The following is a 144,179-nucleotide window of genomic DNA, read 5'->3' on the forward strand; positions in this document are numbered from 1 at the left end:
TAGACGCAGAACTAATGCGGCTGAAAAGGAGGACTGTTTTAAGGCCTAAAACAAGGCACCGAGCTGCTAGAAGGAGGCCAAGGGTAGGCCGAGTTGAAGAAGGGTTGATTGGGGCAGCGAAAAGGTGGGTTGTAGGGGACAGCATTGCACTGTGGTAGGCCACAGGCCTAACCACCTCAAAACAAGGACAGCGTGGAGAGTTTGAGGGTTCAAACATGCCCTGAATAGCAGCGTGCTAGGGGAGGTGTCTCATGAGAGTATATCACAGTTTTCTTGAGGGTTGTTCGAGGAATGTAGGGCTACTAGTGCCCTAACCAGATCAGTCATGAACGGCAAGGTATGGCAAGGCTATTGGGATAGCAGCAAGGTATGACAAGGCTATTGGACAGCAGCAAGGTATGGCAATGGCATAGTGCAATAATGGCACAATTGGGATAGCGTGACTGCTAGGGACAGCAGCTACAGCGAAATAATTAGGCAGCAACAAGCATGGAGCTGCATAGTAAATGGGACAGCAAAAGAATGCTAAGGCAAACATGGGACAACAGCAAGCATGGACAGCATAGCAAGCATGGACAACATGGCAAGCATGGTGCTGTAGCCTGTAAGCACATGAGACATGCTATATGACAACATGGTTCAACATACCACATGGGACAGCAGTGTGGCAACATGATGCAGCGATGGCACATGGGACAATTGTGGCAGCATGGTGCAACAATGGCACATGGGACAGCAGTGGCAGCATCAGATACAGTAGTATGATGTGTGCAGCATAGTCATGAGGTCTAGGTTAGTGATGATGGGTGCAGCATGAGGTGTAGCATAAGGACGAGGTGCAGCACAATGATAGGTGAAGAAGTCACCTTGGAGAATCAGTTGAAGCAGCATGTCTTCAACTGAGTTCAGCTATCTCATGTATCATCTTCTTAGAGATGATCTATGCTCTTATTTAGATAAGTCGAAGTGTTGACTTCTATTGTAAATGTACTATCTCTCTCTCTGCTGAACTATTGAAGAACATATAAGAAGAATTGATCAAGGGTTTCCCCACATTGGGGTTTGTCCCTGGCTAGCGCCACATTTTGTGTCCTCTTGTCTTGGCTTGTCTTTTGCGATTTATGTTTATGTTCTATCTGCAGTTTATTTTAATGCTCATGTGATTGCTAATCTGGAAAAAATATTGAGCTAACTGTGAAAATTGAAATAAATTGCTCTAAGCATAGAACATACCTAAAATTAACATGGTATTGGAGTTGAGGTGAAGACAAAGCCCAAGCAAGAGTGAAAGAGCAATCACCGAAGACAGTTGGGAAAGGACAAAAGGATTCCTCGTCCCTCTTCAAATTCACCAAGGGTGAAGTCGAAGCAGAGAATATTATCAAAATGGCGCAAGCTTCTGATGGCCTACCTAAAAGATCACTTCAATGGGAAGTACGGATCTAAGGGTGGAAGGAAAGGCAGATGCCTTAATTATAATAAATTCAGCCAGTATGCGAAGGAGTGTCCAAATAGCAGGGACACATCACTTGATTAAGATGACAATCATTCCAGGGACATCTTCAATGATCGAAAGAATGATAGGTAATGCAAGACATCAAGGAAACGACCGACTCTTCAAAGAAAGCAAGGAACCTCAGGTAGGAAGAATCAAATGTTGTTTCTGATTAGATAAAGAAGCGTTATCTTGTATTCGCCCTCTCCTTCAGACCCTTTGGGAATCTAGCTTATTGATTGTAGTGCTTCAAGGCACTTCAACGGATAGACGGGTGCTCTCTCTAATTTGGTAGAGATGGAAACAATCATGGGATTATACTTGGAGTCGATGCCACCTATCCCGGAAAGGGTGTAGGGAATATTACCCCTCAATTGAATAAGGGTAACTCGATTCATTTACAAAATCTCTTTTATGTACCTAATCGCAAGAAGAACCTGGTGTCCATTTCGGCAATGAAAGTCAAAGGTTTTAGGGTGGCATTCATCGATGGAAAGGTACGTGTTTGAGAACAGAATTTTCAAATATGCTTTTACTCATGGATTCATGGTTGGCAATTTGTATCAAGTTACAGGAAGTCCAATGGGGAACATGTCGTGTGACACATCTCATCTATAGCACTGAAGGTCTACTTATTATGGGGCCCTACCCGATGTGAGTCAAATGATGATAGGGATGCTTGAATTCAATAAGAGCATGAAGGTACATGTCTGAGATGTACTGAAGGAAAATTTTACAAGGGGACCATTCCCCTCATGTAGCAGGCCCACATGTTTGGAACAACCCGAGGGATTTGAGATTCATGATCAAGAATCTCATGTATGCAGGTGGAAGAAAGCCCTCTATGACTTGAAGCAAAACACCCCAGGCGTAGTATGAAAGGATTGATAGTTGTCTGTGTAACGAATAAAATATATATAAATAATGTAAAATAATGTAAATAATAATAATCGTAAATAATGATTAGTTAAACTAGTAATTAGGTTGAAGAGGCATGTCCAAATGAGACATGACTCTTCGTGAAGACACACTTGCCTGATATAAAAGCAAGCCTCTCGTTCTCATTGTAAATCATTCTCATTCTTATTCATATATTTAATATATAATATTTGTATCCTCATGGATATCTTGATATTCCCAGTCTTTTGGAATAATTAATTTGTAGAAGGAACTTTGTTCGCTTCATTTGGTATCAGAGTTGTTCGATCCTCTGGCCGCTCCGACGCTGCACAGAACTTGTTCTCTGATCTAGGTCTTTAAAACATTGAAATTCGTCAACTTCGTTGTCGTTGAAACGTTTCGCTACAAGAATTTGGAGTTTCTCCATTTCACTATCAACCATTTGGCCATTCAAAAAAAAATATATAGAAAAAAATCAAATTCAAAAAAATAAAATAAGTACATATAAAGATTAAAAAAAAAAAAAAATTAAAAAAAAAAATTAAATTTTGAAGGAGACCATTCATATATATATAAAAGGTTCTACATTATTGATAAAAAGTGCATAATAAAGATAAGAGGGAATCTTTCCAAGTAGATTTAAAACTTTTTACATGGAGAAGCCCGTGGTTTTAGAAAAACCTTGGTAATTGCCCATGGTATTTTAAAAGTAAAAAACAAAAAAACAAAAGGAATACAAAATCCCTTTATGTGAATGGTAAGTTTTACTTTTTACGTGGAGAATATTAACGGAGGTTTTAAAAGCAACCCATGGTAATTGCCCATGGTATTTTAAAAGTAAAAGAAAAAACAAAAGGGATACAAAATCTCTTTATGTGAAAGGTAAGTTTTACTTTTTACTTAAAAAGTATGGTGAATATCATGACCCTGTCATATATTTATTAAGTGTGGTGACATCATAAAAGTTTATATTAAGTGTGACTTTTATATTAAGTGTGGTGACATCATAAAAATTTATAATAAGTGGGACTTTTATATTAAGTGGGGTGACATTAAAAAGTTATCAAGGGAGTAATTAAGTATATAAAAAAAGGGACCAATTTATTATTAAAAAAAGAAGTGAAACTATTATTATTATAAGATAATAAAGTTATTTTGAAAAGGGGTCTTAATATAAAGAAATACATACATATATAGAGGGCAACAATATAAAGGAGTATTTTTTGTTTTAATAAAAGGGTATTCAAGTTTTTAACAATCCACATTAAAGGAGAATATTTGAAAAATATATATAGAAGAAATAAGGGATATTTTATAATAAAAATAGCTCCAGTTGACATATTGTTTACGTAAAAACATCAACGCAAAATGGAAACTAGTGAGGGAAGATTTCCTAAAACCTTTAGTAAATGTGTTGACACACTATTTAAAATCAAAGGATCACTCGCAAGAAGAGATATCATAATCTCTATCAGTCCTACTGAAAGAAGTAATTATGTTAGTCCTAAATGTGCTAACCAATTGGTGATTCTTGAATCAAATATAGTTGAAACAAATATTTTTGGCACATGTAACAAACAACATGACATAAGTGATCTACACCTAAATATTGGAGATTATACTTTTAACTCACAATTCACCGTGAAAACCTTATGTTTTAATGATAGTGACATTGTTTTGGGATCACCCTAATGGAAACTCTAGGTTCCTTTATTCTAAATACTAAGAAAAAGTTTTTAACATTTTCTTACAAGAAGAAGAAAATAACACTCCAAGATGTTACACTGAAACCTAATTCAGTAACGCCAGAAGATATATCGAATATTTCAAAATTAATGTCTCAAGAAGGAAAAAAAGTATTACAAAATATGCAAAGTGAAATTGACAAAATCATTGTTGTCAAAAATGAAAAAAATTAATCGATTTAAAAACCATAACAAAAAATTATTGACGCAAATTAAGAAACTTAAAAAGGATAAGAAGTCATTAGAAAACAAGGTACAACAACTTATCGAGAAAGAAGCATCAAGTGTAGGAATTCAAGTTGATGACAAAACAACAAATACCAATCTAGTGAATATGATAACTCAAGAAGACAAGTCAGTTGAAGAAACGACACATGTAGATGTTGCAGTTCAGACAATGAACATCCCAAGTGAATGTTCCATAACCAACTCAACAATGTCTTTGCCAGAAGAAAACCTAAAAATTGCCACATGCCTAATAAGGGAAAGTAAAGTCCCATATCGGCATCCGAATCATGAAAATAGACGAATCAACCATGTTACATATCTGAACCATTCAGAACCAAAACAACAAACTGATGTTCCAGATAATAGTGATGTAATCTCAATCCAGTCTTATGCTAACAAGTCATTACAAAATTCCAGTGATCGGAATATTACATAGAAGATTAATCTGAGATGTTCTGATCCCTTTTCAGTATGACAATTTTGTTTGTCACTTAGAAGATCATATCAACTTGTATCGATAAGGATGACTATTCCGAGAGAGAAAGACATTCGAAGCTAAAAAAGAGATCAAGCCTTTTTTATCGACAAGCTTTGAGGACAAAGCTTTTTGAGGAAGAAGGCAATGTAACGAATAAAATATATATAAATAATGTAAATAATAATAATCGTAAATAATGATTAGTTAAACTAGTAATTAGTTTGAAGACGCATGTCTAAATGAGACATGACTCTTCGTGAAGAGACACTTGTCTGATATAAAAGCAAGCCTCTCGTTCTCATTGTAAATCATTCTCATTCTTATTCATATATTTAATATATTATATTTGTATCCTCATGGATATCTTGATATTCCAAGTCTTTTGGAATAATTAATTTGTAGAAGGGACTTTGTTCGCTTCAATCTGATGACGCTGAGATTCACTAGGAGTGAAGCCGATTCAAACCATTGCTTGAAGGTTGTGGATAATAGACCTCTCATACCGACACCTTCTGAGGACGACCTCTTTCTGACAAGTGCAGATCCTCTCAGTTACAAAACTAAGAGGGAGTTGGATTCCAGATTTAGAATGATGAACTACAAGCTCGTGACTACCTCGATGGAGCTTAATTTTCAGAAGTTATGTGGTATGGATGCCGAACCAAATTTGGGAAATGTCTCTGAGTTTCATAAACTCATTCACATTGATGTTCTTGGTGAACTTCTGTCAGGACATATGTTTTGCAGTTAGCATAATGAGCTCATATATGGTTGAGCCTCACTGGATTGGTGCCAAGAATCTTCTGAGATATCTTCAGGGCACAATCTCTCATGGATTGAAATACACTGCCGGAAATGTGAAGTTGCATGATTATTCGAATGCTAACTAGGTAGGCAGTGTGGAGGATCGCAAGAGAACTTCTGAGTGTTGGTTCTCTTTGGGTTCTGCTTCGATATCCTGGATGAGCAGGAAGCAGAAATCGGTTGCTATAAGCACTGTTGAGACTGAATACATAGCTACGAGTATGACCTCATGTGAAGCTGTCTGGTTGCGGAATCTCTTCAGTGAGTTGTTTGTACACATGATGGATACCACCGTGATCTTTTGTGTCAACTAGGGGGGGATTCGATTGTTGAGGAATCCTGTATTATATGATTGCTCCAGCATATAGACATCAGATACTACCTTATCTAGGATATGGTACATCGATGAGCGAGGAGGCTCCATCGCATTGAGACTAATGTACAGGTCGCAGACATGCTGTCAAAGCCCCGCGGAAAGGTCAAATTTGTGAATTTCCCGAACAACTTGGAGTCGTTGAGAGACCCTCTTATGAGGGCCCTGCATGATGCATGCATTGAGCTCTGGGAGCTCCGGGGGGCTTGGGGTACTTATTGGAGCAACAAGTGACCATAGGGCGACTCACCCTCCCCTAATGATGTGTTGTGTACAGGGTGAATGGCTCAACCTTCCCTGTGATACCCCGTGGCAACTTAGGGACAGGATGAGTGGTTCTCCTGTCGAGGCATCCTACCCATGCAGTCTGGGACTCGTGGGAAGTACCTCCCATCTAGCCAATGAACAAGGAAATGGGGTTATGGACCATAGTATTACTATCAATGGACACATCGTTGTATCTACTGTACTCCCTATGCTAGGATGATCTCCATTGATCTGGGATCAATAAAACTGACTTCGGGTCAGGAAGAGTGATATGACTCACTCTCTTGGAATTGATATGGGATCAGTAAGAGTGGTATGACACACTCTCTTCATATGGAACTGACTTCAGGTCAGTAGAGAATGGTATGAGACATTCTCGATCAATTCTTCTTCTTCATGGTTCAGCAAAGCAGTGCAGGGCACTAATGGCATAAATAGTACAGTCGGACAGATGGATCAGCGGATGGAGTTCTCCCTAGTTGAGAGCGAGTGTTAAAATTGGCAACTAGGGCCAAACTCCATGTGGGTCATCATATTTATGGCAGTTGATATTTTTCTTGGATCCCTCTCATCGAGAGGTATAGGATTGATCTAAAGATCATCCAATTCCGACAAGTATTCATGGAGTTATGAATTTATTTGTGTTAAAAGACAATTCATCAAGGTCGGCCAGCAACCAAATAAACCCCACATGTGCTTAACGTTTTAGTATAAAAGGAAATGACTTGAGAGTCATTTTCAAACTTCTATCTTGATTTCTCTCCATTTGTCTTGGGTTTTAGTGGAAGAGAAATCTACAAGTGGAAGCCCTAGATGTTGGAGGAAAAGAGGTTGCCCTAGCCACAGCAAAGAAGGCAGGTCAGCGAAGCAATGGAAGGGTTCTATGCGTTGACCTAAAGGAGCTCAAGGAAGAAGCCTAATGCTATCCTAAGGCAACCCTAACATAGTCCTAGAAGGCAGCCCTAACATAGTCCTAGAAGGCAGCCCTAATGCTATCCTAAACATACATATGGGGCCCTACCCGCAGGCATATGGTGCCCTAGACGCAGGACTAATGCGGTTGAAAAGGAGGATTGTTTTAAGGCCTAAAACAAGGCACCGAGCTGCTAGAAGGAGGCCGAGGGTAGGCCGAGTTGAAGAAGGGTTGTTTGGGGCAGCGAAAAGGTGGGCTGTAGGTGACAACGTGGGACTGTGGTAGGCCGCAGTCCTAACCACCTCAAAACAGGGACAGCATGGAGAGTTTGAGGGTTCAAACATGCCCTGAACAACAACGTGCTAGGGGAGGTGTCTCATGAGAGTATATCGTAGTTTTCTTGAGGGTTGTTCGAGTAATGTAGGGTTTTCTTGAGGGTTGTTCGAGGAATGTAGGGTTGTCTAGTGCCCTAACCAGATCAGTCATGAACAATAAGGTATGGCAAGGCTATTGGGACAGCAACAAGGTATGACAAGGCTATTGGACAGCAGCAAGGTATGGCAATGGCATAGTGCAATAATGGCACAATTGGGATAGCATGACTGTTAGGGACAACAGCTACAACAATATAACTAGGCAGCAGCAAGCATGGAGCTGCATGGGACAGCTACATAGTAAATGGGACAGCAAAGGAATGCTAAGGCAAACATGGGAGAGCAGCAAGCATGGACAGCATGGCAAGCATAGCAAGCATGGGACAGCATGGCAAGCATGGTGTTGCAAGCACATGAGACATGTTGTATGACAACATGGTTCAGCATACCACATGGGACAGCAATATGGCAACATGATGCAGCTATGGCACATGGGACAATTGTGGCAGCATGGTGCAACAATGGCACATGGGACAACAGTGGCAGCATCAGGTGCAGCAGTATGATGTGTGCAGCATAGTCATGAGGTCCAGGTTAGTGATGATGGGTGCTGCACAATGATAGGTGAAGAAGTCACATTAGAGAATCAGTTGAAGCAACATGTCTTCAACTGAGTTCAGCGATCTTATGTATCATCTTCTTAGAGATGATCTATGTTCTTACTTAGATAAGTCAAGGCATTCACTTTTGTTGTAAATGTACTATCTCTCTCTCTCTGTTGAACTATTGATAAACATATAAGAAGAATTGATCAAGGGTTTCCACACATTGGGGTTTGTCCTTGGCTAGCGCCACATCTTGTGTCCTCTTGTCTTGGCTTGTCTTCTGCGATTTATGTTTATGTTCTATCTGAAGTTTACTTTAATGCTCATATGATTGCTAATCTGGAAAAGGTATTGAGCTAACTGTGAAAATTGAAATAAATTGCTCTAAGCATAGAACATACCTAAAATTAACAACATGCCAACATTATTTAGAGATACTAGAATTGTTGTCCAGGCATTGGGGAAAACCTGTTAACCTGATTAAAATAAATCAACATAAGCGTATTTTGTCTAAACCCTCGACTTGTACAACAGAAAAAAGGGAACATTGTTAGGTTTTTGAATATACCTGTGTTGTGGAACGAGCAACTCCATCCTATTTGTTGTAAGTTCCTCTGTTGTCTTCGACACTTGGGCTCTATCCCCACCGTGTTCATTTCCTCTTCTAAGATGGCCAAACACTTTCTCAAAGCTCATGATTCCATATTTGTCAGCTGACCTCCAACCGCTGGCGCCAAATACTTGTTCTACAATAGCAAGGAGGTGTTGACCGCCCCATATGGAGAATATTGGAGGCAAATGAGAAAATTATGCGTCAAAGAATTGCTCCGTTCCAAAAGAATGGAGTTTTGCAGACACATGCAAGAAGAAGAGGTGAGTATGATGGTCCACTGTGTCTGGGAGGAGAGCGATAGATAAAAACTTTGAATTAAGGACCTGTTATTCGAACTGTCAGCTATCTTGGGATCTTTCAACATTGGATATTTCATTCCTTCTCTAGATTGGCTTGACTTGCAAGGTATCAAGGGGCATATGAAGAAGGCCAACAAAATATTCGAGGACGGCCAAACACAAACTGTTAAAGACTTCGTGGATCATTTGGCTCTGCTAAACCGCCTTGAAAATGGGTACCCGATATGCCTGCCACGCCATTTATCTATGCACAATCAACAATTGTTAGCCAAGTGCCATTGTGAAGATTGTTTCTCTGGAGGTGCACAGATGTCGAGCTCAGATGAAAAGGGTCGACTAAACTTGGACGTGAGTTGATTCAAAAAGAAGGCCTATCAGCCTAAAAATATGGAGTAAGCATAATTCAACAGTATTCGACTTCTTGCCAATGATGCGAAAATTGCAATTTTATCGTTTTATCGCAATTTTTTCAAAACAACGATAAAATCGGCCGATTTTACGCGTTTTTTTGGGTAATTTTCCCGAGAAAAAAAAATCGCGATAATTTCGTTTTTATCGTGATTCGATGTGTTTTTATCGTTGGGCCTGCGGACAGCGGGTTATAAACACCAAAAAAACGATTTTTTTTATTCATTTCATCAAACAACGGCATTGGTGGATTGGGAGTGAGCTTGGAGAAAAATCTTGGCTGATTGGGCGCTAATTGGAGGAGAAAACGACTCAAAACCCCCGGTGGATTGAGAGCCGAGGAGGAGAGGATCAATTTTCTCCGGCAAACCGGTATGGGCACCAAATTTATGTGTTTTGTTTTGGTTTTTTTTTTTTGTTTTTGGTTGGGTTTGGATAACCCATTGGTTTATCAAATATTTTTGAGTTGATTTGATGGTGTTTTTGTTTGTTAAATTGTCAAAAATTCAATGTGTTTTATCATGTTACTCATATATGTAATTTTTTTTAATTTTTGTAACTTGCAATCCTTATTTTGCCATAGGTTCACCATTCAACTTCAAAGTTCAAACTTCATCTTACAAATTTAAAACGCAAGAGTCAAGAGTTCAACCAAGTTACAAACGTGCCTAGGAAATTGGACACTCTGTGGGAATTTGGTGAACCTGATGGAGGGTTTGATAGAATAAACTTGTCTTGCAAGTTGTGTGGGCAGCATATGTCAGGGGTGGCTTATAGATTGAAGTATCACCTTGCACAAATCCCTAGATTTGATGTAGGGCCTTGCTCAAATACAAATCCGGAAATCATCCGAAGAGCCATTAGATCATTGGAAAATTTAGAGCACAGAGAGGCCAAAACAGAAATGAAGAAACAACTAGCAAAGACGGTGTTAGGTTCATGTGACCAAGGAAATGGCACTGGTTCTACTTCAGCATCAATAGCTACAACCAACCCGGTAGCTGCCTCATCATTTTTTGTTCCTAGAACTGGTTCACAACCATCTATCACTTCAATGCTTAAAAAAACTGAGAAAGAACAAACTGACAAGTTGTTGGCGAAATTTTTCCTTTGGAGTGATATTCCTTTCAGCGTTGCAAGAAATAATCCATTTTTCCAGCCTACTATTCATGCTATTGCAACTGTTGGCCCAGGGTACAAAATCCCTTCTTAGGATGATGACTTTAGAGGCCAGATTCTTCAAAATGAAAAGGTTGACTGCACCAAAAGATTGGAGGAGTTTAAGGCATCATGGGCACAAACAAGACGCACTGTGATGTCAGATGGTTGGACCGACCAAAAGGGGAGAACCCTCATAAACTTCTTGGTTAGTTGTCCCAAGGGGACAATGTTTATGAAATCTATTGATGCATCTTCACATATCAAAGATGCAAAAATTTTATGTGATTTTTTGGATGTGTTTATTTTGGAGGTGGGTGCAGAACATGTTTTCCAAGTCATAACGGACAATGTTGCAAATTATGTTGTTGCTGGCAGGATGTTTATGGAGTGGCATCCTACTTTATTTTGGACACCTTGTGCTACACATTGTATTGATTTGATGTTGGAGGACATAGGGAAAATTTACTTGTCAAAGATATTGTTGAGTCATCAAAAAGCATTACAGAATTTATATATAATCATACATCTGTGCTTAGCTTGATGAGAAAATTCACCAACAACAAAGAGTTGGTGCGCCCCGCCATTACACGGTTTTCCACCAATTTCATATCTCTTCAATCCCTCTTAAATTCTACGAGGGATGTGAAGAGAATGTTTTTTTCAGAGGAGTGGCGTGCTTTGACAATGAGCCGCAAACCAGAAGGAGAGGCCATATGCAGTTTAGTTTCATATCAAGAAGACTTTTTGGTGGGGGTGCGGGAGGTGTGCACTGTTACTGAACCTTTGGTAAAGGTTTTTTATTAGTTGATAGCGAGAAGCCCGCAATGGGCTATTTGTATGAGGCCATGGACAGGGCCAAAGAATCCATTTGGGCCTACTATGATGATAAAGGAGATGAGGGGTTTCAAAGACAACTCCTCTTATGGGAAGTGATTGATGAACGATGGAACAACACACTCTATCGTCCCATTCATGCTACAAGGATCTACCTGAACCCCACATTTTCTTACCCATGTGGGTTCGTATTTGATGTTGAGATCATGGATGGATTCTTAACCTGTGTTCAGAGGATGGTGCGATCTCCAGCAAAACGTACAGAAATCTCCAAAGAAATTGAGACATACAGGATGGCAGGTGGCACATTTGGCTTTGACATGACTGTGACTGATAGGCCGACTAAAATGCCAGGTATTTTTTAGCTTGTTTCAAATTTCATTGTCTCTTCAAGTTCATAACTTCATACTTTGCTTCAACTTTCAAATTTCATTTTTTTCTTATGTTTATTTAAAATTTTATTTGTAATTTTGTTGTAGATGCATGGTGGAAAATGTATGGTGCTAGGGTACCCCTTCTGCAAAAGCTTGTCATTCGAATCCTCAGCCAAACATGTAGCTCCTCATGATGCAAGCGCAACTGGAGTGTATTTGAAAAAATACACAACAAGAAGCGCAACAGGTTAAACTTAAAACTTAAAATATTGCAAATTTCCAGATAATTTTTTGAATTCATTAAACAATATTTTTTTTAATTATTATTTCATGATCATTGTACAGGTTGGAGTCCCAGCGACTTAATGACATGGTCTACGTCTACTACAATCTTCGATTGTGGGTGAGGCAACTTGAGAGGATACTTGATATGGAGGTCATCTCATTGGATGGGATTGACACCATTGTTGCATGGAGGGTTGAGGACGAGAAGCCTCTCATAGAGTCTACCGATGATTGGTTAGAGCAGGGGGTAGTGGAGGGGGAAGAAGAGGAGGAGGATGAGGCGAAGCAACAGGAGGAGGAGGTGACACCACCTACCCAGGCTACCCCTGCCACCAGTAGAGGACGTGGTCTACCTCCTATAGCTCTTAGTTCTTCAGCTTCTAGAGCATAGCAGAGTCCACTAGCAACTCCATCGGCATCTACATCTAGAGGGAAAGGGAAAGCTATTGCATTTTGTCTTTAGATAGGCAGAGGAAATCAGTAGTATTAGACTTTAGTTATTTGGTTCATTTCATTGTATATGACATTATGACTCATGATATGAGATACATTATTATATTTTTTGTTGATATTTTGAGGCTGAGCTGGGACTCAGGAGTCGGGACTTACCATTCAAGACATGATTCACTGTTATGTGTGATGTAGCACTAGAAATGATATTACACATCTTATAGATTAGTTCTTTTATCATATTTATGTGTCAATGTATTTATTTTATGTTGTAGATGCTTTAGATATTAAAAAAATTGAAAAAAATGAATATTTTTGTATTTTACGATTTTTTCCCGATTTTTACAATTTTTTCCCCTCGCCGCTTATACCCTGATAACGATAACTACAACATTGCTTCTTGCCACCCATTCCAAGGGGTTGCTTCGAAAGATGTGCTCCCCTCCTCAACGGAATCCTAGGGTTGACCTTCCTCACATTTCATTCACTGAGATATAGAGCGTGCAGGTTTCAATAATCGTCAACTGCTTACCACCCATCTCAAGGGGCTGGCTTACTTTGGGAACTGTCACTTTTTTCCAATCAGTAAAAACTCTTTCTATTAATAATAAAGAAAGTGTTAGAACAGAAAATATATATCAGCATTTCGACTGAAAACAGAGTATGTTAACAGAGAAACTTCAGTCCTAGATGTAGGCCATCACTACTTTGGAAACCCTGCAATGAACCATTACCACAGTAAAGAGATTCTTCCTACAAACCAAGAGACAAAAAGTCGACAGAGGTGAAAGATAGACATCCATACAAAACTAAAAAGTGGATCTGAAAGCCTCCAGCGATCCAGAGAAAAGTGGAAAAATGATGATACAGGGGACCCTGCAAACAAATGTGAAGAGAAACTTCCAGCGATCAAATCCATCCAGAGGCTAGGAAACAGAGAGCTTCAACCAGGAAAGTTCAGATCTTAAATCTGAATTTGTCCTTCCTCCTGTAGGATGCTGTTGTCAAAAGACTGGAAGGAGATCCAGTCAGTCGCCGAAGAGCAGCCTGCCTTAGATAATCAGTCTGCTTCACCATTTTGTGATCGGTAGATGTGGGAAATAGCTAAGTTGTGGAATTCAGGGATCAGGGCTCTAATTCTAGATTTCCAAGGCTCAAGAGAAGGGGAGAAGAGGGAACCTCTCATGTTTGCCCACTCAATTACAGACTTGGAATCTCCAAAAACAGTGAGCACCCGAAGACCAAGCCAGGTGGCACAATGTAGGATCCCCCAGAAGGCCAGTAACTCAGCCCGGGTGTTGGATTCATGGCCACAGCTCCAATGATTTGTAGGAGCGTGATGGCCCTAGGTGAATAGCCATGCCGCATCCACAAAGTCCAAAAGACAAGGCACCATCAAAGAAACCAACTGGGAAGACTGACCAAATGTCAAGAGGAGGAGGGGGACATTTCAGATTAGAAGGTGAGGATGAGGAAAATTCCATGTAGTATGAGATGATTTTGCAGCTGGTCCACCAGATGTCCGGTTTCACATGGTCAAATATGTGGGCATTCTGGGACTTCCAAATACCCCAAATGATGAAGAATACCAATGATCTGTGGAGAGGTTGATCCGCTGACCATCTATCAAGGCAAGAGGCAATGTCAGAACAGTCCCAATCTGTAGGAGAACCAAGCTGATGAAGCACTGAAATCCAAACCGATGTGGCAAAAGGGCAATGGATGAAAAGATGGTTGATGTCCTCTCCGAAAGATAGACAATGCCCACATCTGCTTGGACCCTGGAAGCCCCTTTTGCACAGAATATCCCAAGTGAGGATCCTATTATGCACCACCAGCCAGGCAAAGCATTTGATTTTAAGAGGGAAATTCCATTTCCAAGCACGGGCCAGCCAAGAGAAGACTTGAACCAGTCTAGAGGGCTGGAAGATTAACTGATATGTCTCCTTGACAATAACCTTTCCTTGCTGAGAACCTCCAAACCATATCAATCTGTCATCTTTAGGAGAGAGGATTATGCCAGAGAGCTTAAGAATAGATATATAAGATTTCCATTCCTGAATCAAGTGATCAGGCATCTCAAGTGCAATTGCATCTTTCCAATGAGTATAAAAAGAAGAGGAAAGAGTTTTGTCTGCCATGTCTTTAATCATAAAAATGCCACTATCATGGAGGGAATTAATATACTTAATGGAACTGTCACTTTATGGACATACTATACTTAAAGCAGAGATATCGAGTCCAGGCGAGTACATTACCTTCGAGCTCTACATGGACTTTCAGTTGAACTACTTATGTTAATAACATCTTTGAGAAGCATGCAATCTTGGGAACAAACTCCGGCTTGAATAAAACCAAAAGGACGTGAGAAATGTCATTCAAGTAAACTAAATGTCCTATTTTGGACTACAGCACGGCTTGTTACAAATTACTGGAACTCTTGTTAATGAAAACGTTTCAATCAACTACATGGGATGGCTAAAATAAAACAATATATGCCTGCAATAGACACTGTTTACTGCAGAAATAACTATATATGGGAATTAGAATAGCTCAGAAACACGTGAACTAGGACTTCACCACCATGTGACACAAAAATACCCTGAACAAGGAAAAAGGTCTAATCAAGTAAGTCAGATTGCAACCAAGAGGTAAACAAGGATTGCTGTGACATATACTCTACAAGCATTAAGCATACTTTCTTATATGACCATACTCAGCTGTTAATGTTATCATAATTTCAGATTTCAGAATAAAGAATGACAGAAAAATGATAGCAGTCAGTGTATTTTCTTTTTGAAAACAACAATTAAATAAATGATACATAAAAAATATAGGTTAACTAATCAACTGCAGATTGTAATGAACATTTACCAAGGAATAAACACGAGGCACCCCATACAAGCACTTGACAATTATAAATGGCAGCAAGGTGCATTCTATTTTAAGAAGACGTAAGAGTTTCTTATTGATACAACATTTAAAGAGACTCTCCAGCAGTAAATTGCATTTGAAATTAAGATCCTTTAAAATGATGTTCAATTGCTTATACAGATACATTACAAATGTGAGGGGACTCTATATATATATATATATATATTACTTTATTTGAAAAGAACCTGCAGATGCTGGTAGATGTTAATCAAAATTTTCAGTGTTAAAAACTCATCAGCAAGAACAGGAAAGCTGTTTTGATAAATGCATAGGATATCTTGAATTACAACGTTGCAATGGCATGTAAACAGTATGACCATGCAGGAAAGAAGTATATCTACATTAAATACAGCATCTTCCCTTTGTCAGTTTAGTAAATATACAAACAGTGCCTCACGTTGTCAGATCTTCAGCCTGACCAAAATATTTGCCTGCTATTGCTATAAGGATGTTTAGCATAGCAAGTTCTTCATCATCTCCCGTCTTGCCGGCCCTCAAACTTGAACATTTTCTTAGCAAAGCTCTTGCTGCAGCAGATGTCTCTGCATCTAATGGCTTATCCAAAACTGCACAAAGAGCAAACAGCCAAACTGCCCGATCCTTTGACAAAGAGCTTAATTTTTCAAGCCACGTCACATGATATTTGAAAACTGTGGCCCGTGCAATTTCATCCAAACTCAACATGACCGGAAGCAGAGGGCTGGTCGCAGATCTGATCTCCCCTAGGGGATCCTCCCTAGGTTCTTTAACAACACAGTTAATTTTATCATTCGTTTTAGGTAATTTGTTTGCTTCGGTGAATTCAAAATTCAAGTCTTCCAAAATATCATTTTCATGTTCCCCTTTTTCCTTTGCCAGGGGGCAGGATTCTTCATCACTTGATAGGCTACATATAGAGCCAAAACAAAATTTTTCCCATAGAACTTTATTTTTATAAGATGGCAACGACTTTAATTGATGGTCGTTCAACAGTTCAACACTTGAAAGGTCCTGAAAAGCAATATGCACAGGAAAACACTGTTTGTCACCTGAAATAAACAAATAAAAGAATGAAGTAGCTATACTTTTTTCTTTTCCAGAGCCAAAAAACAAAGATGTTCAAGAACACTTTTGTCATATAAAAGAGAAAGGAGATTTACCATTCGCAGGTCAGAAAAGTCTGCTAGAAATTCTCTCTCCCAGTCTTTTGAAGGCAGCAGATCTTTTGAGCAGACAGAAACAGATGGGATATTTGGCATATAAGGAGTCTGGTGCTTATTCAACTTCGCTTGGTCCAAATTTGCAACTCTCACTTTTGGGAACTGGGCAGCTTCCCACCTGCATTAGAGCATTTCAAATGCAACTTTGTATGAGCCAAAAATGCTCCCAAGCTACCATATCCATCAAAGAACTTGGAAATAAGAGATCCACATTGCATTGCAACAAAACTCTTGTAGTAATGAAGTGAAGTAACACATGGATGAGCATTGCACATTATGGTCTTTCAAACAATTTGCATTTTCCAAATGGCAAGCTCATCAATGCAACCAAACCACGCTCCCTAACAAAAATCATGCCCTGTATCTGTCCAGTTGGGACAATTAAAATCAGATAAGATATTGTTATATCATGATTCCTAACTAATGTTGCCCTCCAATCAAAATTTGTAATTTAATAACATCCAAAACTAGAATTTGTTTTAGCTATTTCCAGCTAGATGACCTCTTAATGCAACTTAATGTACAGTTACTTCCAATAATAATTTCCCAGAAATTGTGCACATTCATGGAAGTATGAAACCCCAAACTAAAGAAACTATTAGTTACAATTAGATATGATTCAAGCCATAAATTCTTGGAGAACTTGCAAAAGTAAGTGTTTCTGGCAACCTCCGCCAAAAAACATGCAATTCCGTCAAATTCATAAAAGGTGCATTTGCTACAAGTTTTCAAGGTCAAAAATGTGCTTCTATCATTTTTGCCAGCAGAAACATAAAATGTCTTGCAGGAATTTTATTCTCACTACACAGCAGAACACACACTTCACTTAAACAAAGAAAATCAAATATAATTACATTCTCAGAAACACTAGTGCATAGCCCTATCTGAAATTTATATGCAAATTTGTAGGGAAAAAATAACATCCTGCAATATTTGCACAAAGGAAGTAGTTTATTATTCAGAAAGAATGAACAAGAGAAATATGATTTTGAAATGATAATGTTGAACAGCTCTTGATCCAAAATTATTTTCACTTTATTCTTAGTTATTGGAAACACCCAAGGACCCTCGAAATGCCATTTGCCAAATCAGAAACAGATTTGGCTGGGATGCACCTTCAAAACACCAGCAAAAAGTTTTGGTGACATTTTGACATTCTGAAACAGCATTTCATTTTTCAGAAACCCCAAAACAGGTATTTCGGCTACCTCCTGAAATGTTCCACAATTTTTAGAAATGTTTCAGGTGCAAACCACAGCATTTCAGGCCAAAAACTCAAAAAAAGGCCCAAAAACACCTAATCTTAATTCTTGTCATTAGATTTAACTTTCAATCTCAATTCTTAATTAATATTTACTTGACTTTATATATTTAACATTCAAATTTTTAGTTGGACCCTCATTTCAGTATGTTCACTGGTGGATTCAGCCCCACTAGCCCTTACACATTGCAAGTAGAATTCAGGGTGTTTTCAGCTTTCAGCATTTCAGTGTGAGAACTTTCTGCTAATGGAAGTGAGTAGACAAAACCTCCCATACCCCATAAGCCACATAAATGTGCAAGCACTGGTGACACACACACACACACACACCATATCCATATCCATTCCTGTATCCTTATCAATGCAACTTAGTTTATTATTCTTGCTAACGTGTCCTGTAAATCATAGAAGGTACTGTTACCCACCATCCATGGGTGGTATCCATAGGAGAAAAAAATTCTCCTAGATGGTCTTCATCTGGCAGCCAGCAGCCCCTTGTAGCCACCAATAGCTCGATGTGCCACTATCCCTGCCACCTGAGTCAGCCATGTGGTCCCTCGCCCACCTATTATGATCGAATGTTTGAAGGTGGGCCTCCCAACCCCAAAGGTACAGTTTTTCATTGGTTTAATTGAGTGATTTTAATTTTTGTTTACTTATCATGGACACTTTTGGGAATGGATTGGTGGGGGGATTTGGCGGAAAAGAGTGGGCTAGGTCTATACTCTTGTCTTCTCTACTTGATTTGGTGGTTAGCCTTGTATCCTAGTCCCGTGGGATCTCCTTTACTATCTATTAGCTTTAGGGCTGGCACTACATGGGAAATCCCGATTTTGGTTGCGTGGTCCCGCTTTTTGACACCATATACATCACTCATGTCCACTCATTTTAACCCCATTTTTCACTTTTCCCATCCGGGTCCACAAAGGGCTAATCTCCCCCTTCCCTTACCCACACCTTGGTTCAGGCCTGGACTGATGCCTTGGAGGTTGATGCAGCTCAAAAAAAAAAGGAAAAGCATAATTTGGCCACTTACAACAGGAAATGTACAACAAAATGCTAAAGATGGTCGGAACATACAAATTTAGCACATGGGAAAAAGCCAAACATGAGCTCTACCCCTTATATATGGCCATCACCCTAGTTCCTATGGGCCCTAGATGAGCCCCCTCCACATTAAGGAACCCATGATTGTCCCAACCCCTAGTGGGCAATGAACTGCCCCACCTTAAAGGGGGTATCTATTGTTGTATCCTACACATCATGCTCTCACCCCCCAGAGCCCCGAGCAGTTATGAAGAAAAATCAATCAAAGGCAAAAAGCATATGAAGAAGGGTGGAAAAACTGTTGAAATTTGGTACCGGAGGACAGGTGGTTCCCTTAGGCTTTGATCTTTGGCCTAGGGAAAAGTGTCCAAAAGAATTTAATTTTTCTCCTAAAGTAACTTTATAATTTTATAAAGTTAAATCTAATTTAAAAGTGACTTTAAGTGATAAAGTTATTAAGTCTAATTTTAAAGTGACTTTTATAAAGTCAATGAAAAATTAGAAAGGAAAAGTGACTTTGGAAATAAATGACTAAGTGGGTCTTTATTAAAGTGGGATGAATTAAAAAATAGAAAGTGAGATTTAAATGCGCATTTAATCTCAACCATTGATCTAAATCTATTTCAGCCATTGGATTTAGAGATCACCCAAAAGTCACTTGGAGTTATATTAAAGGAGGAAAAGGTCATTCATTCTTTCATGAGCAGATTGGGAGAAGGAGAGCAAGAGAGATTTCTGAGCAGGAAAGAGAAGGAGACAGCAGTTTGGCACACATTCCAAGGCAGCAGTTGAGCAGATTTGTACAGCTGATTCAGCACATAGTGAAAGGCAGATTTTTGCACAAACATCGAGGAGCAGTTTGCTGATTTTTCTGCACACAAAACGGAGGTCGTACAGCATTTATTGCTGTCCTGTTTGCTGTAATTTCCAGATTGCTGTGAGGCACGGGAAAGGAGATAAGTTGTAAATTTGCTTGCTGATTTTTTGCTGAATAATTCTCACTGTAAAAAGGCAATTTTCAGAAATAAAGAAGAGCTCTCAAACTGGTTTTCCCCAAGAGTTGTAGGGGGTTTTTCCAGGGTCAAGTTGACCAAAAATATAAGTGTTTTAATGTGTTTTAATGGCTGTTTTTAATTGCTGATTTTTATTTCTACAATTTCCAGCATTCTGAAAAATTTCCAGAATTTGTGTTTTCAACCATATTTATTTTTTTCAGTCTGTTAAATGTATGGTTATGGGAATGGGCATTTAACTACATGGGAGAAATAAGGTGAAACTGAAAACCGGGGTGGGAAAACAGAAATTTTTACATGGTATCGGAGCTTGAGTGCTGAAGGGCAGTTTGGGACAGCAAAAGGAAAAATTACAGTTGCTGATTTTTCACTCAGAAAATTCCAGCAAGCTGATTTTTTCATAAACAGCAGTTTTATCTTTACTACAGCAGTGCTATTTTTCAGTTTTAGGACAGCAAGATGTCATTGGGATTGAGGGTGGAGGATAGGCTGGATGGGCATATAAATTACAGCGTTTGGAAGGAGAGAATGCGCAGTATCTTTGAGGAGGCAGAAGTCTGGGATATCATGGTGCATACCGCACAGAACCCTGTTGTTGTGCCCACTGATGTTACTCAGTTGGCTGAGTATAAAAAGAAGAACAATAAGGGTAAGAGGCTGATTCTAGACGGAATCAAAGACCATTGCATTCCTCATGTGAGAGGAAAGAGCAATGCCCATGAGATGTGGACAGCATTGTCCAATCTCTACCAGATTACCAATGTGAGAGATGAGTTGGCAGCGATTGGAGAGGCCATTCCATCCACTGAGTTGGTGCGTATTGCAGTGAATGGCCTCCCCCGTTCATGGTTGAACTTTGCTGATGGGGTTTGTGCGCGTGAGACCCTTCCCACATGGGAGAGGTTTTGGAATGATTGCATTCAGACAGAGATCAGGAAAGGTCAGCTTGGGGCAGCCAAGCCAGTTGAGCAGGATGAGGACGTAGCACTGGTGGCAGGAGGCAAGAAAGGCAAAGGGAAGAAGCAGGCTTCCACAAGCAGTGGTGGGGGCAAAGGCAAAGGTAAAGGTAAACAGGGTAACTCACAGAAGGACTATTCCAAGGTGAAGTGTTGGAATTGTCAAAAGATGGGACACTATGCAGTTGTGTGTCCGGAGAAGAAGAAGAAGAAGGGGAAGAACCAGGACGTGGCAGCTTCAGCAGAGATTGAGGACTTTGCTGGTCGTTTTGACCGAGAGTTTGCGTTCACTACGTGTGAGTCCTCTAGTACAGGATCACCTGCCACACAGGTTCAGAGGGAGCATGCTTTTCCCTCGATTAGCGGAGCATCTTCAGGTATCTAGTATGTGGACAGTGGGGCTTCACGTCACATGACAGGAGTCCGGGAGTACTTCTCAGAGCTTTCAGAGAGTGGCACTGATATTGAGGTAGTACTCGGTGATGACAGACTTGTTAGAGCAGTCGGGGTGGGGACAGTGACATTTCAGAGGGAGTCCAAACCTCCCTTGAAGGTGTCAGAGGTTCTTTATGTGCCAGGGATGAGGAAGAACCTCATATCCGTCTCAGCTTTGGAGGACAGAGGATATGAGGTACTGTTCAGGGGAGGACAGGTGTTGATGTATCCCAGGGACGCTCCAGCTGATTCAGCTAGAGTGATAGGTGTACGCCATGCAAAGGTGTACAAGTTTGCATTCCAGCCCCTTTTGGCATTGAGCAGTAGTACCGACAGCAGAGCTAGCAGTTCTGAGCTGTGTGAGATTTGGCACCGCAGGATGGGACACATGTATCATGGAGCCTTGAGGACATTGCGGGAGATCACTACAGGTGTGCCAGATTTCAGTACTGATCACTTTGATACTTGCAGAGGTTGTGTGATGGGCAAGTTTGCCAAATCCCCTTTTCCCAGCAGTGACAGCAGAGCGACGGGGATACTTGATTTGATTCATTCCGATGTGAGCGGTCGGATGTCTCATGTTTCCTTGAGTGGATATGAGTACTATGTGTTATTCATTGATGATCACTCCAGGAGGACCTGGATTTATTTTTTGAAGACCAAGAGTGAGGTCTTCAAGCGGTTTCAGGAGTTCAGAGCTCTTGTGGAGACTCAGACAGGTCGAAAGATCAAGTCCTTGAGGTCGGACAATGGAGGAGAGTACACCCTTGGAGAGTTTGTTGACTATTGTGCGGAGGCAGGCATTAGGAGGGAGTTCACTGTTCCTTACAACCCCCAGCAGAACGGGGTTGCGGAGAGGAAGAACAGATCCATCATAGAGGCTGCCAAAGCCATGATGATCAGGGGTTGCCATTGTTCTTGTGGGCAGAGGCCTGCAACACAGTTGTTTACTTGCAGAACAGGAGTCCGCATCGTGCTTTGGGGCACATGACTCCGGAGGAGGCTTTCTCTGGGAAGAAGCCTGATATTGGTCATCTTCATATCTTTGGATGCATTACATACTCCTATATACCCAAAGAGAAGAGGACCAAACTAGAGCCCACCGCAGAGAAGGGTATCTTTGTGGGCTACAGTGAGACCTCAAAGGCCTTTCGGATTTACATTCCTGCACAGAGGAGAGTTGTTGTCAGACGGGATGTGAAGTTCGAGGAGGACAGGGCCTTTAGGAGGTCACGGGAGTTAGAATATCTGGATCAGCCAGACCCTCAACAGCAGTTGAGTCAGTCGCAAGGATCCAGTGGGCAGGGATCAGGAGGATCTGGAGGTACATCTATGAGGATGTCAGGTCCATCAGTGAGCAGTGGCTCGCCGAGCCAGAGGGGTGGTGCTCCAGGCAGCATGCAGAGCAGTTCACAGAGCAGTTCACTAGGGAGTCCACTGATGGACAGTTCACACGGTACCTCAGCTTCTACAGGTTCAGCTGCAGGCAGGAGGACAACAGACAGACAGTCAGGAGTTCAGGCTACTGATGGTGATGAGGAGGAGGAGTTTCATTCTCCTATGGGAGAAGCATGCTCAGGGAAGAGGAAGCCCAAGTGGCTTCAGGACACCTTGAGAGATGACACATCTGTTGCTGAGCCGAAGAGGCCGGTCAGAGAGAGTAGACCACCTGAGAGGTTTTGTAGTTATATGGCGATGGTTACCAGCATCCTTGACTCTGAGCCTTCTAGCTATGAGGAGGCAGCTAGCCAGCAGGTCTGGAGAGAGGCCATGCAGGAGGAGTATTCTTCTATCATGAAGAATGATGTTTGGGAGGTGGTGCCGAGGCCTAAGGGCAAATCCGTGGTTACTTCCAGATGGCTTTACAAGGTAAAGCATGCTGCAGATGGCAGCATTGAGAAATTCAAAGCGAGGTTTGTGGCTAGAGGGTTCTCCCAGGTAGAGGGAGTTGATTATGAGGAGACCTTCGCTCCCGTGGCTCGATATACTTCGATCCGCTCCATTATATCGATAGCAGCAGAGATGGGTTGGAAGATCCACCAGATGGATGTGAAGACCGCATTTCTCAATGGCTTCATACAGGAGGAGGTGTACATTGAGCAGCCACAGGGCTTTGAGGTGCATGGGAAGGAGTCCCATGTGTGCAGATTGAAGAAGGCTCTTTATGGCCTGAAGCAAGCTCCCAGAGCTTGGTACTCCAGGATAAATGCATACTTGCAGGGGATGGGTTTCACAAAGAGTGAGGCAGATCCGAACCTTTACTTTATTGTGATTGGTGAGGAGCCTCTCATTCTCGTGCTGTATGTGGATGACTTGATCATTACAGGTGCAGAGAGACTCATAGAGCACTGCAAGAGAGATCTTGCGGCGGAGTTTGAGATGAAGGACATCGGCTTGATGCATTACTTTTTGGGTTTGGAGGTGTGGCAGGAGGAGGGGCATTTCTTCCTGGGGCAAGGGAAGTATATTGTGGACATCCTTAGCAGATTCCACATGGAGGATTGTAGACCCATGTCGACACCGATGATCGCCAACTGGAAGAAGCTTCATGCTTCGGATTCCGAGTTGGTGGATTCCACATTGTACAGGCAGCTGATTGGTTCCTTCATGTATTTGGTCAACACTAGACCAGATATCTGTTTTGCAGTCAACACGATGAATCAGTTTATGTGTGAGCCTAGGAAGGTTCACTGGGTGGCTGCAAAACACATTTTGCGGTACTTGCAGGGGACAGTGGATTATGGTCTGGACTACAGGCACGGAGATGGAGTGAGATTGGCAGGATACACTGATTCTGATTGGGCAGGTTGTGCTTCTGATAGGAAGAGCACTTCAGGGTGTTGTTTTGGGTTGGGTTCAGCAGTAGTGTCATGGTTCAGCCGGAAGCAGCAGTCAGTAGCACTGAGTTCAGCGGAAGCAGAGTATATGGCAGCCAGTCTAGCTAGTTGTGAGGCTATCTGGCTTCGCAAGATGTTGTTTGGCTTATTTGGTCAGCCGTTGAGACCTTCAGTGATTTACTGTGATAATCAGAGTTGCATTAAACTCACGGAGAATCCAGTATTTCATGACAGGTCAAAGCATATCGGAATCAGATATCATTTCATCAGAGACTATGTTCAGAAGGGAGCTGTGAAGCTTGAGTATATTTCCACTGATGAGCAGGTTGCAGATATCCTTACCAAAGCCTTACCACGGGGCAAGCATGTCTACTTCAGAGACAAGATGGGTGTGGTGAGGAACACCTTCCTCGGTAAGAGGGAGTGTTGAAATTTGGTACCGGAGGACAGGTGGTTCCCTTAGGCTTTGATCTTTGGCCTAGGGAAAAGTGTCCAAAAGAATTTAATTTTTCTCCTAAAGTGACTTTATAATTTTATAAAGTTAAATCTAATTTAAAAGTGACTTTAAGTGATAAAGTTATTAAGTCTAATTTTAAAGTGACTTTTATAAAGTCAATGAAAAATTAGAAAGGAAAAGTGACTTTGGAAATAAATGACTAAGTGGGTCTTTATTAAAGTGCGGTGAATTAAAAAATAGAAAGTGAGATTTAAATGAGCATTTAATCTCAACCATTGATCTAAATCTATTTCAGCCATTGGATTTAGAGATCACCCAAAAGTCACTTGGAGTTATATTAAAGGAGGAAAAGGAGGAAAAGGTCATTCATTCTTTCATGAGCAGATTGGGAGAAGGAGAGCAAGAGAGCAAGAGAGATTTCTGAGCAAGAAGGAGGAGACAGCAGCTTGGCACACATTCCAAGGCAGCAGTTGAGCAGATTTGTACAGCTGATTCAGCACATAGTGAAAGGCAGATTTTTGCACAAACATCGAGGAGCAGTTTGCTGATTTTTCTGCACACAAAACGGAGGTCATACAGCATTTATTGCTGTCCTGTTTGCTGTAATTTCCAGATTGCTGTGAGGCACGGGAAAGGAGATAAGTTGTAAATTTGCTTGCTGATTTTTTGCTGAATAATTCTCACTGTAAAAAGGCAATTTTCAGAAATAAAGAAGAGCTCTCAAACTGGTTTTCCCCAAGAGTTGTAGGGGGTTTTTCCAGGGTCAAGTTGACCAAAAATATAAGTGTTTTAATGTGTTTTAATGGCTATTTTTAATTGCTGATTTTTATTTCTGCAATTTCCAGCATTCTGAAAAATTTCCAGAATTTGTGTTTTCAGCCATATTTATTTTTTTCAGTCTGTTAAATGTATGGTTATGGGAATGGGCATTTAACTACATGGGAGAAATAAGGTGAAACTGAAAACCGGAGTGGGAAAACAGAAATTTTTACAAAAACAAAGGTTGGGGTAACTCATATACCATGATTTCTCCCTCCTACACTCGTACCCAAGTGTGGGCTTCCCTCATTATAGCTACCCTTGTACCATGGCATGTGGCTTAGAGCCTACCCCTGATCCCCACTTCATTCCATCATTATATCACACGCCACCTACCATTTGATGGATGTACCATGGACATGTCACCCCCTTTAAAGGCTGGAGGCACCTGTACATGCCAAAGCCCACTATGAAATGGCATGCCACCATGAAGTGTCCATTTGATTCCATGATTTGTAAGCTCTTTTACTTGATTACCCTAATGATTTGTTGTATTGGAGGGCAAGGGGACGCATTGGATCTTATGCAAGATTGTGGGTGGGTCTCCATTTTGGGTTTGGTCTCCCTATGCAGGGTCCAATCCCTCCAGAGGACCACATTGGCACTTGTAGGGTGGGTGTTGAGAGCCATGGGCCTCCACCATAGTAGAGAGCACTTCATGGATCCCAAGCACCATTCAATGATTTCTCGTGTTCCACCGTTTGGATGAAGATGATGCACTTGGATCACCATGCCTAGCTGGCTTCACACTTGTACCACACACTTGGCAGAGTTTCCATGGTCCAGATGAAGATGTGTCTCACCGCAGGAGACAAAGGGAGAGCTTATGTCATCATCCTAGCCCTTACAGATGGTTTACAAGCAATATCAATCCACTTGGAGACCAATGAGGATGCCATTGTGCCCCCACACCAACTTGGAGACGCTAAATGTGACTTGCTTGGATATCAAGGGACCAACCCCTCATTCACTATGTTTGGAGTCTGTTCTCTCACCTTGTCACACTTTGGACTCCATTAGGCCTCTTCAACGGCCTTTCGACCTATTGTATTTATCTCTTTCCCTCTTGAGAGGCTTGTTTTTGTACTATGGAGCTATCTTGGTGGGCTTGTCACCAAGTCATATCATTATTGTACAATATTTTATTAGTTGTGGCATTATTAGGCTATTTGAAGCCCCTTATGGTTTGTATAAATAGATGAGAGGCTCATTCATTTCTCTCATCACATTTTTGGATTGGACTATCTCTTCTTGAGAATTCTAGCTAGTCTTTTGATGGAGGAATTGGATTTCTAAATGCATTTCGATGTTTGTAAATCTTATCTTTTGTCTCGGAGCTTCAATATTTTTGCACATTGATGATTGGAGGATTTTCGCTATACTTGTGTCATTTTGATGTTTTTCTTTACATGTATTGTCACTTGTGTAGATGTATGAATGTTTTCGCTCATGAAGTTGGAGAAGTTGCCTTTAAAGAAATGTGAATTTCTTAAAACATGTCTTTGTGAGGGCTTTCATATGCTTCATGCAAAAGTATGGTGAACAAATGTCCTAGAGGTATATCATTGTTCATTATTACCTTGATAAGTCATCAATTACAACATCAAAGAAATATAAACTTTCCTAGTGACCTTTTTGTTGCCCCTAGAGCTATGTGAATTTGCTGGGAGACTCCTTGACTAGGTATAAGACATCCCAAAACATTGATTTGCATTGACTCCATTCTCCCAATTGGCCAGGCACTGGTCTAGTCTTAAGGTGCTCATGAAAGATTATTCTTCTCACCTTATCTTCTTAATTTTAGACCTAACCCTAGAAGGTCTCCTAGGTATCCAACGAAATCTTTTGTAGCCATCCAAAGCCCTTGAAAATTGGTCCACAACTATGTTGGGGTCTTCTCAAGGAGTCCTCCAAGTTTGAGTTGAATCCGATAGTGGAATCCCGAGATATCACAAGCCCAAATCAAGGATCATTCCTCTCCCTATGTTGCTTTGGGTTAATGTCCTCATTTGGATCATTGCATTTGAATTTCAAAGAAAATTATTCCTTTGATCCTTTTCTCCTCCCTAACTTGGTTAAGCCCCTCTATTGTTGATCTACTCCACACCCTTGACCTAGTTTGGGCCCACTTGGGTTCTTTGTGGTCCCAAAACTTTGTGACTCACATTCCACAAGGACTACATAGAAGCCATTCCTCCTTTAGGATTCTTAGGTTTAGGATACTTCTTGTTAATGAATATTATCCAACCCTAGGTCTAGGTGTCTTCATAGCCCTTCTTAGAGAGCTAATCACCTTGCTTTCAACGCAAGCAAGCTAATTATTTGAGCCCCATATCTTATCATTGATCCATCTATTCTTGTGATTCCTCTCATATCGGGACTCCTCCCATCGGTGAAAGTCTGTAAAAGAGCAAGTAACTTTAGTTGAGGTGACAGTGGGCCACCGCTCCATTGTTGCCCCTTGACCTGGTAATTGCTCTATAGGATCCCCTCCTAGGACCCCTGCTAGTTTGAGCGATAACAGGTACCACAGTCGAAAGGTTGGTACGAGAAAAACTGAACAAATAACACTTCCATTGAGAAAATCAATCTGAGAGTGCAACTCCACCCTCTTGTGGCCCCCTTAAGTCCCTTACAACTAAGCACCTCATTCCATCACAACACCTTAGATCTGAAGGAACTCACCCTTGAGAACACATGGATGGGCCCCTATTCCACATTCTTCCTTTGTTTCCAAAGACCGAGATAGATCCCTCTAGGCTAAAAGAAGGTTGTCTTTACTCTCATGCACACAAAGGATCTTCCTCGATCCGGACCTCACAAAACCTCAACAAGCGGAGCTCAAATCATCTAGGGATTTGGTCATAGTTGCGAAAAAGAAGGGAATTGAGCAATTATTCATGATCTCAAAGCCATCTTTGTGATTCAGCCCCTTTGGAATACTCCCACCCTTGGGCCAAATGACAATCCCATTCAACTGGGGGGTATGTTAGGGGAGATTGACCCACCATCTCCATTTTAGTTGTTGGAATTGCAATCTCCACCCTCACCCCAAAGTTGTTGAAGAATCTAGGGCATTCAAGTTCTTCTTCTCGATGATAACTATTTGTGAGACACTTTTTACTTTTTCTTATTAGCATAATCTTCTCTTTGTTATTATTACAGTGTGTGTTTTTTATTTCATCAAATAGCTACCAAAACAAAAGAGACAAGAACACAAGATGTCGGCATTCTACCAAGGCCAAAACCTCTCTCTTTGAAAGGAAAACCTGCACAAAATTCTTCTTATAGTGATTCCAATTGATGAATACTAAGACCATGACCCTTGACCTTGTTATGTAAAAATTTAGTTAATTTTAGGTTTATTATTTAATTTAGGTTTAGTTAGGCGAAAGGGCACGATCATAAGATCATGCCCTTTCCTAAAGGGTGTCCATGGCAGTATTTAAGCCAGGAAACCCCATTGTAATTAGACATCACCTATCTATTCATTTATTAATAAAGTATTTTTATATATATTTATGTTATCTGGAAGTTTTACACTTCATCTGGTATCAGAGCTGGTCGATTCTCTGCCTTCAAAACACAGGTTCTCATTGCCGCCAACAATCATCGACCTCATCACTCGCTGTTACCAAAGCCCTGTATTTTGTTTGAGGTGATAACGTTGAAGTTCCGGCGTCCCCTTTTTTTTTATCTGCGGTATTATTCTGTGCGGTTATATCCCCATCCACTGCAATCCGGTCCCTGCAAGTCGTCTTACCTCACCGAGTTGGATTTTAAGTGTACCAACATCTCCGCAATCCAGACTTTAATCTTTCGGTGGTATTAATATTGTATAGAGACCCACCAATTCTGAGTCGTTGCCCGCATTTTTGTCAAATTTAACACCACCGACTGAACTTCTCGTTGGTTACGTCAAGGAACGTGGGTGACCCACACCACACGCTACTATTTCTACGTTAAACAATATTCAAATCACTTTGTAGGATTATTTTAGTGGCTTACGGTCCCCATTGAGTTCACTCTCACCCTAGCCGAGCCGAGCCGAGCAGAGCAAAACTGAGCGAAGCCGTTATTTAGGAGTTTGAAGCGGAGGTCTTGTCGATGTCCACTTAAATATCAACAACTTAGTAAACGCCTTTCGAATATTCTGTCCGACAGGCAGATTCGGTAGCAGTTTCGTAAAATTCTTTCGCTCAACTTCTGTTTCAAACCGTCGTGTCGCTCCAAGTTAAGTCGATAGGAGTTTTATTATATATATGCATAATATATATAATTAAATTATATTAAAAATTATATATTATATAATATATATAACTATAGTATATTAAAAATTATATATTATATATAATTTTGTATACATATAGTTAGTGAACCGTGGTTATATATATTTATAATATATATATAGTTATATTATATATTATATACAATACAAATAATTTAATTAATTAAATTTATTTTAATTAATTAAAAATTATATATATAAAAAGTTAATTTAATTAATTAAATTTATTTTAATTAATTAAAAGTTATATATATATATATATATATATATATATATATATTAATTTAATTAATTAATTTTATTTTAATTAATTAAAATTTGTATGTATAAAATTTATTTTAGCTAAAAAAAAAGAGGGAAAACCCTTAAACTGGCAGATAAATACACGCCCCCGCAAACCCGCTCAATGTCGACAATAACAATGGCGGATTTCCAGAAAAGGTTGTTGGATGCAGAGCATAGGATAAATAACAACCACGACGAGGTCAGTAAAAGATTAAATGAAGTCGAGAGCAAGCTGGGGGAGCAAGCGGATAAAATCAAAAATCTTGAAGATACAACAAATCGAATAGAGATAAAGATGGAAAGTCAACATGTCCAAACAGAAGTAAACTTCAAAGAGATCTTAACAATGCTAAAAGTTCTGTGTAAAAGGTCGAATTGTACGCCCGAACAACTACTGAAAGAAGGTGAAGAGAATCAAGAACATGTCTCGTCGGATTCAACTACGCCCACAGACTCTCATGACAAGGTTGAATCCCCAAAAAAATCAGCGACACCCCACCAAGAAGCAAGTAACACAGTCTTTACAAACAAGCAACTCTGGGATAACTTTACCAATCAACACCCTTTTTTCGCTCAACCAGTGGCAACATACCAACGAAGGGCAAAGGTCGAGATGCCTAAATTCGATGGAAACGAAAAAAACAATGTTGCATGGATAAATAAAGCAGAAGAATACTTTGAGATATATGACATCACTGACGATGACGAAAAGCTCAGACATGCATCCATGAAAATGGAGGGAGAAGCATATAACTGGTATATGTGGTGGAAAAAGACAACACATGTCATTAGTTGGAGGAAATTTAAAGATGCATTCTTCAAAAGATTCCAAGGTGTAAAGGAAGAAGAGTTCTTTTCAAAACTCATCAAACTACGACAAAAAGGAAGTGTCGATGAATACACTCAAGAATGGGAAACCTTAGTAACACGAGTACCTGGGTTATCAGAATCTCGTCTAATTCAGTCATACATCTCGGGACTCAAAACCCATTTACAAGCAGAACTTGAGATGCATGATATTACATCTATAGAAGAAGCAAGACGAAAAGCAAAAACAGCCGAAAAGAAATCCGAACCAATATTTTGGTCAACAGTGGAAAAAGCTTATGCAAGACGAAGGATACCCCAGTATGTGGACTCAAATAATACAAGATATGTTCCACCACATCGTCGTGAAGATGAAAAATCTAATGTGGAAATGCAAAGGATAAAAGAGGGTAAATGTAAACGCTGTGGTGAGAAGTGGGACCCCAAACATAGATGTGCTAAAGGAAAAGAACCAAAGAACCTATATAATTGTGAAGCAACCAATGATTCAAACAGTGAAGATTATGATGTAGAAGACACAGAAGACGCTCCAGAATTTTCACCAGAACTAGATGATGGAAGTATTCCACAAGTATCATTATCAGCTATGACAGGTATATCACAACCTCAGACCTTAAAGTTAAAAGGACACATAAAGAAGAACAACGTAGTGGTTCTCATCGACTCTGGAAGCACACACAATTTTTTAGATACAACTGTGGCAAAGAGACTCAATATATTTTCATTTCCCTTACCAAACATGAAAGTGATGATAGCTAACGGTAAAAAGATTGAAAAGGTGGGAAAATGCCATAAGGTTAAATTGCAGATTCAAGACTTCAGTTTAGAGTCTCCGTTTTTCACAGTACCGTTAGGAGGAGTAGATGTAGTCTTAGGTATCCAATGGCTACGAACTTTAGGTACTTATGCCGCCAACCATCAAGTACAATTTATAAAATTCAAATGGGGAGGTCAGAAGTACAAACTACATGGATTCCAAGCACCAGAAAATCATGTTGTATCATCATCTCAGATGATGAAGCTGAGTCGAAGAAGAGCACCTGCTTATGCAATACAATGTCACCAATTAGAAATGTTATCTGCAAATATGACCAGAGAAGAATCACCAGAGATTCAAGACCTACCTATGAAGATGCCGCCTAATACAGAAATTGAGCGTAGAACAGAAGTTAAAACAGAGTCAAACCCCATCAACATCAAGCCATACCGATATCCACATCTCCAAAAAGCGGGAATTGAGAGATTAATTCAAGATCTTTTAAAGTATGTGACTTTGATCATCTTGGAGTATCTGATCAAGTGGAAAGACTTACCCGAAGAAGATGCTTTCTGGGAGAATGAATCATTCTTCAACAACATCCGTCGTTACATATGCTTTGAGGACAAAGCATTCTTTCGAGAGGAAGGCAATGTTATGTAAAAATTTAGTTAATTTTAGGTTTATTATTTAATTTAGGTTTAGTTAGGAGAAAGGGCACGATCATAAGATCATGCCCTTTCCTAAAGGGTGTCCATGGCAGTATTTAAGCCGGGAAACCCCATTGTAATCAGACATCACCTATCTATTCATTTATTAATAAAGTATTTTTATATATATTTCTGTTATCTGGAAGTTTTACACTTCAGACCTATTTAGCCACTCCAAGACCAAGACACCAATCCTCTTCTTCATCATCGCTGAGATAACACTTAGGCCATCACTACTGCACCTTTACCGAGATCTTCACCATACCAATGAGATCTCCATATATATGGATGAGATATGCACCTAAATCCACTGAGATCAAGATTGTTTCACCATAGTTGCACCTTCACTAAGATCATAACCTTGTGACTGTGTCTCCAATAAGATCGAGACCATATCTATGCTAAGATCATGACTGTACCTTGAAGTATGTCAAGACACAGTGTGTTACTATGAGACCTTCTCATCATAATTATGTCGAGACAGTGTGTGCTACTGTGGGATCCCTGAAATCACCTTCATCACCGAGACTATTAATGTGTTTTCTTCACCAAGACTCTATCACTAAGATCCTTTAACTAAGCCGAGACTGGGACTACATATTGGTATGTTGAGACGGTGCTTATAGGAGGCTGAGACATCACCAAAAAACACAGAAATCCTTCTTCATCCGCAATAAAGAACTACTGTACTCATCTGAAATTTTTGAGCCATTGTACTTGTCTGATATTTCAGAGGATCCGAGTTCTTGTTCTCCACTTTTGCACAAACCCTAGTTGGGTATATATAGTGATTTGCCCTCCATATTTAACCGACTTGAACCAACAGAGAGATGTGTCACTTCGAGTGAGCCAACAAGAGTGTATTCAATTCATTTTGCAGACCGGCATTAAGAGGATTCTGCTTGTCTTTTAGGATGGATTTTCTAGACACTAGGTTGACTCATATATATTTTACAAATGCTCAAGAAGAGCTCTCCATACATGACATTGACTCTTGACATACATTGTTAGGATATTCCGACACATAGGATATAGTTAAGTTCAACTTGGTCTAGTATAGAGTTAGGTATAGAGTTAGGTAAAGTGTCTTTCTTTACCGTTGTACATTTTGTAACTTACAATCTGACGGTCACAATATGTAGTGATCCGACGATTCACTCTCACCTCGGTATTACCGACACTTGATCCGTGGCTTAACACCCGATTGGTCCATGAGTTCTATTTAAAGCGCATGGAGGGTCATTGTTCGGGAAATCCGTGCATGAGAGAAGCTCATGTAAATTTTCATTCTTTGATTAATAAATTGCCTGTAGTACCCACGTTGGGACAGGCCGTGGACTGTTTCCCTCCTTGCACTTTGAGGGTTTTAACCACGTCAAAAATACTGGTGTATTGATTTGAGATCTGGTTGTGAGCGCTGTCCTTTTGGTGTTCTTTCTGAGGAACTTACCCTGTAAATTCCTACATGGTATCAGAGCTATTTGAGGGCCGCGTCCGTTGGTGATCCAAATCTGAAGCCGGTAGAACTGCCTGCGACTATCGTTTCCTAGATCTGCTGTTTCTGACTCTTTCGGGCCGAGAGGACTGCTCTGTTGCGTTCGGAGCATCTGTTCCAGTGAGGAACCCCTTTCGTTTCACGCGAAAAGGTTTCCGGTAGCCCTAGCTGCGTCATTTTTCAGATCGGGAGGTATACAGTGTTTTTGCAGTTTACTGTTATTTTCTCTCTGCTTATTTCGGTTTCGGTTTATTTAGCCTTTTTTTTTAACCGGATCTATACCTTTCATTTCTGCATATGCTCTTTGCCCTGCGACTCTGTGCGATCTGGGCAAATCAGAAACAGAAAGGAAGGATTTTTCTCATGCGTATGCTCTTTTCCCTGCACCTTAGTGTGATCTCGGAAAATCAGAAACATTGAAAAAAATATTTAGTTTTTCGGCTAAAGCTAACTTTGAGATTTTTTTTTTTTTTTAAATATCTAGTTTTTTGGCTAAAGCTAACTTCGAGCCGCAAGGTTCGTTTTTCTTTGCATATTCGTGTTGGGTTTTGTGTTTTGTGTTTTGTAGGGAAAAAGAGCTTTCTCAAGGCAAGCACGCAAACCAAGGTCCCCCCCCTCTCTCTCTCTCTCAAATTTTTTGTATAGATCAATTGGTTCAAAGCTATTTTAAGAGAGTAGAGGTCTTGGGTTAAAGTCTCCATTTTGTGGGGGCGGATTTTTTCATTCCCGCACATTCGCGCACTTTGCCGGCAACTTCAACAATTTTTTTTCAAAAAGCCATAACTTCTTCATCCGGAAGCCTTTTTCAGAGCCGTTTTTTTTAAAACCGCCTATTTTTTCGAGATCTATCCATTGGAACACTTACTTTCAGCATCTTCAGCTTCAGTTTTTTCTAAAAAATGGAAAGTCCATGCCAAGTCATTCTTGACAGCACTAACTACTTCCAATGGGTAGCCTACATGGAAGATTTACTTAGAAGTAAAGGTCTCTTCAGAATAGCCACAGACCAAGAGAAGAAACCAAAAGATGAAGGCAAGGCTGCAAAATGGGAAAATAGACAAAATCAAGCACGTGGTTTGATAGGGATGTCTATTTCTCCTGATCTTAGATTCCATATTGCAGAACTTGAGACTCCTCATGAAGCATTGGAAAAACTCGCTAAAGTTTTTGGGATTAAAAATGAAATTAGAGCCCATCAACTTGAAAATGAGTTGCTTACTTTGGATCCTAATAATTTTTCTTGCATTGAAGATTTCTTGTCCAAATTCAAGACCCTTAGATATCTCTTGGAAGGTGTTAAAGTTAAGAAAGAAGATGGTAACCTTATTTATTCCATCCTTACTAAGTTGGGACCAGCCTACTCTGTATTTGTTTCCACCTTCCATTCTACAAGGGAAGCTTTCATTTGTCAAGGACAAGACTACAAGGCCCCTTCCTTTGACTCTTTTTGTGATTCTTTAATAAGAGAACAAGAAAAACTCTTACACCTTGGTCTTCTTAATCTTGGAAACTCTTCCACGAAAGCGTTAGCCGCCCAGCAGCAACCAAATTCAAAGAATCCTAAGAAGTCATATCCTCAAAAGAATGGTCCTAAACCAACTCAGCCTCAAAATGAAAGATCATTTCAGCAAAATGATAAGACCAATAAAAACAAATGGAAGAAGACTGATAGACATTGTAACTTTTGTAATCGAGATGGCCACTTAGAATCTAAATGCTTTAAGAAGATGGAAGCCTTGGAAGCCGCAATGAAGAAACATAACATCCATGTGGAGCATTCTTCTACTTCAACTTCAACTTCATCTTCAGGAATGGCACTTTCTGCATGTCGTTGTCAATCATCTCAGTCTGGTTATGCATTAAATGTATCTTCTTCTTCTCATTCTCATGAGTGGCTCATTGATTCTGGAGCCTCTTATCACATGGCCAAAAACAAAGCCATGTTTTCTTCTTTAAATGATTGTAACACCAAAAATATATATGTTGGTGATGATAGATCTCTTAATGTTGTAGGGACTGGAACTGTTCATCTAGACAATGGTCAGTTTAATGATGTATTATGTGTTCCAACCTTATCCTGCAACCTTCTATCTGTATATCAGATAACTCATTCAGGTGAAGGTAAAATTGTTGAATTTTCACCTCATGATGTTGTAATCAAGGATCTAAGAGATCCTAAACAGATTCTAGCTACTGGTATTGCTGATGATTCCACAAGGTTGTATAAGTTTCACAACTTTGGGTCATCAAATCTTCCCTCAGTATTTGTTGCTCATAATGATGAAGTGAGCAAACTTTGGCATGAGCGATTTGGTCACTTAAACTATCGCTCCCTTCAGCATCTATGTAAAGAAAATATGGTGACAGGTCTTCCTATGGTATCTTGCAGAGATGGTGTTTGTTCCGGATGTGTACTCGGAAAACATCATCGGGACAGTTTTGAAAAACGTGCCTCTTGGCACGCCTCAGCCCCTTTACAGCTTGTGCACAGTGATTTATGTGGTCCACTTCCTGTTGCTTCATTCTCTGGCTGCAAGTGTTTCTTAACTTTCATTGATGATTTCTCCAGACGCACTTGGGTATACTTCTTAAAACTCAAGAGCGAAGTATTTAACACTTTTTTGGCCTTCAAAGCCTTTGTTGAAAAACAATCTGGACATCAAATTCTTAAGCTAAGAACTGATAATGGTGGAGAATATGTTAAAAACACATTCATCAACTTTTGCACCGAAAATGGAATTCAAATGCAACATACTGTTCCATACACTCCACAACAAAATGGTGTAGCTGAAAGGAAAAATCGCACCTTAAAGGAAATGGCTAATTGTATGCTGCAATCTAAAGGACTCAGTCTTAGTTTTTGGGCCGAAGCAATTAATTGTGCAAATTATATAATCAATCGCACTCCTACTAAGGTTCTACAGAATATCACTCCAGAAGAAGCTTGGAGTTCCATTAAACCAGATGTAAGTCACTTTCGTGTTTTTGGAAGTGAAGCATGGGCCCATATTCCAGATGAAAAGCATAAAGCTTTAGAACCTAAGAGTGAGAAATGTACTTTTGTTGGATATTCTGAAGATGTAAAAGGTTATAGACTTATTCCATTTAAGTCCAAAAATGTTATCATTAGAAGAGATGTAAAATTTGATGAAAATAAATCGGCCTGCGAGCCTAGTCCGGCGGATGTGCCACCTCTTCCTATCTCTTCTACTTTTGAAAACATTTCTTCTTCAGATGATGAAAGTGAGGATGATAATCCTCCCCCACCTTCTCAGGATCCTCAACTTCCAAGATGGGTCCGTGCTACTCGGGATGCAGCAGGTGATCTTGCCGGTGATCCTACAGATCAGCGACGTACACGTTCTCAGTTTGAAAGAGCCTCTTCTTTACTGGCTCAAGCTCCAGTAAATCATGATCCTGACACTTTTGCAGAAGCTTCAGGCCATCCACATTGGGAAGCAGCTATGAATGAAGAATATCATTCATTGATGACAAATGATACATGGGATCTTGTTCCTCTACCAAAGGGACGCAAACTTGTTAGATGTAAATGGGTTTACAGAACCAAGTATGGACCAGATGGGAAAGTTGATAAACATAAAGCTCGTCTTGTTGCTAAGGGCTTTTCACAGGTTGAAGGCATTGACTACACTGAAACCTTCTCCCCTGTTGCCAAAATGAACTCTATCCGCCTTGTTCTTTCCCTTGCTGCCTCTTTAAAATGGGAAGTCCATCAGATGGATGTTAAATCTGCCTTCTTGCATGGGGACTTGCAGGAAGAAATCTATATGGAACAACCCATTGGCTTCATACAAACAGACTCCAGCCTTGTTTGTCGACTTAAGAAATCCCTTTATGGTCTCAAGCAAGCTCCTCGGGCTTGGTATGCCAAAATGGATAGCTTTCTTTTAGAATCTGGCTTTTCTAGGTGTTATTCTGACAATACTGTCTACACCAAGAAAGTGGGCAACTCTCTTATCATCCTTGTTCTTTATGTTGATGATCTTATTCTTACTGGTAGTGATCCCAACCTTATAAACCATGTGAAGTCCAGCCTTAAAAAGAAATTTGAAATGACAGACTTAGGACACTTACACTATTTTCTCGGTCTTCAAGTCTTGCAATCCAAGGAGGGTATTTTCCTTTCCCAGTCCAAGTATGCTTGTGATATTCTTCGTCATTTTCACATGGAAGACTGTAAGCCAGCCCCTTCTCCCTTTCAGTCTGGAGTCAAACTTTCAGTCTCTTGTACTTCTCCTGAAGTTGATGCTACCTTATACCGTCAACTTGTAGGAAAACTCTTGTATTTAACCCATACTCGTCCTGACCTTTCCTTTGTTGTTGGCCTTGTTGCTCGTTTTATGCAAAACCCCCGTGAAAGTCATTGGAAAGCAGCTAAAAGAATACTTCGTTATGTTCGAGGTACAGTACAGTTTGGGATTCATTACAGTGCCAAAGCAGCTCCTCTATTAGTTGGTTTCACTGATTCTGATTGGGCTGGTGACCCTGATGATCGGAAGTCTACTGCCGGTTATGTCTTCACTCTTGGTTTAGGACCTATTACATGGGCTTGTAAGAAACAGGCTGCCATTTCTCTTTCGTCAGCAGAAGCAGAGTATCGTGGTGCCGTGGAAGCTAGTAAGGAAGCCTTGTGGCTTCGTCAGATCCTATCAGAGTTTGGCTTTGAGCAGCAGCATCCAACCACACTTTGGTGTGATAATCAAAGTGCCATTCAGCTATGCAAAGATCCAGTCCAGCATCAGCGCAGCAAACACATTGAACTACACATGCACTTCATCAGAAAGCACATTCATGACCATGTTCTTGAAGTGCAATATTGTTCAACAGATGATCAGGTTGCAGACATCTTCACAAAGGCTCTCACAGAGGCGAAGTTCACTAAACTTCGATATATGCTTGGAGTTCAGGAAGTTGTCACTAAGGGGGGATAGGCTCTAGTGCCTCCTTCCTTCTCCTATTGTATCATATTTGTAAATCCTTCAATCCTATCCCAAGTTGTTCTTAAGGGGGGATGTTAGGATATTCCGACACATAGGATATAGTTAAGTTCAACTTGGTCTAGTATAGAGTTAGGTAAAGTGTCTTTCTTTACCGTTGTACATTTTGTAACTTACAATCTGACGGTCACAATATGTAGTGATCCGACGGTTCACTCTCACCTCGGTATTACCGACACTTGATCCGTGGCTTAACACCCGATTGGTCCATGAGTTCTATTTAAAGTGCATGGAGGGTCATTGTTCGGGCAATCTGTGCATGAGAGAAGCTTATGTAAATTTTTCATTCTTTGATTAATAAATTGCCTGTAGTACCCACGTTGGGACAGGCCGTGGACTGTTTCCCTCCTTGCATTTTGAGGGTTTTAACCACGTCAAAAATACTGGTGTATTGATTTGAGATCTGGTTGTGAGCGGTGTCCTTTTGGTGTTCTTTCTGAGGAACTTACCCTGTAAATTCCTACATACATGACATTGACATGGGAGCCATTAACAAATAAACCTCTTGTTCATGAAACCCATGCAGCAAGGCATACAAAAATAATTTTATTTCTTTCATTTCATTGTTTACAAAGATCATGTCATTATGCAGACCGAACCTAGTTACACTTTCTTCAACACTCCCTCTTGACTAGGGAGGTATTCATAATGGAACTTGGTCATTCTCAATCTGAAGAATTTCTCATAAGAAGAATCGGATTGGTAACCCATCTGTATAACATCTGTAAGGTCCCTATAATACTAATGATTACCCCATTACTATTGTAGTTGTATCCCTTATTAATATTGTTGTGCCCCTATTGTCCCCATATTGTTATTACTGTGCCCCATAGAATCCCTCTATTGTTATTTTTGTGTCTTTATATTATTATTGTTAGGTCGGCTGGGTTATATTGTGACTCCTTAGACTTCTATATATAGAAATGAGGTTTTATCATTTGAATCATCCAAGAATTGTTCATTTATGTAATGTAAAAGAGGTTGCCCCCTCGAAGAGGTTGAATTATAAGGCGTTGATCTATCTTTTCTATCTTTTTGTGAGCTGGTTTCGTAACATTTGGTATCAGAGCTTTGGATTCTCGGGTTTCGCTGCTCCAAATAGGTCATCGTGGAATTTTTTCTATAACTTTTTTTCTGCGACGTTTCAAAAGCAAAAAAAAAAAAACCCATTTGAGACAAAATCGCACTGAACCACGGGTCCGAATTTCAGAGCTTTTCGCACTATATTTGCAAAGATATGATCTAAGAAAGTTGATCTTTTTGCAGACTCCTTAATTACATTCCAAACAGGTGACCTGAGGAAAATCGTCATAACTTTCTCTCTGAGCATCGGATTGAAATTTCGTACGAAGGTACAGAAAGAGGACACACTGTAGTTTCTTGTATATATTTTTTAGAGCTAAAGATCGAAACAAGGACACGTGGCACGTTGTACAAGTTTGCTCTACTGAACTAGTCTATAATCAGGTCACTGTGGGAGATTTGGCATAACTCTTCCTTGGAGAATCCAATTGGGATCAGACTAGTGGCATTGGAAAGATGACACAGAGGGCTATTGTAGGTCGCAATTTCAGAACTGGATGATTTGAAATTACGGAGATACATCAGAGGCAATATCGAGCTCCTACAAAGTGAAAAAAGGTTTGTAGATTTTTTAAAAAACTTTCTTAAGCTTGGTTTGAAAAAATATTTTGAAGGAATTCAAAAGGCATAGTAGAGCATTATTATCGGTAACTGATGCCCCGAGGAAAGAAAATGCAAACACCTAGTAAGCAACCTGAAAGCTCTAGCATGACTCATGAAGAAGAGGAAGAAATGCTACATGATATATCAAAATTACAAGACCAAGTGCAACAAATTTCACTCTCACAAAAGCTAACAGAGGCTAAGATAAATGGCGTGGAATCTAAGATAAAGGGCATGGAAGCTAAGATTGACGATTTGAAGATAGATTTGAACGCAGATTTGACAAATTTTCTACAAGAAATACTTACTAAAGGTGAAAGGGTAGTAAAGGAAACTCATGATGCGAACAAAAGAAATGTTAATCATGATTTCATAGACTCTAATGTTGGATCGAAAACCCACCATATTCCAAAAATCGATATGAGGAAGTTTGATGGCAAGGATCCTATAACATGGATATTACAGATGGAGCAATTTTTCGATCTCAATAATGTGCAAAACACACAAAAGGTACGTATTGCAACTTTATATTCAAAACCAAATCAGTGTGTATGGTATCAATGGCTTTGCTCTCGTAAACAAATGATCACTTGGGCAATTTTTACGGAAGAATTGACAGCACATTATGAAGATACAAAAAGCAACACTTTTTTTAGCCAATTGATAAGTCTCAAACAAAAGGGTTCAATAATGAAGCACATTGAGGAATTCCAAAAATTGAACATAAGGGTAAAAAATATTCCAGAGGAGCATAGGATTGATGTGTTCATAGGGACTTTAAAGGATAATATCCAACATGATGTTCGCCTTTGGGAACCTGATTCATTAGAGAAGGCATTCAGGTTAGCAAGAAAAATGGAAAGCAAAATTATGGCAACCAGGAAGCATACCACTTACAACTATAAAGATGGAAGTGTTGTTGCCCCTAGTCTTCCACAACCTATAAGGTTGACACCACAACAATTGGATGAAAAAAGAGCAAAAGGGTTTGTTACAGTTGTGATAGCAAATACAATAAAGATCATAAGTGTGCTGAGAAGAAATTATTCTACATACATTGTGAAGAGGAAGAAGAAAAAGAGCAAGAAAGGTCAAAAGAAGAGGATATACTCCAGGAACAAAGCCTAGATAAAGAAGAAATGAATCCGACCATATCTTGTAGTGCATTGGCTGGAATTACCACTCCTCAAACCATCAAGATAGAAGGACAAATCAAGAAGAAAAAGGTAATAGTGTTGATTGATTCAGGAAGTACCCACAATTTTGTTCATTGTAAGGTAGCAAAAGAATTGAATTGCTTCCTATATCCAGCACCAGAGTGTCAAGTGATGGTTGCAAATGGAGAAACAATAAATTGCTCTGGAAAGTGCCATAATATCAAGCTATCCATGGGAGAATATGTATTGACTAGCCCAATGCTTTCCATTCCAATGGGAGGTGTTGATGTTGTACTAGGAGTCCAATGGCTACAATCCTTGGGTACAATAGCTTTTAATTTTCAAGAACTTTTCATTAAATTTTTTGCGGAAGGAAAGGAATTTGAATTAAGGGGTATTGCAGGGAAACCGGGAAAGATAATCAGCTCTAACGGTGTGACAAAGCTTCTAAAAAAGGAACAAAGAGGTGTAATTGCACAATTATGTTCGCTAGATGTTTCCACATCGAAATCATCTATTTCTCCAGATCTCCAAAAAGGATTGGACAATCATTCCAAGGTATTTGAGACTCCCAAAGGTCTCCCACCTATTCGTGATCATGATCATGCTATTCATCTGATCCCAGGAAGTGTTCCTCCAAACATCAGGCCGTACAGATATCCCTAGGCCCAAAAGAGTGAAATTGAACGTATGGTTGCAGAAATGCTACAGGCTGGTATAATTCAACCTAGTCAAAGTTCCTTCTCTGCTCCAGTAGTATTGGTGCACAAGAAGGATGGATCATGGTGCATGTGTCCGGATTATAAGGAGCTCAACAAGCTCACTATTAAAGATAAGTTTCCGATTCTTGTCATTGATGAATTACTGGATGAATTGCATGGATCAATTTACTTCACCAAGTTGGATCCTCGTTCAGGATATCATCAAATCAGAATGAACACTGAAGACATTTCGAAAACAGCATTTAGAACTCATGAGGGTCATTATGAATTTTTAGTCATGCCTTTTGGCCTTACCAATGCACCTTCTACATTTCAAGGTTTGATGAATTCCATTTTCAAACCCTTCCGTAGAAAAATTTTATTAGTATTTTTTGATGATATACTAATCTACAGCAAGTCTTGGAAGGATCGTGTTGAACATGTTGACAGGGTGCTACAACTATTGGAGGAGAAACAATTATATGCAAAAAGATCCAAATGTTTCTTTAGAGTACAAAAGGTGGAATATATGGGTCATATTGTATCTCATTAATTCCATTTTTAAACCCTTCCGTAGAAAAATTTTATTAGTATTTTTTGATGATATACTAATCTACAGCAAGTCTTGGAAGGATCGTGTTGAACATGTTGACAGGGTGCTACAACTATTGGAGGAGAAACAATTATATGCAAAAGGATCCAAATGTTTCTTTGGAGTACAAAAGGTGGAATATCTGGGTCATATTGTATCTCATGAAGGAGTTAAGGTAGACCCTAGCAAAATTAAAGCCATTAAGGAATGGAAAATCCCCACATCCATAAAGCATCTGCAAGGATTTCTCGGGTTGACAGGGTATTATCGCAAGTTTGTTAAGAATTATGGGAGAGTAGCAGCACCTCTAACAACATTATTGAAGAAAGATGCATTTTCATGGACTCCAGAAGCAACAAAGGCCTTCGAACATCTTAAAGAGGCAATGTGCCAAGCACCGGTCTTAGCTACACCAGACTTCACAAAAACCTTTATTGTGGAATGTGATGCTTCAGGAAATGGAATTGGTGAGGTTTTAATGCAAGATGAAAGACCCATTGCTTTTGAAAGCCGTCCAATCAAGGGAAAGTCTTTATACAAAGCTATTTATGAGAAGGAAATGTTGGCAATACTACATGCACTTAAGAAATGGCGACGCTACCTAATGGGAAGACACTTCAAGGTAAAAACGGATCATGATAGCCTTAAATACTTTTTAGAACAAAGATTATCCTCTGAAGAGCAACAAAAGTGGGTCACAAAGATGTTGGGTTATGACTTTGAAATCATCTACAAAAAAGGAAAGCAAAATGTGGTGGCAGATGCACTCTCAAGAAAGGATGAAGATGTGGAAGCATTGTTGTGCGCCATTTCTATTATCCAACCAAATTGGATAAATGAAGCAAGGGAGGAATGGAAGAATGATGAAGAAGTGTGGGCACTTATTTGAAAGTTACAACAAGATTCCAGTACATCTGATACATTTAGCTGGCAAAATGATTCATTATGGTATAAAGATCGCTTATACCTCTGTAATAATTCCCAACTCAAACAAAAGATTCTTATGGAATTGCACACTTCTCCTTTAGGAGGGCACTCAGGGTTTTTAAAACTTACCATAGGGTTAAGAAGGAATTTTTTTGGGATGGCCTCAAATCAGATATTCAAAAGTTTGTGGCAGAATGTTTGGTTTGCCAACAAAATAAAGTTGAAACAATTAAGACCCCGGGTCTATTACAACCTTTATCCATTCCAAGCCAACGTTGGGAGGAGGTTTCAATGGATTTTATCACAGGTTTACCCAAGTCTGAGGGAAAGAGTGTCATCATGGTGTTAGTTGACAGACTTACCAAGTATGCACAATTTTGTGCATTATCACATCCATTTAAAGCCAGTACAGTGTCTACCGCATTTATGGAAACAATTCAAAAGCTACATGGAAACACAAAGATTATTGTAAGTGACAGAGATCCCATTTTCACTGGAAATTTCTGGACAGAATTATTTTCTTGTCTTGGTACTCAGTTAGCTCATAGCTCATCTTATAATCCTCAATCTGATGGGCAAACTGAGATAGTAAACAAATGTTTGGAAGGATATCTTCATTGCTTTGTATCTGATAAACAGACACAATGGGTCAAATGGTTGCCTCTGGCTGAATGGTGGTATAACACTTCCTTTCATACAACAACAAAAATGACCCCATTTATGGCACTTTATCGGTATCAGCCACCATCCATCACATCATATTTAAGAGAAAAATCTAAGGTTCAAGCAGTGGAACATCACATCGAGCATCAACAACAAGTCCTCCAACTCTTAAAGGATAACCTCGTGTTGGCGCAGAATAGAATGAAACAACAGGCAAATCAACATCGCAGCAAAAGAAGTTTTGATGTAGGTGATTGGGTATTCCTACGGCTACAACCATATAAACAAATGTCCCTCAAGCAAACTAAGAAGGATAATATCACCAAAGTATTATGGTCTGTACAAGGTGTTGCAAAAGATTAGTACTATGGCATACAAATTGGAGCTTCCTGTAGCTTCTCGAGTGCACCCAGTTTTCCATGTTTCATGTTTAAAGAAGGTTATAGGCGACAAGCTCCCAGTTCAAACAATATTGCCAGAACTTGACGAAGAAGGAAAAATCATATTGGAACCGGAAGCAGGCACAGAAACAAGAACTCGATAGCTACGAAATCGATCAATTTCGGAGTATCTCATAAAGTGGAAGAACTTATCCACTGAAGATTCCACACGAGAGGATGAGAATTTTATACAGAAGCATCCAGAACTACTCAAGCGTTGAGGACAACACTTTTTTGAAGGAGAGGGGCATGTTAAGTCCCTATAATACTAGTAATTACCCCATTACTATTGTAGTTGTATCCCTTATTAATATTGTTGTGCCCCTATTGTCCCCATATTGTTATTACTGTGCCCCATAGAATCCCTCTACTCAAGCATTGAGGACAACACTTTTTTGAAGGAGAGGGGCATGTTAAGTCCCTATAATACTAGTGATTACCCCATTACTATTGTAGTTGTATCCCTTATTAATATTGTTGTGCCCCTATTATCCCCATATTGTTATTACTGTGCCCCATAGAATCCCTCTATTGTTATTTTTGTGCCTTTATATTATTATTGTTAGGTCGGCTGGGTTATATTGTGACTCCTTAGACTCCTATATATAGAAAGGAGTTTTTGTCATTTGAATCATCCAAGAATTGTTCATTTATGTAATGTAAAGGAGGTTTCCCCCTCGAAGAGGTTGAATTATAAGGCGTTGTTCTATCTTTTCGTGAGCTGGTTTCATAACAGCATCATAGTAACCAACATTGTTTCCAGAGCAAGGCCTTGACTGACAGCTCTATCTCTCATCAGATCAGAGCACAGTGTTGGCGAGACCAATGACTATAGACACCTTCATCATTGTCTCTCAAGGTACATACCCACCCGGGTGTTCACTAAGTATGACCTTCTAGGAATATTCTTATCTTGGGTTCCTAGCCCTCAAAGAAGATCGGTCTTCTTGCCTACTCTTATCTTGGATGCCCTACACATCCTCAAAGAGCATCGGATGTCAGATGATTACCCAATCCTCCATTCTTTCTTCCCAAGTGAAAACAAGAATGTTGTGTCTATCTCTCCCTCTTAACTAGGGAGGATATGCCCATTCCTGTAAAGGAATGTACCCAAGTTCTCTCTGACCATGAACTTGCCCAAGCTCCCTCTCGATTAGGGACTTGTCAGAGCTCGCTCTTAACTAGGGACCCTCCTTTTCATCAGTAGCTTCTTCTTCATGGGTCCTTCAGCTACTTGATTAATTTCTTTCCTTGACGTCATGAAATTCAATCGAGCTTCTTCCTGTAGGGCATTAGCCATCCATCACTTCCCTTCTTGGTTCGTCGTGTCATTCCTTTCTTCATGTAAAGTGGCCTTTCTGAAACATATCTGGAACCTTCGTCATATGGCTACTACTTCCTTATCATGTTTCTTTCAGGAATTTCCATCCACCACGTGGATGTTAGTTGTACTTGTACTTACAACTCTTCTTCCAGTAGCCCTGCATGAACTCATCCAGATATTATTCAAGAAATCAAAACATAACATTAAATCAAAGAGTACCTTACGAGATGGCTCTTCATCATGACATCTTCTTGTGGGTATCAGCATCCTGCATACATGCTGACACGTCTCCCAAAAATATCTATTGTCAAGGGTCTCCATCTTTTCCATCAGCGTCTTCATATCTTTCCAAGAGATTTCCTAGTGAAGTCTTCTTGGTCTTTTGGATGTTGATCGCCTTCATCAGGGTTGCATATCTCGCAATTTCTTCCTTCCTCACACATTCCATTCCCAAGAGCTTTCAATCAAAGTTTCTTAATAGTAGTCAACCACCTCATACTTCATATGAGGACATATTATGTTGATTTCATCTAGTGTGCCTTATGCCTTCCTGCATCCTTTCAGAGGAGTTCCTTTTTCTCTTGATCATGCATCTCAAGATAGAAGTAATGATCCATGTTACCTACAACCATATGACATGACATTATAATATTAAATACAAGCATACATACCTCATTTTACCTTTAGGTCATCTAGGCTTCTTCCAGCAGCTTCCTTGATTGCAAAGATCTACAATCCCTTGATTGATTCATTTCTTATGTCATCATACCATCATTCATGAATTCCACAAGTTGGAGTTCCTAATGAAACATTTGCTTCTTCTCTAAAGTATTGATCCTTTCGATGACGATTCCATAAGAGAATCTTGAGGATCTTGCATATCCCCAACAGGAATATGTTTCCTTTTTGACTTGATGTATGATGAGCCTCGTCTTGGATGACTTCTTCATTTCCTTCAATGTCCAATGAGGTTCCCAAGAGATATATCCTTCATGTCTATTTGCCATGGATTTTGTCCTTCATGATTTCCATGGTGATGTCACGAGCTCTTGTTTATAATGCTTCCACGATGCATCTTATTATCATGGTCATATCTAAAAGATTTAGGAGGTTGTGATAGGACCCTTTTGTGAGGGATACCACCTCGATTATAGTAAAGATCTATTACTTCCTCTTTCCTTGGTCCTTTTCTTCAGCCTCATCCATCTTTTCAGTGATATGAGTTTCTTTCCATATCATTGAATCTTAGCTATACTATTTTGTCTTGTTTGAAGACCAAACTTCCCTTTCCTTTCTGTACATGTTTCAGTCATTTAACCTTCAATGTGTTTGCCATCAGCTTGTCTTTCTCTATCTAGCATAGAGACCACAAATTGTTGAATGAGGTAACCTTCTTGTTCATGGACATTTGTTACCTTGCCTATCAGTTAGAACAATGATGATTATCTTCATCTCCCAATTGAGATCTTATGAAGATATTCCTTCATTCTTTGATACCTTCAATCAGGTCTAAGTGATATGACCTTCTTCACTGCATTTCAGAGAGTATATCTTCTAGCATTTCATATCTCTCTTTTATGTCACCTCTCCTGCTACATAGGGATGAGAGGACCTAGGACTGATTTCATATGACTTCTCTTCCGAGGACTATATCTATCCTCCTTTCTTATGCAAGGAATCTTGATGACCCAACCGATTTATAGATCTCCTTGCAAACACGAAGTCATTTAATCAAACTTGATTATATAATGAAAAGATACTTGACAAGTGAAGATGAACTCTTCCACTTGATCACTTTGATGATGGTTGAAGAAGATGTATTAGGGCTTCTTCTTGGATTATCTTCTTTCAAATAAGAAAGCCTTTCCTCAATAGAAAAGGTTGCTCCTTTTGATAAGTATGATTTGTTGCTTCTTTGGATGATCTTCTTCTAGGGTAAGGAGATGATCCTTGCTTGTGAAGATGGCATTGCCTTTTTCTTGTGGTGTAGATCAAGACTGCTTCTAGGGTTTCAACTTGATGAGGGACTTGGTGGTCTTTTGATGATCACTATGAAGACAAAAGTTCTTGTTGTTGTAGACTATTTCTTTGATCTAGTGTTTGATCCTTCAATGTAGATCTTGATCCTTTTGACATCCTTCAACTTGCTTTGATGCCCTTCTCGAAACTTGATCCTTGAATGTCCCTTTTCTGCCCTTCCTTTGAATTCAGCACCTTAGCTATGATACCATGTCGAAGAATCTAGGGCATTCAAATTCTTCTTCTTGATGATAACTATTTGTGAGGCATTTTTACTTTTTCTTATTACCACAATCTTCTCTTTGTTATTATTAGAGTGTGTGTTTCTTATTTCATCAAATAGCTACCAAAACAAAAGAGACAAGAACACAAGATGTTGGCTTTCTACCAAGGCCAAAACCTCTCATTCTTTGAGAGGAAAACCCGCACAAAATTCTTCTTATAGAGATTCCAATTGACGAATACCAAGACCATGACCCTTGACCTATTTAGCCACTCCAAGACCAAGACGCCAATCCTCTTCTTCATCATTGTTGAGATAACACTAAGGCCATCACTACTGCACCACTGAGATCATTATTGTTGCAACACCATTGTTGCACATTCACCGAGGTCTTCACCATACCAATGAGATCTCCATATATATGGATGAGATCTGCACCTAAATCCACCGAGATCATGATTGTTTCACCATAGCTGCACCTTCACTGAGATCATAACCTTGTGATTGTGTCTCCATTAAGATTGAGACCATATCTATGCTAAGATCATGACTGCACCTTGAAGTATGTCGAGACAGAGTGTGTTACTATGAGACCTTCTCATCATAATTATGCCGAGACTGTGTGTGCTACTGTGGGATCCCTGAAATCACCTTCATCACCGAGACTATGATTGTGTTTTCTTCACCAAGACTGTGACTATGTTCTCCTTGCACCGAGATCTTCCCTGCCACAACTATGTCGAGATTGTATCACTGAGATCCTTTAACTAAGCCGAGACTGGGACTACATTTTAGTATGCTGAGACAGTGCTTATAGGAGGCCAAGACATCACCGAAAAACACAGAAATCCTTCTCCATCCGCAACACTGAACTACTGTACTCATCCGAGATTTCTGAGCCACTATACTTGTCCGAGATTTCAAAGGATCTGAGTTCCTGTTCTCCACTTTTGCACAGACCCTAGCTAGGTATATATAGTGGTTTGCCCTCCATATTTAGCTGACTTGAACCAACGAAGAGATGTGTCACTTCGAGTGCGCCGACATGAGTGTATTCAATTCATTTTGCAAGCCGACATCAAGAGGATAGTGCTTGTCTTTTAGGAGGGCTTTTCTAGACACTAGGTTGACTCATATATATTTTACAAATGAATGAGAAGAGCTCTCCATACGTGACATTGACTCTTTGACTCAATAATAAATCTTAAGGCTCTTAATGGGAGCCACTAACAAATAAACTTCTAGCTCGTTTTATTTCTTTCATTTCATTGTTTACAAAGATCATGTCATTAAGAAGACCAAACCTAATTACACTTTGTTCAACAAAAGCTAGTGTGGATTTTGTCGCTAAGATCTTAGGCAAGTCCTAGTATTTTAGATCGAGTCTTTGTAAAAGTAATTTGGGAATAATCCTAGTTAATTGGCTAAATTATTTTATTACAAATTACTTGGTTTATTAGATCATATTTTGTGTCGCAGAAATGGGTAAATGTTGAGGGTCTATAACGAACAGGTGTTCTCCCTTCATGTATTAAATTGTAAAATTTTTATCTAAAAAATATTTAGTGCATGGTATCTCATAATTAGACACCATGGCTAAATATTAGAGAGTTGGAAAAATTATTAATCCCCTCATCAGTCAATTAATTAAATTTTTTGGAAAAATTAAATTAAATCCCAAGCCAGAAATTTAATTAATTTTGTGTCCTAGGTAAAATTAAATTCTCCAAAGGTGAAATTCGTGGGTTTTAAAAAAGTTATTTTTTGAGGACCCAGTGAAGGGAATATTGAGGAAATCAAGAAATTTTGGACCCTTGGGCCTTGGTGGTTAAGTCAAAATCAAATTTTTGAGGAAATTAACTCAAAATTAATTAATTAAAAATCAATTAAAAAATAAATTCGATTTTTCCTCCAAAAATTAAATAATTTTAACGGTGATGATTAAAAATTAATTAAATCTTATGAACGGTCGACATTACTTTGACAGGGATCAAGCCAACTAGCCGTTGGAGATTTTACCTATAAATTAGAGGTCGGTGTCAATCTGTCTTTTTATCCGATCTTTGAATCGTGTACTAAGCTCTCAAGCTCTCTTGTATATATTTTTTGAAATTAATGCAAAAGTCTTTGGGGTTTCAACTGGCGGTGATGTTCCTCTTCATGAATCTATGGTAACATTGTTTTAATTTCTGCTTAATATTATGTGAAAAATATCAATCAATAGCTCTCTTGTATATATTTTTTGAAATTAATGCAAAAGTCTTTGGGGTTTCAACTAGCGGCGGTGTTCCTCTTCATGAATCTATGGTAACATTGTTTTAATTCCTGCTTAATATTTATTATGTGAAAACTATCAATCAATAGCTCTCATAGAATAATCTAAATACATGTATCTTTTTCAATTTGTTGGATCTAGGGTAACATTTTTAATTTTGATTGAAGTAGCAGGTATCTCTATTTCTTCATAATTTTATCGTTGTTCTATTTCTCTACTTGGTTTGATGGTTGATCTAGTGTTTGCAGGAGATCTCTCAAGTTTTTGTTGAGTGTTTGGGGATAGTCCTCAATTGGACCAACCAACTCTCAACATATATTTTTGAAGAGCCTACCTCATATAAGCTCCAGGATTTATCTAACGATAAATTATTTTTCTGTAGGGTGTTTTTGGGCTAGTACCTCTCTAAAATTTCAAATTTTTTTAAATATTTTGTGGAAAAATTGATAGATCTAACTAGTAAGAGCCTTAGATTATCAAATCTCGAAGCGGAGTTGGACTCATACTCCTCAGATATAATATATTTGCAACCTTTGTGCATAGATCTATTAATTTTTTTTAGATCTGGAATTTTCTAACTTGGGTTTTGGGGTTTTTATTCATTTTGTTTTATATCTGAGTTTGGGTATTTTTGTTTTCATTTTTGCAAGTGCAGATCTGAAAGGAAAGTTTAATTTGAAGCCAGATCTAGACCATGGAGGGCAAGATCTGGCCTCAATATCATTTTGCAGGGGCATTATTCAAAATTATTTTTAATCCGAGGGTTTCAAATTCAAATCTGAAGTTTTTTCTGAGAGCAAACTTTAAACCAGAAATATGTTGGCTTAAAATTTAACATTATGGGCAAAAAAAAATTATTTTTTTTATAGATTTCTGGTATTCTTGGGCTACCATTTCCTACTGCATTTTTCTCCTCTCTATGGAAAAAATGGATATTTTTTCTTCCTCCTTTTTGTTGCATTTTCCTTTTCTTTTTTCCTCCTGCAACCTTGTTTTCCCTTGCTGCCAAATCATAGCCCTCTGTTGTTGCGTTTTTCTTCTTTCATTCAGTAGCTCTCAGCCCTTGTTACTTTATGTCTGTTTCCTTTCTTCTTTGTCTGGCGTCATCAATTTTCCTTTGTTGTCTGCGTTCTTTACCTATCACTGCCCTCTACATCGGTTTCATCTTGTTTCCTGCGTCCTCTCTTACCCCCGCAAACTTCCTTCGAGCTCTTTCGCTATCATACAACCTACATTCAAAAAACTCTCCCTCAACCTCCTCTTCCACTGTCATTCCTTCTTCATCACATGTTCCTCTCCTCTCTGTGTCGCAGCCCTCTTTGCATCTGTTAATTTTAGGTATGTTCTATGTTGACAGCGAATTTACTTCAATTTTCCATATTAGCTCAATATCAATTCCAAATTAGCAATCACATTTAGCATGATAGTAAAATGCAAATAGAACATAAACATAAATCACAGAAAACAAACCAAGACAAGAGGACACAAGATGTGGCACCAAACAGGGACAAACCCCAATGTGGGGAAACCCTTGATCAATTCTTCTTATGTTCTTCAATAGTTCAGCAGAGGGAGAGATAGTACATATACATCAGAAGTCAACATTTTGATTTGTCATAATATTTGTAGAGATCTTCTCTAAGAAGATGACACATGAGGTAGTTGATCTGAACTCAGATGAAGGCAAACTGCTTCAACTGATCCTCCAAGGTGATTCCATCACCATGCTACACCCATCACTATGTTGCACCTCATCATCATGTTGCACATCAACATCATGCTGCACCCTAACACTGAGTTGCTCTCATCACTGTGTTGCTCCCATCATAGAGTTGCACCCAATCATTACTATGCTACATCCATCATGTTGCACTTCATTGCACTATGTTGCACTTATCATTATCCTGCACTATGCTACACTATGTTGCACCCATCATGCTTATGTTGCACTTCATTACACTATGTTGCACTTCACTGTGCTACACTCATCATCACTATGTTGCACTTCACTATCATGTTTCACTAGGTTGTACCCTTCATTGCACTATGTTGCACCTCACAATCATGTTATTGCACCCATCATCATCATGTTGTTGCACCCATCATCAAGATGTTGCTGCAATACATCATGCTACTGTAATACTTATGCTACTATACATCCATGCTATTGTAATACTTATGTTGCTACTATACATCCATGCTGTTGTAATACTTATGTTGCACTTCATTATGACTATGTTGTACCATGTTGCACTTCATTACTGTTGACATCATCGTTTCCTTTAGTATCATAACAATTATTGTCATTATTGCTTCCTCGTCTTGCACCACTTGACACATCTAGAAACCCTCATCACTGTTATGATATCGAAACTACTACAGAGATATCATTTTAGATCTCCTTCATTGTTAGTATGCCGAGACTCTAGTAATACTGCTTCTTCTCCTTGTGTCGAGACAGTGGGATTGTGACTGTGTCTTATTATGAGATCACCAAGATGCATACATACAGGTCTGAATCTCACTATGATATATTCAAGATTCTGTCACAGTTATGCCAAGACTGTTAGGGCTAGTGTAGGATTTGGAGATCCCTTTCTTCCATCAAAAGATAATCATCGTGCTTCCTTTCGTTGAGATATGCATCACCGAGGAGGAAGGCACTATCCTCTATATCATTGTGATCATCATCGAGACATTCTGTAATTTATCAATGTGATGATCGTTCTCTATTAGGACAGTGTTTATATAGCTCCTTCCTTGACAGCGAAGAGCCCTCATTATTATCTACGAGCTAGGTATATCCTCTCATTAGGACTATGCATGGAAGCCTTTCTAGAACAGCGAATAGTTCTCTTATAGACCAACGTTTAGGCTTCTCTTGCTACGTTGAGGAGGCCTCCTTCATAATAGTGTTAAGGTCATGACTGCGTTGAGGGCTCTCTCTTCATGACAACATTGAGGGCTCTCTCTTCATGACAATGTTAGGATCTAGGGCATCCTCTTGGGCAACTTAACATCTTAAGATCTCTCCTCCCAGCAAAACCCAAAGACAAGTGGAGACGAAGAGAGATCACAAGAGGTGTGTCTAAAATAACTTGCAAGGCACCTCTATTTATACTAAAACGTGGAGGACAAGTGGGGGTAATTTGGTTGTTGGCCGACCTTGACAAATTGTCACATAACACAAATAAATTCATATCTCCATGAATACTTGTCAGAATCGGATGATCTTTAGATCAATCCTACACCTCTCGACGAGAGGAATCCAAGAAAAATATCAGCTGCCATGAATAAGAAGACCCACATGGAGTTTGGCCCTAGTTGCCAATTTTAAGAGCATCCCCTTCATCCCTCTGCGTCACTGCCATCTCCCTATTGTGAGTTCCCCCTCCTCGCGTCCCCGCATCTCTCTTCCGCTGCCTTCAACCTGCAACCCTACGGTCCTCCCTCAACTTTTTCGTTTTCATTTTTCTTTCATTTCTTTCCTTTGTTTTTTTTTATTGTGTTGTTAGGGTTAAAGTCTCACAAAGACAAAAATTCGATTTTTTTTTATGATTTGCTTTTCATTTTTTTATTTTTGTTTTGATTTTGTTTAAATCCAAAAGAAAACTTTAAAAGAATTTCGATTTTCATTTTGGGCTTTAAAAAAGGAATTAAATTTGAAGGAAAACTAAAAAGGCTTCAACAATTTCAAATTTTTTATGTGGCCTTTGGCCCATCAAAAATTTAATTGACTAAGTCTTTTTCTCATATTTGCCACATTTAAAATTTTCCTTCATTCATGAACTTTATCACATTAAAATTTCCAAGGGAATATATAAATTTTTTATCTAAAGTTCCTTCGTGGGGTTTTTGTGTTAGGGGTTTGGCACTTTAAAAAAAAATTTAAGGAAAATTTTATGGTGTTTAAATTATTTTAAATTTCTCTATAGTCAAGACACATTTAAATATCATTTAAATCATCTCTAAAGTTTGACTATAGGAAAGCAAGAAATTTTTCTGGATTGGGGTCACTAAAAAAAATCATTTTTTTGGAATTGTTTGAAGTGTTTAGCATTTGAATTTCATGGTTCTTCATGGTAATTAATTTCCGAAATTTAATTGCTTAAGTATTTTTGCATGCTAAGGCTTTTGAACATTTTATTATGCTTGACATTTATTGAAATTGCTTGTCATTAATTAACTCTAAGTATGGTTTAATTACTTAATTTATTTAATATTTATTGCTTATTAAACTTTTGAGAATTCTTCGAGTAATTTTTAAGTACTCTTTCATGGAACTGTGGTAACTTGCATATATTTCGTTTCTTAAACTAAGTATTTTTGAGCATCTATTGGCATTGATATTAAAATGTGAAGAAGCTTTTGTTCTCTTTGAGCCATAATTGCATTTGAAAGAATCTAGATAAATTAAAGTGATAGGTTTGTGATTTAACTGGGCATTACATTGTGATATTTCAAGCATATTGTTGAGAAATTTATATTACAATCTAGTGAAGTGAACATTCATTTTGGCAATTAAGGGCTTTGATATATAACTTTGAAGCAGATCGCGACATAAGCGCTTTTAATCCTTGAATCTAGCTTCATCTCATCTTCTAATCATCTCGTGCATTCGCATATTAAGTTAGTTCTGCATAATTAAAATTTACTTCCAAGCATAAGCTTGGTCAATAGAAAGATAGGTTTAATTACTTGATTTATTGAATATTTATTGCTTATTAAACTTTTGAGAATTCTTCAAGTAATTTTTAAGTACTCTTTCATGGAATTGTGGTAAATTATATATATTTCGTTTTTTAAACTGAGTATTTTTTAGCATCTATTGGCATTGATATTAAATTGTGAAGAAGCTTCTGTTCTTTTTGAGCCATAATTGCATTTGAAAGAATCTAGATAAATTGAAGTGATAGGTTTGTGATTTAATTGGGCATTACATTGTGATATTTCAAGCATATTGTTGAGAAATTTATATTACAGTCTAGTGAAGTGAACATTCATTTTGGCAATTAAGGGCTTTGATATATAACTTTGAAGCAGATCGCGACATAAGCGCTTTTAATCCTTGAATCTAGCTTCATCTCATCCATCTCATCTTCTAATCAGGTCGTGCATTCGCATATTAAGTTAGTTGTGCATAATTAAAATTTACTTCCAAGCATAAGCTTGGTCGATAGAAAGATAAGTACCCATCCATCTTTGAATGAGAAACCTATTTTTAATAGTACTTAAAACTGTGACCTTGCAATCGTCAGAGCCACAGCACCAGAGGCACCGGGGATGTTAGATTTTCAAGAGAGGTATCGTTAATCACACCTTAGTGTGCTTCACTTTATCTTCTCTTTGCCACGCACTACAGAATCAGGCTCAATATAGAAAGGATCGAAGGGTTAAAACTTAGATAAACATTTCACTAAAATTAACCATGATTCTTGCACCTCACATTAGTTTTAGGATTTGCATTTCATATAAGATAGTTATTCATCCAAGGAACAATTGTTCATCAATTACTTGGTCCTAAATTTCCTAGCAAGATTGTTGACTCCATAAGGCACTAGTACTAATAATTTAAATCTAATCGAATCCTATAAGTCTTGCTAAATATAAAACAAGTACTTGGTCTCTTAACTATGTCTCCCGAATTGGTTGGTTCCCAACTAGTTATCCTTCATTCAATTTTCGTAGGGTCTACCCCCCTTAGCTTGATGTTGGGAGACAACTTAAACGGAGAGATTGGGGATCAGGGTGACAGCCACCGATCTGAGCCATTGTCGCGGTGCCTAGACATTATGTGTGACAACAAGTCCTCACTAGGCACCTTTTGTGATGTAACTGAGTCACACGACCTCCTCTTCCTCATAAAGAAGCATGCCAACCCCATAAGGATGCCACCCCCAATCCATGAGTACCACTGGGCATGGTCGTGTTGACAAGGGACTAGATTTGACACTATCAGAGGATCTAGGGGGATTGCATGTCTTATATGGGGCCCCCTCTAGAGTAAGGTTACTATGGTATCATTAGATGAAGATGACATATTTATGTGGATCCAGTTCCGTTGAAACAATCCCCTTCTCCAGGACAACTACATTTTAGTTTGCTAGTTACCCTCAACGTTGTTGCAATTTGCAATGCATATTGAGTCGAAGGGAGACCCTTTCCTCAATCTCTATGCAAGCATCTCCCATTACTCCACTCTTGGAGATATCATTCTTCTCAATGATCTCAATGCTCACACCAAAGACCTCCAAGTACCTCTTCATGACAAAAACAAGGACACAGTTTGCCTCCAAGAGCTAAAGTCGAAGTTAGTGGGTCCTCAATTCACAAGACAAGAGTGGTCCCCTCACAAACTTTGGGAGGCAACTCTTGTATTTGGGTGAATCCCATAGTTTAATGATTTTGAACAAACCTTGTTTTTTGGGCTCAGGAGCTTTTACTTGCTTCCCCCACAATCGGGGAGCCAGTGTGCTTGACTATGCCTTGGCCAACCAATACCTTTTACCTACATTCAGCGCCTCTCAATTTCTTTCCTCCCTCTAGTAAACCATGCCCTCCTCACCTCCTCCCTCTCTAACTCCCCTCTCCTTTTCCCCACCCCCCAGCTCACCTCACCACTTTCCCCCGCACTGCCTTTCTCTTTGATAGAGATTATGGTGCACCCTTTTTCCTTGATCACATACCATTTCACTGACCTTGACCCCTGGATCATGTTCTCCCACACCACTTCCCTTTAAAATATTCCTGGACAACCTCCCACTCACATCTCCTTTGAGGGTTATAAGGGACTCTAACAGCAAGCCAATGCACACTTCACCCCCCACACCCTCAGCTATCAGAGTCAAGAGACTCGCTCAATGTTTTGTATCATCATCCCTTAGTCATAGTTTTATAAGTATATTTTGAGGTTATTCTTATGTAGGTTCCTTTTTTTGTATTATTTTAAGCATTTTTTAGGAGATGCACTTGCCCACATTGTACTCATACTAGCCATATTATTCAACCCCATTGACCTACTTTTGTGGTCCTTTTTCTCCCCAGAAAAATGCATCTTATATTTGATGACTCAATAATAAAGGCTATAGCAAGACATATATATCACTAATCCATGTTTGAATTTTCATATTACCCATCCCCACATAAGAAGAGAGAGCCAATATGGTCTGTTGGGTATTCATGAGGACTACAAGGAATTAGCAGTTTGGATGCAAGAGAAAGGAATGAAAAAACTAAAAGATATCTCTCTTTGGGACGAGCTTGGTCATTGGAAAGGATGGCTCATGCCCAACCTCCCAGCTATCCTTCGCCCGCATTGGTTTAAACTTATTGAAATATTAAAAGGCATGGCTCCGATCTCTACTTCCTTGAAGGATCATCGTTCTTGGACCTTAAGCTCTCACCTCTCTTCTTTTGTTAAGCTCAGTTGTTCTCATTTAGTTAAAAGGCTCCCTCACCCTCCTCCTTGTAGACTATGGTCTAAAATCTGGAATAATGATTGCATCCTGAAAATAAATACCTTTTGTTGGTCCCTGGTACATCAGAGAATTCTTATGGATGAAATTTTTTTAAAAAGAAATATCCTTGGTCTCTCTGGATGTGCGTTATGTCTTTGCTCTGAGGAGTCTATCCCTCATCTTTTTCAACATTGTCCCTTTTCCCTTGAGGTCTGGAAAATCACACTTAGCCCCATTCTTTGCATCAATCATATTATGAAATTATGGGAAGATATGTTCAAAAAATGGAGCAATATTTACCCTTGGGGTCAGAAAGCCTCCTCCCTCCCAATTTGTTGTCAGTCGACCTTCACTAAATTTATTTGCTAGTCAATCTGAATAGCATGAAACAAAGCAATATTCAAAAATGTGAGGTTATCTCCCCAGTTGGTAGCGTCTAAAGCTTGTTCCTTGCTATTTGAGTCAATTTATGTTCGTGGATACAGTGACAGAGATATTGAGGATTTGAAAGAAGCAAAACGTGCATGGATTTCAATAGACATGAAATTTTATTTTTCCTCAACCTATAAAGTGCCATGTTCCTTGCATCGGGCTAAGTCAAGAGGAATTCTTAGAATGGAGAAAGGAGAAAGCTCAATTTTCCCTTTTCTTTGACATGGGCAGTTAGAGGCAATCAAGGGGAGGCAAGAGCGGGAGAGGTTCTTATAAGCCTCGATGAAAAAATAGTGACTAAATTTGTACGGGGGTTAGGAATATGTAATGAACAAATTTCGTATATGCAACAAGATTCTCAGAATATTTGGAATATAAAAATATCCATAGTAAGAATAAATAAATATATATATATAAATGTTTGGTTACAAATGAGATATAAGACGATTGATGTTACAAATGAGGGCCCACTTATATACTTAAGCAAGTGCCCTTTAACGAACAGTCATGTCCTTAGAGACATGCCTCTTCACTAAATAATTATTATTTGATTATTATTTCGTTATATTATTTTTATATATTTTATTCATAACATTTCCTTCCTCTTCAAAAAGCTTTGACCTCAAAGCTTATTGCTAACAAGATGCATCGTATGGTCTTTGTCTTTGTAATCTATTCACATCTTTTGAAATTCTTCGATTTGTCATCTTCATTGATACAAGATGACAAGACCCTTTGAGTGATGAACAAAATAGTCGAACTGAGCAGGGATCTGACCATCCGAAATCAATCTTTTGTGGTATCTTGCAGTTATTGGAAACTTGTGATGGATTTTTATCACAAGATTAAATTGTGGTGACATTAGCAGTCTTCAAAACATAAGTTTGTTGTTTTTGTTCTGAGCGATACAAATATGTGGACTTATTGAGTTATCTGCTCTTGTGATGCGAATGTCGATAAAGAGTTCTTGTGATTTGATTTCTCCTTAATCAGTTTGTGGTGATTTCTTGGTTTATTGATGTATCTAAATTCTTTCAAGTACAGAGGTGGCTTGATTATTTAGGAAATATTCACTTGAAATTTCCGTTGCTTGAACAACAACTTCTGAGTACGTCTTCACTTCAATTCTTTATCCTCTTCTTGAGTTGTGATATTGACTGGAACAATATTCGTTCCTTATCTTCAACTTGGACTGTTACAACTAGAGACTTCAATACTTGTTCCTTTATCTTCAACTTGGACTATTACAACTAGAGACTTCAATACTTCTTCTAGAGTAAGTTGTTCTAACTTGTCATTTAGCAACTCGTTGTCACTTTTAAAAAAAAATTATTTGCGTAAGAAGGTTTTGATTATGATTCCTTAGACGTAAAATTTCTTTGTTTCTGAATTGTTGACTTTATCCTTAGTATCACTCTTCATCTTTTAAAACTCAGATTTTCTCTAATAATCTTTGATTAAGGTATTCTAAGCGCAAATTTTCTTCTTCTTTGTCTGATAGATTCTTGTTGAATTTCTTCTCGACACACTCCTTTTCTTCTTCTAATTTTTTCTTTCTTTCCTTGGACTTCTTGACCTTCGCAAGCAATTTTTGGCTATGGTCCCTTAGACAAAAAAATTCTTCATCCTTTTCTGTTAATTTTTATTCTAGTTTTGTAAGTTTTCCCTCTAGTTCTATCATTTGCATCAATTCATTATCTTGAAATTCTTCTGCAATAAATAATTTTCCACGTGGGCAACATAATTCACAATTTTTATGAATTCATGGATATTTTATTTATGTTTTACAAAACAAACATTTAGTCCAAAATGTTGAGTTGTATGTGGAACTCATCTTCAGTTCTTTGTTGAATTCCTTTCTCAAATTATAATAACTCAAAAACTTTTATTACAACTTCTTCAATCCTTTTGTTAATATATAATTTACGATAAATAATACCTTAGTTTAAAAAAATTCTTCAATATCCTTTGTTTTCCTCAAGTATTTCTCCTCAACGCTTTCAAAAATACCTCCTTTATGAACTTTTAGGAGTATAATAATACATTCACAAATTTTCCCTTTATATATTTTATAATACATTGTAATACCTTATAATTAAAAAACTAGAATTACTTGGCATGTCCTTATTATAGTGATACCCGATTATATTCCACCTTTACGAACACCGTTGCGTAAAGTCAATGTGATGAACCAACTCTCTTTTTTTTCTAAACTCGAACTCACTCTTAATTTGAATTTGGATAAAACATGTTTTTTATTTTTTTGGACAGTCATGTCTTCTTAGCCTCGTTGTGTCCCTTTCTTCAATGGCACTTCCTCGTTTGACTGCACTTTTTAGATACAATTATGCAATGGCTACAGTGGTGGCGGAGGCAACCGTTGGCGGAGCGATTAAGACGGTAGGGTGGTTCTCACAATAGTTTCAGCATTATGCGACTCCTTCCAATTTCCAGGAGAAAGAACCCCTTGTCCCAAATTAGCGTACAAAAGATAACAGCAAAATGTACAGCAATTATAGCGTACAGAAGTCAAGGTGTTGGATGAATGCAGGCACCACGATTGTGGAAGGAAATGTAGCGGTACAAGTGTGGCGGAATATGTAGGCACGCAGTGGCTATGTGTGAACAATTCTGCAAGCGAATGAATTGCAGAGCTATGGCAATGTATATTATGTGATGTCTAGATGGCAACAATGGGAGCGCTTGATGAGAGTAGGGCGGAAACAATGGTGTCAAAAGCAAAAAATAGATTTGGTGGCAACGATAGAATGAAATCGCAGTCGCGATGTCAGAAGACAGGGTGCCACAGTTCTATGGCTTCAGGCGATCGAGTTGTGGCTCTTGGGTAGCAATGGAAACGGAATTGGCAGCTTGTGTCTGAGCGACATCTTGTAGGTTAGTGTCTGTGTGGCGGGGTTGTCCACCCTTTTTTCTGTCAAGTTGTTTGGGATCCTCTAGGCTTGACCTGTGGCTTGAGGAGTCGCGACCTAGGGGCATCTAATCCATCAAAGTCACCCAAGGATCGCACCCGGCCTGGGCCACACCAACCCTAAGCTGACTGAATATTTTAGCATGTCTCCTCTCCCTAGCGCAGGGCACAATCACCCCCCATGAGGTTTGATCCTGGGTCTCCTTGCTAACGAGACCCATCCTCAATTGGTTAAGCTAGAGGGATTTGACATGGGGTTGTCTGCCCTTTTGTTTATATATTTTTTTAATTTAATTTTAGTATATATAACGTGTAAATTTTTGTTTAATTCTTTTTTTAATCTTTCTTTCTTTCTTTCTTTTTTGTTTTCCTCTCTTATATATATATATATTGACTTCTTTTTTGTTTTCTTTTTGTATTTTGATTTTTTTTTTTCATTAATCGCCAAGGGTTAGGATTTTTTTTTTTAATCGTTGAATCCCTAATGGGTAAATGGAAAATCTCCTAAACTATATAGCAAAACGCCTGAATCACGACAACGACGAAGTTGACAAGTTGATGGCCAAAGGCCAAATCAAACTGGCTTTGTGCAGTGGTTGAGCAACCAGAGGATCAAACAGCTCTGATACCAATGTAACGAACAAAGTTTTCACTCTGCAATAATCTTTAGAACACTTGATACACGAAGACATCCATTGAGGATAAGAAATATATATAGTAAATAGTGTATAAAAGACTTGATATGAGATGATTACAAATGAAGGTGAGGGCCTACTTATATACCTAAGCAAGTACCCCTTCACAAACAGTCATGTCCTTAGAGACATGCCTCTTCACTACTAAGTACTAGTTAAGTAATCATTATTTATGACTATTAATATTTATATTATTTTTATATATATTTTATTCATAACACCTTGTTGTAGCATGATGATAGTATCTATCAAACAGTGGGCCCAAGATATCCCAACAATTCTGGCCATTTCATCCTAGACAAAATAATGAGTAAGAGGGACCATGATGTCCTCCAATCCCCCCTAAATTTCCCTAAAATTTGGCAGTGCTCCCACATGTTCCCCTTGTGTATCTCGTTGCTCCCGTGTTCCCATGGTCCCCTACCTGGAAACTTGGTGGAACATAGATATTAAGTATTTTGCATAAGTTATATTATATTTAATTATTTTAGTGGACCGGAAATTAAAAATAATATAACTTCATAGATTTATCATTTTTATAATATATAATGTTGTTTCTTCAATTTAACATATATATATCCCAACTCACTGCTTCCTAAAAATTTGGGTGAAACTTCTAACCATACCACAAATTTGTATCCCCACTCCCAACACCACGACATTTCAGAAACTCATGCAACATAGAGTATCCTTTTGTAATTGTGTTTATAAAAATGTTATTATTGTCATTCCCAACTCACAACTTCCTAAAAATTTGAGTGAAATTTCTAAACATACCACATATTTGTATCCCCATTCCCAACACCCCAGCATTTCAAAAACTCACGCAACATAGAATATCCTTTTGTAATTGTGTTTATAAAAGTATTGTCAAGGTATTCGCAATCAGAACGAATTGTTGGGAAATCCAAGGAGTTGGCAATTAGACAATTTCCCTTATTAATGACATTAACTTGTGATGTTTTCATTATTAGTATTAGATCTCTTAATTATCTTTTCTTATCATCAAGATTAATGCCAAACAACAAATAGAAAAACATAAGATATAGGCACACTGCCAGGGCAAAACCCCCCTTGAGAGGAAAACCCAATCACAAATTCTTCCTTCATTAGATTCAAGATGAGACGACCAAGACCCTTACAATTTAGACCCAAGACATCCTCCATCAAGTCATCCTTGTAACTATGAGAGCACCAAGTCATCATCACTGTGATAGCACTGAGTTCATCCTTGTGCCTAATCTAAGCTCCTCAAACATCCTCTTTGAGCTCCTTCCTATGATAATGAGACACCTCTGTAATCCAACCTACTCATTGTGGTGCCATCGAAACTATCCAAAGAGCAAGCCTTCACTGTTGTGACAGCGAATCCTTCTTACTGTGTTAACCGAACTTGTCTTCAGATACAAATGCTGCCTTATTGTCCTTTGTTCTAGCACCGAATCTGCTTCTCTGAAATCCGAACCTTCTTCTGAGATGCACCGAAACTTCCTTTATGTGATCACCATAATTTCTCTCTGAAATTGCGAGCTTTGAGTTGGTGTAATGAGAAGATCCCAGGCTAGTATATATAGTAGTTTGTCCATCCTAAATGAGCCTGCATGTATCATGAAGAGATGTGTCTTTGAATTGATCCAACATGTTTTCTTTTGATAATAATTCTTTTGAGGCCGACTTTGAAGAGGTTGTCTTCAAGACTTTGATGAGTAGATGACCTTGCTGAAGAGGATGACTTGATGGAGGAGTCAAACAATGACTTTGACAATAACCTAAAGCCTACAATGGAGGCTTGACCTATAATTGACCCAAGCATGAAACCCATGCTTTAATAAGTCAATTCAATTTAATAATAAATAAAATTTCACTTTCTTTTGACAAAGAAATTACATTTTGACTTCAAGTGCAATAATGAAGACCGAACCTAGTTACATTTTCCAACACCCCCTCTTAACTAGGGAGGTAATCATATTTACATATAATCAAAGAGGTACATAGAAAATCTCAACACATCATCTATGAAGAAGTTTAGGCACCGCAATGCCATGGACTAGATTCTTGACCAGGGCAATCTATCTATTGGTCTCTCAGCAATTTAGGCACCGCAATGCCACGGACTAGATTCCTTACCAGTGCAATCTATCTGGGTGGGACTAAGATGGACTCAAGCTTTCAGTCTCTCTAGGTACCATCAGGCTTACTTGGTAATCATCAACCCAAAAATCCAGGTGTGTGTTAGGTTTCAATGACCAAGGTCGCCTTTCCAACTTCGGGACCTAGACATCAACACAAAGTGTCGGTCAGATGTCCTCCCAAGCAATGCTTCACTCACAAAGCCTCAACACTCCTTGATCCAACAGATCAAGGACAACAAATCTCTCCCAATCAAACTGATTGGTAACAAGCATGCTATCAAAATCCTTCAAGAGATTCACATGTACAAACACAACTCCAATCAATAATATACTTTCACTTTGTACTTGATGTTGCTTTTCAACTTTTCATAGTAGGACTATCAATCGAATCTTTGACAGAAGATTCCTTAATCATACACTTTCCTTTCCTACTTCACATGCAGCAACATATCCTTCATTCTACAATCAAAACTATGCTCTCCCTCTCAACCAGCGAGATTTCCTTTATCCAGGCTCCCTCTTAACTCAAGGAGATTTCTTCTATCCAGGCTCCCTCTTAACTCGGGGAGATCAGTTTCTTCTTTTCGTCATCAGAGAATCTTTCATGGCTTCTAATCATCTCATTAGAGTTACCACTATTCACATCATGCTTATCATATCAACGAACATCTTCACCATCTTGAAGATTGTGTACATGCACCACTTAGATAACAAGTACAGCCAACTATAGAAGCACGAAGTTAGCCACATTCAAATCTTATAACAACAGAAGCATTTACAAACATAAATTAGCAAGAGGGTATACTTCAATACTTCAACTTCTTGCCCAGGTTTTGTTACAAACCCTAAATCACATCCACAACTCATCAAGATATTAAGCTCATTATATCTAGGGTTTCAATATTCTTTCAACGATAAGTTCCTTCATATAGCGAACCTTAAAAGCAAATCAAATCAATGAATCTAACAACTTTCAAAATTCATATGTTAGACTCTTCACTAAGATTTCATACATATCCTAGATTTCATACATGAGCTTCAACAATCAAAACCAATCATAGCTTAATCGACATCATGACTAGCATCTACTAGAGTTTGATGTAAACCCTAGATTTCCATTTACAAATTCTCAGCAATCACTATATAAATTTATAGATTCCAAATTGTCATACATACCAGAGAATTTAACTACTACTAGGGTTTAGCTGCAAAACCCTAGATTTCCAAATATCATCATCCTAGAATCATCAAACTTTGACTAGGTCTTGTTTCCAAACCCTAGGACTCATGACCATTAACACTTAGGTCAACACACATATCTAGGAATTCATCAGCATATCATAAACACGTCATATGTCAGACATCATTAATACCTTAGACATATACTTGACCTAGACCAAGCTAGGGTATTGATCAAATGGACACACACACATATATATAAGGTTTCATTTCTAGGATCTCTAAATATATAACAAGGGTTTTGCTTATCGACCAAACCCTAAGAATCTAGGGTTTCATAACATAGCAAAGCAAACCCTATAATACCAAAAAAACTTCAAAGGTTCAGGATCTTAGACAAACATCATTCAACCCTAACAAGTTAGGTTTTCATGATCATACCGAAATCCTAAACATGACATCATCAAAAAAAACTTCAAATAGCATTTCCCAATAACCCTAAGCAATTTTAGGGTTTCAAACATTGACATTAGCATACCCTTAGGTTAGGGTTTTCCAGAGAACCTGTCTAGGGTTCTATAAAATCAATTACGAATGTAGAGGGGTAGATTTATCGAGAGATGAATCTCCCTAAACAAGAATCTCTATGATTCAAGATAGCTTGACATAACGATGTTAGTAGCGTATTGCAAATTTCAAAAATAAGATGATTATACCTTTAAGAGAATCTTGTAAGGAGTATAGTTTGAGACATACGTGGAGATATTTCTTTGGCAAACCTAATAAGGATTCCTTGAAGTGTTAAGCCATCATATTTTTTACCTGTAGTACATACTTAATATTAAGGATACCAAGGACATAATTTAATTTCTTAAGTTAGATCTCTGACATAATCATGGAGGAGGGAATCTTTCAAACATCAGTGGGACCTTTTATTTGACATCCTAGATATATAAGCCCTAGAAGATAAGGATGTAAGTTATCTAGGGATCAATCTTTATCCTAGTCTAACTATAATTAAGAAATATTTAATATTAGAACAACATACATACCTTGTGATTTCATACCTCTAATTTGATAACTAGTAGTAACAATATTTACTTGGTTCCTTGGACTATCAATTTCGTTTTCCATAGATTTTGGATTCTTTATGTGATGACCGAGTTTTTTTCACTGTGATAATACTGGATTGAAGTAACACCGAACTAAGGGAGAATAATATCGAATGTGGAAGCATAATAGCAAACTGTGAGCATGACACCTAATTCAATTGCACCAAGTCTGAGATATTTGTCATTGTGGAGGGACCCTTTCTTTTTGAGATTGAAGACCAGATGTACTACTTCACCTATCTCTGAAGATATTTTGATATTGAGCACCTTGTATAAGCCCGAACATTCTTACAGAGGTGTATCACTGAGATCTTTTGTCTGAGGTAACACCGAAACTGTTTCACTAAGATGAGACTGAGATCTTGTCGCTGAAACCCTGTCATTGTGGTAGCATCTAGATCATCTCTTCACCGAAATGCTTGGAACCCATTCTCCGAAGTGTCTTACTATGACAGTGTCAAAAGTACTTGTTCAATATTCATTCTAAAGATGATCCAAGCTACTTTCATTGTGGTGTATCAGAACCCATTATTGAGACATTCGAGCCTCTTCGTTCCTTTTCAGGGTATCTTTAATATGTTAGATAAAGACTGAATTAGCTCACTGTAATTTTAGTTCCATTCGCCCTAGAAGTGTCCTTCAAACTGCCTTTGACCATGACCATAGCTCTGAATCCATGTTGGGAAATCAAAGGAGTTGGCAGTTAGACGATTTCCCTTATTAACAATGTTAACTTGTGATGTCTTCATTATTAGTATTAAATCTCTTAATTATCTTTTCTTATCATCAAGATTAATGCCAAGCAACAAATAGAAGAACACAAGATATAGGCACTCTGCCAGGGCAAAACCCCCCTCGAGGGGAAAACCCAATCACAAATTCTTCCTTACAATCTAGACCCAAGACATCCTCCATCAAGTCATCCTTGTAACTATGAGAGCACCAAGTCATCATCACTGTGATAGCACCGAGTCATCATCACTATCGTAGCACCAAGTCATCATCACTATGGTAGCACTAAGTTCATCCCTGTGCCTAATATGAGCACCTCAAATATCCTCTTTGAGCTCCTTACTGTGATAACGAGACACCTTCTCTGTAATCCAAACTACTCATTGTGGTGCCATCGAAACTATCCAAAGAGCAAGCCTTCACTGTTGTGACAGCAAATCCTTTTCACTGTGTTAACCAAACTTGTCTTTAGATATAAATGCGACCTTATTATCCTTTGTTCTAGCACCGAATCTACTTCTCTGAAATCCGAACCTTCTTCTGAGATGCACCAAAACTTCCTTTATGTGATCACCGAAATTTCTCTCTGAAATTGCGAGCTTTGAGTTGGTGTAATGCGAAGATCCCAGGCTGGTATATGTAGTAGTTCGTCCGTCCTAAATGAGCCTGCATGTATCATGAAGAGATGTGTCTTTGAATTGAGCCAACATGTTTTCTTTTGATAATAATTCTTTTGAGGTCGACTTTGAAGAGGTTGTCTTCAAGACTTTGATGAGTAGATGACTTTGCTGAAGAGGATGACTCAATGGAGGAATCAAACAACGACTTTGACAATAACCTAAAGCCTACAATGGAGGCTTGACCTATAATTGACCCAAGCATGAAACCCATGCTTTAATAAGTCAATTCAATTTAATAATAAAATTCTTTTCACTTTCTTTTGACAAATAAATTACATTTGACTTCAAGTGCAATAATGAAGACCGAACCTAGTTACATTTTCCAACACTCCCTCTCAACTAGGGAGCTCTGAAACTGGATTTGCTCTTAGAGGGCCACCTGTCCGAATCCATCGAATCCGATACAATTCGACCTAAATCATGTCCGGATTTTGTGACACATCATGTCCGATTGGAACACGATCTGGTCGGACACATCGTGTCTCGAAATTTGGACACGAATCCGGAAAATTGGGACCCGTGTGGCCAATAAAGGACGGAAATGCCTCTTATTTTCATCATTTGTTGTCATTTCTTTTGCAATAGTTGAGTTGTGGGTTTGCTATGAGGAGTTTGGAGCAAGGAGCCAAGGGTTTTTTGTGTTTTCAAGGAGATTCAAGCAACATGAAAGTGCATTTCCTCTCTATTTTTTTGCAATTGTATTACAGCAGTTTATATATGCATTTCTTTTACAAATTTGTGCATGTTTTGTTTATTTTTTTACAGTATTCATGGCTCAATCAAGGGCAGCAGGTAAAGGGCAAAGGAAGGAGAAGAATGTCGCCATTGGAGATGCCCCTCCTCCCCCAATTTCATCAGAGTTCACTGCAAGTAATGTTGAGGGAAGACTTCCTCCTAAAGGTAACATTGAGAAATATCCCTTGTGGAAATGTCACAAGAGAGGATGGGCCAAGCAGCAAGGTGAAGGGAGGCAACATGAATTGGAGATGCAACTTTTGCCACAGTACTTTCACAAGCACATATTTTTGTGTGAAAGGCCATTTGTTGGCTTTACCAGGTTGTGGAGTTGAAGCTTGTACGTTCCTTTACAAAAGAGGAAAAGAAATGAAAAAGAGTTCACTATTGGTATGGAAAATGTGGCTGCAAAATAATAAATAAATAAATAGAAAAACAAGAATGATGACCCCCTTCCATTTTTGAGGAAAGGCAACAACAAATTTCTATTTGAGAGTTCTAGTGGGGGGCAAGCAGCAAAAAGAAAGGCAATTTCACTTGGTCCAATGGAAAGGATTTTTCAAAAAGAGAAACGGGAAGAGCTTGATCTCATCATTGCCTTTTTTTCTATCAAAACTTCATATCCTTTAACGTTGCACACTCACCTCTATTTATTGAGATGTGCCGAGCTCTAACTCATGGGGCTCCATCATGGTATGTGCCTCCTGGTTCAGAGAAGCTTAGAACCACATTGTTAACGAAGGCAAAAAAAAGGTGCATAAAATGCTTGAGCCTATTAAAGCATCATGGCCAATATCTGGGGTTAACATTGTTGATGATGGATGGACAAATCCAACACGGCACCCACTCATCAACTTCATGGTGTCTTCCTTGAATGGTCCAATTTTCTTGAAAGCAATGGATACACTTGGAGAATACAAGGATGCACAATATATGGGTGAGTTGTTTATAAATGTTATGGGTGATTCTTGTGTGCAAGTCATTACAGATAATGCACGTGTTCACAAGGATGTTGGCATGATTGTGGAAGCTAAATATCCACAAGTGTTTTGGACACCTCGCATTGTCCATTCATTGAACTTAGCACTGAAATCCATTGCTTCCCATGTGCTTTGGATTGGTAACATTATTGAGGATGCACGGCATATCCGTAACTTTGTACAAAATCATACAAATGCCCTCACTATCTACAAGGAGTACAACAATCTATCACTGTTGAAGATTGTGGATACACGGTTTACCTCTTCATTCTTCATGTTGAAGAAGTTGAGGGATGTCAAGAACGCTCTTGGGCCATGGTTATTTCAGAGTTTTGGTCTTTTTGGAGAAAGACATATCACCTAGCCTCTAAAAGAGTGAAGGACACAGTGCTCGATGATGCTTGGTGGGAGAGGGTAGATCTAATTATTTAGATCATGGACCCTATCATTTCTTTGCTTCGATTTGCAAATACAGACAAACCCATCCTAGGAGAGGTTTATGAGGGATGGGATTCCATGATTGAGTCTGTGACGAGCATTATTCTACAGAGTGAGTGCCGCGAGTATGAGACATCACTAGAGGCCTTTTGGGGTACTATACAGGATATTCTTGTCAGCAGATGGAACAAGAATTGCACACCTTTACATTGTTTGGATCACTCATTGAACCCAAAATACTACAACCATGAGTGGCTGAATGGTGGACCTTCCCACAGATTCGCTCCTCACATGGATGGTGAAATCTCACAAGGGAGGAAAGATGCATTCAGGTGGGTTTTTCATGATAGAGCATAGCTTGATGAGGTGGAGGATGCCTCTGCAAAGTTTTCCATTGGCACTGGTCGATTTGCAGGATATAATGTGATTAGAGACAAGGGGGCTAAGAAGCCCTATCCTTGGTGGCAAAATCATGGGGCAACAACCCCTCCTCTACAGCAGTTAGCCATGAGGCTCCTCTCTCAAGTGACTTCATCCTCTTGTTGCGAGAGGAATTGGAGCACATATGGGAATTTGTATAGTGTTAAGAAGAGAAGGCTTGAGCAGTCAAGGGTAGAGACAATGGTGTATGTGCACACCAACCTTCGTTTTATTTACAAGCAGAGGGAAGAGTGGTTGAAGGGAAAGACAAAGATGTGGGTTGTCTTTCCTGATGATATGGGTCTAGACAGCAGTGTTGAGTTGGCATTAGCCAATATGGATCTCAATGATCCAGTGTTAAAGCCTATTAGAATTGATGATAGTGATACTATAGAGGGGTCATCCTCCACACTAGCGGATGCAGAGAAAACTTTGGATACAAGGGAGGAGGAGGATGCAAAGGAGAGCAGTGGTGACGATGATGATGAGGTCAGTGATGCTGATTTTGATGATGACTATGAGGATTGATGACTCATGAGTCATGGGCTACCTACTGCCTTGAGGCTTGTAGTTTTTTTGTATTTTCTATTTCTATTTGCCATTGGCATTGCACTACCTATGTAACACATTTTGATTTTGATGACTAAATGAGATAACTACAGCTGTCAGTGTTTTTATCTTACTATCTTGTCTTTCTCCTATTGGATCATTGATGAATTGAATATGTATTATGATTTATCATTTATGAATTTAGAATTTATGATTCATTGATTTATCATTTATGTGACATGTATTTGAAATTTTTATGTACTATGCATGCTATAATGTAACTAACTTACTTTGTAAACAGTAAAACTTACATCTAGATGAAGATTTATGTTTGAAAATTGAAATCAATGAATTTGTATCATTAATGAGAATTTGTGTAAGAAATATCTAATTTTTTATATATATATATAATAAAATAATATATAACATATCCGAACATGTCCTGTTCCGGGGGGTCAACGTGTCCGAATGCGACACTCGAATCCCCGTATCCAACGAATCGTGAATCCACGTGTCAGGTTACTTAGCTAGGGAGGTATTCATATTTACATATAATCAAAGAGGTACATGGAAGATCTCAACACATCATTTATGAAGAAGTTTAGGCACCGCAATGCCATGGACTAGATTCCTGACCAAGGCAATCTATCCATTGGTCTCTCAGCAATTTAGGCACCGGAATGCCACGGACTAGATTCCTGACTAGGGCAATCTATCCGAGTGGGAATAAGATGGACTCAAGCTTCGAGCCTCTCTAGGTACCATCAAGCTTACTTGCTAACCATCAACCCAGAAATCCAGGTGTCTACCAGAGCTCAATGACCAACGCCGCCTTTCCAACTTCGGGACCTAGACATCAATACAAAGTGTCGGCCATATGTCCTCCCAGGCAATGCTGCACTCACAAAGCCTCAACACTCATTGATCCAGCAAATCAAGGACAACAAATCTCTCCCAATCAAACTGATTAGTAACCAACATGCTATCAAAATCCTTCGAGAGATTCACTTGTACAAACACAACCCTAATCAATAATATACTTTCACATGTACATAATCAAATACAACCTTCGGGGTTTTTCCTAACAACTTGATGTTACTTCTCCACTTTTCATAGTAGGACTATCAACCGAATCTTTGACAGAAGATTCCTTAATCATACACTTTCCTTTCCAACTTCACATGCAGCAACATATCCTTCATTCTCCAATCAAAACTATGCTCTCCCTCTCAACCAACGAGATTTCCTTTATCCAGGCTCCCTCTTAACTCAAGGAGATTTCTTCTATCCAGGCTCCCTCTTAACTCAGGGAGATCAGTTTCTTCTTTTCGTCATCAGAGAATCTTTTATGGCTTCCAATCATCTCATCATAGTTATCACTATTCACATCATGCTTATCATATCAACGAACATCTTCACCATCTTGAAGATTGTGTACCTGCACCACTTAGATAGCAAGTACAACCAACTATAGAAGCATGAAGTTAGCCACATTCAAATAATATAATAATGGAAGCATTTACAAACATAATTAGCAAAAGACTATAATTTAATACTTCAACTTCTTGCCCAGGTTTTGTTACAAACCCTAAATCACATCCACAGCTCATCAAGATATTAAGCTCATTATATCTAGGGTTTCAATATTCTTTCAACGATAAGTTCCTTCATATAGCAAACCCTAGAAGCAAATCAAATCAATGAATCTAACAACTTTTAGAATTCATATGTTAGGCTCTTCACTAAGATTTCATACATGAGAATCAACAATCAAAACCAATCACAGCTTAATCGACATCATGACTAACATCTATTAGAGTTTGATGTAAACCATAGATTTCCATTTACAAATGCTCAACAATCACTATATAGATTTATTTATAGGTTCCAGATTGTCAAACATATCAAAGAATTTAACTACTACTAGGGTTTAGCTGCAAAACCGTAGATTTCCAAATATCACCATCCTAGAATCATCAAAATTTGACTAAGGCTTGTTCCCAAACCCTAGGACTCATGACCATTAACACTTAGGTCAACACATATATCTAGGAATTCATCAACATATCATAAGCACATCATATGTCAAACATCATTAATAACTTAGACATATACTTGACGTAGACCAAGCTAGGGTTTCGATCAAATGGACACATATATATACCTAGGGTTTCATTTCTAGGATCTCTAAGTATATAACAAGGGTTTTGCTTATCAACCAAACCCTAAGAATCTAGGGCTTCATAACATAGAAAAGCAAACCCTATAATACCAAAACTTCAAAGGTTCGAGATCTCAGACAAACATCATTCAACCCTAACAAGTTAGGTGTTCAGGATCATATAGAAATCCCAAATATGACATCATCAACAAAAACTTCAAATAGCATTTCCCAGTAACCCTAAGCAGTTTTAGGGTTTCGAACATTGACATTAGCATACCCTTAAGTTAGGGTTCTATAAAATCAATGAGGGGTAGATTTATCGAGAGATGAATCTCCCTAAACAAGAATCTTTATGATTCAAGATAGCTCGACATAACAATGATAGTAATGTAATGCAAATTTCAAAAATAGGATGATCATACCTTTAAGAGAATCTTGTAAGGAGTATAGTTTGAGACATACGTGGAGATATTTCTTTGGCAAACCTGATAAAGATTCCTTCAAGTGTGAAGCCATCATCTTTTATACATGTAGTACATACTTACAAGCACAACATGTGATACCAAGGTCATAATTTAACTTCTTAAGTTAGATCTTCGACATAATCATGGAGGAGGGAATCTTTCAAACATCAGTGGGACCTTTTATTTGACATCCTAGATATGTAAGCCCTAAAAGATAAGGATGTAAGTTATCTAGGGATTACAATATTTATCCTAGTCTAACTATAATTACGAATTATTTAATATTAGAAGAACATACATACCTTGTGATTTCATACCTCTAATTCGATAACTTGTAGTAACAATACTTACTGGTTCCTTGTACTCAAATCTTTTTCAGGATGGTTCCTTGGACTATCAATTTCGTTTTCCATAGACTTTGGATTCTTTATGTGATGATCGAGTTTTCTTCGCTACGATAATACTGGATTGAAGTAACACTAAACTAAGGGAGAATAATACCGAATGTGGAAGCATAATAGCAAACTATGAGCATGACACCAAATTCAATGGCACCAAGTCTAAGATCTTTGTCATTGTGGAGGGACCCTTTCTTTTTGAGGTTGAAGACCAAATATACTACTTCACCTATCTCTGAAGATATTTGATATTGAGCACTTAGTATAAGCACCGAACTTTTTTACTGAGGTTCATCACTGAGATCTTTTGTCTAAGGTAACACCGAAATTGTTTCACTGAGATGCGACCGAGATCTTGTCGCTAAAACCTTGTCACTGTGGTAGCATTTAGATCATCTCTTCACTGAAATGCCTGGAACCCATTCTCCGAATTGTCTTACTATGATAGTGTTGAAAGTACTTGTTCAATCTTCATTTTGAAGATGATCCAAGTTGCTTTCATTGTGGTGTATCAAAACCCATTATTGAGACATTCGAACCTCTTCCTTCCTTTTCAAGTATCTTTAATATGTTAGATAAACACTGAATTAGCTCACTGTAATTTTAGTTCCATCATCCCTATAAGTGTCTTTCTTCAAACTGCCTTTAACCATGACCATAGCTCTAAATCCATGCTGAGAAATCCAAGGCGTTGGAAATTAAACGATTTCCCTTATTAACGACATTAACTTGTGATGTTTTCATTATTTGTATTACATCTCTTAATTATATTTTCTTATCATCAAGATTAATGCCAAGCAACAAATAAAAGAACACAAGATATAGGCACGCTACCAGAGCAAAACCCCCCTCGAGGGAAAACTGTTGGAAATACTGAGAGGGCGGGTGAATCAGTATTTCTTTTCAAATATTATTTATATCAATTAAAAACATTTATATTTGGAACACAAAAGTAGATAACAGGAATAGATGCTTTTATTAATGTGATATTTACAATAAATCAAGTACAATATATATATATATATATGGTTTCAATCAGTTGCCAAGCACCAACTTGGACTCTTTGTGAGGCTCCAACCTCCAGAGCACCAACTCTGTCTTGTCAAGGCACCAACCTTGAATTTAGGAGCACCAACTCCCAAGGACACCAATCCTTTCAGTTTTGAGGCACCAACCTCAAGGGCTCCAACCCTCTGCTGTAAACCGTCTAGATCTGTTTGGTTGTAATTCTCTGCTCCCAACCCTATTGGGCCTATGACTTACTTCTGTCCTCCTGTTCCTTCCACTTCTGCCAGAGCTTCGGCTTCCTTTATTTTCTTACAGTTTTTCAATAACCCTAAACTTTCCTTGTTCTCTGTTTTATATTCCTGATACCCCTGACCTTTGGCTTCCTTTCTCCACTGGCTCTTCGGCTTCCTCAACGCTCGCTTGATCTTTCAGCTTCCTCTGCGCTCACTCTTCAACTTCCTCTGTCTCTTCAAATCCATCAACACACACAGGACACGTTAATGTGGAAGAGAGGCCGAATTACAATAGTGTTGCATATTAAAAAATATCAAAGAGGCCCTTTTTAATATTCATACAATATACATTTATTGTTCACGGAAACAACATAAGAGACTATAGCCATATAGAGGTCCCACATGACACGTCATCCTTTTATCGCAATCGCAAGTTCTGGAGGTCTTTTATAAGTCATGCCCAAAACATAGCCGATGGGCGATTCCCCTTCTGGATGGGATATTATATTAACTCCAATTGGCAGATTTGCACATAACATAGCCAATTCCCCGATACCCAGACGCGATATTATTATAAATTGTTTTTAATAACTCCATCTATATATATATATATATATATATATATATATATATATATATATATATATATATATATATATATATAGATAGATATATATATATATATATATATCGCAATCGGCGCTTTCAATGTGGCAAGGCTTTACAAGAGGCTTGAGATATGCGACGGATGCTATAATATATTAAATCATATTGCAATGGTCCAGTAGCGTCCGTATACATATCGCAATCAGCAGTCCGGCAATGTCAATTCTTTTGAACATTGCGATTCAACGGATGCGATATTTCAATAGGTCATATTATAATGTTGCAGCAGGTCCGCATACATATATCACATCTATATATTATATACTCTTTTGCTCTTTGCTATAACCTGTTCGGGTCCGTGTATTATCGCATCCATATATATATATATATATATATATATATATATATATATATATATATATATATATATCGCAATCGCATATTTAATGTGCCATCCCTTTATAACTTATGATATGATATTAAGCGGTATTCCTTAGCGATCCTCCACCGTTGATCTGCTCACGATCCGACGGTCAACACTTAACCCGATCAACCCAAAACCGTCCGTTGATCCTTCGTCGTCGATCAACCCGCGCTGGATCCAACGACCTGCATGAATTTCGGGTGAGCAATTTGCAAGGGAAATAACCACCCGAAAAAGTGGTTTTCTCTCTCCACCCGAGTGCTACGTGTCGCCCATTGAATGGAATCAAGCGCTCTCCTCTAAATACCACTTACCGCCTAGCGTCCGCCTGAAAACCACTGCCACTATTACAAACCCGCCTTTTGGAATATAACCACGTGCATTCACTCTTCATCCGTCTTCTTGATTTCTGTCGATATTATATACTCCTCCGCTCTTTTGGCTCCTCTGTTAACTTCTTTGACATATATTATACGCGATACTCCCGATATGGCTCCTCCTCATTCTCCCGCTCTGACACTTACTTGGCTTTCCTGTGGCTTCCCATACTGCTCCAATGCCTCTTCTCTGCTTTGATAGCTCTACTCTGATAGCTCCTATGACTTCCGATATGCTCTCCAGTGGCTTGATTGTCTTGGCTTTCCTTAGTTTCTCCTCATGGCTTCTTGCTCCTGTTTCTTCACGGATCTGCTCTACTTCTCCTTGGCCTCACATCATTGTTTACTCATCCAGAATATTGCCATATTGACATCAATGACAATCTAGGTCAAAAATCTCCCCCTTTGTTATTGATGGCAATATTCTTCTTCTCTCCCCCTTTGTTATTGATGGCAAAGGAGTGCTCAAGGACTCCCCCTATCAAACTGCTCCCCCTATCCTGCAACATCTTTATGAATCAACTTAAATGATGCTAAAGAGATAACTCCCATCTTTTGACGAAGATGTTCAAATGCTTCTCGAGGAAGAGGTTTTGTGAAAATATCAACTATCTACTCCTTAGTATTGATATATTCCAAGATGATGTTTTGTTCAGCTACTTGTTCACGAAGGAAATGATACTTGATTGGTATATGTTTGGTCTTTGAGTGCATCACTGGATTTTTGCTGAGGCTGATCGCACTTGTGTTATCACAATAGATGGTAGTTGGTTGATTTGTACCTATGTTGACATCTTTTAGAGCTTCCTTCATCCATAGTATTTGAGTACAACAATTTGCGGCAGCTATATACTCGGCTTCAATTGTAGATAGTGATATGGATGTCTGTTTTTTGCTAAGCCAAGATACTAAACAGTCTCCAAAAAAAGAATGCATTTCCACTAGTACTTTTCCGATCATCGACACTTCCGACCCAATCAGCATCGGTGTATGCAGTCAAAGTAAGAGTTGAGCTCTTAGGGTACTAGATACCAAAATCAGGGGTTCCTTATTTGAGAATTCTTTACACAGGCAACAAATGGGATTGTTTAGGAGCTGATTGAAACCTTCCCACCATTCCTACTGCTTGCATAATGTCGGGTCTCGCAGCAGTTAAGTACAAAAGGGCTCCAATTATTGACCTGCAATGATTTGCATCTACCGGAGGGGAGTCATCATTTTTGCTCAATTTGCAACTTGTGGTCATAGGTGTGCTCATGGGTGCGCAGTCTTCCATTCCATATCTTTTAAGCATGTCTTTAAGATATTTGGCTTGAGATATAAACATGCCTGTCGTGGTTTGAGACACTTGTATTCCAAGGAAGTGAGATAACTCTCTTATCATTGACATCTCGAACTCTTTTGACATATTTTGAGAAAACTCATGGCTCATCTCATCATTATTACTAGCAAAAATCAGATCATCAACATAAACAAGTGTGACTAGTAACTTATCCTCATCTGTTTTTATGTAGAGATTACTTCCTGCCACCCCATTCTTGAAGCCTTGTTGTTGTAGATAGTGATCCAATCTTGCGTACCAAGCTCTAGGAGCTTGTTTCAATCCATATAATGCCTTTTTCAACTTCCAAACAAAGTATTTTCCTTCTGTTAGATTAAACCCTTTTGGTTGCTCCATGTAGACTTCTTCCTTGAGTTCCCCATTCAGAAATGTTGATTTTACATCCATTTGATAGATTTTGAATCCTTTTGAGCAAGCAAATGCCAAGAACATCCTGATAGCTTCCACACGAGCTACTGGTGCAAATGTTTCTTCAAAGTCAATTCCTTCAATTTGTGAATAGCCTTTACAAACAAGCCTTGCCTTGTTTCTGATGATTTGTCCATCTTCATTCATTTTGTTTTTGAATACCCATTTGGTTCCTATTATGTTTTTGTCCTTTGGACGAGGTACCAGCTCCCATGTCTCATTTTTCTCAATTTGAGACAGTGCTTCTTCCATGGCTTTTACCCAATGAGGATCCTTGCTTGAGTAAATGTTTCTGGTTCTATCATGGATAGAAGAGCAACATCATTCTTCCTTGGTGTACTAGTCATCTTTCTTTGGGCTTGCATCCCTTCATCCATATTGCCAATAATCTGCTCTTCTGGGTGATATTTTTGGAGAAATTTCATATTTCAAGGGGTTTGAGGTGGTTCTTTTTCCTTGGTTTTTTCTTGGTCTTTTTCTTCTTTTTCAAGTTCTTCTTCTTCAATGAGAGGATCAACTTCATGTTCTTCAATTTCTTTTTCTGGAAGGTCTTCATCAATTTTTACATCAATGCTTTCCACTATTTTCCGTAATCGGTTATTGTAGCACTTGTAGGCTTTGCTTCTTATAGAATATAGAATATCCAAGAAAATCCCTTCGTCAACCCGTCAATCAAATTTTCCTAGTGAGCCATCATTGATTTTTATGAAGCACTTGCTTCCAAAAATCTTGAAGTATTTTACTGAAGCAAGTCTTCCTTTCCATAATTCATAAGGAGTCTTTTCATCATTTGGTCTTAAATGAGTTCGATTCAAGGTATAGTCAGTTGTCCTGATTGCTCCTCTCCAGAATTTTGGCTACAAGTGAACTGCTATTAACATTGTTCTTGCCATTTCTTGAACTATTCAGTTTCTTCTTTCAACTACCCCATTTTGCTTGGGTGTTCTAGCAGCAGGGAATTCTCTTTTAATTCCATGTGTTTTACAGAATTCATTAAATTCTTTTGATGTGAATTCTCCCCCTCTATCTATTCTGAGGCACTTAATCTTTGAGTCCTTTTCATTTTCTACAAGAGCTTTAAGATTCTTAAAACACTCAAATGCTTCAGATTTATATTTTATAAAATATATCCACATCATTCTAGTATAGTCATCAACAAATAAAGCAAAGTACCTTTCTCCTTGAAGTGTTGGAGTTCTAGTTGGTCCACATAACTCAGCATGGATGATCTCCAAAGGCTTTGACATAGAAAACTCCTTGGTCTTGTGGTTGGTTCTAGTTTGCTTTCCATGTTGACATGGACCACATATTCCTTGATTTGGTTTGAATAACTTTGGAATGTCTCGTATTGCTTTAATCTTGCTGATATTGATCAAGTTATCGAAGCTTGTATGTCCAAGTCGCTTGTGCCACAACCAACTTTCATCTGTTTGACTTAAGTAGCATTTATCTTCTTGAATCTTGTTCAGAATGTAGATGTTGCCTAGTGTTCTAACCCCTTTCGCCACAAGTTCCCCTAAGGAAGAGTTCCTTATTTCACAGTCTTTGGTGCTAAAGACAACATTATGTCCTTGATCACAAATTTGGCTAACACTCAGGAGGTTGTGTTTGAGCCCGTTTACTAGCAAAGCATTTTGAGCTTTTCCTTTTCCATTAATAAGAGTAACAATTCCTTTTCCAGCAATTTTGGCAGATCCACTTCCAAAGGATACATTTCCTTCCTTTTTTTTCAATGAGACAAACTTCCTTTTGTCCCCTGTCATGTGTCTAGAGCACCCACTATCCACAAACCAATGATTTTCATTATTTTGAGCACAAAGAGCTAGGCCACATTTATCCGTGTTGGAATTCTCACTTCTTGTTTTTCCTCTTTTGAGTGGGCAATTTTGTTCATTGTGTCCATTATTATTACATAATGAGCAAATCAGATCAAATTTGGCCAAGGGATCAAAAGAATTGTAGATCTTGATTTGTCCTTGCCCTTTGGGGCCATATGGTTTGTTTATTTGATCCTTCAATTTTGGTGTGTCATTCTTACGAGCCATGCAATGTCTAGCTTGATGACCAAAATTTTTACAATGGAAACAATGCCCAAAAAAGATAGTTTTGTACCTGTTGTAATAGCCATGATTTGAATTAACATTCTTCCTTGGAGTTACTCCCGCTTCATTCTTTGGATTTGAGATGGGCCTTTGATGAAATATTGTTTTGTATCTGTTGTAACATCCATGATTCGAATCAACATTCTTCCTTGGAGTTACTCTTTCTTCATTCTTTGGATCTAAGATGAGCCTTTGGTGAAATAATCTTTCTTCTTTTGGGTTGCTGGAAAGTACGTCGGCATAGCTTTTCGCATTATTCTTAGTACTTGACGATTCTCCTTTAAAACCTATTCCAAATTTGTCATGTTGAGGTTTTTGATTATTTAGGATAGTGTCAAGTATTTGAGAGCTTTGCCAACCCTTTTTAAATTTTAACTTGATCCAATTCCTTACTCAGAAATACTATTTCCGCTTCACGTTCTTCGCAAGCTTGTTCTTTTTCTTTTAGCTTATTTTTCAAGAGATCTTCCCTTCTTTTTATTTCCTCGTTTTCTACCTTGAGAGAAATGATTTTGTTCCATAATTTCTCATTTTCTTCAATGGCACTTATTAACAATTCATATACATTTACATCTAGCCTTGAGTCATCATCATTTGTGAATGCCATGAATAATACTTCTTGGCTTCCAGCATGGTCATTTTCTTCATCTGATTCTTCATTACCTCCTTTGCGGTGAGGGAACTGGTTAGTTGATTTTTTGATGACTACAAATTATCTTCATCAGACTCATCTTGCTTAGCGAGGAATTTCTTCTTATTGAACCCTTTCTTTTTGTATACCATCCTTTTAGAATTTTCTTCATCATCACTATCATGCTTATGAGGACATTTTGCAGCATAATGACCTATTTTTCCACATTTGAAACAAATAAGAGGGTATTTACCTTTTAGCTTAGATCCTTTCTTCAGCCTTCGTACAAATTGCGCCAATTCGGATTCAACATCGGAGTCATCACTACTGACATCGCTTTATTTCCCCTTTTTTTATTTTGAGGCCTTGAATGCTGCATCTTTGGAACTTGGGCAACCTTTTCTCATCTCATAGGCAATGAGGATTCCATGGAGTTCATCCATCTTGAGAGTATCTAGATCCTTCACTTCTTCTATGGCACTTACTTTGGAGTCAAATCTGTCTGGGAGAGATCTTAAGACCTTTTGAACAATGGTGCTTTCTTCAATGTTTTCGTCCAATCCTTTAAGAGAGTTGACCACTTCAGCTACTCGGAGAAAGTATGATGCAATATCTTCTTCATCATCCATTTTCAGACTTTCAAATTGCCTTCTATGTGTTTGAAGCTTTGCCTTCTTGACTTTGGAGTCCCCGTCGTATAAGCCAATTAGCTTATCCCATACTTCTTTGGCAGAGTTACAATTCATGACTTTTGTAAATTCAGAATCAGTGATTCCACTAGTGATGGAGTTTAAGGCTTTTGCATTTGCAACATAGACTTTCCTCTCGTCTTGATCTGTTGGAAGAGTGGAAGGAGCTATGTACTCATTTAAGACCGAATGCCAAACCTCAGGTCCAAGGGACATTAAGTAATAGGACATTCTCTTTTTCCAGAAACCAAAATTTGTGCCATCAAACAGAGGAGGTCTTCCTAACACTTCTTGATTTCTCGTCATGACTAAGAATCCTTCTTCAAGCTGTTAGGATGATATGAAGAAGCCTGCTCTAATACCAATTGTTGGAAATACTGAGGGGGGGTGAATCAGTATTTCTTTTCAATTATTATTTATATTAGTTAAAAACATTTATATTTGGAACACAGAAGTAGATAACAGGAATAGATGCTTTTATTAATGTGATATTTACAATAAATCAAGTACAATATATATATATGGTTTCAATCAGTTGCCAAGCACCAACTTGGACTCTTTGTGAGGCTCCAACCTCCAGAGCACCAACTCTGTCTTGTCAAGGCACCAACCTTGAATTTAGGAGCACCAACTCCCAAGGACACCAATCCTTTCAATTCTGAGGCACCAACCTCAAGGGCTCCAACCCTCTGCTGTAAACCGTCTGGATCTGTTTGGTTGTAATTCTCTGCTCCCAACCCTACTGGGCCTATGACTTACTTCTGTCCTCCTGTTCCTTCCACTTCTACCAGAGCTTCGACTTCCTTTATTTTCTTACAGTTTTTCAGTAACCCTAAACTTTCCTTGTTCTCTGTTTTATATTCCTGATAACCCTGACCTTTGGCTTCCTTTCTCCGCTGGCTCTTCGGCTTCCTCAATGCTCGCTTGATCTTTCAACTTCCTCTGCGCTTACTCTTCGGCTTCCTTTGTCTCTTCAAATCCATCAACACACACAGGACACATTAATGTGGAAGAGAGGTCGAATTACAATAGTGTTGCATATTAAAAAATATCAGAGAGGCCCTTTTTAATATTCATATAATATACATTAATTGTTCACGGAAACCATATAAGAGAGACTATAGCCATATAGAGGTCCCACATGCCACGTCATCCTTTTATCGCAATCGCAAGTTCTGGAGGTCTTTTATAAGTCGTGCCCAAAACATAGCCGATGGCCGATTCCCCTTCTGGATGTGATATTATATTAACTCCACAACTTTATCGCAATCGGCAGATTTGCACATAACATAGCCAATTCCCCGATACCCGGACGCGATATTATTATAAATTGTTTTTAATAACTCCGTCGGGTCCATATATATATATATATATATATATATATATATATATATATATATATATATATATATATCGCAATCGGCGCTTTCAATGTGGCAAGGCTTTACAAGAGGCTTGCGATATGCGATGGATGCGATAATATATTAAATCATATTGCAATGGTCCAGTCGGGTCCGTATACATATCGCAATCGGCAGTCCGGCGGTGTCAATTCTTTTGAACATTGCGATTCAACGGATGCGATATTTCAATAGGTCATATTATAATGTTGCAGCGGGTCCGCATACATATATCGCATCTATATATTATATACTCTTCTGCTCTTTGCTATAACATGTTCGGGTCCATATATTATCGCATATATATATATATATATATATATATATATATAACTTATGATATTAAGCGATATTCCTTAGCGATCCTCCACCGTTGATCTGCTCACGATCCGACGGTCAACACTTAACCCGATCAACCCAGAACTGTTCGTTGATCCTTCGCCGTCGATCAACCCACGCTGGATCCAACGGCCTGCATGAATTTCGGGTGAGCAATTTGCAAGGGAAATAACCACCCGAAAAAGTGGTTTTCTCTCTCCACCCGAGTGCTACGTGTCGCCCATTGAATGGAATCGAGCGCTCTCCTCTAAATACCACTTACTGCCTAGCGTCCGCCCGAAAACCACTGCCACTATTACAAACCCACCTTTTGGAATATAACCACGTGCATTCACTCTTCATCCGTCTTCTTGATTTCTGCCGATATTATATACTCCTCCACTCTTTTGGCTCCTCCTTCGCTCTTTTGGCTCCTCTGTTAACTTCTTTGGCATATATTATATGTGATACTCCCGATATGGATCCTCCTCATTCTCCCGCTCTTACACTTACTTGGCTTTCCTGTGGCTTCTGATACCGCTCCAATGCGTCTTCTCTGCTCTGATAGCTCCTATGACTTCCAATATGCTCTCCAATGGCTTGACTGTCTTGGCTTTCCTCTGGTTTCTCCTCATGGCTTCTTGCTCCTGTTTCTTCACGGATCTACTCTACTTCTCCTTGGCCTCACATCATTGTTTACTCATCCAGAATATTTCCATATTGACATCAATGACAATCTAGGTCAACAAAAACCCAGTCACAATTTCTTTCTTCATTAGATTCAAGATGAGAAGACCAAGACCCTTACAATCTAGACCCAAGACATCCTCCATCAAGTCATCCTTGTAACTGTGAGAGCATCGAGTCATCATCACTGTTGTAGCACTAAGTCATCCTCACTCCAGTAGCACCGAGTTATCATCACTGTGGTAGCACCAAGTTCATCCCTATGCCTAATTCGAGCTCCTGAAACATCCTCTCTAACCTAATTAGTATGATACTAAGATACCTTCTCTGTAATCCGAACTACTCATTGTGGTGCCATAGAAACTATCCAAAGAGCAAGCCTTCACTATCGTGACAGCGAATCCTTCTTACTGTGTTAACCGAACTTGTCTTCAGATATAAATGCTAGCTTATTGTCCTCTGTTCTAGCACCGAATATGCTTCTTTGAAATCCAAACCTTTTTCTGGGATGCACCGAAACTTCCTCTCAGTGATCACCGAAATTTCTCTCTAAAATTGCAAGCTCTGAGTTGGTGTAATGCGATGATCCTAGGCTGGTATATATAGTGGTTCATCCATCCTAAATGAGCCGACATGTATCATGAAGAGGTGTGTCTTTGAATTGAGTTGATATGTGTTCTTTTGATAATAATTCTTTTGAGGTCGACTTTGAAGAGGTTGTCTTGAAGATTTTGATGAGTAGATGGCTTTGCTAAAGAGGATGACTTGATGGAGGAGTCAAACAATGACTTTGACAATAACCTAAAGCCTACAATGGAGGCTTGACCTATAATTGACCCAAGCATGAAACCCATGCTTTAATAAGTCAATTCAATTTAATAATAAAATTATTTTCACTTTCTTTTGACAAATAAATTACATTTTGTCTTCAAGTGCACTAATGAAGACCGAACCTAGTTCCATTTTCCAACATGAATGAAGCCTTTTTGGAGGTAACCTCTCCTAAACAATTTGGGTTCCTAGTTGGCGAGCAAATTCATGAAGCCATAAGATTTAATCAAAAAGGCCCGCACAAAATAAAATCCAGAAATATGACAGCTTTGATTATCAAGTTGGACCTTTTCAAATAAAATGACATGACAAACTAGTTATATGTCAGAATGATGTTAATACATATGGGGCTCAATTATCTGGCAATCAAGTGAATTATGGGATGTGTCACAACTACCTCTTATGTTATGTTCATCAATGGAGCGGCCTTTGTCTTCTTCAATCCTACAAAGGGTGTGAAACAAGGCTGTCCACTCTTACCCCTTCTATTTTTGTTGGTCAAAGAAGGGCTCTGTCGAGAAATTTAAAAACAATCAGCATTCTTAAAAGGGGTCAAACTAAAAAATTATGTTCTTCTAACTCATTTATGATTTGTCGATGATATATTATTGTTCTTTGATGGTCTAAAGAGGGAAGCTAGAAAATTCAGAAACTTCTCAATCTCTATTGTGTGGTTGTGGCTATGGAGATGAATGTACAAAAGTCATACATTAGTTTCAATGGTTTGAATCACTGCTACAAGCATCGCGATGTACCAATTTTTGCACTGAAACAATAATATCACCCACAAATACCATGATGTTTTCATCCCCAAAAAAATCACGATATTACTGCACAACAAATGAAAATAGCATTCGCCCGCAGAGGTGCATAAATGTGATTTTCTTTTACTTTTTTCATTATTTTTGTATTTTTTTCCCGATATTTTTCCAATGTTCCCAATATTTTCTTTTCTAGGCCCTCGATGATATTTTCACCAACAAGATATTTTCAACACTAGTTTGAATGTGAACTCCAAAGGACTCCTGAAGGCATTGTTTCCTTTTAGGCTTTGATTTACAAAAGAAATTCAAATACCTAGGTTTCATTCTCAATACAAATGGATACAGAAAAGGTGCTTACAGATTGTTGTTGAGCAAAATAGAAAAAACGATTAATTTCTTGTGTAACAGATAGTTCTCAAGATGTGCAGATTAACCCTTGACAAAGTTGTCTTAGAAGCCATCCCCGTGTATTGGCATTCTCAAGCTTGGATCCCAAAGGGAGTGCTTGAAAGAATTAGAAAGCTCTCTTGCAATTTCTTATGAAGTGGTAAAGGTGAAGATGGTGGGATTCCTTGGGCCTGTTATTAGTCCATAGCTCTTCCCCAAAACAAGGAAGATGAGGGTTTGAAACAAATACAGTATTTCAAAGGCTCGGTTGCAAAGGTCGTTGGAATCTCGTTACAAAGGAAAGTCTTCAGAAATATATTAATTATTAAGATTCAAGAAGTATGCAGACACTGCATCTTTATTGGATAGTTGGACTAGATAATGAATACTTAGAAAAGTATTAAGAATGTTTCAAATCACTAGAAAGCCATGGCACTAGCCTTTCCTATCATTGGAAACTCCTTTACATGGAAGATTGGCAATGGGAAGAATGTAAGGATTGGCTTAAATCCAATTATGGGATGTGCTAAACAAATTATTCTAGGTCCTAATCTGATAAACCATTTTTCACAGAAAAAGGAAGTATTTTTACTTTACATCAAATTGTGCATATTAATGATACAAATGTTTGGCAGTGGGGTTGGGAATCAACATAGTCTATCAATTTGGGCGGTGAATGGAAAGATTCAAAGGATTCCTTGATGCGAGCTAAAAATAATGTTACAACTATGTTGCACGGGTTCGCGAACCTGGGAGTGGGGTTCTCGTCCCCAAGTACCGAATTCGGGTAGGAGTGCTTCTGAGAAGAACCCATAAGAATCAGATTCTTCTATGAAGAACTGAGTTCTCCATTAAAAAAATTGGGTCCTTTTGTCTTGACGGGTACAAAGAACCCCGATGATGGGTACATGGAACCCCAAAATCAGGGTTCATTGGGGTTCATTTTAGTTTTTATTTTTAAATTTTTAATTAATTTAATAGGCTTCCCCTAATATTCCAGGTAGCTAGTTCTTCATCTTGCAAGAGGAATTGGAGTACTTATGCCTTTAACCATTCAATAAAGAGGAATAGGTTGGGCTCAAAGAAGGCAAAGAACATAGTGTACATTCATAGCACACTTTGTCTCATATCTCGAAAAGACCCTAGGTACAAGGAGTGTCCTTTGAAGAGATGGGACCAATATTCCAGGTAGCTAGTTCTTCATCTTGCGAGAGGAATTGGAGTACTTATGCCTTTAACCATTCAATAAAGAGGAATAGGTTGGGCTCAAAGAAGGCAGAGAACATAGTGTACATTCATAGCACACTTCGTCTCATATCTCAAAAAGACCCTAGGTACAAGGAGCGTCCTTTCAAGAGATGGGACCAATACACAGATGATGTTATGTGTGTGGACGAGGAGATACAACCAGATGGGCTTATTGAGCTACCTCCAGTTGCTATGCATGAGCAGGAGTCTCAAGATGAGAGTCATTCCTACCTAGAGAGCATGCTACCTGAAGATTTGAGTGATGTTGATGACATGGCTTGAGGAAGCCATTGTTCACTATTAGCTAGTTTTATTTTAGTATTTTAAAATTTCCTAGTTTATATTTGGAGATGCCTTATGGCAAATTTTGAATGTAGTATGACAATGGACATATATCATGATTCTTATTAATATGTAAACTCCAATTTGCACTTGATATCAAACTAGAAATTTTTAAATTTCAATGTGAATGTTGAATGTTCAATGATGTGCATGTTTAAATATTTAAAGTTTAAATCATAAATATTTTAGTTTTCTTGTTTAAAGTTGAAAAATATACAAATTCATATATATTATAATTTATAGAATATAATATTTATATATTATATATATAAATTATAATACACCCCCGAAGATCCCACGCACCCTGTTTCAAAAAACAAAGTAACCATTCCCATTCCCGTCCCCATCCCCGTCCAAACCCACGTTTCCTGACAACATAGTGTTACAAGTACGTCCACTATATAGTTAGGTTATATATCTCTAATGGATATTTTTGGTCAAGAAGAAATGTGATGTTGGAATAAAATACAAAAAATAAAGACACCTAAGAAACAAGAATCTTCCTATGGCACACAATCAGAAATAAGGTTCCAACATGGGAAGGATTACACAAAAGAGGAAGATAGGGACCTAGCATGAGGAATGTGGACACAATTACTCATTTAGTTATTCATTGTCCATATGCTCAATATTTGCAGAAAGATCTAGAAAAAACAACTAGAATGGTCAATGCTTGAAGAGGTACTTCGATGGAAGAACATTGTAGATCTTGGTTTCAAAAATATGAAATAAAGTTTTTATGGCAATTCTATGCCCTGCTATATGGGGTATTTGGTTGGCATGTGATGCCCAGATCTTTGAAGGCAAACAAGTTCTTACTTCCAAGGTTTACAATCAGGTCTATGGTATTTTTCGTGAATGCAAAATATCTTCAAAGATAAGACAACCATGGTAGACAGGAGACATATATATTGACAAATCCTCTCCATGAAGTTTCTTTGATGGTGCTAAAAAGGACAAGTTAATTTTAGAAGTGCAGGGCGTCTTTTATTCCCATCTGAGCGCCTCATCACATTCAAGGTTGGTTTGGGAATGGGGTTTGTTGACCACTCCATGTCAACTACCCTATAGCAGTACACCCATTTTTTCGCAAAAGGAATTTCAACATGTTCCAGTGTTTAGATCATCCAAGATTCATCATTAGTCGACAGTTTGTCAAATTTGTAAACCCATTCTGCATGTTTGTAATGTAAATGATTTTAGTAAAACCATAATGTATGTAACAACCTAGGTAAAACTATTATTTTGATGGCGATTTTCATCCTAGGAGGTTTTTTGTCTCACTAATTCATCTGTGTTTCTAAACACAAATGATCGGCAGAGTTTTTCCCTCTAGCCTCACCCCAAAGCTAGGGTGGATTTTGTCGTCAAGATCTTAAGTAAGTCCTAGTGTTCTAGTCGAGTCTTCTGTAAAGTGATTTGGGAATAATTTTAACTAATTGGCTAAATTATTTTATTACAAATCACTTGGTCTACTAGATCATATTTGAGTCGCAGAATTGGGTAAATAATTGAGGGTCTATAACGAACGAGTGTTCCCCCTTCATGGGTTAAATGTAATTATCTTATGTAAATAATATTTTAGCCATGATGCTAAAATATTAGAGGGTTGGAAAAAATAATTAATCCCCTCATGTGTCAATTAATTAAATTTTCTAGCAAAAATAAATTAAAAATCCTAAGCCATAAATTTAATTAATTAGAGTCAAAATTAAATCTTAGGAAAAATAAATTCTCCAAAACAAAAAAATCCATGGGTTCTAGAGAAATTAATTTTTAGAGGTCCCCCACGAAGGGAATATTGAAAATTTCAAGATATTTTGGACCCTTGGGCCTTGATGGTTAAGTCAAAGTCAACTTTTAGAGGAAATTAGTTCAAAATAATTAATTTTGAGCTAGTTAAAAAGGAATTAAAAAATAAATTCGAAAATTCCTCAAAAAAATAAATATTTCGACAATGAAGATTAAAATATTACCTTAACCGGGATTAAGCCAACTAGTTGTTTGGAGAATTTATCTATAAATTAGAGGTCATTTGTCTCACAAATCATCCAATCTTTGGATCGTGTACTTGCTCTTGAAGCTCTCTTGTAATCTTTTCTGGAATAATAATAACGCAAAGTCTTTGGGGTTTACATTGATGGTGGTGTTCCTCTCCTGCATCTTATGGTAATATTGTTTTTAATGTTCTGTTAAATATTATTTTTTATAAATTGTTGGTTAATAGCCTTTGAGGAATAATCTATTGCACAAGTATCTTGCATAGTTTATTGGGTTTAAAATAGCATTTTAATTTAATAGAGTTAGCAGGTATCTCTAATTCTAGAAAAATTACATTGTTATTTTACGTCTCTATTAATCTAACAATTTAATCTGAAGTGTGCAGAAATCATTTGAATTTAAAAAATTGAGCGTTTGGGGAAGTCCTCGATTGGACCAGCTGACCCCCAAGGCATAATATCTGAAGAGTCTTCATGATCTAAATTCCTAAACTTATCATATGATTTTCCTTTTACAAGATCTTTGGGGCTAGTACCTCATTTTTTTAATTAATCGCCTTTTATAATTTGTGCTAAATAGATATATCTGGCTAGAAAGAGCTTAAATCTACAGATCTGGGAGCAGAGTTGGACTCATACTCCTCAGATCTGGTAGATCTGTAATTTAATTGTATAGATCTTAAGCTTTTGTAGAATATTTTAAAATTCTAACATCTAGGTCTTGGGGTTTTAGTTCTATTTTGTATATATTGGGTCTTGGGTATTTTGTTTTTCACTTGTGCAGGTGTAGATCTGAGATTTTTCAAGGAGATTTGGTGGTTTTGAAACAGATCTAGGCCTTGGAGGGCAAGATCTTGTCTCAAATTTTGTTTGCAAGGATGAAATGATAAGATCATTCAGTAAAATTTCAAATCTAAGATTTCATTAAATTTCTGAGATCGATTTTGCAGCAAATATACAAATTTGGAGTGAAATTTAAAATTTTTTTTAGAGGGTTTATGGTGAAAAATTCCTTTTTTAGGCCAAGGACAGCTCTCAAGCCTAGCTTTTTCCTTTGTTGCCCCTCATCTTCTTCCCAGGTCTGTCGCATTACTCTTTCAAACCTGTTGTAGGCTGATAACCTCCTAAACTTGGCTGCAGGCCTTATCCCTCCTTGTTGCAGCCTCCTTTCTCATTTTCAACCCTCAACAGCCTTTTCCTTACCTTTTTCTCCTCTATCGCAACCCTCCACAGGCTTTTTCATCCTTGTCGTGGCCTCCTCATCCCTTATCCTTCCTACACTCCCCCTTATCTTCCCTCATTACCCTCCTCGTCTGTGTTGCCTCCCATCTCTGTAAATGCAGCCTCAAATCTACTCATCAACCTAAAGCATGCCCCTTCTTATCATCTTTGCCTAGACAGCAAGCCTAAAAGGCTCACTTAAGTCAAGGGCAGACTTTGGAGGAGCAATCACTTCAAAAATCACAGTTTTGGCAAAGGTTTCATGTAGATCCAAAGGTGAAAGTTTTTGGTTTGCTAATCCAACAAGCCTCTTCGAGCCCTTTGGCTTCCTAGTGCATATTTTTCTAGCCCTTGCTCCATCATTTTTGTCAAATTGATTTGCAATTAAATAAACACAATGGTAAGATAATCTTTGGCATAAATCCACAACTCATGTCACTGTCATACATTACTTAAAGTCTAATCATAACCCTACTTTGCATCTCTATTATGGACACAATTTGAGAAGATAGTCAATTCATAATTGTTTAAGATATTAGATGTTGATTTGACATTAAACAATTCATTGTTGTCCTAAAAAAGCAATTCTCTAAAAATGACTCATTTACATATGTAACATGCCCAATACTAGTCTTCAAAGGTTTCTTAATGACTCATTTACATATGTAACATGTCCAATAATGGTCTTCAAACTTTGACATTGACTCAATGAACTTGATGACTAACCCTAAAGGCTCACAATGGGAGCCTTAACTAAAAATAAAATTCCTTGCTCATGAAACCCATGAGACCAACATTACAAAAATGATTTTATTTTCTTCTTTACATCAATTGTATAAAATCATAATTACACATGTCATTATGAAGTCCGAACCTAGTTACACTTTTCAACACTCCCTCTTAACTAGGGAGGTATTCATTATCCATACAAGGTACTTGGACATTCTCATTCTGAAGAATTCTCATAAGAAGAGTCGGATTGGTAACCCATCTGTATAACATCATATCAACCAGCATTGTCCCATAGCAAGGCCTTGACTAACAGCTCTATCTCTCCACGAGATCAGAGCTCAATGCTGGCGAGACCAATGGTGTATAGACATTCTCATCATTGTCTCTCTCAGAACATACCCCACCCGGGTTCACTTAGAGTATGTTCCATCAAGACTATTCTTATCTTGGATTCTCAGTCCTCAAAAAATATCGGTCCTCTGCGACTACTCTTATCTTGGATGCCCTAACTTATCCTCAAAGAGCATCGGATGCTAGATGTTTACTCAATCCTCCATTTTGTCTTCCCAAGTGAAGACAAGAATGATGTGTTTATCTCTCCCTCTCAACTTAGGGAGGACATACCTATTCAAATGAAGGAATGTACTCATTCCTACAGAAGGAATGTACCTAAGCTCCCTCTTGGCTTAGGAATTTGCTTCGAAGTTTCTTCCAAGTTTCTTCCAAGTTAGAAACTTGTTTTCCAGGCTCCCTCTTAGCTAGGGACCTACAGTAGCACCTTAGGTGGAGATGATGGGACGACCAACTACTTGAAGAACTCCTCGCGATGTCATGAACTTCTTTTCTTTATTCAGGAGTCTTCATGTTTTAGGGCTTCGTAGGGCACAAACCATCCATCACTTTCATCCATGTGTCAGTCATGTCATTATTCCTTTCATCGAAAAGTGATCCATCAGTTCATATCTGGCCTTCCTTCATGCCACGCTGCCTTCTTCATGCCATGTTTCCTTAAGGATCTTTCATCCTACTACATGGACATCATGGGTGGAAGATATCCATAGATCTTCCCTTGACATCCCTGCATAAGCCCATCCATATATCATTCAAAAATAAAGGAATGAACATTAAATCAAAATCACCTTTGTGATGGTCTTTCATCATGACATCTTCTAGTTCGCATCAGCATCCTGCATACACATTGACATATCTCCAAAAGATATGTACTGTCAAGGGTCTCTTTCTTTTTCAAACTTCATCAAAGTCTTCATATCTTTCATGGAGATATCCTAGTCAAATCTCTCAATCCTCGAATGTTGATTGCATTTTCCATAGTTGCATACTTCATGATCTCTTCCTTTCTCTCTTCACACATTTTCTTCTAGGAACTTTCAGTCATAGTTCCTCAAATTTGTCAACCACCTCATATTTTATATGAGGACATATTATGTTGATTTCATCTAGAGAATGTGTGACCCATGCCTTCCTACATCCTTTCAAAGGAGGAGATCCTTTCTTATGATCATGCTCTCGAGATAGAGCATTTATCCATGCTACCTGCAACCATATGACATGACTCTATAATACCGAGTACAAGCATACATACCTCATTTTCATTTAGGTCATCTTAGACTTCCTTTCAGTGGATTCCTTGATTGAAAGAACTTCAATCCCTTGATCTGCTTCACCTCCTTTGTCATCGTGCCATCATCCCATGAATTCCACAAGATGGAATTCTTAATGAAATCCTTGCTTCATTTTGATTGGTGAACCTTCTAATGAAGATTCCAATAGAGGATCTTGAGTATCCTCATCCAGCCGATGTTTCCTTTTGACTGATGTATGATGAGCTTTGTACTAGATGACTTTTTCTTCCTTTTCCCATAAATACCACTTATGTTACTAATGAGATTTCCAAGAGCTATCTCCTTTCATGGGTGACTGCCTTAGACTTCAGCTATCTTTCATGCTTCTCTATGATGATGTCATGTGCTCTTGCTTTTAATGCTTTTATGATACCATGATGCATCCTATCATTTTCCTTGGTGATTCATGATAACCATATCTTACAACAGAAAACTTGAAAACGGGAACTTGAAAAGAACTAGGTGAGGAAGATTATCTCAATCATATTAGAGATCTTTTACTTCCTCTTTCTTGGATTGCTTATTTTCAGCTTCCTCCACTTCTTCGGTGATCTGGGCTTCTTCTCTACCTTTTTCATTATTGTCCTTCTTGAGCTTAGACAATCTCTTTTGTAATGCCCATATTCTTGACATCCATAACATTGAATCTTAGCCATGTTCCTTCGCTTTTTCTGAGCACCAAATTTCCTAGATTTTCCTCTTTTCTTTGTCATAGCAGCATATGCTTGAATTTGATCACTTGATCCCACGTCAGTTTTAGCCTTCAACCTATTTTCTTCAATTTTGCATAGTGACCATAAATCCTGGAATGGAGTAGCTTCTTTCTTCCCATAAATGCTTGAAGTAAAGTTCCCCCAGTGCTCTTGGTAGGGCATTTAGTACTACAGTGGTCATCTCCTTGTCAAACATTATTTCACCCAGATCTTGAAGTTGATCCCTTATTTCAAATATCCCCATAAAGTATGAGGTTATTCTTTCAATATCCTTAGCTTCTAAAGTTCTTGCCTTAGAGAGATAACTTCTCCTGCAGTACTTATAGAAAACAACTCTACCAATTTGTTATATATTTCTTTTGAGGTGTCAAGTTTAGATACATATGGAATGAGGGAATCCTTGATGGATTCTATGAGAATCCTTTGAGCCCTCACTTCTCCCTTCATAAACTTTGCAAGCGCTTGAGTATCTTCTTTCGTTGGTTTGGTGATAGATCCTTTGACATGATCCATAACCTCATTTTCAATGAGATTCAGATCTGTCCTCTTCTTCAATGCAAGATAGTTTGAAGCCCCAACCAATTTGTTGCTTTCCTTGCAAAAAGACATTTTGACAGATTCAGACATAAATATAATTACTTGTGAAGATGCTTCTTCCACTCGCTGCCTCCTTGAATTTGATGATAATATAGATGATAGAGAACTTATCCTTGATGAAGATAGATCTCTTCAAGAGTGATCCTTGACTTCACAGAGAAGGAGATCACTTTAGATCCTTTGATTGAGTTGTCCTTGTTGATAATGATGACTTCTTGGATGATCTTCTTTAATGGTAGGGTCCTTGCTTCAACGAGAGGAAATTGCCTTAGAACTTCTGAAGATGATGACAACGTCCTTGATCTTGTTTCTCTAGTAAGAAAATTGATTTATAAGTCCTTCAATTTGAGTAGGGTCTCTGTGGTCCCTTGAGATGACATGAGGATTCCAAGACTTCTTGTTGGTGCAGACTTCTTCTTCGATCTAGGGTTTTGATATTTCTTTGTAGATCTTGACTCCAAGATGATCTTCTTAGATCTGCTTTGATGTCTTTCTCGACATTTGATCCTTGAGTGTCCCTTGATAAGATGTCCTTCCTTGACTTTGTCACCTTAGCTCTGATACCATGTTGAGAAATCTAGGACATCAAGATTAGGTGATTTCTCTACTAATTGTAACTGTTTGTGAATGCTTTTTACTTCTTTAGGTTAGAATCTTCTCTTTACTTAAATTATTTATTGTGTTCTTCTTCATCAAACAACTACCAATGCATAAACATTAGAGAGACAAGAGACACAGAATATAGGCAATCAGTGAGGGCCAAAACCTCTCCACCTTGAGAGGAAAACCTAAACGAATTCTTCTTCTTATAGAGATTTCAATTGACAAATACCAAGACCAAGAACAAGACCCTTGACATAACCTTTCCAAGACCAAGTCACAAACCCTTCTTTCTAGCTTCTTCTTCTTGACCAAGTCAACACTAGTCAAACTGCCTTCCTTCACTGCTAATCTCGGCTACTCTGAAATCCACAGACCTGCAATCTTCAGCCTGCTTGTACCTCTGCAATTCCGCACGTGTGAGTTGATAGAGGGAGATTTGAGATGCTTTCTTCCTTCGCTTAGCTTGGAGACTTCTTCTTAAGGCTTCGGCCAACAAGAATGATGATAGGTGACTTCCTTAGTAGTTTCTCTAGGGACTGTTATAGCCCTACTGCAAAAACCCTAATTTTTGCCACACGTGTGAAGAGAAAATACCCAAAACAATGCTAGACTTCTTCGCTCTTCTTTCCTTTCACTTCGCTGGTTATGAGACTGCTCCTTGTGATCTTCGCTCTCCTTCCTATTGCAGATTGCTTGACCGAAATTATTGTCTTCAAGTGGAGGTTGAGCTGCCCTATTTATAGTGTTCTGCCCATGTAAATAAGTCGACATCTCCTAGTGACAAGGCCGACATGCCTTTCTAGAGATATCTTTAGGCCGACTTGAAGGAGGTGCTTGAGCTTGGTCTTGGAGGGTTTCTTAATGACTCATTTACATATGTAACATGCCCAATAAGGGTCTTCAAACTTTGACATTGACTCAATGAACTTTATGACTTGATGACTAACCCTAAAGGCTCACAATGGGAGCCTTAACTAAAAATAAAATTCCTTGCTCATGAAACCCATGAGACAAGCATTACAAAAATAGTTTTATTTTCTTCTTTACATCAATTGCATAAAATCATAATTACACATGTCATTATGAACACCAAACTTAGTTACACTTTTCAACACAAAACATCCTTGAACAGATTAAAGAACCAACCAGCTAATACTTCTACAATTTTAGGAAATACTTCCATTTAAGATAAATATATAAGAAAGGCTAAGGAGATCTTATCATTTACATACTTGACTCGTCGAAGATATTCAAGTCCATCCTGAGGTGGTCCAGAATCAAAGTCAGGCTCTCCTTCAACAAGGAATGCAGGTTTCAGGAGACTATCAAACTCATCCTCACTATCGTCAAAATCATCCTGCTCCTCATATGGAAGATCACTACTTTGTTGAATGTTTTCAATATTGCTTTCTGAAATTTGAAAAGGTAGCTCTTCATAGCACTGTTCGTTTGATTTTATTAGCAGCAATGGACCTACAAAATAAATTTTGAAAAAACTATAAGATACTCATTGGCACATCGGCATGGATGTTCTGATGGAGATGGGTAAGTAAAGGCAAGGGCTTCTGATGTGTTGCTTATTTTATACATATTAATCATTCAGGGAGGATATATAGAACACTAATGCTGAGAGAAATGTATCCTTGAACAAAAGAAAAGTGACAATTAAGAACAGTTACATAACACAAACAAACTATAGATATTTAAACTACAAAACATAACATTTCTTGTAGATGTCTGTAATGAACCTCGTGATGGTATTGAATTAGAAATCAAAACACTGTCATAGTTTGAGAGAGCTAAGCAACAATTGATTTTGATTTTGATCAGGTGAGACTACGGTCTCAAACATAACTCTGCACAGGGAAACAAAGAGTTATGAAGTTTCAGTCAGATGCAAACCGAAATACCATATCCCTGTGGTAAAGAATTTGTGTTATTAATGAAAAACAGCTAAATATCATGAAGAAAAGTTATCTCTGCAAAAGCTAACAACCATCTTAGAAGTTAGTAGTCATTTGTCAAAGTCTAGTACTTTTGAAAATTGCTTTCATATGCACACTGTTGGAGCAATAATTGTAGAATTCATACACTGGGCCAGCAGATTAAAATTGGAATGAGGAGACTCACCTTAAAGTTATTCTCTACTAAACAGAGATGGTTTATAAGGCATTTACCCACACCAAAGGCTTTGCCAATCTGGAAGGTGGGCTTGGGGTTCCATTACCTGGATTGATGTGATAGCATCCTCCTTCAGTCTGGTACTAATGCGCCAGTGGTTTCAGTGTCGTGCCTTGTGAGCCATAATTGGCTCGTGGTTGTCATCATATAGGCTATCTGACAACAGTGACATATCTTTATGTTGGGATTTCATTCCACATTTCTCAAATAAGGAAAAATATGGAATGGGATTCTAACTTGAACAGGGTGATAAATCCTGACCTCAGTGTAGACACTTTTACTCGTATTCAATATCTGAAATCTCAAAATATCGTGTTGTCTAAAGCACAGTGATTTTCAATAACATCTTGCTGAACTAAAAAATTCAAAGCTCAGCAAATATATCGGTAGCCTAAAAGTTCACTGAGAAGACTGAGGCCTAAGGCTGTGGAGATTTTACTTTCCCAATCAAGAACAGATTTGGAGTGCTTCTCAACTATAGTTGGGTTTAATTGTAAGATTGAAGCACATATACTATTACTTACAGATATAGAGCTATATCTGCTGTTATGTACTCTGCCATCGTTGGAAATATTTTGGAGTGATCCATCCTTAAGGATACCACTTGCTAACATTCCACATCCTCCATTAATCATATGCACCAGATATATCACAAACTCCTTGAGGCACAACAATGGAACATCAAAAATTGTATTGTTCACCCTATTCGAGAGAAAGGCAACAATCCTAGACACTTCAAGGGGGAAACCCAATAAAAATACTGAAGCAATGATAGATAACCATTCAAAGCCCATTGTGAGCAGGATTACATCGATATTTATAGCAATTCTAACCCTAAACATTTACTAAAACCATGGGCACATATACCATGTTCATAGATCCATATGCAGACACTAGAAGACAAACATAAATCATAACTCTAATATTAATTCTAACCCTAGTACTAATAGCCGCTTAGGCTTTTATTACATTACTAGGGAGTGCCATAAATCTGCTTGCTTCCCATGTTTAAATTTTGACAAATAAATGTTGAAAATAATAGCGAGAAAGGGTTCCTTGATTTGTGCATTAATCAAAGGAATCACAATGAGTATCTCCTTGGCATGCTCGACTTTCCTATAATTTAGGACGATTTCCCAAAATTTAGGAATCATTCCTAAAAATCAGGACGACTTTAGAAGCAGTTACCTGATGTATTAAAGTGGAAGGCCGAGTTATTAGTCTTCTAGTGCGAGTTAATTGAACATGTTTTTGAGTCTCAAGTCCTTGATTTGAGATAGGACTAGTTACATGAGCAGTTAACTCATGCTAACTCAATCAATCACAAAACCAAACTCCTTAATCAGAAACTCACTAAACTTAGCCATTCGAATTGCTTTAAAAGAAGGCACAAAGGCACGATTTGATTCATTGTCTTGTGAACACGAGTTGGTGAGACAAGATAATAGAGCTCACGGTTTTGTGAGAAGGTTGCACAGGTTTATGTGTGGAGCTTGTGAGAGAAAGGTGTGCCAAGAGAAGCTTGTGCACATAAATTTAGGAGGCAAGGATCAGCAATCTTGCAAGGGTTTCAAGCCTGGTTCAAGGCAGGAAAACAAGATTGTTTTCAGATTGAAACAAGTTGTATTTGTAAGAGATCTATTGCTCAAATTTCTTCAATAAAATTCTCAAGCAAGCAGAGGGTTTTCCCAGTTGGGTTCCCTAGAAAAAATATTGTGTTTTGCTACTGTGTGACTGTGATTTATTTCTGTTCCTATTCTGCTGCAAAGTTTAGTAGAGAAATTTTGTGTTTATAAAAAAAATAGAAAATAAATAAATAAAAAATAAATAAATAAATAAATATATATATATATATATATATATATATATATTTCAGATTGTTTATATTAGCAGATCAGAATTTCGTAGATTTTCTACAATAGAATCATATCAGGACTATTGAAATCTATGTGAGATAAAAATATTTGTTTGACATATAATGGTAACAAAACTAGCATATTATTGTGAAGCATGCTGGATGGTCTACTGAGATAAGATAATTTTATTAATGATAAAAAATAACCAAACTAAGATAAGATAATTCTGCAACAATGACCAAACAAGAGATCAATAGGGCTAGGAAGTACAACATCCCCGATTCCAATCTGTATGGATGTCCTAAGAACATGAAATACATAACTAAATATTACATCAAAAAATCTCCCATGGGTGTGTGGTGTAGCGGCAAGCAGCGAGGTGATCGGGTCTAAGGCAGAGACCCAATTCAAAACCCCCAAGTGAGTATGGATGATGTCAGCGGTAAGTCCTGGGTGCCTTTAATGGCATAAATACTCCCATTGTAGCACAGTAGCTTATCCAAAAAACTCCATACTATAAGACGTATTTCTCAAAAATAATCTTATCAATGCCAACAAATGACCAAAATGTAAGTCAATCAGAATAGGAAGTACAAACACTGATGCCAATCTCTAGAGGTTCCCTACGCTTCTTTGAAAGCATAAAACAAGGAAAAAACAAGATAACGCCCTAAATACAAGAACTAAATATTAAGTCAAAAAAAGAGGGAGTAGTGCCAGAGATCAACTAGATGTCCATAGGACAGGAGGAACAGGTAGAGGGTGAGGAGAAGGAGGTGTCTATCGCGGAATCAAATCATTAAGGAGGATCGAACGAACTGTTTGATGATATCTTCCAGAGAACGTCCATGGCTGCAAGGACCTGGCTGCGTGATTATGGCATGCATAGGAGAATCATGAGCAACTGATCTTCGAGCATTTGAGGCCAAAAAAGAACACTGATCACGGATACTGCCAAACACTCTGAAATTATAACATCGAGAAAATCCACCGGCAAGTTAATTTTTTTCCAGGTAGAAAAAGAACTCCAACATGCTATATCATCCCTTTGCAAATCATGCCATATAAGTGCGACAGAACACAGCAAGCATGGCACCTTGGTGGACAGTTTAACACTCTGTCAACCTCACCGGTGAACCAATGCTGGTTCGATGCATCTATGAATTTATTTTTGTATAGAAGTAAAGTAAAATAATAAAAAAATGCATACCAGGGGCTGTATGAGAAGGTTTCGCCCCTTTTGAGGCCTCTTCATTTTTGCGGGTTCTCTTGCGTCTGTCTACGTTCCTTCGGCGCGGTTTCCGCTCATTCTCAACGGTTTTCTCCATATCGTGGAGTTCAGCATCAATGCACCCTGAACAATTCATTATCTCGTTCCATCTACACAGCTGTTCCTCCATCCCATAGAACTGTAAATCCAGCAACTCATCTCTAACATACCTTATTCGCGAGCGTCCACCTTTGAAGGAGAGAATTGAATGAGCCGATGAACAATTCCAGTCTTCTTCGAGGATCTTTTCAGTGCCACAGCTGGAAACGGAATTTGTTAAGACTTTAACCCATTCATCGCTCAGGGTTTGCGCGATATGGTCCGTCTTCGTTTCGCCTTCTGTGCGGAGCTCTTCTGGTTTTACTTCCAGGTCGCTCGCCATGGCCATGGCTTCTCTGTCATACATCGTTGAGGGTTTCAGGGTTTATGATTGCATTTTCATGCCATTTCCTCTACTTTTTGTACTCTCCATAGTTTCTTGCTCGTAAGAGATTCAAATTTTGGTTAGCCTCTTCGGTATTGGGCGCAATGTAATGGACGAGATGGGTTAAGCTTTGGTCACGTTCACATGGATTTGGTTTAATAGTGATTTAGATACATTTTAATTCTAGGTTTATTAAGCAATTTCTGGATGTGCAAGTGATTTAGATACATTTTAATCCTAGGTCTATTAAGTAATTTCTGGATGCGCAAAATTTTTTTTAGTGTAAAATTTGAGGAAAAGTTTGTATCTCAAGATTTGATCAAAAAGCATTTTATTTTAGAATGTGAGGTTTTCAAAGACAACAATGGAAGTTATGCAAATATTCTAGCAGCTAGCTCTTGGGATAATCTATTTAGCGAGGAGTTTGTCAAGAAGTTGGGAGCGTTTATTGTGAGGTTTCACAGGAAAATGGTCGAATACATCAACAATTTGAAGAAGCAATCTGTCCCATAGGCTATATTTAGCCTCGTGGACGTTAAAATGATTTTCTTTCTTTCTTTCTTTCCCTCTTGATAGATCCGGGGCTAAAATGGACCTAGATTTGTTTCGGTCATGTGCGATCATACAAAATTTGTTGAACATCTAATTATTTTAATCATTTTAAATATGTCTAAGATTAGTTTGGTCAATTTAATTTTAAATTTGCTTAGTTACCTCAGTTTGTTGAGATGAGAGAGACTGTTAGTAACTTGAATGATGAAAAATGATGAAATAAAAATATCGAGTGCAAAGTGACACTGTAACAATGTTGATTGATAAAAAATGTGAATAATAAGAATATAGTCAATTACAAACAATCTTTATTGTGATCAATTTGAAACTATTTTCTTCCACTGTTCCTATTGTCACACCTATTAGTTTTGTCATTTTCTCATATCGATCATATGAAAAGGGCAATTATAATCATAGACAATTCAAATATTTAACTCGAGCTATTGTAGTAAACGTTATACATTGTTTGTGTTGCTCTCCAATATTAATAGTAGTTTTCTCCAAAGTCAATCATTGTGACTTATGGAGTGTGAAACCCCAAATAATTTTCAATGGTAGTTATTTTCTATTACCGCGTTTGAATGCAAAGTGATTAACAATGTTGAATGATGGAAAATGGGAATAATAAGAATGTAGCCAATTATAAATAGTTTACAGTTTCGCGAAGCAAACATTTCGAGTAAACATTTTTTTAGGATGAAAATTCAAGTTTGTATTTATGGTTATATTTATGTAACACATAAGTCAATGCACGTCATGAATCATTTTTATGTGCTTACACTAAGAGAGAGTATGTATGTTTTGGGGGAGAGAGGAAGAAGAGAGAGGCAAAGACATGGGGGGAGGAAGATGTTGGAAATATTGAGAGGGGGTGAATCGGAATTTCTTTTCAATTGTTACTTTTACCAGTTATATCATTTATATTTAGAACACAAAATGAACAATAAGAATAAATGCTTTTATTAATTTCTTTTTCACAATAAATCAAGTACAATGTATATAGGGCTCCAACCCTAAATGAAGACATCAATTTTCAATCTCCCACGCTCCAACTTGTTACCAAGCACCAACTTGGACTTTTGTGAGGCTCCGACCTCTAGGGCACCGACCCTATCTTCTCAAGGCATCGACCTTGTGTTTAGAGGCTCTAACCCCTAGGGCACCAACCCTTCTCTAGTACAGACTCCGATCTAGTTTCTTGAGGACTCCGATCCTCTAGGGCTCCAACCCTGTCTTATCCAAGGCATCAGCCTTAATTTTAGGAGCGCCAACTCCAAGGACACCAATCTTATATTTGCCAAGCACCAACTTGGACTTTCCAAGGCACCAACCCCAAGGGCTCCAACCCTATAGCTTCACTTTGTCAAGGTATGTTTGGTTGTACTTCACTGCTCCCAAGGTCTTCTTCACTGAGCCAAGTCACTTCATGATGAATAGTGCATCATGGTCTCCAAGGATCTCCATGAATCTTCAAAGTCAACTCCAAGGGCAAGGATGTATACTCTAAGACTGCTCTAGAAGAGTCTTCACAATCAATCCTCTTTCAAGAGTACTTCAAACTGGTTCAAACCCAAGGCTTGCTCCACTATAGTTCAACAAGGCTCTTCAAATTACTTCTTCAACAAGTCTGCAAGGAATGCTTCAAAGGTATACAACAAGTCTTCTCTTCAAGATATATCAATCATAGCCCAAACTGTCTCAAAAAGAAACTTCTCCAAACTATGCCTAGTATGTTGCTTCAAGATGCTCACAAATATTTCTACACAAGATGCCTTTCCAAAAGATAACTTCAAATATTTCCTCAAAACAATTCTTTAAACCAACTTTCAAAGTCAATATGACCTGCTCCAAGTGATGATGTGTTGTATGATTGTGATAAATGATCTGATGACAACTCAAGAAGACTAAATTATGGGTTAGATTATCATCCACAAATAGTTGTATGAGTTGTTAGCCTCTTATCCATAGATCCGAGCTCCAAAAGATTGAGTCTCTTCACAGTTCTGTCCTCCAAGGTGATTGTCCTGAGATAACTGTAGCTCTTGAGGTCTGAGGTGTCATTATCACTATCCACAAATGCAAATCCAAGCTCTTTATATGCCTCCAGTGATTCTCTTGTAGTTCATCTTGTTCTCTGGATCTGATTTTAAATTGTTGAGTGTTAGCAGGTCTGAGATTTTTATGTGACTGTCCCAGCCAGAAGATATACCAAGTCCGGGCTTGAAGGAGGTCTGAGGTTGATGCTAGCTGCTATAGGCCGCTATTATATATATAATTTGAGCTTCATTGTATAGTAGCAACAAACTTTTGTAATGGTGACTGAGTTCAGGACTGAGGCAAGGGTTCAAACTTCAGGTTTGTCCTTAAGTCCGAGTTGAGGTCTACACCATAGTCCACTGTCTAATCCAAGTTTTTTTAAGGAGTCAAAGCCACTGTTTTTATAGAGATCTGAGCACTGTAATGAACTATATTACAGGTCCGAGGTACTTCTGTTCAGGCAGAGATGTATGCAATCATCACAGAGTTGTTTCAACGAGTGTTCAATAATATCAAACCCAAAAACGATTCCTTTTAAGCTTTCTCCTTCTTCCTGTGATGTTGGTCGAGGTCTTGAGATTTTTACCTAATTAGATGGCAAGAATGATGTCTGAAATCCCTAATAAATAGTGTTTGCATAGCAAAATGAAAAGACACGTCCTTGTTTGGAGGCAGACTTGTGTAGTCTTGTTCAAGTCAGCTTACTAGGGAAAAAAAATAACTTTAACTTGTAAAATCAATAACTTTAAAACTACTTGGAGTTTCAGGCCAAGTAATAGCTCATTGGAAAGCTAAAAATATGCTCCAAGGGACGGTGAAGGTCGCATAGAGAAATTACACCTCTAAGGTAGTAAAAAATATTTTTTAATGCAACTGGTCATTTATTGGTGCAGAATTGGAGGTATGGTCATTTGCCTTCTTCAACATGTCCCTGCCTTCTTCATTATAAGATCACCATAACATAAATGATATGTCGTCAAACATATGCTACATCATGTAGTCTTCTATTATTAGGATCACCAGAGGTAAGGTCATCAAGGATTATGGCTTCACATTATTATAGGTTTGTCATGTCATCATGTGTATGTCACATAAGTCATCAAGAGTTTCTAAATCATCAAGGTGTCTCGCCATCTTTATCAAACATGAGTTATAGTCATCCTTTGGCATGTCAATAATATTTTCCAATGCCAAATTGACATCAATGACAACCTAGATTAACAGAAGAGATATAGATATGGAGAGAGAACTGTTAGAGAGAGAGAGAGAGAAGGGGAAGAGATAGAGGGGGAAGGGAAAGTGAGGGAGGGAGGAGAGAGAGATAGATAGATATGGATAGAGAGTTTGTATGTTTAGGGGGGGTGAGATAGAGAGATAAAGGAGAGACAATGGGAGATAGAGATATAGATGGAGGGGGTAGAGATGTGCTTTTACTGAAATCAATGCACACTATTAATCTAATTACTTTGAAATTAATGTACATCATACATCTAGTTGCAAAAAATCAGAAATCAACATCGACGTTGAAATCAATGCATCTAGTGCAAACAATTAAATAGGATTATAAATCAACATCTACACTAAAATCAATGCATCTAGTGCAAAAACTCAAATAGGATTAGAAATCAATATCTACATTGAAACCAATGCATCCAGTGCAAGCAATCAAATATGAGTAGAAATCAACATCTACGTTGAAATCAATGCATCTAGTGTAAGGTATTAAACAGGATTAGAAATCAACATCTACACTGAAATCAATGAATCTAGTGCAAGCGATCAAATAGGATTAGAAATCAATATCTACAATGAAACCAATGCACCATGTGCAAGCAATCAAATCGGAGTAGAAATCAACATCTACACTAAAATCAATGCATCTAGTGTAAAGTATTAAATAGGATTATAAATTGAAATCTACACTTAAATCAATGCATATAGTGCAAGTGATCAAATAGGTTTAGAAATCAACAACTGCATTGAAATCAATACACCTATTTTAGTGAAAAACCAAAATATTCATGACTTTCTAGACCTAACGTCTATGTCTGTATTTGTCTCTCTGTGTCTCTTTCTTCTTCCCTCTCTCTCCACCTTCCATTCTGTGTCTGTCTCCCTCCCTCTCTCCCCCATCTCTCTCTCACTACCTCTCCCTCCCTTTCTCTAATTTTCTCTTCTTCCCTCTCTCCCCCTACCATCTATGTATATACCTCCCTCCATCTCTCCTTATTTGTCTCTCTATCTTAGCCCCCTAAACACGTTTCACGTTCTCTCTCTCTCTCTCTCTCTCTTTGCCCCCTCCATCTATATCTCTATCTCACATTTATCTCTCTTCCTCCCTCCCTATCTTTGTCTTTCTCTTCTGCCCTCTTCCCCCCTCCATCTATATCTCTCTCTCCCCTTATCTCTCCTTCTCAGCCCCAAACATACACTCTTTCTCTCCATATCTATCTATCTCTCTTTCCCTCCCTCTTCCTCTGCCTCTCTCTCTTCGCCTTCTCTCTTTCTCTCTCTTCCCTCTTGCTCTCCTCTCTCCCTCATTGTCTATTTATCTCTCCCTTGCCACTCCATCTCCCTCTCCACCTTTCTCTCTCTATGACTTTTTCCCCTTCCAACTCCTTCTCTCTCTCCCCCCCGCTCTCTCCTGTTATGAAACCAGCTCACAAAAAGATAGAAAAGATAGTTGAACACCTTAGAATTCAGCCTCTTCGAGGGGGCAACCTCCTTTACATTACACAAATGAACAATTCTTGGATGATTCAAATGACAAAACCTCCTTTCTATATATAGGAGTCTAAGGAGTCACAATATAACCCAGTCGACCTAACAATAATAATATAAAGCCACAAAAATAACAATAGAGGGATTCTATGGGGCACAGTAATAACAATATGGGGACAATAGGGGCACAACAATATTAATAAGGGATACAATTACAATAGTAATGGGGTAATCACTAGTATTATAGGGACCTAGCATGCCCCTCTCCTTCAAAAAAGTGTTGTCCTCAACGCTTGAGTAGTTTTGAATGCTTTTGTATAAAATTCTCATCCTCCCATGTGGAATCTTCAGCGGATAAGTTCTTCCACTTGATGAGATACTCCAAAATTGATCGATTTTGTAGCTGTCAAGTTATTGTTTCTATGACTGCTTTCGGTTCCAATATAATTTTTCCTTCCTCGTCAAGTTTTGGCAATATTGTTTGAACTGGGAGCTTGTCGCCTATAACCTTCTTTAAACATGAAACATGGAAAACTGGGTGCACTCGAGAAGCTGCAGGAAGCTACAATTTGTGTGCCATAGTACCAATCTTTTGCGACACCTTGTATGCACCATAATACTTTGGTGATAATTTATTATCCTTCTTGACCCTGTGGTAAGTTTTTAAAAATCCTGAGTGCCCTCCTAAGGGAGAAGTGTGCAATTCCATAAGAATCTTTTGTTTGAGTTGGGAATTCTTATAGAGGTATAAGCGATTTGTGGTAGCCCTCTGCGTCCTCTTTCCAATGCCACTAGTTTGATCCAAATTGGATTCTCTAGGGAAAAGTTATGTCAAATCTCTCACAGTGACCTAATTATAGACTACTTCAGTAGAGCGAACTTGTACGACGTGCCACGAGTCACTGTTTCGACCTTTGGCTCTGAAAAATATATACAAGAAACTACAGTTCGTCTTCTTTCTATACCTTCTTACGAAATTTCAATCCAATGCTCAGAGAGAGAATTATGACGATTTTCCCCAGGTCACCTATTTGGAATGTAATTTAAGATTCTGCAAAAAGACCAACTTCCTCAGATCATATCTCTGCAAATATAGTGCGAAAAGCTCTGAAATTCAGACCCAAGGTTCAGTGCAATTTCGTCTCAAATGGGTTTTTTTAGCTTCTGAAATGTCGTAGAAAGAAAGTTATAGAAAAAATTCCATGATGACCTATTTGGAGTAGCAAAACCCTAGAATCCAAAGCTCTGATACCAAATGTTATGAAACTAGCTCACAAAAAGATATAAAAGATAGTTGAACGCCTTAGAATTCAGTCTCTTCGACGGGGCAACCTCCTTTACATTACACAAATGAACAATTCTTGGATGATTCAAATGAAAAAACCTCCTTTCTATATATAGGAGTCTAAGGAGTCACAATATAACCCATCCGACCTAACAATAATAATATAAAGCCGCAAAAATAACAATAGAGGGATTCCATGGGGCATAGTAATAACAATATGGGGACAATAGGGGCACAACAATATTAATAAGGGATACAACTACAATAGTAATGGGGTAATCACTAGTATTATAGGGACCTAACATCTCCTCTCTCTCAAGTCCTCTCTCTTTTTTCCTTCCTCTCTCTCTCTTTCTCTCCCACCTCCTTCTATCTCTCCCCCCATCACACACTCTCTCTCTCTTTCCACCCTCCAACTTTGTCACTATCTCCCTTCCTCTATCCTTCTCGCTCCCCCCCTCTCTCCCTCCTCCATATATATGTCTCCTTGTCTCTCATCCCCTTCTTTCCCTATTTGTATCCTCTCTTTTTCTTTCTCTTCCCTCGTCTTCTCTTTCCCTCATTCCATCTTCATCTCTCCCTTTCACTCCCTCTCTCTCTCCACCTTTATCTCTCAATGTGTTTGTTCTTCCCTCCCTCTCTCCACCTTTGTCTCTCAATGTGTTTGTTCTTCCCTCCCTCTCTCCTCCTCTCGCCCCCCTCTCTCTCTTCCTTCCTCTCTCTCACTATCTCTCCCACCTCCATGTCTATCGCCCCCACTCTATTCCCCATCCATCTCACTCTCTTTCTTAAATATGATCCCATTGGATTGTATTTAAGAAAGTATCTATAAAAAAAACATAATTGGTTGTAGAATATTAAACCTATATTTTGGATCAACCATATCAAAGAAAATACAATATAAAAAACTTAAAAGAATCATATAATATCTTTCATCTATCATTTTTAGTCACTTTGTTTTCTCTCTTCCCTGGATCCTTGGTTAAGATGCATCTATCCTAGTTCTTTATATTATTATTTACAGTATACAAATTTCAAACTTGGATTTAATCTCTATGGGCATATTGTTAGTATTCGGGAAGATGGAGAGCTTAGATATACTTCAAAAGTAATTATAACATTTTTGCTCTTAGATTTAATAAAAAAATGTTATAAAATTAAATTAAAATAAAGTAATTGTAAAACATTTTGATTTTGAAATAAGCTATGGTTTTTGGGCATGTGGTAACGATAAGTCAAGGTATTGGCCCATGGTATTGTAAAGAATAATTAAAAGCCTAGATCTATAACATAATAATCAAAAGCCTATATGGCTCATGGTATTGATATACCATGGTATATGATTTTCTTCCCTCCTGGTATATGATTTTCTTCCCTCCTCTCCCTCTCTCTGTTTTTCTCTTGTAGGTGTTGGCCCATAGTATTGTAAAAAACCTACTTAGAAGATAATAATATCCATGGTAAATATTCATGATTAAAAATCTTATCATATTGTAAATATTAAGTTTTTATCCACTTATTAAATTAATTTATAGATGGTTATGGAATCATTATTTTAAATTATATGGTAAAATGGATTTAAATTTATAAGTATTATTTATATGTTATATATTTTAATGTGATATGTATATTATATTTTCTTTTATTTAAAAAATTGTTTGTAATTTTATTAATAAAAAACAAAATTACAATATATATATATATATATATATATATATATATATATATATATATCACATCTCACATCTAATGCCTACATGCAATGTCTAACATATCTATATTAATTACAAATATATTGATTACAATTGAGTAGATAGTACAAATCTTTACTTACAGTACATTTCTTACATTACATCTACACATGTGCCCTATATTGGGTTGTAGAGCGCCTCTCGGGGCAAACATAGGTCATATGGAGCCTAAGCCACCAATGAGAAATCACTTTGGAAGAGCTGGAAACATTGCATCAAGACCTATAATGGAAGGGTGGAGCATTGCTTTTATGAGGTATAGGCTTCACATAAGACAATAAAGACATGCAAAGTTTCATGGTGATCAAATTAATTTTTGAATAATGAATATTTGTATTTATTTTCCAGAACAATTTATGTCACTTAATCTATGTTCCACTTTCATGTTTCTATTTCTATTTATGAAAGAGTATAAAAAAAATATTTTTTTAATAAAAACATTGTTTTTATTTATTTTCAATTATGGCGAATTAGTAATTTATTGGAGTATTGTGAGCTAAGTTCAAAATCAAACTATGCAATTATCCCTATAACACCCAAGAGTATTGTGAGCTAAGTTCAAAATCAAACTATGCAATTATCCCTATAACACCCAAGAGTATATCCAACAACACATAAACCACTATTATAACACCAAGAGTATATCCAACAGCCTGTAAGCCAAATATACTAGGGATTTATGACTTAACAAGAACGACTAGGGTTTGGAGCCCTTTTTCATTTATATTCTTTATAAAAAATTGTTAAAAAAATCTATATTGATGAAACTTTAACTTATACCTAACTATGAACATATGGACAAGAATATTTTGACCCATAGTACTTCTCAGAGACATTGGGATACAAAAATTGTCAAATTGGATCATAATAATCATCATATTCATTATTTAATAAATAAATAAATGAAAGTTCAATATAAACATATGTTATTGTAATAAGATATCATGTAATATTATATAAAGAATAATTTAAAGTTAAAAACAATTAAGAAAATATACTCTTAAAATCATAGGAGATCTTTTTGTATCTACCCACAATGGGATGCTAATTCAATTCCCTCGAAGTGACTTAAGTCCTCAACCTTTCCCATGCAGTTTGAATCTACCTTGTGGGGACTAAAGCCCACTCAAACAAACTAAGTAATCATAGGTAAACCTTAAAATCTTGACGGCACAAAGTCAATTAACAAATAAGCTTGAAGCCATTAAAATAATATGCTCATTAAGAACTCAACATATCACTTTGGGAAAATTAAACTTGGATGTGGGGATGACGACATTCCTCCCAACCACTTAAATTAAATCTAATTGAAAAAAACAAATCATTTATTAATTTAAAATTTCACAAATACTTTTTCTCAATTAAATTGTTGCATGTGAAATTTTATTTTATTAAAATTACAAAAACTTGGTAACCCCAAAACCTAACAAAAGGGTTAAATGTCATTGATTATATGTTCTTTATGATTTTGTTGTAAAACAAATTAAAAATTAATTCGAATGTTGAATAAATTTTCAAAATAATTTACCACTTTTTATTATTATCAAATTTCTAAAATCAAAATAATTATTATTAATTTTTTAAAAGTATTTTATTTTTATAATTTAAATAAATCCGAAGAAAAAAAATGTGTTAAACCATTTGTCTATGGGGCAACGCAATTAGCGATGTTCGTGTAAATGAAGTATTAGTGTGAGGAAGTTTGATGTTCAAATTCCCTTGATTGACCTTATGCATGCAAAATGAGGCCTACGTATGCACCTCGAGTTTATAGTGGTAGCAGTTGGAATCGACCTCATGTCACGCAAGTACGAGACTAGCCTAGTTTTCGATTCCTCTGCAAAAAAGAGAGAAAAGAAAAGTACTAAACCACTTAAAACATTTATATCTTACATTTGTTAAATTATTAAAATTCATCGAAGTCTTTTAATGTTATCTAAAGATTTCCCCTTTTTGAGATGTTTTAAAATTTTCCAAGGTGTATTTGGCTACTTTATCCCACTACACCTTGAAATTTTCCAATGTGTATTGGGCTACTTTATTGCTTTGACTCACTATTAATTCCGTTGTCTTTTTTTACATCAAATGCTTTAACCAAAGTTTTGGAGAAAAACTAATATTTAAAATTATTTAATCAATTTTCATTGGTCATTCATGTTTGGGATTATATTGCAAACGTCATTGTTTTCAATTTGGTTTTTTTGTTTTGATCCAAAGTTTGGCTTTGTTGCTTTTATATTTTATCCAAATTTTGGCTCTGGTTTCATATCCATGCCTTTGTCGATATCTAAAGTTTTCCATTACCCACATCATATTGGATTGGGCATCTACCCCATTCCTCTTGCACCATTCTTATGATAACTTGTTGGCCCAAAGACCAACGAGCCCGAAGGGTCCCACTCGAACACACTTCATCTCACCCTGGATCCATCAACCTTTACTCTCTTTACAAAACTCCCTTAGGAGCCCGGTGACCCAAAGATTGACGGGGTCCACCCGCTTGTTGATGTCATGTCAGGTCAGGCTCCCAACCACGATGCCTCATCTGTTTTCTCTGTACACCCAATGGCCCAAAGGCACGAGAATAAAAAGTTTTGGCTAAGTTGTTGCCTTTATCCAAATTTTAGCTTTCTTACTTTTATCTTTTATCCAAAGTTTGTCGTTAGTTTCATATCCATGCCCTTTTTGATATCCAAAGTTTTCCATCATCCACATCAAATTATACTGGGCATTTACTCTATTCCTCCTGCACCATTCCGATGTTAACCTGTTAGCCTAAATGCTTGCGAGCCCAAAGGGGCCTACTTCGGCACGCCTCATCTTGGCCTGGATCCATCGGCCTTTACTCTCTTTACAAAACTTCCTTGGGAGCCTAGTGGCTCAAAGGCCAATGGGGTTCACTTGCTTGTTGGTGTCAAGTCGAGTCGAGCTCCCAACTACGATGCCTCATGTACTTTTTTTGCACAATCTATGGCCCAAAGGCCTGAGAATGAAAAGCTCTGGCTGAGCTCTCATGGAATTTTGAAAATTATCCACCATTGCTCTGAATTGATCAATAATTTAATAGACATTTGTACTTCTTCTCATCATCCTTATGTTGTTAGCTAATTCACGAAGAATGTTTGCAGAGTCTTCTTATGTCAAGGAACGACATTTCCAAATTTTCTCTGATGGTGACTTAAGCATAACAAGAGAATATCATCACAAATAATTGAATATTAGCAAGTGAAGGTCTTCTTGACTCATGCCTTAGTCAAGAAAGACCACGACCAATCCTTCCTTTAGCATGCACAAGTTCACGGCGATAGGACGAGTCCATGGCGCAATTTAATTCATGTGCATAGTTGGAGGCTCAATTATGTAGTTCTCCAAGTGCGACTTCTAATTTAAAACAAGAGGAGTAGGAGAGATTTAGAATTGATTGAAGCAAGGACGTGTTTACTAGCAGTTGACTTAGTTAACAAGTCGAACTCCACTTCTATTCTAAATTCACACTTGCTAGATATAACATGATTGAATTGCTTAAAAGGAAGACAAAGGCACATATTTCTATCATTATTGTTTGCATGAAATTTGTGTGAGAAAATCTTCTTGCTAGGAGAGTGTATTAAGGAGGAGCTTGTACACAGATTTGAGAGACATAATTCCTTGTAGGTTTGCACTAGGATTTGGAAGTAAATTCCTAAAGTATAGGAGTCTATTTTTCACTAAGAAATAGGATATTTCCATCACTAGTAAATGGGGAGAAACTGCGCAAGGAAAGAGGAGTTAGTTTAGGGTTTCTTGCAGGGAGTTTCAAGCTTAGTGTAAGCAATGAGAACAATGAGTTTTCTATTAAAACATATTGCCTTGTAAAGAGATCTATTTGCTCAAATTCCATCAATAAAATTCTATAACAAGGAGAGGGTTTTCCTAGTTGGGTTCCCTAGAAAAAAAAATTGTGTTATTATGTGATTGTGTTTCTTTATCTATGTTTCTATTTTGTTGCTTATTTAGAGTAGAGAAATTCAATGTCTTGATTTATCGAAGTTAGTTTCAGTTTGTTCATCATAGTAATCATAGAATTTCAAGGAAAATCTACATGGTGTTAGAGTAGATATCAACATAAATACCAACACCAAAGATCAGGTTGTGAAGAACAGAGATCAAATTTGTAAAGAGCAATTATTTAAACAAGGAGGATAACATACCAAGGATTGAGGGTAGATCATTGTTTAAAGGGAGCATATAACTTCTCCTCGTGGAAGGAAAGGATCACAACAATGTTGGAAGATAGGGGGGTGGGAGAATTTTTCAAGAATGGTATATCACTAGAACAAGATGCCCAATAGTTGGCCCAACACACTAAGAATGATATCAAGGAAAAGAGGATTATTCTAGAGGGGGTCAAAGATCATATCATTCCTCATCGTTATCAAAAGAAGACTGCATATCAGATGTCCAAAGCCTTCTTGGATCTATTTTAGGGCACTAATGATGCTAGAAGCTAGCTCTCAAGGAGAAGCTAAGGAGTATCCAGATGAGGCAATGAGAGCCCATTGTCACATTTATTTCAAATTTCACTTAGGTTCAAGATGAGCTAGGTGGTGTGGGTGCCACTGTACTAGAAAGTGACATTGTGAGCTTTATTCTACTAGGACTTCATAAGTCTTGGTATGGTTTCCAAGATGTAGTGAAAGGTAGAGCAAGATTTCCCAGTTGGGAAAGATTTGGGACTAACTATGTTCAGGAAGAGATCTAGAGAGGGATAAAATATGGTAGATCAACAAAGACAGAGGAGGAGGTGAACTTTGCCATGGAAGGTAAATCCAAGGGGAAGAAAGGAAAAGGGAAGGTCAAGTCTAGTCAAAAGGGCGAGAACAAGAAAAAGGCTCTGAGCAAGATCAAGTGCTTCTGATGCTACGAGTTTGGGCATTATGCTATTAAGTGTCCTAATCAAAAGAAGGAATTTGGTAAGGATCATGTTGTTTCATCAGTTGAGGTAGATGGGTTTGTTTCTCAATTTTAGAAAGACTTCTTATTGATAATTTGCATGACAAGCTCATTAGGAGTAACATGTGGTATATTGATTCCAGAGCATCCTTCCACATGACCAGGAACAAGGAGCATTTCGACCAGTCGAAGGAGAACGACATGCAGTTCTGAATCGAGCTAGGAGATGATGGCAAGTACACATCTAGGGGATTTGTCCTATCAACTTTGAGAGGGAGTCTAGGAACCCTCTATGTTCGAGGGTTGAAGAAGAACTTTGTTTTAGTGGCTACCCTTGAGGACAAGGGCTATGATGTCATCTTCAACAAAGGTAAGGCGTACCTCAAGTACTTAGCTTCTGGATTAGTGAAGCATATAAGTGTGAGGGTCAAGAACGTCTACAGGTTGCAGGTAGAGATTTGTGTAGCCTTGAGCAGAAAGGTAAGTGGTGAGAAAAGCAGAGATGTTGGAGAACTTTCGCACAAGCGCATGGGACACTTGCATCACGGGGTGTTGAAGATTCTCCAGTAAATAGCCACAAGATTACTAGCATGCAACTTTTATCGGCATGATGTTCAAGGGGTGCACACTTGGCAAGTATGTGATGTAGGAGCATTAGCTTGAAACTATCATTGCATTTTAGTAGACATAGGGGGTCTTCTGTTTTCAAGGAAGTTGGATTCCTATGTATGTAATGATTAATGTTTTGAGTGGTTAAAGCAGGAATTAATTAGATAAGTGTGAGGATATTTGTAAATGTTCTCAAGTGTAGGAGAACATGAGTGGTTAATGATGATGAGAGAGTTAGAAATCAATTGTAACTCTTATTGGCCTCATGATTCGAGGAAATAGAGAGGACTCTTAAGGATACGTAAGAGTTAAAAGTGGACTTAGAGAATACTAAGGAGTTAGTTCAGTAGATTAAGGATCTGAACTAGAATTAGTTCAACAAAACCTTTTTGTATAAAGGTAAGTCTAAAAGGCGAGAACAAGTTAGTCAGTAGCTAGAGGATAGCTAGTGAGTCAGTCAGTCACACTGTAAGCCTACGGGCAAGAGGTGAAGAAAGGCCACTGATATAGAAGATCAGGCCGAGATGGAATTCTCTATGTAAATACATGTTTATTAATATAAACAACTCAATTCTGAGTTATGTGTATGTTGGAAAGGGTTAAATGTAATCTATGTGTGAATTAGAGATTCTGTGTCATATATATATGCAGGTGGAGTTCAGCAGAATTAGAGGCGAGATACAGAGAAAGAATAATGATATGAAGAATCCTAATGGATCGTTTGAATCCATTCGAACGATCACAGTCAAGATTTTTGAGTGGGTTTGTTAAAAACTCACAGAGTTAAGCTCAGAAGGGAGTTGCGTAGCAGAACAACGGAAGGAACAAAAACCCTGAAGAAACCCAAAACATTAGAAAACATTAAATAATTGGCATAGAAATCCAAGTGAAGAGAAGAGCGAAGAAGTGAAGTGCTGATGCACAGTAGCTGTTGGATCTAGAAGAACAACGGATGAGATTTGTTCATGATGGGCGCCCAAGATTAAGTCATAAGATAGAGCTAAGAAATGGATGGTGGTGGTGGAAGGAGAAAGATAAGAATCAATCTGAACCGTAGGATTTAAAGGTCTCGTCATCCAATGAATATCGGGCCATAAGTTGATCGAGCGTTAACCGTAAGGTGTTGAGATTGCAACAAGATGATGGAGCTTAGTGAAAAGAGTCACCTTCACTAAGTGGGCCCGCAGGCTATTTTTGGCGCAAGTCTATTTTTAGACTATGTCTATTTTTAGACATATGGATCATGTCTATGTTTATGGATGATTGATCAAGTTGGGAAAAATAGATGGACTTCTATTTTTTATGAAAGTGTGAGTGATCACAGTGTGAGTGATCAAGTCTATTTTTAGACTGGCTGTCAAAAATAGAAAAGTCAAATATTATTATCTCACAATAATATTTGGACTATAAACTTAATCTTATTCTCTTGGAGCACTTCAGTTTGAGCTACGGAAGTGGCACATGCAGCTGTCAGAAGGAAATTCGTTTTTCTTATGAGTCAGTTGAGTTGTTGCATGCATGACTTCAGTTAGAACTCAAGTGAGTTGAGTTTAGTGGACTGGAGGTACAGTTGATGGAGTTGTGTTCAGTTTAACTTAGTTAAACTGGTTGTAGTTAGTCTAACTACAGATAGACTAATGATGAGTTGTTAAACTAATTATTAACTCATAATACAACTAAAGAATACATCAGTTAACTCAGTTGCATGTCAGTGCATGTTCAGTTCAACAGGGACAGGTGGTAGAGAATCAGATTGCTATCAGTTGTGACTATAGTTGTGCACCAGATCTTGCACAATCAAGGGATTGAGTATGCCAATGAGTTTGCTCACGTATTTGGCCCGCATTTTAGCCTTTGCTCACGTCCACAAAGAGTGAGTGACTATTTTGCAGGTGAAAATCGAGTTTGGGAAGCAATTCTCATCAGTTCTTGAGCAGGTATTGAGCAGTGGAGGCAGGCAAGCAGTGGAAGAGATTTGGAGATCAGATCTGAGCTGTATTGTGTGTAACAGAGGTGGAGATACTTGTGAGAAGTATTATGTTGTGTAATGTTACATGACTCAATCATTAATATACAGATAGTGTGGGGTTTTTAGCGAGATGCTTTCCCCGTGATACATACTGTGTTAATGTGTGAATGCTCTTGATGTTTTATTGTTATTGATGCTGCTATATTCTTGATCAACGTAGAGGAGCTTATGTATTGTGTATGTTTTCCGCATTAGTACATGATCAGGATAATCTCCATTGAATATGTGTTAAATTATTCAAAATTTCTACATAAGGGTGGACCCAAAATTTTATAGGTTGAGAGTTTATAATTCCCATTGGGTCCGAAAAGTCATTAAACCTCGCGTAAGTGTTCCACCCAACATCGTTGTAGACCGTTGGATCAAGCGGATCTTGATCAACAGTTGTAAAGCATTGGGAAAGTCTGTTGATCGGGAAGAAGTACAACCATCTGATTGAGGATAAGATCGACGGTGGAGAAAGGCCGCGATAAAGAAATTGAAGAAGGTGGACCCAAAGAGGTTATAGGCGCAGTTTAATTTTATTTGAAGTTCAGTTGTAATCACATACTGCATGTGAGAGGCTATGGAGGCACAGGATGGCTTGATGTGATATCGCGACAGTCGTTGATCTGGTGAATGAAATAAACGGTGGGGAAGGCAGCCGCATATCGTCAGTCAAGAGTTCTGAAGGCATGTTCTAATGGTGGAGAAAGATTGCGATTGAGATAAAGGGAAGCATCGGGTAATGTGCGAAGACCAAGGAAAAGGAGAATAACCATAGTTATAGAGTGGGGTTGGTTATATATGTGCAGGCTTAAGGATTGGGTTGAGTTTAATGAAGGGTTGAGTATAGAGTTCCGATAGAAGCTTAATGAAGGACTAGACTATAGAAAGTCGAAAGAAATGTTTGTGCATGAGGAGTAAATGAAGGGCCTTAACCTTAGCTGACAAAGGTTTGACCAAGTCAGGTCATAAGAATTCCTGGGATAGACGAGATTATGCATTGTATAGACATACTGTGGGTAATGCGGGGTTTACCCTGCACCAAAGTGGTATCAGAGCAGAATAAGGAAATTTTGGAGTAAATCAGGTATTTGAATCTGATAAGTAGAAGACATGAGATAAGATGAGAGTAAGTGATACTCTTAAGAAGAGATTGTAGAAGCATAAATAAAACACAGTGATGTTTGTTTTCTTGAGGAAAGTGGAGGTTCACTCAAATGTTAAGAGTGGATGGAGATTGCTTGTGAAACCATGCAGTGGCAGTGAACCTGAAGAATCCAACTGAAGGTTGGAAAGAGAGGATAATAATGTTCTCAGAAGGAAGCTGAGAAGCAAGATTTTGAAAGCTTGGAAATGATCTTTGGTTTGAATATCATTAATACACATGTAACAACAAAGGGAAGGTGAGAAGATTGCAGCAACCTAGAGCAAGGAGTGCTCAATTGGCTCTAGAGGAAAGAACCTGAGAAATGCCAAAAGACTGAGCTCAGAGGAGAGAAGCTTAGTGAGGCATATGTAGCAAGAAGGAGACTTGTTACTGCAGAGGTAGTGTTGCAGCTCACAAAGGCAATTTCACAAAGGATGTGTGTAGAATTTCTAAGGGATGAAGAAAGCTGGTAAGAGTGAAAGAAGAGGTTGTCAGAACCTAGTATTTCATTGGTGATTGAAGTACAAGAGGATAGTTGTGTTCTTAAAGGTGTAGATGAGTTGTATTCTACCTCTCTCATCATCATTAACCACTCATGTTCTCCTACACTTGAGACCATTTACAAATATCCTCACACTTATCTAATTAATTCCTAATTTAACCACTCAAAACATTAATAATTACATACATAGGAATCCAACTTCCTTGAAAACACAAGACCCCCTATGTCTACTACAATACAATGATAGTTTCAAGCTAATGCTCTTGCATCAGACTCCCAAAGTAGAAAACATTCATGATCTCCTGATCATGTGTCTTCATGTGTTGATAGGAAACCTCCAGGGTCCCAAACTTTGGTTTGTAGTTGTCTGAATGCTTTGCACCTTTGTTGTTGTTGTATGTCACCTGTCTTTTGTTTCATCTTCCTCTCCTTGTCAATCAGTTTCATGTTCTGATTGATCATTCTTCCTGTTGCTGTCAACCTCCTCCATATGGACTGCTTCATCATTAACTGCCATAACTCTTCAATCTCCATCTCTAGCATATCCTTGGGCTGGTCCATATTCTGCCATTCACTGCTACCTCTTTTTCTCTGCTTCAGGTTGTTGTTGCTGCCCACTAACTCTTCAATTTGTTGTTTATTATCTTCTCTTTGAAGTTGTCATATTATTACTGCCACCCTTTCATCCTTACCCTCTTTCATGATTATCTCTTTCTGCATTTAATCCTAACTTTACATCATTCTCTCCAGTAATCTAACATCTCTGTTCCATGGATTAAATACTTCCACAGAATCTTCCTCTTTCATTTTTATTTGGCTGATCATTTGTGCCAATTTTTCTCCAGCATCTACAACTAAACCTACACTCACAAAACAATTATTAAAATAAAAAACATAAGGCCTCAATGCCTCTTCTTCCTTTGGAAACACATCAATATGCTTCTCTAATTTCTCCTCCTCTATCAGCACATCAATATGTTGATTTGAATTCTCAAAAGAATTCATGAGACTGTCAGCTAGTCTCTCCTTCGTATCATCTTTTTCAATGATATCTCTCTGCTCTGGTTCACAATAATGAACTCTTCCTTCTATAATGTCAATTTGCTAAACTTCCATTACCATCTCCTTTTCCTTATGATTGTCATTCATGACAATTTCTTTGTCTTCCTTTTTCAGCAATCTATCCTTTGTATATATCCTCTGCTCTTCCAACTCCTTTCTTTGCTGGACACTTTCCTCTTCCTCTTTTGCATATCCTTTGCAATCTTCATCAGGTTCTTTCTTCCCTACTGGTGCTTTCAGCCATTTCTCCAGTAGCTCCAATTCTGTCTCCCATTCACTGATCCTTTGATGGGAGTTTAGTCCTTCTTCTTTATTGGCTGCCTCAATAGTTTCCATTGTTATCTCCATTGTGCCTATCATCATGATGGAATGATGATCCTTTACTATGTTTTTAGCTAACATAGTCTCTTCTTGCTGTATCCAGTCAAATTCTTCTTCTTCTGAGAAATTTTCTTTGTCACCTTTTACTTCTAGATCTTTATCTATTCTGAAGACATCTTCAAAAGGTTTCTCTTCCTCTGCAGTGTCTGCAATCATACACAAACTATCAGTTTTAAAAACATAAGACCATGTGGTCTCACTTGATGTTTCAGTCATCATCTCTCCTTGTTGTTCTGAACCCTCCATATGATTCATAAGATCTTCCACAGATCTCTAGTCTTCACCTTCACCCATAATTTCACCTTGTTCTGGTTTACAAATGGACTCTTCCATTTCCAACTCAACCTCTCTCATTTCTTCCACCAGGCTCTTCACTCACCTCTGTTGCAGTCTTCTTTGTAACTTAGACCACTTCTCTGCCTTTTTCCTCAAGGCCCAACCTTGCCTTTGGCTTTCGTCTAGTATCCTTCTTAATGCATCGAGTTGTTCTTTTAACTCTGCAATCTCCTTATCACGTTCCTCTTGACTCATCCTCTTGCCATTTACCTTGGCATTCTCCTTCTTCACTTTTCTTCTGTTGTGGTCTTTTTCAAAACCTCTGTAATCTCTGTTATGACTATCAGTAGTCATCTTCTTCTCCATCTTCATGAGTTCCTCACTCATTTACTATGAGTTGCATTAAAGCCTCTGCAACAGCAAGTCCTCCTTGCTGCCACTTACCTCACCAAGCTTTCCTCTGTACTTGGTCTTTTGGCAAGCCCTTGGTTCTCTATCACTGGAACCTCTTTGAGCACTTCTCTCTACTCCTTCTAGGCTTCAACTCATCTGCACCTTTAAGAATACAATTGTCCTCTTGTACTTCAATCACCAATGAAATACTAGGTTCTGACCACCTCTTCTTTCACTCTTACCATCTTTCTTCATCCCTTAGCAATTATACCCACAACCTTTGTGGAATAGCCTTTGTGAGCTGCAACAGTACCTCTGCAGTAACAAGTCTCCTTCTTGCTACATATGCCTCACTAAGTTTCTCTCCTCTGAGCTCAATCTTTTGGCATTTCTCAGGTTCTTTCCTTTGGAACCAATTGAGCACTCCTTGCTCTAGGTTGTTGCAATCTTCTCACCTTCCCTTTGTATCAATGATATTCAGACAAAAGATCATTTCCAAGCTTTCAAAAGCTTGCTTCTCAGCTTCCTTCTGAGAACACTCTTATCCTCTTTGTCCAACGTTCAATTGGATTCTTCAGGTTCACTGCCACTACATGGTTTCACAAGCAGTCTCCATCCACTCTTCACATTTGAGTGAACTTCTACTTTCCTCAAGAAAACAAACATCATTGTGTTTTCCTTATGCTTCTGCAATCTCTTCTTAAGAGTATCACTTACTCTCATCTTATCTCATGTCTTCTACTTATTAGATTCAAATACACGATCTCCTCTAGAATTTCCTTATTCTGCTCTGATACCACTTTGGTGTAGGGTAAACCATCAATTTATAAAAGTTCGAGTCCATCCTTGCCATTAACGCTCGATCAACTTACGGCCCGATATCCGTTGGATGACGGAGTTCTTAAATCCTATGGTTTGCGGCCCTTAAACTAGCACAATGGTTATCCACTCACTTAATCCTATAGTTGACTGTGACATGGCATTGACTTTTGTGATCAACGACTGAGATTAATTGCAAGACTTCAACAACGATCCGACCTTTTGTACACTCGCTACCCTGCTGCTCTTTACTTCGGTTTTATACCATTTCTTCAATGTTTCTATGTTTTCGCTTCCCTCGGGTTTTTGTTCCTTCACCATTCTGCCACAACTCTTTCCTTCACTTTACTCCACTCACACCTTTATACTCCTCCACCTCCACTGTAACACTAAAGGCCTCCTTCTATACTGTCCATGTGTACATAGCCGTAACACAAGCTCTATGGTTCTCTCTTCGAACCACTTGCTGTCTAACAATTCTACCCAGCACTTGTTTTGTTGGAATTGTTGTCTCTAAGACAACTCTACCCACAATCGCAAATGTGGAGCTGCCTCAACAACTTCTACCCAACCACAGCTGGAAGTTGTTCTATTACTCTTCTCTGTAATCTGCTTCCGATTCTGCCCGAACTCCACCTACATATATATACGATACAGAATCTCTAATTCACACACAGATTACTTCATACACACACATGACTCAGAATTGAGTTGTTTGTATTAATAAACATGTATTTACACATGATGTCTCTCTCCCTGGCCTGATTTTCTGATTAGTGGCCTTTCTTCTCCTGCCCGTAGGCTTATAATCAGTCTCTTGACTCACTAGCTACTCTCTAGCTACTTCTCTAACTACTGACTAACTACTGACTAACTTGTTCTCGCCTTTTAGGCTTACATTTATACAAAAAGGTTCTGTTGAACTAATTCTAGTTCATATCCTTAATCTCCTGAACTAACTCCTCAATATTCTCTAAGTCTACTTTTAACTCCTACTTATCCCTAAGAGTCCTCTCTAGTTCCTCAAATCATGAGGTCAATAAGAGTTACAATTGATTTCTATCTCTCTCATCATCATTAACCACTCATGTTCTCCTACACTTGAGACCATTTACAAATATCCTCACACATATCTAATTAATTCCTACTTTAACCACTCAAAACATTAATAATTACATACATAGGAATCCAACTTCCTTGAAAACACAAGACCCCCTATGTCTACTAAAATACAATGATAGTTTCTAGCTAATGCTCCTGCATTAGACTCCCATAGTAGAAAACATTCATGATCTCTTGATCACATGTCTTTAGAGCAGAATAAGGAAATTTTGGAGGAGATCAGGGATTTGAATCTGATAAGTAGAAGGCATGAGATAAGATGAGAGTAAGTGATACTCTTAGGAAGAGATTTCAGAAGCATAAGGAAAATACAATGATGTTTGTTTTCTTGAGGAAAGTGGAGGTTCACTCGAATGTGAAGAGTGGATGGAGACTGCTTTGAGGAACCATGTAGTGGTAGTGAACCTGAAGAATCCAATTGAAGGTTGGACAGAGAGGATAAGGGTGTTCTCAGAGGTAAATGGCTAGAGGATGAGTCAAGAGGAACATGCCAAAGAGATTGCAGAGTTAAAAGAACAACTCGATGCATTAAGAAAGATAGTGGAGGAAAGCCAAAGACATGGTTGGTCCTTGAGGAAAAAGGGAGTGAAGTGGTCTAAGTTACAGAGAAGACTACAATAGAGGCAAGTGAAGAACCTGACGAAGATTGCAAAGGATATGCAAAAGAGGAAGAGGAAAGAGTCCAACAAAGAAAGGAGTTGGAAAAGCAGAGGATATATACTTAGGATTGCTGAAAAAGGAAGACAAAGAAATTGTCATGAATGAAAATCTTAAGGAAAAGGCGATGGTAATGGAAGTTCAGCAAATTGACATTATAGAAAGAGGAGTTCATTATTGTGAACCAGAGCAGAAAGATATCATTGAAAAAGAAGATATGGAGGACAGACTAGCTGATAGTCTTTGTTGGGTGTGGAGCCTGATTATCTTTTGTATTCAAAGGTATCGCCGCATTGGACCCCAGTTTGTAATGGGGCGGCAACGCCGTCCGTAAAATATTTGCTACAAGGGGGTTCTGGGGGGGGGGGTTGCGACCTTTGGGAGCCAGGGGGGATTGGGGGTAGCGCCCTTGAAGATAAGAATAGATGTAAAATTGCCTTGTAAAATGTTGTAATTTCACAGTCAATCTGGGTCGTTCATTAGGTGGAGATCTGACGGTAGAAGTTATGTTTAATTTAGGGTTTTTTGCCCTGGAAGGCAACCCCTTGCTATAAATGAGGGAATTGTATTGTGTCTATGTACATCTGTATTCAGAGTGAGGAAGAGATAGGAGATTGAGAGCGAAGAGGGAATTACAGCGGATCTGTTGTAGGTTGTATCTCTTCAGTTTGCTGGATAATATCAAAGAATGACTGGTTGTTTCTCTGTGGACGTAGCCCAAACTGGGTGAACCACGTATATCTATGTCTCTCTTGTTTTATGCATTTTCTGTGTTTATATTTCTGCAATATTTTGTGTGTTCCATTGCTTTGTAATATACAATTGTCTAACAGTCTCATGAATTCTTTTGAGAATTCAGATCAGCGTACTGATGTGCTAATAGAGGAGGAGAAATCAGAGCAACATACTGATGTGTTGCCAAAGGAAGAAGAGGAACTAAGGCCTTATGTTTTTTATTTTAATACTTGTTTTGTGAGTGCAGGTTTAGTTGCAGATGCTAGAGAAAACTTGGCACAGATGAGCACCAAATAAAAATTAAAGAGGAAGATTCAGTGGAAGTATTTAATCCATGGAATAAAGATGTTAGGTTACTGGAGAGAATGTTGGAAAGTCAGGATTCAATGCAGGAAGAGATAATCATGAAAGAGGGTAAGGATGAAAGGGTGGCAGTAAGAACTTAACAACTTCAAAGAGAAGATAATAAACAACAAATTGAAGAGTTTGTGGACAACAGCAACAAACTGAAGCAGAGAGAAAGAGGTAGCAGTGAATGGCAGAATATGGACCAGCCCAAGGATATGCTAGAGATGGAGATAGAAGAGTAGTTAGTTAGTAGCTAGAGGATAGCTAGTGAGTCAGTCAGACTGTAAACCCACGAGTAAGAGGAGAGGAAAGGCCACTGATATAGAAGATCGGGCCGAGAGGGAATTCTCTATGTAAATACGTGTTTATTAATACAAGCAACTCAATTCTAAGTTATGTGTATGTTGGAATGGGTTAATTGTAATCTGTGTGTGAATTAGATATTCTGTGTCGTATATATATATATATGCAGGTGGAGTTCAACAGAATCAAAGGCAAGATACAAAGAAAGAATAATGATATGAAGAATCCTAATGGATCCTTTGAATCCATTCGAAGGATCACAATCAAGATTCTGAAGTGGCTGTGTTAAAAACTCGCAGAGTTAAGCTTAGAAGGGAGTTGCACAACAGAACAACGAAAGGAACAGAAACCCTGAAGAAACCCAAAACCTTAGAAAACATTAAATAATTGGCGTAGAAACCCAAGTGAAGAGAAGAGCAAAGAAGTGAAGTGTTGATGCACCAGAGTGGTATCAGAGCAGAATAAGGAAATTCTGGAGGAGATCAGGTATTTGAATATGATAAGTAGAAGACATGAGATAAGATTAGAGTAAGTGATACTCTTAAGAAGAAATTGCAGAAGCATAAGGAAAACACAATGATGTTTGTTTTCTTGAGAAAAGTGGAGGTTCACTCAAATGTGAAGAGTGGATGGAGACTACTTGTGAAACCATGCAGTGGCAGTGAACCTGAAGAATCCAATTGAAGGTTGGACAGAGAGGATAAGAGTGTTCTAAGAAGGAAGTTGAGAAGCAAGCTTTTGAAAGCTTGGAAATGATCTTTGGTTTGAATATCATTGGTACACAGGTAACAACAAAGGGAAGGTGAGAAGATTGCAGCAACCTAGAGCAAGGAGTGCTCAATTGGTTCCAGAGGAAAGAACCTGAGAAATGCCAAAAGACTGAGCTTAGAGGAGAGAAGCTTAGTGAGGCATATGTAGCAAGAAGGAGACTTGTTACTGCAGAGGTAGTGCTGTAACTCACAAAGGCAATTCCACAAAGGATGTGGGTAGAATTGCTAAGGGATGAAGAAAGTCGGTAAGAGTGAAAGAAGAGGTGGTCATAACCTAGTATTTCATTGGTGATTGAAGTGAAAGAGGACAATTGTGTTCTTAAAGGTGCAAATGAGTTTAAGCCTAGAAGGAGCAGAGAGAAGTTCTCAAAGAGGTTATAGTGAAAGAGAACCAAGGGCTTTCCAAAAGACCAAGTACAGAGGAAAGCTTGGTGAGGTAAGTGGCAACAAGGAGGACTTGCTGTTGCAGAGGTTTTAATGCAGCTCATAGTAAATGAGTCAAGAACTCATGAAGATGGAGAAGAAGATGACTATTGATAGTCATAATTGAGATAACAGAGGTTCTAAAGAAGACCACAACAGAAGAAAAATGAAGAACCTGACGAAGATTGCAAAGGATATGCAAAACAGGAAGAGGAAAGAGTCCAACAAAGAAAGGAATTGGAAAAGCACAGGATATATACTCAGGATAGATTGCTGAAAAAGGAAGACAAAGAAATTGTCATGAATGACACTCATAAGGAAAAGGAGATGGTAATGGAAGTTCAGCAAATTGACATTACATAAGGAGGAGTTCGTTATTATGAACAAGAGTAGAGAGATATCATTGAAAAAGATGATATGGAGGAGAAACTAGCTGACAGTCTCATGAATTCTTTTGATAATTCAAATCAGCATATTGATGTGCTGATAGAGGAGGAGAAATCAGAGAAACATATTGATTTGTTGCCATAGGAGGAAGAGGCACTGAGGCCTTATGTTTTTTATTTTTATAATTGTTTTGTGAGTTCAGGTTTAGTTGCAAATGCTAGAGAAAATTTGGCGCAGATGAGCAACCAAATAAAAATGAAAGAGGAAGATTCTGTGGAAGTATTTAATCCATGGAATAGAGATGTTAGATTACTGGAGAGAATGCTGGAAAGTCATGATTCAATGCAGGAAGAGATAATCATGAAAGAGGGTAAGGATGAAAGGGTGGCAGTAAGAATCTGACAACTTCAAAGAGAAGATAATAAAAATCAAATTGAAGAGTTAGTGGACAACAACAAAAACCTGAAGTAGAGAGAAGGAGGTAGTAGTGAATGGCAGAATATGGACCAGCCCAAGGATATGCTAGAGATGGAGATAGAAGAGTAGTTAGTCAATAGTTAGTCAATAGCTAGAGGATAGCTAGTGACTCAATCAGTCAGACTGTAAGCCTACGGGAAAGAGGAGAAGAAAGGTCACTGATATAGAAGATCAGGCTGAGAGAGAATTCTCTATGTAAATACATGTTTATTAATACAAACTACTCAATTCTGAGTTATGTGTATGTTGGAATGGGTTAATTGTAATCTGTGTCTGAATTAGAGATTCTTGTGTCATATATATATGCAGGTGGAATTTAGAAGAATCAGAGGCAAGATACAGAGAAAGAATAATGATACGAAGAATCCTAATGGATCGTTTGAATCCATTCAAAGGATCATAGTCAAGATTCTAGAGTGGTTGTGTTAAAAACTCGTAGAGTTAAGCTCAAAAGGGAGTCGCGCAATAGAACAGCGGAAGGAACAAAAACTCGGAAGAAACCCAAAACCTTAGAAAACATTAAAGAATTGGTGTAGAAACCCAAGTGAAGAGAAGAGCGAAGAAGTGAAGTGTTGATGCACCATAGCTTCCTACCTTTTAACGCAATATACAATGCATAATCTCGTTTGTCCCAGGAATTCTTATGATCTAATTTGGTCAAACCTTCATCAGCGAAAGTTAATTGTAATCTGTGTGTGAATTAGAGATTCTGTGTCATATATATATATGCAAGTGGAGTTCAGCAGAATCAGAGGCAAGATACAGTGAAATAATAACAATATGAAGAATCCTAATGGATCATTTGAATCCATTCGAAGGATCATAGTCAAGATTCTGGAGTGGCTGTGTTAAAAAATTGCAGAGTTAACCTCAGAAGGAAGTTGCGCAGGAGAACAATGGAAGGAACAAAAACCTTGAAGAAACCCAAAGCCTTAGAAAACATTAAAGAATTAGCGTAGAAACCCAAGTGAAGAGAAGAGCGAAGAAGTGAAGTATTGATGCACAGTAGCCGTTGGATCTAGAAGATCAATGGACAAGATTTGTTCATGATGGGCGGCCAGGATTAAGTCATAAGATAGAGCTAAGAAATGGATGGTGGAGATTCAATCTAAGTACTAGCAGAAGGAGAAAGACGAGAATCGATATGGACTACAGGATTTAAAGGCCTCGTCATCCAACAGATATCGGGCCGTAAGTTGATCGGGCATTAACTGTAAGGGCAGACCCGAACTTTTATAGGTTGAGAGTTTATAATTCCCATTGGCTCTGAAAAGTCGTTAAACCTCGTGTAAGTGTTCCACCCGACATCATTGTAGACCGTCAGATCAAGCGGATCTTGATCAATGGTTTGTAAAGTGTCGGGAAAGTCTGTTGATCAGGAAGAAGTACAGTCGTCGAATCGAGGATAAGATCGACGATGGAGAAAGGTCGCGATAAAGAAATTGAAGAAGGTGGACCCGAAGAGGTTATAGGCGTGGTTTAATTTTCTTTGAAGTCCGGTTGTAATCGCGTATCGCATGCAAGAGGCTATGGAGGCACAGGATGGCTTGATGTGATATCGCGACAACCATTGATCTGGTGAATGAAATCAACGGTGGGGAAGGCAGTTGCATATCGTCAGTCAAGAGTTCTGAAGGCATGTTCTAACAGTGGAGAAAGATTGTGATTGCGATAAAGGGAAGCATCGGGTAATGTGCGAAGACCGAGGAAAAGGTGAATAACCATAGTTATAGAGTGGGGTTGGTTATATATGTGCGGGCTTAAGGATTGGGTTGAGTTTAATGAAGGGTTAAGTATAGAGTTCCTATAGAAGATTAAGGAAGGATTAGACTATAGAAAGTCGAAATAAATGTTTGCACATGAGGAGTAAATGAAGGGCCTTAACCTTAGCTGATAAAGGTTTGACCAAGTCAAGTCATAAGAATTGCTGGGATAGATGAGATTATGCATTGTATATGCATATTATGGGTAATGCAGGGTTTACTCTGCACCAAAGTGTTATCAGAGCAGAATAAGTAAATTCTGGAGGAGATAAGGTATTTGAATCTGATAAGTAGAAGACATGAGATAAGATGAGAGTAAGTGATACTCTTAAGAAGAGATTGCAAAAGCATAAGGAAAATATAGTGATGTTTGTTTTCTTGAGGAAAGTGGAGGTTCACGCAAATGTGAAGAGTGGATGGACACTGATTGTGAAACCATGCAATGGCAGTGAACTTGAAGAATCCAATTGAAGGTTGAATAGAGAGGATAAGGGTGTTCTCAGAAGGAAGCTGAGAAGCAAGCTTTTGAAAGCTTGGAAATGATTTTTTGTTTGAATATCATTGATATACAGGTAACAACAAAGGGAAGGTGAGAAGATTGTAGCAACCTAGAGTAAGGAGTGCCTAATTGGTTCCAGATGAAAGAACCTAAGAACTATTAAAAGACTGAGCTCAGAGGAGAGAAGCTTAGTGAAACATATGTAGCAAGAAGGAGACTTGTTACTGTAGAGGTACTGTTGCAGCTCACAAAGGAAATTCCACAAAGGATGTGGGTAGAATTTCTAAGGGATGAAGAAAGCTGGTAAGAGTGAAAGAAGAGGTGGTCAAAACCTAGTATTTCATTGGTGATTGAAGTACAAGAGGACAATTGTGTTCTTAAAGGTGCAGATGATTTGAAGCCTAGAAGGAGCATAGAGAATTGCTCAAAGAGGTTCCAGTGATAGAGAACCAAAGGCTTGCCAAAAGACTAAGTACAGAGGAAAGCTTGGTGAGGTAAGTGGCAGCAAGGAGGACTTGCTATTGCAGAGGCTTTAATGCAGCTCATAGTAAATGAGTGAGGAATTCGTGAAGATGGAGAAGAATATGACTATTGATAGTCATAAGAGAGATAACAGAGGTTCTGAAGGAGACCACAATAGAAGAAAAGTGAAGAAGGAGAATGCCAAGGTAAATGGCAAGAGGATGAGTCAAGAGGAACGTGATAAGGAGATTGCAGAGTTAAAAGAATAACTCGATGCATTAAGAAGGACACTAGAGGAAAGCCAAAGGCAAGGTTGGGCCTTGAGAAAAAAGGCAGTGAAGTGGTCTAGGTTACATAGAAGACTACAACAGAGGCAAGTGAAGGGCCTGGTGGAAGAACTGAGAGAGGCTAAGTTGGAAATGGAAGATTCCATTTGTAAACTAGAACAAGGTGAAATTCTGGGTGAAGGTGAAGATTGGAGAACTTTGGAAGATCTTATGAACCATATGGAGGATTCAGAACAACAAGGAGAGATGGTGACTGAAGCATCAAGTGAGACCACAAGGTCTTATGTTTTAAAACTAATAGTTTGTGTATGATTGCAGGTACTACAAAAGAAGAGAAACCTTTTGAAGATGTCTCCAGAAAAGATGAAGATCTAGAAGTAAAAGGTCACAAGGAATATTTCTCAGAAGAGAAAGAATTTGAATGGATATAACAAGAAGAGACTATGTTAGCTGAAAACATAAAAAAGGATCATCATCCCATCATGATGATAGTCACAGTGGAGATAACAGTGGAAACTGTTGAAGCAGCCAATAAAGAAGAAGGACTCAACTCCCATCAAAGGATCATTGAATGGGAGACATAATTGGAGCTACTAGAGAAATGGCTGAAAGCACTAGTAGGGAAGAAAGAACCTGATGAAGATTGCAAAGGATATTCAAAAGAGGAAGAGGAAAGAGTCCAACAAAGAAAGGAGTTGGAAGAGCAGAGGATATATACTCAGGATAGATTGCTGAAAAAGGAAGACAAAGAAATTGTCATGAAAGAAAATCATAAGGAAAAGGAGACGGTAATGGAATTTCAGCAAATTGACAATACAAAAGGAGGAGTTCATTATTGTGAACCAGAGTAGAGATATATCATTGAAAAAGATGATATGGAGGAGAGACTAGTTGAGAGTCTCATGAATTCATTTGAGAATTCAAATTAGCATACTGATGTGCTGATGGAGGAGAAGAAATCAGAGCAACATACTGATGTGTTGCCAAAGGAAGAAGAGGCACTAAGGCCTTATGTTTTTTATTTTAATAATTGTTTTGTGAGTGCAGGTTTAGTTGCATATGCTGGAGAAAATTTGGCACAGATGAGCAACCAAATAGAAATGAAAGAGGAAGATTTTGTGGATGAATTTAATCCATGGAATAGAGATGTTAGATTACTTGAGAGAATGCTGGAAAGTCATGATTCAATGCAGAAAGAGGGTAAGGATGAAAGGGTGGCAATATGAATCCGACAACTTTAAAGAGAAGATAATAAACAACAAATTGAAGAGTTAGTGGGCAACAACAACAACCTGAAGCAGCGAGAAAGTGGTAGTAGTGAATCGCAGAATATGGACCACACTAAGGATATGCTAGAGATGGAGATAGAAGAGTTATGGCAGTTAATGATGAAGCAATCCATTTGGAGGAGGTTGACAGCAGTAGGAAGAATGATCAATCAGAACTTGAAATTGATTGACAAGGAGAGGAAGATGAAACAAAATACAAGTGACATACAACAACAGCAAAGGTGCAAATCATTCAGACAACTACAACCCAAAGTTTGGGACCCTCGAGGTTTCCTATTGTTAGGCCCCTATACTACTAGTGTAACCCCTTATTGTTATTAGTACAACCCCCTTATTATATTGTTGTACCCATGTAGTCCCCATATTGTTACTATTATGCCCCATAGAAGTCCACTATTGTTATTGTTGTGCCCTTACATTATTATTGTTATGTCGGTTCTGATTATATTATGAACCCTTAGACTCCTATATATAGAAAGGAGGTCTTTTCATTTGAATCATCCAAGAATTGTTCATTTGTGTAATGTAAAGGAGGTTTCCCCCTCGAAGAGGCTGGCTTATAAGGCGTTGATCTATCTTTTCTATCTTTTTGTGAGCTGGTTTCATAACACTTGGTATCAGAGCTTTGGATTCTAGGGTTTCGCTGCTCCAAACAGGTCATCATGGCATTTGTGCTATAAATTTTGTTCTATGACGTTTAAGACGATAAAAAAAAAACCCATTTGGGCTTATATCATTCTGAACCTCAGGTCCGAATTTCAGAGATTTTCGTGCTATATTTGCGAAGATATGATCTGAGGAATTTGGCCTTTTTTTAGACTCCCGAATTACATTACAAACAGGTGACCTGAGGAAAACCATCATAACTGTCTCTCTGAGCATCATATTGAAATTTGGTAAGAAGTTGCAGAAAGAGGACAAACTTTAGTTTCATGTGTATATTTTTCAGATCTGAAGGTCAAAACAGTGACATGTGGCACTTCATACAAGTTCGCTCTTCTGAAAAGGTATATAATCAGGTCATCTTGGGAGATTATGCATAACTCTTTCTTGGAGAATCTAATTTCGATCAGACTGATGGCATTAGAAAGAGGACACAAAGTACTACTGCAGGTCGTGGTTTCAGAACTGGAAGGTCCGAAATTATAGAGTTATAGTCGTTTCAAGATCGAGCTCCTAAAATAAAGAAAAGGCGATATGAGGAAGTTTGATGGCAAGGATCCGGTAAATTGGATACTATAGATGGAGAAATATTTTGATCTACATGGCGTACCACTGTTACAAAAGGTATGTATTACATCTTCATATTTAGAACAAGATCAATTTTTATGGTATAAAGGACTTTGTTCTCGTAAACAACTTGTTACGTGGTCAATTTTCACGGAGGAAATGATAGCACATTATGAGAATATAAAGAGCAACACCTTCTTTACAGCAACACCACAACAATTGGAAGAAAAAAGAGAAAAATGGCTTTGTTATAAAGTGGAAAGCAAAATTATGCCAACAAGTAATTCTACCCCTCACAACTATAAGGATGGAAGTGTTGTTTCTCCTAGCCTTCCACAACCTACAAGGGTTACACCACAACAATTGGAAAAAAAAAGAGAAAAAGGGCTTTGTTACAATTGTGATAGCAAATGCACTAAAGGTCATAAGTGTGTTGAGAAGAAATTATTTTACATAGAGTATGAAGAGGAGGAAGAAAAGGATCAAGAAACATCAAAAGAAGAGGATATATGCCAGGACCCAACCCCAGAGAAAGAAGAAATGAATCCGACCATACCTTGTAAAGCATTGGCAAGAATTACCACTCCTCAAACTCTCAAGATAGAAGGACATTTCAAGAAGAAAAAGGTTCAAGAAGTGAAAGATCACATCAAGAAAGAAGAAATGAATCCAACCATATCTTGTAATGCATTGGCTGGAATTACCACTCCTCAAAGTATCCAAATAGAAGGACATATCAAAAAAAAAAATGTTTAAGAAGTGAAAGATCACATCGAGCATTAAGAAATGAATTCGACCATATCTTGTAAAGCATTGGAAGAAATTACTACTCCTCAAACTCTCAAGATAGAAGGACATATCAAGAAGAAAAAGGTTCAAGCAGTGAAAGATCACATTGAGCATCAACAAAAAGTTCTCCAACTTTTAAAGGATAACACCACTTTGGTGCAAAATCGAATGAAGCAATAGGTAGATCAACATCGCAGTGATAAATTTTTTGATGTAGGTGATTGGGTATTTTTACTGCTACATCTCAAGCAAGCTATTTATGAGAAGGAAATGTTGGCAATACTACATGCACTTAAGAAATGGCGACCTTACCGAATGGGAAGACACTTCAAGGTAAAAATGGATTATGATAGTCTTAAATACTTTTTAGAACAACTATTATCTTTAGAAGAACAGAAAAAATGGGTCACAAATATGTTGGGTTATGACTTTGACATCATCTATAGAAAAGGGAAGAAAAATTTTGTTGCAGATGCACTCTCAAGAAATGATGAGGATGTGGAAGCATTGTTTTGTGCTATTTCTATTATCCAACCAGATTGGATAAACAAAGCAAGGGATGAATGGAAGAAGGACGAAGAAGTATGGCCACTCATTCAAAAGTTTCAAAAGATCCCAATTCAAACAATATTGCCAGAACTTGAAGAGGAAGGAAAAATCTTATTGGAACCTAGAGCAGTCACAGAAACAAGAACCCAACAACTATGAAATCGATCAATTTCAGAGTATCTCATCAAGTGGAAGAAATTACCCACTGAAGATTCCACATGGGAGAACAAGCATTTTATACAGAAGCATCAAGAACTACTCAAGCATTGAGAACAATACTTTTTGAAGGAGAGGGGCATGTTAGGCCCATATACTACTAGTGTAACCCCTTATTGTTATTAGTACAACCCCTTTATTATATTGTTGTACCCATGTAGTCCCCATATTGTTACTATTGTGACCTTACCTTATTATTGTTATGTCTGCTTTGAATATATTATGACCCCTTAGACTCCTATATATAGAAAGGAGGTCTTTTCATTTGAATCATCCAAGAACTGTTCATTTGTGTAATGTAAAGGAGGTTGCCCCCTCGAAGAGGCTGAATTATAAGGCGTTGATATATCTTTTCTATCTTTTTGTGAGCTGGTTTCATAACACCTATCAACACATGAGGATACATGATCAGGAGATCATGAATGTTTTCTACTTTGGGAGTTTGATGCAAGAGCATTAGCTCAAAACTATCATTGTATTTTAGCAGACATAGGGGGTCTTTTGTTTTCAAGGAAGTTGGATTCCTATGTATGTAATTATTAATGTTTTGAGTAGTTAAAGTAGGAATTAACTAGATAAGTATGAGGATATTTGAAAATGGTCTCAAGTGTAGGAGAAGATGAGTGGTTAATGATGATGAGAGAGTTAGAAATCAATTGTAACTCTTATTGACCTCACGATTCGAGGAACTAGAGAGGACTATTAGGGATAAGTAGGAGTTAAAAGTGGACATAGAGGATATTGAGGAGTTAGTTCAGTAGATTAAGGATTTGAACTAGAATTAGTTCAACAGAACCTTTTTGTATAAAGGTAAGCCTAAAAGGCGAGAACAAGTTAGTCAGTAGCTAGAGGATAGCTAGTGAGTCAGTCAGTTAGACTGTAAGCCTACTGGCAAGAGGAGAAGAAAGGCCACTGATATAGAAGATCAGGGCGAGAGGGAATTCTCCATGTAAATACATGTTTATTAATACAAACAACTCAATTCTTAGTTATGTGTATGTTGGAATGGGTTAATTGTAATCTGTGTGTGAATTAGAGATTCTATGTCATATATATGCACGTGGAGTTCAGCAGAATCAAAGGCGAGATATAGAGAAATAATAACGATATGAAGAATCCTAATGGATCATTTGAATCCATTTGAAGGATCACAGTCAAGATTCTGGAGTGGCTGTGTTAAAAACTCGCAGAGTTAAGCTCAGAAGGGAGTCGCACAATAGAACAATGGAAAGAACAGAAACCCCGAAGAAACCCAAAACCTTAGAAAACATTAAAGAATTGGCGTAGAAACCCAAGTGAAGAGAATAGGGAAGAAGTGAAGTTTTGATGCATAGTAGTCGTTGGATCTAGAAGATCAACGGACGAGATTTGTTCGTGAAGGGCGACCAGGATCAAGTCATAAGATAGAGCTAAGAAATGGATGTGTAGATTCAATCTAAGTACTGGCGGAAGGAGAAAGACGAGAATCGATTTGGACTGTAGGATTTAAAGTCCTTGTCATCCAACGGATATTGGGCCGTAAGTTGATCGGGCGTTAACCGTAAGGGCGGACCTGAACTTTTATAGGTTGAGAGTTTATAATTCCCATCGGGTCCAAAAAGTCGTTAAACCTCGCGTAAGTGTTCCACCTGACATCGCTGTAGACCGTTGGATCAAGCAGATCTTGGTCAACGGTTGTAAAGCGTCGGGCAAGTTTGTTGATAGGGAAGAAGTACAACCGTTGGATTGAGGATAAGATCGATGGTGGAGAAAGGTCGCGATAAAGAAATTGAAGAAAGTGGACCCGAAGAGGTTATAGGCGCGGTTTAATTTTATTTGAAGTTTGGTTGTAATCGCATATCACATGAGAGAGGCTATCGAGGCATAGGATGGCTTGATGCGATATCACGACAACCGTTGATCTGGTGAATGAAATCAACGGTGGGCAAGGTAGTCGCATATCGTCAGTCAAGAGTTCCGAAGGCATGTTCTAATAGTGTAGAAAGATTGCGATAGAAATAAAGGTAAGCATTGGGTAATGTGAGAAGACCGAGGAAAAGGTGAATAACCATAGTTATAGAGTGGGGTTGGTTATATATGTGCAGGCTTAAGGATTGGGTTGAGTTTAATGAAGGGTTAAGTATAGATTTCCGATAGAATATTAAGGAAGGGTTAGATTATATAAAGTCAAAAGAAATGTTTGCACGTGAGGAGTAAATGAAGGGCCTTAACGTTAGTTGATAAATGTTAGACCAAGTCACGTCATAAGAATTATTGGAATAGACGAGATTATGCATTGTATACATATACTGTGGGTAATGCTGGGTTTACCCTGCACCAGTATGCCAAGACTTCTTTTCAGGGCCGGGACAGTAGAGCCAAAGGGATTTTGGAGCTGGTGGATTCAGATGTATGCATGCCATTCTCTTCTCTGTCAGAAAAATGAGGTCTTAACCAAGTTCATAGATTTTAAGGCCTTGGTAGAAAACTAGACCAAGAAGAAGATCAAGGCAATGAGGAGTGATATTGGTGGAGAATATGTGTCTAATGCCTTCAAGGATTTGTGTGTCAAGGAGGGCATTAGGAGAGAGCTTATAATACCCCATAACCCTCAACAGAATGGGGTGGCTGAGAAGAAGAACCACAATATTGTTGGAGTGGCAAAGACCATGTTGCATGGACTGCCCGTGTTCTTGTGGGCATAAGCATGCAACATTGCAGTATTTCTACAAAATAGGAGTCCACACCGGGTGCTTGGATGAGTTACATAAGAGGAGGCTTTCATAGGCAATAAGCCCAATGTTTCACACTTCGATATCTTTGGCACAAAATTTTATAGCCATGTGTCCAAAGATAGCAGGAAGAAGCTGGAGCTCACAAAAGAGTAAAGGGTATTTTTCATGGGATACAGTGAAAAAACTTAGGCATATAGGGTGTATCTACCAAGACTTAAGAAGACATTTCTTAGGCAGGATGTGAAGTTTGAGGAGTCCAAAGATTTAAGGGAGTCCTTAGAGTGAGAGAAGGTTGGATTACTTGAGATGGAGGAGCTACTCGCTACCGAGGAGGAGTGTCATCCATGATCATAGATTGAGTCTCTACTATGTGGTAAAAGGGTCACATAACATGATGCAAAGCATGATGATAATGAGGAGAGACCGGGATGAGAGCAGGAAAATACTCAATTAGAGGCTACTTGTAACCACCCTCCTCCCACATCTACCCAAGTAACCGGCCAATTGGGGTAAACATGCGACGAAGAGGGTAGTATAATATGATTCAACCTCCTATGTGACCTTAAGGAAATGGAATCAATAGAAACACATCAACCACATCTCCACATCAGCAACAACACCCCTAGGAGACATCTTAGTCACTCAAACATCCTGCCCCTCGGTTCCACTGATCATTTAGACCTCTTGACCTCTCGAGGCTCTCATGCTATAGGCATGCCAACATTCAGGGACCTCTGGATGCTCTCATAGGCCTGCTAGCCAACGTCAAGGGAATTTTCCTAGTAGACCTATGTCAATGTTCGTGGAATTCAAGGCACTTTTCTAGCCCAAAGTTACGGCAATGGCCCAAAACTTTCTATAACTATTAGAATCCAACAAATACATGATGACAAGACTAATAAACAAAAAATCAACCTCAGGACTAGGCCTGACCATCCCCAATTGGGACTGGCATTCTGTCAAACACTTGGCAACGACGCAACCTACAGGTCTAGGATACAAGACAGAGCATGAATGACTGAAAACTATTTTGGAACATGACAAGAAGGACCACCACTTTCTCCCTTGAACTGTTATGACATCAATTGTGTCTTTCATCCATCATTTTAACAATTACAAGTAAATAAATGAAATAACCATGACATGAACCAGTCAACTAACCATGATTATAACCAACATAAAACCATGTAAATAATAGAGATATAACATCCATTAAATCCACATATAAACAAGTGCAAAAGCAAGAGAACTTAGCTTTCATTAATCATAGGAAAATCCGACTAGGTTCGGGACTTCCACATACCACCTGACTATAGACATGGTTGAACCAAATCTTTCTTTCCACCAGTCACCTTCATGCCATATTCCAAGCATGAATGTGGAATCTCATGGATAAACCAATAAAAAAATAACCAAGAGAATCTAGAGGTTAAACCACCTCCACCCTCACCAAATTGTGATCACACCAAAACCAGTGCTCCAATCACAACCGAACCGAAATTGGAATGCCATCTAGAATCCATCAATATCCTTGAGGAATTTTTTGTCTCCTTGTCTCTCTGGCTTTACCATAATCCAATCTCAGATCACTAGGCCCTAAACTGAGACCAGTCACTCAGGATTTACCAAAATCAAAAACCAAATCACTAGGCCCTAAATCGAGACTCCTCCTTGAGGCTTTACTGTGTATCTCGCCAAAACCGATCAAGGGATTCCTAGGCCTTTGGGAAAGAAACTTGAGATCACCTCTGCCCTGGATTTTGAAATCCATTGGATAAACCAAATCTCAAAATTGAGATAAACATCCCAACATACCATGACATTTGGAAAAAGGCAAGGCTAGGCTAACCACTGCCATAACCCGGAAAACCATGCCACTGATAACAAGAGAACCATACACCAACATGTAAAGCCATGCATGTCAAAACCAGCTAGGAAATCACACATGCAATATGTTACATGCAAGTATTCATGCTGAAGTTGCTTGATCCTACTCTTCCTTCCTTGATCCAAATTCAAAATGGCATCAACCCATGGTATTCATCCACCCATGGAATTTACCCATGGTATTGTAAGTAGCATCCACTCATGGTATTTATCCACCCATGGTATTGTAAGTGACATCCACCCATGGTATTCATTCAGCCATGGTATTGTGACATCCACCCTTGGTATTCATTCACCCATGGAATTGACCCGTGGTGTTGTGACTGAAAAATACTATAACAAGTCACATTTTGGAAAAGCACAGATTATCCACCATATTGTAGTCCTTACAATTATTATCTGTTTTAATAAAAAGTTTCTTTGTGGTTTTTTTTATTGGGCATTCTCCTCTTTTTCTTCTGGCAATTTCAATTTTTCAGATCTTGGGGTCCTCCCCCCCCACGATCCATTTCAATCTTTTAGATCTTGAGGGCCTCCCCCCAAGATCTGGATCAATGGTATCAGAGCAAGTTATGATTCCATGGGAATGAGGGTTTCATGCTATTTCAGTTTCAAATCTTTTTCAGCAATATTCAACAAAGTTCAGGCACGCGCTGCGACCTCCACACAACATTTTTTTGGGCCAAGCAGGAAGAAATTTTCTTTTCTCATTTTTTTGTAGGAATGTTTTTTGGGCAGCGAGTTTGAAGATCGAATCTGAAACATTTGGTGCAATATTTATAAAAACAAATACTAGATCTAGATTCCTTGCGAAAAATACCAAAATTCAAAAAAAAAATAATCAGCCTAATCGAAGTTTGGATGAGGGAGATATCGTTGATCTAAAATTCACTGTTTTTTTTTTTGGATGACAACTAATGGACGAAGACTCTCCTATAATTTTTTGAAGTTTTTGTGCATAATTTCAAAACAAGGATTATAGATTTGAGCTCCTCTTGAAAAATCACCCAATTTCAAAAGAAAAATGGGTCGAATCAGAGTTCGGATGTGGGAGATATCGCTAATTTAAAATCAACTATTTTTTTCATAACTTTTGTGACGGTGGAAAAATTGCAACGCGAATATGAGATTCTAGAATGTCCAGATAAGGATTTCCAACACATCGGAAGATGCAAAATGGTCCTTCTACTTCCAAAAACAGGTTATAATAAATATTCTGAGTTATATTGACCGAGTTATGTCCATTTTAATTCTGGAGCAGCATTCGAAGTGGGTTCCCATTGGAGACGTGCCCTCCCACCCCACTTTAGTAGGCATCTGCTTCACATTCATCAGTTTCAGCATAGCAGCATTTGGCTTGGGTTATTTGGATACGTGCCTTGCCACCCCAGGCTATGTAGGCACCTGCTACTTCATCAACAAACAACATAACAATTATGGGTCAACCGCACAAAATCCTTGTCATCGAAGTCCATTTGCTAGGCCGCACACTATTAGTATCACAATTGGTTACAAGAATTACATGGTATCTCTATCCTCAGATCTTTGTTTGTCATGGTTATGGGTCATCCACAAACCCACACTTCATCGAAGTCCATTTGCTTGGCCACACACTGTCAGTATCATAGTTGCTCACAAGTATTATAGGGTATCTCTATCCTCGGATCTTCATTCATCATGGTTATGGGTCATCCACAAACCCACACTTCATCGAAGTCCATTAGGTAGGCCACACACTGTTAGTATCACAGTTGGTAACAAGCATTACATGGCATCTCTATCCTCATATCTTTGTTTATCATGGTTATGGGTTAACCACATAAAACTCTTCTCTTCAGTGGGTCTTCATATTCAACAAAGGCTTCGTAGGAGGGAACTTCATGCAATGGAGACCATTTCTTCTTAAGGAGAGAGGAATGATCCGAATGGAAAATGGCTTCAACCCATGGTATTCATCCACTCATGTTATTCATCCACCCATGGAATTTACCCATGGTATTGTAAGTGGCATCCACTCATGGTATTTATCCACCCATGGTATTGTAAGTGACATCCACCCATGGTATTCATTCATCCATGGTATTTTCCCATGGTATTGTGACATCCACCCATGGTATTCATTCACCCACGAAATTGACCCGTGGTATTGTGACATCCACCCATGGTCTTCATTCACCCATGGAATTGACCTATGGTATTGTGACATCCACTCCTGGTATTCATTTACCCATGGAATTGACCCGTGGTATTGTAACTGAAAAATACTATAAGTAACAAGTCATATTTTGTAAAAGCATAGATTGTCCACCACAATGTAGTCCTTACAATTATTATCTGTTTTAATAAAAAGTTTCTTTATGTTTTCATTTATTGGGCATTCTCCTCTTTTTCTTCTAGAAATTTCAATTTTTCAAATCTTGGGGGCCTCCCCCCCAAGATCCATTTCAATCTTTTAGATCTTGAGGGCCTCCCCCAAGATCCAGATCATTCCTTGATCCTTGCTTTCTGTCCTTTCCCTTTGCTTACTTTTCTTTCCTTGATCCAAAGATAGAGTGCTCCAAGAAACTCTAAGTGACCAAGAGTAAGAGAGAGAGAGAGAATAACGAGAGAGCTCCAAAAATGAACTGACAAAAGGTTACAAACTGATCCTCAGAAGCCTTTTGATCAATTAGGCCTCTATTTTCTTCATTTTCCATTAATTTCATTCAATTTCCTCCTCACATGAAACTTGCGACCTTTCACCTTATCTTTCTCCTAATTTCCTTTATTTTCATAAATAAAATTGCCAAAAATGCCTTTTTTCCTTTGCCTTGGCCTTTGCCAATTTCCTTAACCATAAACACATCCAATGATTCCCACTAGGATATATTTGCCAGCATTCAGCTTGGAATATGTGTCCCTTAACCATGGTCTTATTTTGCCTTTATTAAATTTTATTACATGAAATTTTCACCAAGGTTGTTACGGAACCCTCCCCCTTGGGGAACACCGTCCTTGGTGTTAAACCACACCAAGACCTCAACAAAACCGTTGAAAAGCAAACATAATGCCCATGGAGCTTTATAACTTAGCTCATTACAGTAGTTACAATGAAATACCAGCTCAGAAGCAAAACATCATGACAACATGACAAGATAACAACCATACTGCTTATTGGAGCTTTATAACTTAGCTCATGCCAATATTTACATCCATATGCATATATACATATACCAAAATATCAGCAAAACATATGCCAAACATATACCAAACATCAAACCAAAATTGGTTTGCCTCAACCGACGAACAATGAAGGATATAGGGCCCACATTTGGCCTGCCATCTCCCATGTAGCTTCTTCAGGCCCAATGTGCTTCCAATACACTTTAAATTGCTCTATGGCTCTATTCTTGAGCATGATATGCTTCCGTTGCAATATGCACTGAGCCTTCGATTGGAACTCTCCTTCTTTCTCCACCTGCAATATAGACCAATCAATAACATGATCAACATCCTTTATATACCTCTTAAGCAATGAAATATAGAAAACACCATGGAATTTCACTGTTGGAGGCAATGCAAGTCGATAGGCCATTGGTCCAATCCTCTCAAGGATCTCAAAACCTAAACCTAAACCTGCAAATAGTTCCTTCCAGAACTTGGAAGTGAATTTTGCATCCCTATCTGACACGATCTTCTTTGAAACACCATGAAATCTCAGTATCTCTTCGATGAAACCCTGTGCTACCTCACTAGCTGAATATTTGGTCTTCACTGGAATAAAGTGAGCTACCTTGCTCAACCTGTTGACCACGACCATAATAGAATCATGTTGTCTCACTGTCCTCGGAAGACCTGTAATGAAATATTTGGAAATGAGCTCTCATTTCCATTCTGAAATCACTATAGGTTGTAGTAAACCACCTGAATGCTTACATTTTGCCTTTACCTGCTGACAATCTAAAAATCTAGCCACGAAATCTACCACTTCATTCTTCAGATTTGGCCAATAGTATAACTTCTTTACAACAGTCAATGTCTTCTGATATCCTGGGTGACTCGAGTATGGCTTCACTTGAAACTCTCTCAAGATAAATTTCTTGAGTTCATTGTAATTTGGCACATAGATCCTGTCCCATAATCTCACCAAACCATCTACTGTGACACGATAGTATGCATCCAGATCACCTGTAATTATACCTGCACCTATATATGTACTTGTACTTGTACATGTACCTTTACTTTGTTGTAACATGTTCATGATCTCCATGTAATTGTCATCCCATTGTCCTGCCTGCAAGATCATATCTTGTAACTATGTCCCATAAGATCTCATAGCTTCTATATGATTTACCTGTACCTTCCTGCTAAGAGCATCTGCAACCTGATTCTCCTACCCTTTGATGTATCTAATCTCGAAGTCGAATTCACTGAGGGTAGCCAACCATCTAGCTTGCTTGGCATTTAGATTCAGTTGGTCAAACAAATACCTCAACCCACTGTGATTGCTCATCAATATAAACCTCTTGCCAAGAAGATAGTGCCTCCACATCTTCAATGCATGCATGATTACGGCTAGCTCAAGATCATGTGTCAGATAGTTCTGCTCATGCTCATTCAATTTTCGTGACTCATATCACACTACCTGTCCTTCTTGCATGAGAACTCCACCAAGTCCTTTCTTGCAAACATTTGTACTCACGACAAACTCCTTGTCTAGATCTGCAATCTTTAACACTGGTGCATGTGTCAACAACTGCTTGAGCTGCTCAAAACTAGCGCACATTCTTATGTCCGTTTGAACTTCTTACCTTTCCTTTGTAGTGATGTGATAGGATAAGTTCTAGATGAACCTCCTATAATAGCTTGCCAACCCCATGAAAGATCTCACCTCATCCACATTCTTAGGAGCTACCCACTCCATGATGGCCCTTATCTTTTCTGGATCTACCGTTTTGCCTTCCTTGAATACAACATGCCTTAAGTAATGTACCTTAGTATGAAAGAAGCTGCACTTTCTAAGCTTAGCATACAACTGATGTTCTCTTAGCAATATCAACACTGCTGCTAAATGCTCGACATCTTCTTCCTCATTTTTAGAATATACCAGCATGTCATCAATGAATACAATAACAAACTTGTGCAGATAGGGACACGACACATTATTCATCAAACACATATATGTAGCTGGAGCAATAGTCAAATCGAATGAAACTACAACAAACTCATAATGCCCATACCTGGTCCTGAACACAATCTTGTAGGTATCCTCTTCCTTGATACATACCTGATGGTATCCCAATCTCAAGTCGATCTTAGAGAACATT

The 144,179-nt window shown here is 38.3% G+C and overlaps 1 protein-coding gene across 2 annotated transcripts; it reads right to left on the reverse strand.

The window, feature by feature from the left end:
- Positions 1-15,674: 15,674 nt before the first annotated feature.
- On the reverse strand, positions 15,675-101,600 carry LOC149187475 (uncharacterized). 2 transcript variants are annotated; one of them, XM_089411381.1, is made up of 4 exons: positions 101,002-101,599; positions 96,987-97,227; positions 16,680-16,857; positions 15,675-16,530 (listed from the first exon to the last, which is right to left on the reverse strand). In XM_089411381.1, the coding sequence occupies exons 1-4, from the start codon at positions 101,465-101,467 to the stop codon at positions 15,934-15,936; spliced, it is 1,482 nt and encodes a 493-aa protein (XP_089267507.1). In that variant the 5' UTR covers positions 101,468-101,599; the 3' UTR covers positions 15,675-15,933. The 2 variants fall into 2 exon arrangements, with proteins under 2 accessions (XP_089267507.1, XP_089267508.1); XM_089411382.1 differs by having other exon boundaries at positions 16,302-16,568; positions 101,002-101,600.
- Positions 101,601-144,179: the final 42,579 nt, after the last annotated feature.

The sequence above is a fragment of the Pinus tabuliformis genome, chromosome 3_1 (genome assembly GCF_031772625.1).
Source record: "Pinus tabuliformis cultivar Carrire ecotype Pingquan chromosome 3_1, CPIR1, whole genome shotgun sequence".
In the NCBI taxonomy this organism is placed as follows: domain Eukaryota; kingdom Viridiplantae; phylum Streptophyta; class Pinopsida; order Pinales; family Pinaceae; genus Pinus; species Pinus tabuliformis.

Bases quoted from the DNA above. Each gene is read 5' to 3' on its own strand.
- LOC149187475 (XM_089411381.1), bottom strand. From the start codon at position 101,467: ATGTATGACAGAGAAGCCATGGCCATGGCGAGCGACCTGGAAGTAAAA. The intron at 16,858-96,986 runs GTATGTAAATGA...GCTCTAATGCAG, and splicing joins GAATATCTTCGACGAGTCAA to GTGGGAAGCTGCCCAGTTCC. The intron at 16,531-16,679 runs GTAAATCTCCTT...ATTGCTTTTCAG, and splicing joins ACTTTTCTGACCTGCGAATG to GACCTTTCAAGTGTTGAACT.